The sequence below is a fragment of the Dama dama genome, chromosome 1, assembly GCF_033118175.1.
Source record: "Dama dama isolate Ldn47 chromosome 1, ASM3311817v1, whole genome shotgun sequence".
Lineage (NCBI taxonomy): Eukaryota > Metazoa > Chordata > Mammalia > Artiodactyla > Cervidae > Dama > Dama dama.
Genome location: NC_083681.1, coordinates 27446225 through 27590403, shown reverse-complemented (window position 1 = coordinate 27590403; position 144179 = coordinate 27446225).

The window sequence follows — 144179 nt, the reverse complement described above, 5'->3', positions numbered from 1 at the left end:
AGCCACACTTAAGAGGTTGTAAGCTGGTGGAGGTCGAGAATGATGTAAAAAGTCGTTTGGTAGCATCTTGGTGCCCAGTTCAGTGCCAGATTTAGAGCAAGACCCCAGTGTTTGGTGACTCAGCAAACCCTCGTTGGAGGTGAGCGGTAGTGAACCATGGATGCTCCCCAGAAAGGGCAAGGTGCTAGAGAAGCAGTGAGGAGCTACGTGTCTCTTTTCTTTCAATAACATTATTCATGTGCCACGCTGAGCTAGCAACCCTGCCACTGAGAGTGGGAGGCCTAGAGGCCCGTTCCAGATGGGTCCAGCTATTCTTGGGGGCTTTCTGTGCCATAAAGAGAGTCCCCTGACTGGCCCGCCGACCTTTCCCCAGGCCTCCTGAAGGCTGAGTTATCGCCTCATGCTTAGCACAAGCTAAAGTAAAAAGCATGGTAATAGCTTCCACTTGATGGGCACTTCCATGAGCCAGACACTTAGCCCAGAACTCCATGTAGCTCTCCCGTCTACACCCACAGCACCATGGTGACTTAGGAAGGGTAAGAATGGGACCCTCAGAATGCTTAAGTAACTTGCCCGAGACCACACAGCTAGTAAGTCAGGGAGCTAGAGTTTGGACCCAGATCTCTGACCCCAGATCCCACGTTCTCATCAACTACATTTTACAGTCTCTGGTGGGACAGTGTCCTGTTAGCTCTGCCTGCCCCTCAGGAAAACTTTGTCACCTAGAGGTTGGTCCCAGGGCTGTGGATATGCAGTTGGTTTATGAAGGCTGCTCTCACTCTTTGGGTATCTGATGTGTGTGCATGGGAGTGTGTATGCATGGGAGTGTGTGTGCGTGTGCAAATGGGGGAGAGAGAGAGGAGAGAGAGGGAGGATTTATTCTACTGATTATGCCACACATTCTTTGGGGGGCAGTCTGTGTGACAGAAACATGGCATGCCAATAAAGAGTGTCTTAATGGCACCGCTGGCTATAGGGACCAGAGAGTCTCGAGCTGGAGATAAAGTCAGGAGAGAAGGATTAGATCCTGTCAGGATCTCGGACAGCAGAGAAGGGAGGTAGGCAGCCAGGCTCAGCTCAGCCCTCTGGTCCGTGGGAGGTGGATGGGCGGGGTGGGGGCTTGGCCTGTCTTGGGGGCAGTGTCTGTCCGCTCCGGAGGGGACTGCTCGTCGTGGGTGTGGATGCCTGAGCACGGACGTGAGCCTCTGTTTGCCTCTTTCTAAGAAAGCACTAATGCAATACAAAACACATTCTAATCACCGCATCTAATTAGGGAAAAAAAAAAGAGTAAATCACCAAACAAAATTAGTTTCAGAGTCTTAATTATCACCAGAAAGAGTAATTAATAAGCGAAACAGGAAATGACCCTGCTGAGTCCCTTAGTTCTCAAAGATCTGCTTTCCTTCTCAACACCACTTGGGTGGGGAGCATGGGGGACCCCGAAGGGGCCGTGCGGAGCTAAAGCTCTCAGAGCCCCAGTGGGCATTACAGCTTTACTAAGGCGCCACACATTCTCTGAAGGTTGCCTGCCTTTCAAACGTGGTTTGCTGAGTTTCTAGGTCATTCCTTCAAGGCTCCTTTCTTTCCCAGGCCTTGAGGCCAGGGTAAGGCAGCAGAATTAGAATAAATAGACAGACCAGCCTTCCCTTTTTTTCCTCCCCCAGTGTAACAGGCTCTGGGCCAGAAACTCTCAAACCAATTGATGATGACATGCTCAAGTTCAATGCCACTGGCCGTCTGGTGAGACCTTCCTGGCTATACCTGTCTCTACTCCTTGGCTTGTATTTCTTTATTTATTTATTCGTTTTAATAGTAGCATCATATAAATAAAACACCATTACAAAAATGTCGCAGAAAGTTCAAAACTATTCATTATCCATTTCATACAGATTAAAATTGCCATCAAGGCTGTTTGGATTTGACTTGCGTTCCTTTCCTTCTAACGAGCCACATAGAGAAGGCAAAGGATGCTAATTCATCCTTACATCTCTATCATATCTCGACTTTTACTATATAAAGCATCAAGGTCGCATTCTGGGGAAATGTCTTTTTACCAAAGGTGCTATAATAATAATGAAGAAGCAATTTGTTTCAGCAAACTGCCTGCAGTAATGAGGCTTAATTATAACCATGTTATTAATACCGCTGCTTAAGGTAATTCACTTCTGAGCGGGGTGCAGAACAGTAAACTATAATTTAAACAAGAATCGAGACCTAATTTAAATCATCGGATCTACTGCGGAAAAAGGCAAACAGAACGACTATAATCCGCACGTGATTTAGAGCTTCCCCTTGGTGCCATTTCCGGGAGACCTAGGTGACTGTCAGAGGGTCGGGCCGCCTGAGATCTGGCTTTTGGTCCTCCTGCTTTCTTCCCGGAGGCTGTGTGAGTGATGCGGCTGAGCAGACCTGCATCCAGGCACCTGCTACCTCTTGACCCCCTTCCTCATGTAGGCAGGGAGGCTGAGAGGCTGGGAGAATTTCTTCACCGCCTCAAGGTCACCTCCATGTGCCCTTGAACTTATCTTAGTTTTTCCCACTAATTTGCTATGAAAATATGGAGTTTTGTGCTGGAAGGAGCCTTGTTGTCCTGTTATCAACCTCTGTAGAGAGGATACTCGCATGCAGGAAGAACAATTGTCTGTGTGTCCTCACCCGTGCACACACAGTTGACCGCCACCTATGAACCAAGATTACCTGCCTCTGGGTCCAGTGCTTTGGCTGCAATGTCAGGGCCATCCGATGGTCTCAGCGTGCCTATGCTGGTCTCACATGGTACCTAAGACATCCAAGCCAGTGAGTCCCAAACGTGGTGGCTCATCAGGCTCTTCTGTGATGCTAGTTAGAAAATACGTTTATGAGTCCTGCCCCATCACCTAGATTCAGTTTTTGTTAGTCTGGCTTTGAGGCAGGGAATCCATCATGTGTTTATCAAGAGGTCTTTTTGTTCTGATGTAGGTGGACTAAGGCAGCACCATGGCGTTTAAATGGGGTGTGTGTGTGTGTTTTCTTGATTACCTCTTCCAGGTTACATTTATTCATTCATCTATCCAGTATTTATAGGGCACCAATTATATGCAAGCCACAGTTTATGCACAACAGCTCTTCTTAGTCAACTCTGATTTAATCCCAGCTGCTTTATTTTCAATGAATTTTCCTCCTTCTAATGCAAGACTGTATTCCATGTTGTTTTCAATGAAAGCAAACAGGAAATTGAGAATGGACTTAAGTGAGCAGCAAATGTTATAAACGACCACAACTGACCCCATGTTTTATACCTGTGTTCTGTGGATGTTAGGTATTACTAAGGTAAAGAGCTGATCTTACTTAGAGTCTTTACTAATGCTAGCTAATTGAGTAAGACTTAAGAATTCCTAGCAGCCAAGGCTAAGTTAATGAGGCAGTTATGAAGGCTCCATTGCTGGGAATTTACAAAGACGGGAGAGATTTCTGGAGTCAGAGCAATGTAGACATGATTTCTAGCCCTGGATCCATCATAGAGCACGGGAGTCTCTGTATCTGGTGGGTGGGCTTTGACTGATACCAATCCCTGCCTGTCTGTCCTCCATCCAACCTCCGGATCCACCCATCTCTTCCTTGCTCTAACTGGATACCGGGGGTGGTAGGGCTGGGAGGGAATCCAGTGGCCTGAAACCCAGAACTCGCCAGGGGAGACTGCTACACCTTCTCAGTTTGAGGTCTACCTAGAGAGGGTAAGAGTGTTTGTCACTCAGTGGTGTTCGACTTTTCACAACCCCTGGACTGTAGCCCACCAGGCTCCTCTGTCTGCGGGATTCTCCAGGCAAGAATACTGGAGTGGGTAGCCATTCCCTTCTCCAGGGGAACTTCCTGACCTGGGTCTCCTACTTGATTCTTTACTGTCTGAGCCCCCAGGGAAGCCCATGCCGAGAGAGGGAGGAGTCCCTCATATTCCTCACCCTCAGCTCCTCCAAACCCCATGCACAGAGGCAGGTCTGAAACAAAGCTAAAAGTGGAATCAATGGGATTCAAATCCAGAACTCTCTTCTGAGAGAGTGCCCCCAGCAACCTTGGTCCTAAATTCTGGAGAACTTTTTCAAAAGGTTCATTGTTTTGTGAAATGTAAAATGAAAAGGTGAAAGGGATTTCAAATGGCTCAAAAGATGATACAAATCCTCTTTTATTGAGGGAAGATGAAGGCCTATCTTGTTATAAATTCATCCCACCCACTCAGGTCTCAGTTTACCTGCCTCAGTTTGCCTGCTTCCCATCACTCCCACACATTCCATTTCTGCCTCTTCTCAAGAAGCCTGCCGCCCCTTCCCTCTGCTCCCGGCACTTTCTGTTTTCTCTCTTACCTTTGTTCTTTTCCAAAAGAACTTCACCTCCTGGGTTTCGTCACTGGCACAGAAGCGCTACAAAGCCAAATGACACCAAATGATGTCTCCAACTGATGGTAATAATTGGACTCTGGCTGAACTGCAACAGCGGGGCTCAGAGCTGTGGACAGAACCCAGACTGTACCAGGAGAGATGCTCCGTCTCCTCTCTGTCTCTCTGTCTTTCTCTGTCTCACACACACACACACATCGCATCCCACAGTTTGTATCCATACACATCTGCGTGCATGTGTAATGCACATATGCAAGCTCACATATATAGCATTAATGCACACACATGAACACTGGTTTGGATGAGCAGAGACATACACCCAGGTAGATACAGCTGCAGACATAGTTTCAGGCAGCAACAACCTTTCCTTTCTCTGTAATTAACCCCTCCTTTCTTCCCCCAATGCTGGTTTCACCCCACCAGTTAGGCGGGCAGGTGTCTGGGGAAGTAGTCCATTTCAATCCTAGAGACACTGTGAACCCGTCCAGATAAAAATGTCTGGAGCCGAGCTGACAGCAGCGGAGGTGGGTGAAGCAAAGGCGAAGGAAGTTGTGATGTCTGCAGCATTTCCCTTAGGGGGGAAATAACCCCCCCATCCCACCGCTGTTCCATTTCTTGGCAGCCTCCCGCAGGCTGTTTCATCTCATATTGTGTGAGCTCCGAGGGGGGGTCCAATTTGAGGAACAATGACTGTAAAGTCATTTGCGATGCCCTGCTGAGATTCAGTGTCTGCCCGACCTTGCTGTGTACCACACCAGCTCTGAGGAGCTGACCCTCACTGTGGGCCTTGCCTGCAGCCTCCCAACCCTCTCCTGCTGGTGCCCCCAGACCCCAGCCCTGTATCCCTGGAGTCGGGACTCAAGTCTCTCAGAGAAGACCCTCCCCAGCTGTGGCTTTGGGGTTTCGGTGGGAGACCAGGGTGGGCTTGTCTCGCACAGGGAACTGAGAGGTCTAGGTGATGGGCAGTGACCCCGAAGAATGTTTGGGAGTGGCAGGACCCCCTGAAGCGGATGCTGGAAGTACCTAGAAAAATCCATCTCCTTTCTTAGTATGGCACGAAGAAGCTTGGGTCTGGAGACTGAATGCCCTACAAAAACTGGTGGCATATCACTAGGAGACTCAGGGCTAGTTTTTAAAAACTTGGATATTGGAACCCCCTTTTTAAAGTAAAGCTGAATGGGTGTCACCTTCACAGATCAGTTGGCCCATCATCTGGTCTTAAGAGGGAATTTGCCCCTCAGGAAAGAGTTCCTAGGGGGGCTTATGCTTCTGGAAAGTCTCACTTAACCTTCCTCCATCACTGTTCTGATGACAAAAGCCTTTTTAAAAAAATATTTTTCACAGCACGTTCACATGCATTAGCCCATTAATTGATGCATTCATTGTACACATTTACTGAAACATGAGGCACTCCAAACCATTTTAGAACGATCTAGATAAATACATGCTTACATGCTGACTGTCCACAGGGTGCAAGTTGCTTTGGTGGGCACTGTGGGGAGTGAGGGGGGCTTTGCAAAGACAGCAGAAGGCGGTCTTCAAAGTACATCCCCTGTCCCAGCCCCCGTGGATCAGATGGCAAATGATTATGTCCATTTTTCAGATGTTTAAACTGAGGGCCAGTGAGGTTCACTGACTTGCTTCCGGCCAGGAAATCAGGTAGAGGCAGATCTAGAGGGTACATCCTGATTCCAATCGCATGTGCCCTCCTATTCCATCTTCTTAAATGTTGCTTTCCAGAGAGCTCTTCCTGTGTCACATCTCCCCTTCCTTTCTTCTTTTCTTGGCCTCTCTGGAATAAGTGGTCTCAACGGAGAAACAGTCACTTTCCACGTCTTTCTGAGCTCACATATATATTGCTTCAGGGACAAGAAGGAAAAAGATGGCTTCCCTGTTTCCACAGGTCAGCAAGACGGAGTGGTCGTATGCATTCACGGACAGCCTCTCCAAGGCCTTTCCTTTTCTCCAGCAGAGCCCTGGGGTGGGTGAGGCAGTGGTCGAGTATGGTATCTGCCTTACATAGCACTCAAGAACGTCTTCCTCCAGCCCAGCCTTTCTTTGTAGACTGAGAAGATGGAGGAAGACCCCTCCTCCGTCTTCTAGCTGGGAAGCCTGAAGCTAAGAGAGGTTAAAGGGCCTGCCAGAAGCCAGATGAGGTGGTAGTGGAAGGTTGGTGTTACTTGAGCTTGGGCTCTTGCCTGTCTCTGCTCTGAGGAGAGACGTGTGTGTGTGTGTGTGTGTGTGTGTGTGTGCGCGTGTGTGTGTGTTTGAGGACATGCGAAGCAGGTTCAAGGTTGGAGGGGGAGCCATGTAGCTGATTTCTCGTTGTACGTGTCATCTTGTCAAAAATGCGGAGGCTCTTTAGGCCCCAGGCCCCTCTCCGATGAGGTCACAGTGTCAACCCACAAGCAGCTGGAGCAGCCACAGGAAAGCTAACGGTGCTTCCCAGGCTGCTGAGAGGGGCGCTGGCCTCTGGTGCCCAGGCCCGCCTACCTGTGCCCGGGGACAGCCCAGCTCTCAGGAGAGCTGCTCCGGGCCAGGCCCAGAAGCTCCGGAGCCACCCTGTCACCTGCTTGCTCAGGCCCTAGTGACAGAACGGCCCCGTCTCCTGTCCTTGTGGAGCAAGGGGCAAGTTCTTGGTAGCAAGCAGGCAGAACTGGCTCTGGGTGGAGTAAGCAAGAAAGGAATTTTTTTTTTTTTTGGAAGTAGGTCAGGGGCTCACCAAGCCTTTGGAAGGCTGCCTGACTTAGGCTGAGGAATGGCCGGCTACTGGAGTGGTCCTAGAGAGCAAAACAAGGGGGAGAATGCTTGGTTTTTAAGCAGGAGATGTTAAAAACAGTGGCCGGCATGTCATAAACAGTGGCCGGCATGTTGTCCCACTGTTGCGCGAAGCTGTCATGGCCTCAGCCACACTGTGTGGTCACTGCCGCCAGATGGCCCTTCTTTCCTGTGTCCCCATCTCTAGGGCCCAGGGCCCTGGGGTGTCACTGTCTTTCCTTACTCACCGAGAACCAAGGCCCAGATGGGAGCAGGTGACTGGTTGGGCCCAGACCACATCCCAAAGGTGGGCTTTTCTTAATGGGAGATGGACAGGGAGCAGGAAGACATGTCCACGTGAGAGATGCGGGGATCTGGAGGTTCTTTGCTGGGAGAATGAAGGGGAGTAACAAAACTCAAAGAGGCTTAACAATGCCTTTTAAATAACTAAAAGGTGATTTTTTTTTCTTCCTTTCTTCCTTTCAGAGGATGATAGACAAATGGCAAATGGAGACTGAAATGGGCTTACATCCCAGCAGGAGAATATGGATGAGATGTGTGAAGGGCTTTCCTGGTAGTAAGAGGGCTTCCAGGCCTGGGGTAGCAGATAGTAGGATGGTGGGTGAGGCATAAGGGAGGACCCTCAAGCTGCTCGAAACGTCCTGCCCCATCCGGACCCCTTGGAGGTGTGTTTGCTCCCTGGAAAGGCCCAGGGCAGCATTCTTTCACAGAGATACGGGCAGGGGCATAGTGATGGAGGGCAGGCGGCTAGTGGCTGAAGGAGTGAGTTCTTTGCATGCATGCGTGCTAAGTCGCTTAGGTCGCATCCCACTCTGTGTGACCCCACGGACTGTAGCCCGCCAGGCTCCTCTGTCCGTGGGATTTTCCAGGCAAGAATACTGGAGTGGGTTGCCTTGCCCTCCTCCAAGTGAGTTTTTTTATTACTGGGATGATGTGAGAAGACTCTCTCGGGACCTCCACCTTTAGCTCCAAGAAAATGAAACTAGGAGGAAGCTCCCAGCCTAGAAATGCGGCATTCTCTAAGTCAGAAAATGGAAGCGCATCCCTAGGGTATCCACCCCAGAGTGCCTCAAGCCACCTAGGAAAGGGACAAATCCTAGAGTCTGAGGTTTCCCCAACAAAGGATACTTGAGGTCTCCTGTCCCTTTAAAGCACTCCCCATCTGATGCCACAGCTGGCTTGAAAATGGGGCCAGCCCAGCAGCTCTCAAAGGAGCCAGCGCAGTAAATGATGAGCAGCTCCCTTGAACTCATCTCCCCGAGCCTGGTGTTTAAAGTGAATTGAAACGAATATCTGATAAATGAATAAACCTGTAAATGGAATCAAAAACCTTATGAACCTGAAGGAGAAATAGGAGTCCCAGGTCTGTTAAGTCTAAATTGAATAAATCTGATCAACTCCCTGACAATTTCTGCCAAAGCTCTTGAAGAAGAAGGAGAAGAGGGGTGAGTGGAGATCAGCAGAAGAGGGGGAAAGAGTGAGTGGGGGAGGGCAAGACAGGAATTGGTTCAGTAATTAAGCTATCACCGTGAGCCAACAGAGGAGGCCCCCGTGGCCCCCAGTTTCACTCAGTTGGACTGGATAGATAGATGACATTAGGAGGCTGTCGCATGACTGGCTGCTCCTGTGTCTGCCCCCAAGGACACCTCTGGAGAACCATTAGGCATTTGTACAAAAGGGGGCAAAGTGAGCTCAGCTGTGTGCAGTGGGAGTCCTTGGTGATGAGAGTCGGTGGGGAAGCAGGTATGGAAGGTCAGGAAGTCACATTCAGAATGGGCTCAGAACAGTGATGGAGCCAGGGAATTCCTCCTTTAGTCTCCATTGACCTCAATCACATTCTTATTATTGTGTTGGGCAAGTTACTTTCTGTAATGGTTTTAAAACACGGCCACAAAATTCTTTTAACACTCCTTCCAATGAAGGTGATGATGGTAGTCAGGGCATGGGGAAGCTTTATGTTGTCCCTTCTTGAATAGGTGGGTTTGCAACTGCTTAGACCAAGACAGAGGGGCTTCCCTGGTGGCACAGTGGTAAAGAATCCACCTACCAATGCAGGAGACGTGGTTCAATCCCTGGGTCGGAAAAATGCTCTGGAGAAAGAAATGGCAACCCACTCCAGTATTCTTACCTGGGAAATCCCATGGACAGAGGAACCTGCTGGGCTACAGTCCATGGGGTCGCAAAGAGTCTAACATGACTTAGCAACTAAACAACAGACCAATACAGAATGGTGGCCCTGATGCTATGTGAAGTTTAAGACTGGGTCAGAAAAGGTCACACAGCTTCTGCTTGATTTTCTGGGAATGTTCACTTTTGGGGAAGCTAACCACTATGTAGGAAACTCAATTACCCTGAGGCTGAGGCGCTGGAGGGGTGTTTCAGCCACTGTGCAGCTGAGTTCCTGACAGTTAGCCCTGAATGCTGGCCATGAGAATGAGTCCTCTCATCCATTCAGCCTAGTGGAATCTTCAGGTGCCTGCTAGCCCAGCCCACATCTGACTGCAAGGGCCAAGGAGAGTGGACTTGCCTCACCCCCAAGCCCTTTCCAGACTCCTAAACAGCGAAATTATAAGCAACAGAAAATAATTTTATAAGTTGCTAAATTCTAGAGTAATTTGCTAATAACAAAAACATTTCCTCTCTTGGATCTTGATTTTCTTCTTTGAAATGATAGGTTAGACCAGACAATTTTTAAATCTTTATTTTAGAAAATTATAAGTAGTGGGTGAACATGGTATTTTCAAAAAGAGTTCAAATAACACAAAGGGATAAAAACAGAAATGAAACAATTTCCTTTCCTACTTTTGAATATTTCTCACCCATTGAGAGATAGCTACCTGCAATGAATTAAAGATCCTTCCAGAAGTGTTTTATGTGATCACATTGTATATAATTATATCTTTTGAAACTTCCACATAGAATTATAATTTTCTTTGATCATGTACTAATACAGATTGAAGATATTTCCATATCAACACATATAAGCCTACCTCATTCTTTTTATGGCTGTGTAGTATTCCATGGCATGACGGTATCAAAATGTACTTCCTCTTCCCTACTGATGGATCTTGAAGTTGTTCTATGTAGGTTGGTTGGTGGTTGGTTGACTTTTGCTATTTTAATATTGCAGTGAATGTTGTTATAGACTTATTTGTGCTCTCTCATACAAGTGATTTGTAAGTTAAATTCTTAGAAGCAGAATTTTTGGATCCAAAGATATAAGCATTTAACATTTTGATAGTTATAGTCAGCTGACTTTCAAAGAGGTGCCAAATTTATACTCCTACCAGTGAGAGGGCTAGTTTCTTACTACCCTCATAATCTTCTAAGTTTTGTCAACATGCTAAAAAAAAAAAAAACAGTGTTTTATTTTTGTTTTCATACCTCAATTGTGAAGTTGAATTCTTTTCTATATGTATTGATGATTTTTAATTACTTTTTAAACTTTAAACAGCTTATTTATATGCTTTGCAAATTCTACAGGTTTATTCATCTTTTTTAAGAGCTTTCTTGCATGTACTTTTTGCTGTTATCAATTACAAATGTTTTCCTATTAAACTTGTCTTTTGTATACAGGCACAAAATGTAATTTTGTGTATAAGCAATTTTACTTTTTAAAGACATTAAATTTATCAATCTTTTAAAAAAATAGCTTCTGATTTTGTTGTGGTTTCAAAGATCTTCCCAACTCCAGGATCATAAAATAAAATAATAAAATTACACATATTTTCTTTCCATTTTGTTTTCATTAAATTTATTGATTTGGTTTTTATATTTGGTATTTTGGGGATGAGGATTCAGTCTTCGTTTTACAAATTGTCAGACTCTTGATGTCCAATAGAAGCATAATGTAAGCCACACATGTAATTTAAAACTTTCTGTTAGCCACATTAAAATACATAAAAAGAAGCAAGTGGAAGTAGTTATAATACCATATCTAAGATATAATTTCAAAATGTAACTGATATAAAAATTATAAATTAGGTGTTTTACATTTCTTTTTGCATACCAAGTCTTCAAAATCCTCTGTAGTTTGGACTCGCCCCATTTTCAGCACACACAGCAACATGTGGCTGGTGGCTTTTTGCAAACCAAGTCTTTCTTTTTGCATACCAAATCTTCAAAACCCACTGTATTTGGACTGGCCACATTTCCAGTGCACACAGCAACATGTGGCTAGCGGTTCCCATATTGGATGTGCTCAGTCACTAAGCTATGTCTGGCTCTTTGTGACCCCATGGACCATAACCCACTAGGCTCCTCTGTCCATAGAATCTTCCAGCTCAGAGCTCTGGTGTGGGTTGCCATTTCCTCTTCTAGCCCATATTGGACAGTACAGTGTTAAATGGTAACCCCAATAACTTCAAGTCCATCCCTCCCTGCATTGGTTTGAAATGCCACCTCTAACAGAGGCTAAGTGAATTTTTTGTTTTTAGGCCTATTTCGGGGCTCTATTCTTTCCCCCTGAACTGTCTCTCCCTTTGAACAAGAATAATGGCCTATTTTAATTATAATAGGATTAAAATATTTTCAGTACCTCCCAGAGCAGTTCTTCTCTCTCATTCTTTTTTGTTTAGTTTTTGTGGTTCTTTCAGTTTTGTTCTTTCTCTAGATAGACATTGAAAGTGTTAGTTGCTCAGTCATGTCCGACTCTTTGAGACCCCACGAACTGTAGCCACCAGGCTCCTCTGTCCATTGAATTCTCCAGACAAGACTGCTGGAGTGGGTAGCCATTCCCTTCTCCAGGGGTTCTTCCCAAACCACGAATCAAACCGGGTCTCCTGCATTGCGGGGCTCCTGCATTGCAGGCAAATTCTTTACTGTCTGAGCCACCAGAGAAGTCCCATGTAGACATTAACACCCAATATTCGATATTATCTAATACTGTAATATACATACCGTATTGTGGATACTGTCTCTACTATTTATACCAGGTACATGGTTCTATAATATAGACAATACATAACATTAAATATTGTTACTTGTTAGATATTAATGTACACCTAATGAAATCTATTAGGTGTACATTAGTATCTAACACCATATTATTTTGAATAATAAACAAGCTCTATTACTGGTATTGACTGGGATCACAATGGATTCCAGAGCCAGAAAATGGATTTCTAAGGGCCCTTCAAGGATGCCTAGGTGGCCCTGGTGATAAAGAACCCACCTGCCAATTCAGGAGAGGTAAAGAGACTCTGGTTCAGTCTTTGGTTCAGGAAGATCCCCTGGAGGAGGGCGTGACAACCCACTCCAGTATTCTTGCCTGGAGAATCCTATGGACAGAGGAGCCTGGCGCGCTATGCTCCCTAGGGCCACACAGTCGCATACACCTGAAGCGGCTGAGCACGCAGGCACAAGGGCCTTTCTACTCTAAATGTCAGTGGCCCCACTTTGCTATATCAAGGAAAGCAGGGGCTGGGGACGCGCCTCCTGTGTGACTGGTGTGGAGGCTCCTTTGTGCAGGGAGGGAGCTGTGTTCCCACCAGCTGTGTGACCTCCTGAGTGTGTGCTGTCAGACCCATGTGAAGGAAATACTCCATGACAACAGTTCAGAAAGACCGACATGCCGGAATTACTGGGGAAGCTGGCTGGCAGTAGGCAGTGTGCCTGCTCCTTGGGGAGAGCTGTCTTGGAAGATGAATAAGAGGAGAGTTGGGAGGAAGAAAGGAGAATGAGGGATAAGATGAGGGGAGGCATGGGCAGGGGAGAAAAAGCAGGGAGGAGAAAAGGAAGATAAGGGAGTGGGGTGGGGGAGGGAAGGAGGTGGAGGGGTACAGAAGGTACTCAATATAGGACAGAGGGGCCTGAAAGATATCAGGGAGGAGAGAGTGCTGCTGAGTGGGGAGGAGATTCAGGGGCCCAAGAGAACCTGATGGGGTGGCAGGCAAAGGCTGGGGGTGGAAGCACCTGGGCGTTCTCATCACCACCACTTCTTGCCAAGGCAGCCCCATGGCCACGGCAGGGAGGAGTCTCTAAAGTGTGGGAAGTAGGGCTCTCATGCACAGGAGTCGGAGTGTCCTTGGGGACAGGATTAGGGTGTCTGGGGCAGCTCTGGCACAGCCTTGTTTGCCAGAGTCCATTGTGCCTGGGGAATAGGACTAGGAGCCCAACGGATGAGAAGGCCCAACTTTCAGTGATCTTGCTTGGTGTGCAGAATCTTTGCCTTTGAGATTGGATGGTCCTGGGTGACAGAAACGAGGATGTGAAGAGATAGAGCTGCCCTCATACTGAGAAGGAAGAGAGAAAGGCTTGTCAAAGGCTCAGTCCCTTGATGGCGCACGATCTGACCGTCTTGCAGTTTACAGGCAATGGAATGCCCTCAGGCTCCCTTCGGGAGGAGAATGGCCACCGTCACATAACCCTCTAGACTCAAGGGTCACCTCTTCCACTGTGACCCTCACCCAAACCAGAAGTACGGAGGGACAGACGGGTCGCCTGCACGTTGCATGCAGGGCATCTGAGCACAGAGTTCTAATTCCACTGGATTACAGGGTCACTTAGCGAGCCAGCGACGGGGTTGAAATCATAAACCTGGCCATTCACATCTCAGCTGAACGCCCCTGCCAGGGACTTCCTTGTTCTTCCCCTGTCTTTAGAAGCAGAAAACGGAATGTCAGGCATTGACTCTGAGCCACTGGATTTTCAAGGAGTCACAGGGTCACACTGAGACGGAAACAAAGGGGAAAACAACCCATCTTCCCAGCTTCCAGGAGATGCGCGGCCTGTCTCCACAGACTGCTTGCTCCTCATCACAAGGGCGACAAAATACTATTTTCCTTTCAGCGGTGTGCACAGGTGCCAATCCAAATGAATATTATTCACACACTTCTGTCCAAACACTGTGAAGTCTTCAAAGGTTGATTAAACCTCTGACATTGTTGCTTTATTTCTTCTGCACTTCTTGCCAGGTGAAGACCTCCCTCCTATGACCTCACCCCTCCTATTCCTCTGTCCTTCTCCCTGCACCCCCTTCCCCCATGTGAATCCAGGTATCCCAGAGAGGATGCCATCTGGTTTCCCTGGGAGGGGGCATGGCAAGAACCATGGCTCGGCTTTGGTTTGCTGAGGACTCAGAGAGCAGCGAACAGCCAGGGCACCTTGTGTGATGGGGGCTGGTGGTCACACTTTGGGGTGGGGAAAGAGGGAGATTTGACTTTGATTACCCAGCAAAAATCCATTTCCTGCTTGTAATGACTGGCCAGTGCATATTGGAAATCACAGCCTCCCTGCTCAGCTCTCCCCGTGTCATTAGTTCCCAGTTCAGCGGTGTCTCGTTGGAAATCACACCTGGTGAAACGAAGCGTGATGTGCAGCTCTCAAGACCTGCCTTTGCTTTGCAGCCTCACAGTGCTCAGCCCTGCCCAAGGTTTCCCTGGATAACCCAAGAGACCCAGTAACACTGGATCCTTCTTTAAGCTCCCTTAGTCTTACCTATCATCAGAGGTGGGGTGTGGAGGAAATCTTCAAGCATCTCTGTACCTCTTGTAGAGCTTCACAGAGTGCCTGATACCCAGGAGAGCCCCATGAATAAGTCAGATCAAGACAATGACAACTTGAAAGATCAAACGGCCTTCCAAAGGCCACAGAGCCTTTCCAAGCTGTCCTTGTTTTGCTGACCTTAGCATCCATTCACTTTTTCTTTTTTTTCTTCCTAACAGAATCCCAAGTTTCCTTAGAGGAACCATGTTTCCTACCCCAGTTGAGAGCTTTGGACAGACACCTCTCCATACCCTCCATTCCACCTTCAGTGGTGGGCATATGACCAAATGCTGGTCAATCATCATTGACTGTACTGATCTGTCCAAGGATTAGTATGGAAACTCAAGTGCGACGCTGAGATTATTGATTGAGGAAGAGGCATTCTCTTTACCTGGTGCTGCTAAATTGATTAAGGTAAGACTAGGGCCTCACTTGACTATTTTGATACCACATGGAGTGACCACATTAGTGGCTAATGAAGCGTGAAGTATAGTGGAAACATATATACAATCACCCCGTTTACAACAAATGCTTTCCTACAATGCACTGAGGGGTAAAGGATGTACTTTTTAATAAATGGTGCTGGGGTAATTGGATATCATATGGAAAAAAATGAACCTTGATCTCCACCTTATGCCATTCACAATAAATTAATGCATGAAGGATCATAGGTCTAAATATGAAAGCTGAAACAATCAAGTTTCTATAGAAAAACAAAGGAGAATATATTCAAGGCTTTGAGAGAGGCAGAATATTCTTCAACAGGATATACACACACATCCCCAAATAAAATTAAACATCAAAATGAATGTTAAATAGGACCTTATTAAAATTAAGAACCTCTATTCATATAAAGACACTATTAAGAGAGGAAAAAAAGCAAGCCAAAGACTGGGACAAAATATTTGAAACTCATATATCAGAAAAAGAATTACAATATTCAGAATACATAAAGAGCTCCTACAAACAAGTAAGCAAAAGACACATAATCCAATTTAAAAATGCTCGTGGGGGTGTAAATTGAGATAACTGCTCTAGAAACCTATTCTGAAGGGTCTATTAAAACTAAACATACATATGCTCCATTTTCTGGAAACTCTCCTTCTGAGCATATACACCCAACAGAATTGAGTGTTTTTGTTTGCCAAAAGATGTATACAAAAGTGTTCATATCAGCTTTATTCATAGTGGCCCAAACTGGAAACAATCTATATGTTTGTCAACAATAATTTGTGATATATTCATATAGTAAAATACTGCAGAGTGATGGAAAAGAACAAGCTCTTATCACACACAAGAAGCACAAATTCAGCAATTATAATCCTGATGGGGTAAAGTAAGCCACTCAAGAATACCCACTGTACCATTTGATTTATACAAAAGCAAGATAGGAAAGACTAGACTGTGGTGATAGAAGTCTAGCACTGAAGCTACTCTTAAGGTGTTATTGATCACAGTGGTGCAAAAGAGAACCTCATAGGGGGCTGGAAATTCTACATCTTGATTTGGGTGGTAATTCTGTATGTAAAAATTTATTGATGTGTACACTTGAGGTCTGTACACTTTACTGTGTGTAAGCTATACCTCAATTTAAAAAAAAAAAAAAAAGGAATAGTGAAGAGAAGGGAATGAATGAATCTTGTGATATCATCTGAGCATCTGGATCCAGCCATGCCTGAAGATAAACACTCCTGGACCTCCTAGGAGCCAATTAATTCCCTTTTTTTTTGAGCTTAAATGAGTTTATGCTAGGTTTTTTCTCTCTTGCTACTACAACTGTCTTTATAGCTACCACCCCCTTGTGTTCAGGCCAGAATATTCCTCCTTCAGCCTGAGTAGATGGGGGAAGACCTACACCTTATGGGTTCCCAGGCGAGCAAGTTCCTCCATCTGCTTCTTGCTCTACTTGAGCATGACTTTGAGCAGGACTTCAGCATCTTTGTGCCTCAGTTGCCTCATTTGTAAAATGAATCTGGTAGTAATACCTACCTCATACAACAAACCATGTCCCTATATGAGTCTCGTGCATGCATGCTAAATCGCTCAGTCATGTCAGACTCTTTGGAACCCTACAAACTATAGCCTGCCAGGCTCCTCTGTACATGGTATTCTCCAGGCAAGAATACTTGCCCTGCTCCAAGAGATTCCCCTGACCTAGGGATCAAACCCACACTTCTTATGTCTCCTGCAATGGCAGGCAGGTTCTTTACCACTAGCACCACCTGGGCTCACAAATATTTTATTCTTTCTGGTCCTCATTTGATAAGTGTTTATGATTATGACTGCCATGGGAGTGAGGACTGTGTCTGATTTTCTCCCTACCATCTCTCTAGTGTCAGGGCCATCCCTTAGGTGTGTAAACTCCAGGGGAAGAAATTGGGGGTGGGACCTTTGTGTATAATGATCAATATAAGTCACGTGTGGTCCTTGGATCAAGCAGAATCCTACTTGATCCAATGACCAACACTGCTGCGGTGACAGATGCAGCATTGAAAGATGAACCCCCCCGGGTGGGTAAGTGTCTAATATGTTACAGGAGAAGAGCAGAGAAACAGCTCCAGGAGGAATCAAGAGGTTGAGCCAAAGCGGAAACAACACCAAGTTGTGGATGTGTCTGGTAGTGAAAGTGAAGTCTGGTGCTGTAAAGAACAATATTGCATAGGAACCTGGAATGTTAGGTCTGTGAATCAAGGCAAACTGGGGGTGGTCAAACAGGAGATGGCAAGAGTGAACATCAACATTCTAGGAATCAGTGAACTAAAATGGACAAGAATGGGTGAATTTAATTCAGATGACCATTGTATCTAGTACTGTGGGCAAGAATCCTTTACAAGGAGTGAAATAGCCCTCATAGTCAACAAAAGAGTCTGAAATGCAGTACTTGGGTACAGTCTCAAAAATGACAGAATGACCTTGGTTCGTTTCCAAGGCAAACCATTCAATATCAGAGTAATCCAAGTCTATGTCCCAACCACTAATGCCAAGAAGCTGAAGTTGAAGAGTTCTATGAAGACCTACAAGACCTTCTAGAACTAACACCAAAAAAGATGTCCTTTTCATCATATGGGACTGGAATGCAAAAGTAGGAAGTCAAGAGACACCTGGAATAACAGACAAATTTGGCTTGGAGTACAAAATGAAGCAGGACAAAGGCTAACAGAGTATTGCCAAGAAAACACACTGGTCATAGCAAACGCCCTCTTCCAACAACACAAGAGCCAACTCTACACATGGACATCACCAGATGGTCAATACTGAAATCAGATTGATTGTATTGTTTGTAGCCAAAGATGGAGAAGCTCTTTACAGTCAGCAAGAGCAAAACTCAAAGCTAATTGTAGCTCAGATCATGAACTCCTTATTGCAAAATTCAGACTCAAATTGAAGAAAGTAGGGAAAACCACTAGGCCATTCAGGTATGACCTAAATAAAATCCCTTAGGATTATACAGTGGAAGTGACAAATAGATTCAAGGGATTAGATCTGATTGGCAAAGTCCCTGAAGAACTATGGATGGAGGTTCATAGCATTGTATAGGGAGTGGTGATCAAAATCATCCACCCAAAAAAGAAATGCTAAACAGTAAAATGGTTGTCTGTGGAGGCCTTACAAATAGCTAAGAAAAGAAGAGATGATAAAGACAAAGGAGAAAAGGAAAGATATACCCATTTGGATGCAGAGTTCCAAAGAATAGCAAGGAGAGATAAGAAAGCCTTCCTCAGTGAGCAATGCAAAGAAATAGAGGAAAACAATAGAATGGGAAAGACTAGAGATCTCTTCAACAAAATTAGAGAAATCAAGGGAACATTTCATGAAAGATAGGCACTATTGGGCAGAAAGGATATGGATCTAACAGAAGCAGAAGACACTAAGAAGAGGTGGCAAGAATACACAAAAGACTAAACAAAAAAAAGATCTTAATGACCCAGATAACCACAATGGTGTGACCACTCACCTAGAACCAGACATCGGGAAGTGTGAACTCAAGTGAGCCTTAATTAGGTAGCACCGCGACGAACAAAGCTAGCAGAGGTGATGGGGTTCCAGCTGAGCTATTTCAAATCCTAAACAATGATGCTTGGACAGGGAGGCCTGGTGTGCTGTAGCCCATGGGGTCACAAAGAGTCATTGGACTTGACTGAGTGACTGAAATCAACTGAACTGAACTGAAACAATGATGCTGTTAAAGTGCTGCATGCAACATGCCAGCAAATTTGGAAAACTCAGCAGTGGTCATAGGATTGGAAAAGGTCAGTTTTCATTCCAACCCCAAAAAGGGCAATGTCAAAGAATGTTCAAACAACTGCACAATTGCAATCATCTCACAAGCTAGAAAAGTAATGCTCAAAATCCTTCAATCTAGACTTCAGCAGTATATGAACTGACAACTTCCAGATGTACAAGCAGGATTTAGAAAAAGCAGAGGAACCAGAAATCAAATTGCTAACATCTGTTGGATCATAGAAAAAGCTAGAAAATTTCAGAAAAACATCTGCTTCTGCTTCATTGATGATACTAAAGCCTTTGTGTAGATCACAACAAGCTGTGGAAAATTCTTAAAGAGATGGGAATACCAGACCACCTTACCTGCCTCCTGCAAAATCTGTACGCAGGTCAAGAAGTAACAGTTAGAACTGGACATGGAACAATGGACTGGTTCCAAATTGGGAAAGGACTACCTCAAGGCTGTATTGTCACCCTGCTTATTTAACTTATCTGCAGAGTACATCATGAGAAATGTGGGGCTGGATGAAGCACAAGCTGGAATCAAGATTGCAGGGAGAAATATCAATAACGTCAGATATGCAGGTGACTTCACCCTATGGTAGAAAGCAAAGAGGAATTAAAGAGCCTCTTGATGAAAGTGAAAAAGGAGAGTGAAAAAGCTGGCTTAAAACTCAACATTCAAAAAACTAAGATCATGGCATCTGGTCCCATCACTTCATGACAAATAGATGGGGAAACAGTGGAAGCAGTGACAGACTTTTTTTCTTGGGCTCCATAATCACTGTGGATGGTGACTGCAGCCATGAAATTTAAAGAGGCTTGCTCCTTGAAAGAAAAGCTATGACCAACCTAGACAGCATAGTAAAAAGCAGAGACATTACTTTGCTGACAAAGGTCCATCTAGTCAAAGCTATGGTTTTGCTAGTAGTCATGTATGGATGTGAGAGCTGGACAGTTAAAAAGGCTGAGAGTCAAGGAATTGATGTTTTTGAACTGTGGTTCTGGAGAAGACCCTTGAGAGTCCCTCAGACAGTAAGGAGATCAAACCACTCAATCCTAAAGGAAATCAACCCTTAATAGTCACTGGAAGGGCTGATGCTGAAGCTCCAATTCTTTGGCCAACTGATGCAATGAGCTGACTCATTAGAAAAGACCCCGATGCCAGGAAAGATTGAAGGCAGGAGGAGAAGGGGACGACAGAGGATGAGATGGTTGGATGGCATCACCAACTCGATGGACATGAGTTTGAGCAAGCTCCAGGAGATGACGAATGACAGGGAAGCCTGGTGTTCATGGGTTCACAAAGAGTCAGACATGGCTGAGGGACTGAACAACGACAACAAGTGGCCTGCTTGCCAATCCACACTCCTGGAGGAGATTCCATAGAGGACTCATCTCAGAGCATCTGGTCAACCCCGTGTGTGTGTGTGTGTGTGTGTGTGTGTGTGTGTGTGTGTGTGTGTGTGTGTGTTGAGGGAGAGGAGGTGGGTAAAGAGTCTGGGGACTTCCTGAAGGGAGAAACAGGGATGGAGCTCTTGAAGGGCTCATGGTTCCCCACCTGTCAGCACTGGCAGCTCAGCAGGTACCAGGCACCAGAGAGAGACTTAGAAAATTCACAGGAATATGCTCCAGAGCATGGAGTCAGGAGGTACCAACCTTTTTTGCCCAAGTCTCAGGTCAGAACTTCCCAGTACAGCATCTGGCACATGAGAGGTTCTCAATTCATGTTTGTTTGAATAAATGAGTGACTGAAAGGCTTCATGAGGGCTATATAACACAGTAAGTGGTCAGTGGTGTGGGGTGGTTTCATTCTGATTCCTGAGAGGCAGAAACCATGCCTTCCCCCTTTGCTCTCATGCCCCCAGAAGCAAAGGAGTCAAGTGATGGGGTCTTGTGACCGTGGATCAAGTGGGTCAGCTTCTCCCAGGGTCAGGCTTGGGAAAAGTCCCATTGTGGTCCTGTCATGGAGGATGGATTCCCAAGGAGAAACAAAAGGGCCTGGAAATCAGGCCAGGAAAAAAAAAACTGAAAAAACCTCTTTTAGGGTTATTTAGCGTTTGTTAATTGGTCACCTCGTTAGCAGCCCATCTGCAGCCTGATTCTAGGAAGTGGGGGGTGGGGGAAGGGAAGGGGTCACCCAAGCCAAGACTGGCCTCCCAGACTCAATAATAAGGACGGAGCAATTACCGGGACTTGCAGAGCCAATTCCAGTTAGGAGTGCACCAGGCCAGGCTTTGTCCTACGGATGAGGAAAAGGTCAGCGTGCTCCGTGGGAGGAGAAGAAAGACTCTTCACAACGAAAAAGCCTGCCCAAGGGAGGCTGACAGAGAAAAGGAGGGCTCTGCGGAGGTGAAAAACTAAAGAAAGAATGACATTTGGAAATTCCTTGGAATGAGGGGAGGAAGATAATGGAATAAAAATTACAAGGGAGAAGGAACCAGTGAACAAAACAGAAGAGACCGAGGGGGAGCTTTCTGGGGGCTCAGGGCTGGGCTGGGAAGATGCTGGCAGAACACCCTTGCTGGGGCCACCTGTGCACCCTCAGCTGGTCACCAGCCTGCTCTCGGCCTCTGTTGCCCCATCCATAAATGGAGGGGCTCTGCAGACCTGACACCCTCTCTCTGAGTCTGTGTTTGCATAGGTGTGGGAAGATATTGTTATGAGCATCCACTGAGGGCAATCAGGATCATGCCCCAAGGCCACACTATTATTCCTTGGCTGTTCCTTCTTTGTCTCTGCATCCCTTCCCTTCCCTGATTGCTGTTCAGGATTGCTGATTTCTGCCATCCCCTCTGAGACAATCTGGGGCATAAATAGAGCTGCTTCCCAAACATCCCTCCACATGTTCTTGCTCTGAGGTGGAGCTGATGTCGAAACCTTGGTCTCTGTGTGCTGGTACCAAATTCAATCTTGGAGACAGAGTTTTGGGTGAAGTAGAAGAGAATAGCTTTGTTGCTTAGACCGGCAAAGGAGGACAAAGGAGGACACAGCGGGCTTACACCTCAAAAACTGTGTGGCCCAACCCAGGAGGGTTTTGGGAGAAGTCTTATAGCAATGATTCAAGGGTGGAGTTGCTGATAAGGATCAGGGTGTGTAGGACCTGTAGGTGGTCTCCTGATGAGCTTCTCCTGGTTAGCAAACTGTGACCTCTGGAAAGACGAAGACTAACATCTTCCATTTGTTGGGGTTTTTCATTCTATAAAAGAGCTCAAAGCATTGCTATGAGCATTCCTTGAGGGAACCCTGTCCCAAGGCCACACTACTTTTCCTTGGCTGCTCCTCCTTTGTCTCTGCATCCCCTCCCTTCCCTGATTAGCAAATATTTGAAAGACTTCTGTGCCCAGAAGCCCCACAGGGTCCTCTTCTGTTTCAGAGCTGCATGGCTAGATTTGGCCAATATGAGTTGTGAGCAGCTCATGGGTCATTTCAAAGCTGAAGTGTACAAGAGATGATGAATGGTTTTCCAGCTGTCTCCTCCCTGACACAAAAATTCCACAGCCTGGGTCCCTGAGTCACTAAGTAGAATAGAGGCCCCAGTTGACCCACGTGGGATGGATAAGAAATGTTTTATTGTTGGCAGTGTCAACTTAAAAAAAAACACATTCACAACCTGAAAGTTGAGAGTTATATTTTATTCAGTGGGAAGTTTTAGGACTTCAAGCCTGGGAGGCAGCAACTCAAGTAACCCTGAGAGAACTGCTCTGAGGAGGCAAGGGGGAGTTTTGCAACAAAGGGCAGGTAGTCAAAACATCAAAAGATTACTGTTAATTAAAGAAAACCAGATATCCCAAGTTAAGGAATTTAGCACTTTCCTATGTATGGGAAGATGTAAGAGTCTGGGCTCACTGAAATCATTCCTTTGACATGCACTGTAGTAATCTGGGACAAATCCTGTGTTTTTGTACCCTGAGTTTCCTCAGGGCTCACTGGCTCTTGTTGGAGGGCTTCAATCACAGATGACTGTGACATCTTCTGTTTACTGATAAAAATATTCCGTTTCTCTGTAGCTTTTTTTTTCAGTAGCTTGTTTTGGTTTGGAATTGTTTACCATGTAAACATAACCTAGTCTGTTCTGACTTGAGAACAGACTAAGTTTAGACCCCTGAAAGAAAGAAAGTGAAAGTGAAAGTCGCTCACTTTTGTCTGACTCTTTGCAACTCCTGGCAACTCCTGGCCAGAATACTGGAGTGGGTAGCCTTTCCCTTCTCCAGCAGATCTTCCCAACCCAGGGATTGAACCCAGGTCTCCTGCACTGCAGGCAAATTCTTTACCAGCTGAGCCACCAGGGAAGCCCATAGTCTATTCTGACTTGTGAACAAAGTTTAGACCCCTGTGAAAGTGAAAGTGTTAGTCACTTCAGTCATATCCGACTGTTTGCAGCCCCATGGACTGTGGTCCTCTGGGTTCCTCTGTCCATAGAATTTTCCAGGCAAGAATACTAGAGTGGGTTGCTATTCCCTTCTCCAGGGAATCTTCCCAACCCAGGAATTGAACCCGAGTCTCCTGCATTGCAGGCAGATTCTTGACCATTTGACCAGGGAAGCCCAATTGTAACAGCTTCCTTAAAGGGCACTTGCATCACCAGAGTCACCCTTTCTGACTCAGTTGCCTCATTACTACTGGTAGACTGATCCCATATGTCCATCCTGATTCACATATCCTTGGTGGTTCTCCAGTGCCTGCTGATGGGTGAAAAAAAAACTCCTTTCAGTACTGCTTAAAGAACTTTCAGGTTCATATTTAAGGCCTATACTGAGAGTCATTTCTTTGGGAGTGAAAGAGAAAGAGAAGCAGAGGGGAGGTTCGCAAGTCACCCTATCTGCACCCTCAACCCAGGGGCTGAGGTGTGGGTTTCCCAGGTGGCGCTAGTGGTAAAGAACCCACCTGCCAATGCAGGAGCCATAAGAGATGCAGGTTTGATTCCTGGGTCAAGAAGATACCTTGGAGGAGGGCATGGCAACCTGCTCCAGTATTCTTACCTGGAGAACCCCATGGACAGAGGAGCCAGGCGGTGGTTCGTAGGGTTGCAAAGAGGCAGACAAGACTGAAGCAACTTAGCACCCTTGCAGGGGCTGAGTTATAGACATGACAAGCAGGCTCTGTATCTTATATAGACATGGTCTCTATGGGACCTGACTGTCTATGCAGTTACTGAGATTCCCTCTCTGCTTTCTCTTAATTCATGCATATTTGTCCAAAAAATCCCCATCCACTGAGATGAGAGGATGTTTCTCTACTGGGTCAGTTGGAACCTGATGAGCTGAAAGAAATGAAGTTAGCAACCACGTGAGATCTGCTAGTGGATCAGCCCTCTGGACCTAAGCCCCTTGGGATTGTGGGGTGGGGGGCGGTCTTTTCTCATTGAGAAGTGAATATCTTTCTTTCACAGTATGTGGTCTGCTCTCCCAGGACTAAGCCTGCAGGAACTAAAGGGAACCCTTAATATCACCATGCTCCCTTCCAAAAGGCATCAGAATATCATGGGCCTGGGATTCCTGACTGGGTAGAGTTGAAACTACTTACTTCAACGCTTAAACCCACATGGCTAGGATTTAAACCCAGCCAAAACGCATGGTACCTGGTTTCAGGATCTAATGGAGCTCAGGTTCTTGATGTCTCATTGCAGAAAGAATTAAAGTGATAGGTAAGAAGAGGATCTATTCAGATTCAGAGAGAGGCACACTCCACAGACACAGTATGGGCCATCGCAGAGGGTGAGTGTGGCATGGTTAATTTTTATAGGCTGGGTAATTTCATATGTTAATGAGTGGGAGGGTTATTCCAACTATTTTTGGGAAAGGGTGGAGATTTCCAGGATTTGGGCCACCAACGAAATTGGTCTTTTGACAGTGCCTTGGAACTGTCATGGCATCTCTGGGTGTGTCATTTAGTTTGTTAATTAAGGATCAAGATCTAATCAAAATCGACTTGTCTGTCTTCTTCAGTTCAGTTCAGTTCAATCACTCAGTCATGTCTGACTCTTTAAAACCCCATGGACTGCAGCATGCCCAGCTTCCCTGTCTATCACCAACTCCTGGAGTTCACTCAAACTCATGTCCATTGAGTCAGTGATGCCATCTAACCATCTCATACTCTGTCATTCCCTTCTCCTCCTGCCTTCAGTCTTTCCCAGCATCAGGATCTTTTCCAATGAGTCAGTTCTCCGCATCAGGTGGCCCAAGTATTGGAGTTTCAGCTTCAACATCAGTCCTTCCAATGACTATTCAGGACTGATCTCCTTTAGGATAGCCTGGTTTGAACTCCTTGCAGTCCAAGGGACTCTCAAGAGTCTTCTCCAACACCACAGTTCAAAAGCATCAATTCTTCAGTGCTCAGCTTTCTTTATAGTCCAACTCTCACATCCATACATGACTACTGGATAAACCATAGCTTTGACTAGACGAACATTTGTTGGCAAAGTAATGTCTCTGCTTTTTAATATGCTGTCTAGGTTGGTCATAACTTTCCTTCCAAGGAGTAAGTGTCTTTTAATTTCATGGCTGCAGTCACCATCTGCAGTGATTATGGAGCCCCAAAACACAAAGTCTGTCACTGTTTCCACTGTTTCCCCATCTGTTTGCCGTGAAGTGATGGGACCCGATGTCATGATCTTAGTTTTCTGAATGTTGAGTTTTAAGCCAACTTTTCCACTCTCCTCTTTCACTTTCATCAAGAGGCTCTTTAGTTCTTCTTCGCTTTCTGCCATAAGGGTGGTGTCATCTGCATATCTGAGGTTATTGATATTTCTCCTGGCAATCTTGATTCCAGCTTGTACTTCTTCCAGCCCAGCATTTCTCATGATGTACTCTGCATATAAGTTAAGCAAGCAGGGTGACAATATACAGTCTTGATGTACTCCCTTCCCAATTTGGAACCAGTCCGTTGTTTCATGTCCGGTTCTAACTGTTGCTTCTTCGCCTGCATAAAGATTTCTTAGGAGGCAGGTAAGGTGGTTTGGTATTCCAACCTCTTGAAGAATTTTCCAGAGTTTGTTGTGATCCATACAGTCAAAAGCCTCCGGGTAGTCAATAAAGCAGAAGTAGACATTTTTCTGGAACTCTCTTCCTTTTTCTATGATCCAACAGATGTTGGCAATTTGATGTCTGGTTCCTCTGCCTTTTCTAAATCCAGATTGAACATCTGGAAGTTCTTGTTTCACATACTGTTGAAGCCTAGCTTGGAGAATTTTGTGAACATTACTTTCCTAGCATGTGAGATGAGTGCAATTGTATAGTTTGAACCTTCTTTGGCGTTGCATTTCTTTGGGATTAGAATGAAAACTGACCTTTTCCAGTCTTGTGGCCACTGCTGAGTTTTCCAAATTTGCTGACATACATATTGAGTATAGCACTTTCACAGCATCATCTTTTAGGATTTGAAATAGCTCAACTGGAATTTCATCACCTCCTCTAACTTTGTTTGTTATGATGCTACTTAAGGCCCACTTGACTTCACATTCCAGGTTGTCTGGCTCTAGGTGAGTGATCACACCATCATGGTTACCTAGGTCATTAAAAATCTTTTTTTTTTTTTGTATAGTTCTTCTGTGTATTTTTGCTATCTCTTCTTAATATCTTCTGCTTCTGTTAGATCCATAGTTTTTCTGTCCTTTATTCTTCCGATCTGTGCATGAAATATTCCCTTGATATCTCTAATTTTCTAGAAGAGATCTCCAGTCTTTCACATTCTATTGTTTTCCTCTATTTCTTTGCATTGACCGCTAAGGAAGGCTTTCTTATCTCTCCTTGCTACTCTTTGGAACTCTGCATTCAGATGGGTATATCTTTCCTTTTCTCCTTTGCCTTTCTCTTCTCTTCTTTTCTCAGCTATTTCTTTGGCCTCCTCAGGCAACTGTTTTGCATTTTAGCATGTCTTTTTTGGGTGGATGGTTTTGATCACCACTTCCTTTACAATGTCACGAACCTCCATCCACGGTTCTTCAGGCCCTCTATCAGATCTAATTCCTCAAATCTATTTGTCACTTCCACTGTATAATCATAAGGGATTTGGTTTAGGTCATACCTGAATGGCCTAGTAGTTTTCCCTACTTCAGTTTAAGTCTGAATTTTGCAATAAGGAATTTATGTTCTGAGCCATACTCAGCTCCCAGTCTTGTTTTTGCTGACTGTAGAGGGCTTCTCCATCTTCAGCTGCAGAGAATATAATCAATCTGATTTTGTTATTGACCATCTGGTGATGCCCATGTGTAGAGTTGACTCTTGTGTTGTTGGAAGAGGGTGTTTGCTATAACCAGTGTGTTCTCTTGACAAAACTCTGTTAGCCTTTGCCCTGCTTCATTTTGTACTCCAAGGCCAAACTTGACTGTTACTTCAAGTGTGTCTTGACCTCCTACTTTTGCATTCCAGTCCCCTATAATGAAAAGGACATCTTTTTTTTTTTTTAGGTGTTCGTTCTAGAAGGTCTTATAAGGCCTTTATAAAACCATACAACCTCAGCTTCTTCAGCATTAGTTGTTGGGGCATAGACTTGGATTACTGTGATATTGAATGGTTTGTCTTGGGAAACAAACAGAGATCATTCTTTTTGAGATTGCACCCCAGTACTGCATTTCATACTCTTTTGTTGACTATGAGGGTTATTCCATTTCCGCTAATGGATTTTTGCCCAGTAGTAGATACAATAGTAATCTGAATTGAATTCGCCCATTGCAGTCCATTTTAATTCACTGATCCCTAAAATGTCGATGTTCACTCTGCCATCTCCTGTTTGACCACTTCCACTTTACCTTAATTCATGGATCTAACATTCCAGGTTCCTATGCAATATTGTTCTTTACAACATCGAGCTTTACTTCCATCACCAGTCACATCCACAGCTGGGTGTTGTTTTCACTTTGGCTCTGTCTCTTCCTTCTTTCTGAAGTTATTTTTCCACTCTTCTCCAACAGCATATTGTCACCTACCGACCTGAGGATTTCATCTTTCAGTGTCATATCTTTTTGCCTTTTCATACTGTTCATGGAGTTCTCAAGGCAAGAATACTGAAGTAGTTTACCATTCCCTTCTCCAGGGGACCACATTTTGTCCATACTCTCCACTATGACCTGTCTGTCTTGGGTGGCCCTACATGGCATGGCTTATATTTCACTGAGTTAGACAAGGCTGTGGTCCATGTGATCAGTTTGATTAGTTTTCTGTGATTGTGGTTTTCATTCTGTTTACCCTCTGATGGGTAAGGATGAGGCTTATGGAAGCTTCCTGATGGGAAAGACTGACTCTGGGGGAGACTGGGTCTTGTTCTGGTGGGTGGGGCCATGCTCAGTTAATCTTTAATCCATTTTTCTGTTGATCTACTCCCTCCCTGTTGTGTGACCTGAAACAAAACTATGGTAAGGGTAATGAAGACAATGTCAATTTCCTTCAAAAGGACTTGTGCATGCACTCTTGTATTCAGTGCCTCTGACCCTGCAGCAGGCCACTGTCAACTCACACCTCCACTGGAGACTCCTGGACACTCACAGGCAAGTCTGGTCATTCTCTTGTGGGGTCACTGCTCTTTTCTCCTGGGTCCTGGTGCACACAGGTTTTGTTTGTGCCTTCCAAGAGTCTGTTTCCACAGTCATGTATAAGCTCTGTAATCAAATCCCACTGGCCCCCAAAGTCAAATTCCCTGGGTGTTCTCAGTCCCTTTGCCAGATCTGCAGGTTGAGAAGTCTTTTGTGGGTCCTAGAACTTTCTTAACAGTATGAGAATTTATTTGGTATAATTGTTCTGCAGTTTGTGGGTCGTCTGTTTGGTGACTCTATGGTGGGGTTAATGGTGACCTCCTCCAAGAGGGCTTATGCCACAGGCTGTGTGTCCCAAGTCTGCTGTAGCCAGAGTCCCTGCCCCTGCAGCAGGCTACTGCTGACCCATGCCTCTGCAGGAGACACTCAAACACTCAGAGCCAGGTCTGGCTCAGTCTCTGTGGGGTCTCTGGGTCCTGGTGCACACAAGGTTTTTTTTGAGCCCTCTGAGCAAGGGCTCAGGCAAAAGATGTCTGCTATCTTGGACACATTTGATTCTAATCAATTTATGTTGTATCCTTGGACTATGTTATTCTTTCAAAAGTTGTGCCCTGGCCCTTTCTCTTCTGTTACAGAATGATTCCCTCTGATATTTCTGCCCAGGCCAGGAAGCCCAGGAAAAGGATTGGGCTCCCATAGTCTCACCCTCCCATTTGCTGGAAAGAAGGAAGACATCAACAATAGATAAGGATCTTCCCACATAGAGTCCATGGGGGGAGGGGGACACTTTTCTCCTGACCCTTTCACTGTCTTTGTCTTATGAACATGTGTCCTTGTCTCCCAAGAACCTTTCCAAGGGTCTATGAGTAGGTGAGTGGGGATGGGCACTGAGGGAGTTTCTCGCATGAAAGCAGGAGCATAGAGGCTCCAGTTGGTGAAGGGAGGATGTCAGCCTACCTTCTCTCCCCTCCCTTAGCCCTTCTGCTCTCATTTCCAGAATTCCTCCCTCTACTCTTCTGACCGGCGCAGTCTGTTCCTAGACTCTGAGCACTGCTCCAGGATTTTTTCCTTTTTTTTTTTTTTTTTGCCTTGCTCTCTGCCGCCCTTGTCACCCACAGCAATGAGTATTCATTATTTAAACAACCCATGCCTCTGAAGTCTTATTTATCCAACATCTTTCCACAGCATATGTCAAAATTTACAGTAAGTGCATTCATCCCATAATAAACATTTGGCTTTGCTGGTCTACCGGCGGCAGGGCTAATTAGGGAGAGCGATTCCCTTGTTATCTGAAGGGAGGTCAGATATAGCAATTAGCATCCTTGCAGAGCTTTCATAATTGTTACTTTGAGGCTAGGCCCTTTGGTGCCAGGTGGGGAAGAGAAGTTGGCAGAGAGGAAAGGGGAGGCTTCCCTAGCAAGTTCTGGAAAGCAAAAGCTGAGCTTTGAAAAGAAGCCTGATTATTTGGTTTCCTGGACTCCTATGTTTTTGCCTGAAGTCTGAGCTCTATGCTTGCCTCTCCCCTTCCAAGCAGTGCCCAGACCTGAGATTATTCCCCTTCTCACCCACATCCGTCTAACCAATTCTGTCTGTGGACATTCAAGAGGACATTTCCACTTGAGAATCTTGTTATTGCTTCAAGTTGAAAGCTTATGAACCAAATGGGCATAACTAGCAATCAGCAAGTTAAGGTTTGAGAGGAGCTTAAAGGTCATCTGGTCCATCTCTTGACCCTTCCTCTCCTTTGTCTTCAGGGAGTCTCCAAGCAGCTCTTCAGCTTTGGTGAGGTATTGCTGACCTCCTTTCCTTGGGGAGAGAAGAGTTGAGTGAGTGCTCCAGCCTGGGCTAGCATTCTCTAGAAGCAAGACTGAGCCATAGGCATGGTCAGGATGCTGCATATGCAGTCCTTGGACAATGCCAACTTGGAGACAAGGATGTCCAAAGGGGTAGGTCACACTGATGCTGAGTAGCCCAAGGCCTCCCGGTAAAGAAGGACACTCCTATCAGGCATATATTCCAAGGGCTTAGAGGTTACCTTCCAGGAGCTGGGTAAGAGCTAAACATTTCTTAGGGCAAAGCTAGTCTTTGCTGAGGATGTACTATGAGAGCAGGTGACTCCAGACAGCCCGGAGGTCTAGGCCTGCCTGGGAGGAAACCAACCCCCTCTCCCCCCCTCATTTCCTCATAGAAAACACCAGTATCTGTGCCTAGAAACAGCTTGGAGTGACCTCTCTTCCTGGGGATGGGCTAAACTCCAAAGAGGAAGTCTGAGGGAGGAAGCTGATTATGGTTTGAGAGTGTACACACATCCAGGTGAGGAGTGATGGGATAAAGAGCTTGGAGCTGGTCAAATATGTGTCCCCAGGGAATGGGGTTTTGCTGTTTTGACAGACAGTAAATGCATCAAGATTCCAGAAATCATGAGAATCTGGGTATTAAAGTCTGTCTCTACCCCTCCTAGCTTTGTTGTTTGGGTGAATTACATGAACTCTTTGAGACTTGGCTCTCTCACCTGTCAAATGAGGATGACTCCCACATCACCTGGCTGCAATGAGGCTTGCATGAGATGAGCATGATATCAATGATAACTATCTGTATCCTCACCATCATCCCCTCGATGAAGCAGAGCTCATCTTTAGAAGCTCTTGGTCTCTATAATAAAGTTCTTCTTTATATTGAGATGAAAACTGTTTTTGTTTTAAAACAACTTCTTTGTTACGCTGGCCCCATTATCTTCTATTTCTCTCAGTGGCATCACTACTTTTTTTCAAGACTATCAACTATTAATTCGTTTATTCCTTCACTCATTCATTCAATACATGCTTATTGATATTTGTTTGTTGATACTGATGTTGAATGAAATACCATGGAGAGAAGGAAAAATAAGACACTCCTCACCCTCACCCACTCCAGTGTTCTTTCCTGGAGAATTCCACAGACAGAGGAGCCTGGCAGGCTATAGTCCATGGGGTCACAAAGAGTCAGACATGACTGAGTGACTAATACTTTCACCCTCTAAGGACTTATGTTTAAGTGAGACAGCAAGCCACTACCTAGAGCAAACAGTTAAAATGTTTTGCTTGGCAAATGTACTGAATACTTGGGGTATAAAAGAAGCAGTGATCTGTTTTATGTACTCTGTTACCTCCCAAATGCACTTTCTCACTCACCTTTATTCCCCTCTTGGGATAACTCAAAAACACTCTCTCTTTTCCCCCCTATTCTTGTTGCTATGGGTTCAAGGATTGTAAATAAATTTAATCTCAGGCTGGAATTCACAGTGCCTGCTAGTGACATCCTCAAGGGCTGTGTTGAGAGGGATTCCAAGGCTGTATCTCGGCCAGTGAGACTGGATAAGACCATCTATCTAAAGAGAATTTGACAGCTGTGATTATTGTGTACGCTGACCTTCTATCATTGGCACATGCTCAAGGCCTAGACCAGACTGTTCCCCTCTCTACCTGCAAGTCCCTTCATGCCACTCCCTTTCTCTGATTCCCTATCGGGAACACCAAAGCTCACAATGGTCTCTCTCTTTCCAGAATCATGCCCATTGCATGACTCACTGTCTCATGTCTGGTAGGATGTGTTCACTTTGTGTAAAATAGTCCTTAAGCATGAATTTTGCATCTTTGTCCATCTCCACCCAGGCTAGTACCAGTCTTGGCTGGTGACTGTTGCTAGATTGATAGACAGGCATCCATTCCAGGGGATTTTGAAGGGCTCTAGCAAACCTTCTTGGTTGGAGATGCCCTAGCCACGCTGCCTCTAGATAAGGCACTTGTGCAAAACTCCGCAAAGAAACACATGTGATGTTAAGTGATTTGCCCGCTCCCTGCTTCTCTGCTACTTTGGCTTGGTCTTTCCTTTCAGTAACACCTCTCTGCTTCTTCCTTGCATACAACCTAAGACAAAATTTCTAAGTGGACCTGGGAGCAATCCCAGCCCAGCTAGAACCAGGGGGATTGGAGTAGAGTTAAGCTGGGGATGTGAACTGTGTTAAAACTGCCTTCGGAATGATGGTAGCTCAGAAAGAAGTGTCTTTGAAGAGAGGGAAGCTTGGGAATCTCTGGCAGGGAGCTCTATGGAAAGGCCAATGGCAGAGAATTTGAAAGCTATAATCATTCTACAGATCTGGCCTTCTACGGCCTGAGTATAAGAGGACTGAAAATTTTCATGGGACAGGGAAATTTGAAGCCCAGGGAAGAGCCCATGAAAAGCTGATCTTGATGAGAGAGAGGGTGGTAACCCATTTCTTAGGAAAGCTGGAAGGAATAAAAATGTCTAGGGGGTCCTAGCTATTAACATCTGGAAATAGGGGGCTCAGATAAAGTGAACCCAACATTTTTGAAGGTTGGCATTCAGGAAATGTTCAATGAGCAGGGTTCAAGGATGCATAAGGGAAGAGTTATTGAAGGGGCACCTATACATCATTCATTTCTTCAAAAACATGCTCTTTACAGCAACTGTGTGCCAAAAACAGTGTCAGGCACCAGAGACACACAGAGAAAAAATACCATAGTCCTTGTTGTGGAGGCTGTGGGATCCATCCTGGCCTCTGAAGCATAGGGAACAAGGCCGGGAGAAAAAGCAACGAGCTTGGAGGTGGCAACTGGAGGCAAATGGCAAAGTGCCTTGAACATTCTGGAGAATTTAGTCTTTATCCAGTGGGAAATGGGGCAGCCCTGAGGGCATTTGAGCTAAGGAAGGACGTGTGTTCAGAAAGGCTGTGAGGGCAGCGGCATGGAGCGAGCCTTGCAAGAGAAGGAGGTGAAGTCTGGAGAGCCAATGAGCAGAGAAGAGGAATTCCAAAGACTCTGGAGTCAGACTGGATTTGAGGAATACATAAAAAGCTATCTTTCACGAGGAACCAGGGGCACTGACCAAAACCTTTCAGTTTGGGGATGGTATTGGAAGCAAGGTAAACTAGCCAAGAAGATTGGGATCCAAAATACCACCATAAAGGAGAAGCAAATTCACTCAGCTACTGGAAAATTCACTTTTAAGTGGTGCCAGTACAGCCTCTGGGGACAGATAAACACATGACTTGACGTTTGTTCAGTCGCTCAGTTGTGTCTGACTGTTTGCCACCCCATGGGCTGCAGCATGCCAGGCTTCCCTGTCATTCATTATCTCCCAGAGTTTGCTCAGACTCATGTCCATCGAGTCATCTCAGATGATAGATGATGCCATCCAACCTTCTTGTCCACTGTCATCCTCTTCTCCTACCTTCAGTCTTTCCCATCATCATGGTCTTTTCTAACGAGTCAGCTCTTTGCATCAGGTGGCCAAAGTATTGAAGCTTCTGCTTCAACATCAGTCCTTCCAATGAATATTCAGAGTTGATTTCCTTTAGGATTGACCGGTTTGATCTCCTTGCTGTCTGAGGGACTCTTAAGAGCCTTCTCCAGTACCACAGTTCAAAGCATCAATTCTTTGGAGCTCAGCCTTCTTTTTGGTCCAACTCTCACATCCATACATGACTACTGGAAAAACCAAAGCTTTGACTAGACAGACTTTTGATGGCAAAGTGATGTATCAGTTGTGCAAATTTGATGTGTAACTCAATTCCTTTATCTTTAAGATGAGCTCAAATTGTACCCACTTCATGGTGGTTTGGGGAGGGGGTGGTGAAATGAAATAATACATTGGGTTGACCAAAAAATTTTTTGAGATTTTCCTTAAGATGTTACAGAAAAACCTGAATGAACTTTTTGGTCAACTAATAAATTCAGCACTAAGCATAATGCCAAGAATGGAGCAAGTTCTCGATAGATGTTATCTATCGGATGTGTTATTAGGGATTAGGCATGTGTGTTCAGTGGTGTTCAACTCTTTGCAACCGCATGGACTGTAGCCAGCCAGGCTCCTCTGTCCATGGGATTGTCCAGGCAAGAATACTGGAGTGGGCTACCATTTCCTTCTTCAGGGAATCTTCCTGACCCAGGGATTGAACCCATGTCTCTTGTGTCTCCTCCATTGGCAGGCAGATTATTTACCAGCTCAATAACCAGGAATGACAACAATAACACTCACTGTTATGGAGTATCCTTTTTCTCAGAAGACTAAAGAAGAAAAGGAAGAATTTAGGGAATGTATGCTGTAGTCATACATTCTCCAATGAGGTCTGAATCGCAGGGGCTCTTGCATTGTGAACTTCCAAATGTTTTAAAATTTTTCTGATGAGATTAACAATGGTATTAATGAATGGTGGTGGTGGTGGTTTAGTCGCTAAGTTGGGTCCAACTCTTGTAACCCATGGACTATAGCCCACCAGGCTCTGTCCATAGGATTTCCCAGGCAAGAATACTGGAGTAGGTTGCCATTTCAGTCTTCAGGGAATCTTTCTGACCCAGGGATTGAACTGTTGCATTGCAGTCCAATTTACTGACTGAGCCACCAGGGAAGTACTATATTAATGAATAAGACTTTCCAAAATTGCGTAATGATATATATGGACATTTACAAGATCTGAATAACTCAGTGAACCAATATTTCCAAATGATCAATGCATGATGTAGAAGTTCCATTCAAAGTGTAGGATAGACCAATGGATTTTAATATAACAGAGGGTGGAAAGTTTTCTATTTCAAACTGCAACTAATTTTTAAGAAAATACTGTTTGTTGAGTTTTGATATAATTCCAAGGATATCCACAATCATCAGAAAGGCTAACAAAATATTCCTCCCTTTTCCAATTACATATTTGTATGAAGCCATAGTTTCTTCATATACTTTAACAAAACAATGTGTCATACCGGGATATATTCAGAAGCAGACAAGAGAATCCAGCTGATTTTGAATTTGCCAGACATTAAAGAGACTTATGAAAATGTAAAACAATGCCACTGGTCTCATTAATTTTGTTTTGGAAAAATTTTTTAATAAAATACATTATTTATGTTCACATGTATTGGGTTTATTATTGTATATTTAAATGTATTAGTAAACATTTAAGATTTTTCTAGCATATAAATAATTTCTAGTATAGTAAATATCAATAGATATAACCTGCATAAACACCTTCATAATTTTTTCAAGATTATAAAGCAGATTAAAAATCTGCTGCTCTAGATTAGAGTAACTTTCCTTCCAGATGTGAGGTCCATGGTCTTGAAAGTGAAGAACAGGTTAGGTCTTATGTCATATTAGCCACAAGTTTAAAACGTCATAAATATTTGCATCCAGATCCCTAAACAGGCTTCAGAAAGAAGCAGAGAAATGTCTTCTGTTTCATTTCTTAAAGAACAGTCCAGCCGAGCAAAATTCTCTGGAATCTTGCCTCTGTTAATGTTTTCATGTGCTTGTGCCTTTGCACTTACAGTGGAGAAGTTCATGTTGTTTTGAAGAAGTCTGACCTAAGAGGAAGTTTCAGATACAAAACCCCTTGTATGAAAGGGTTTTGGTAGAACTGAAGGAGCCATTCTAATGAAACCCTGTGTGTGCATCAGGGCAAACTCCTGCTTGGTATATTTCTACCTTCATCACTCTGGGCTTTCTACCTACTGAGCAGAGTCTGACGACGACGATCAGTAATGTCTTTTGTTTTAAAAGGTTTTGACTTCACCTTCCACTAACTGAATGTAGTATCTATGTATCTTGTCTGATTTCTTCTCACTAGACTTTGGGGAGGATGCAAGAGATACCCTTGGAGCCAGAGTAATGAATGGAGACCTGGTTACTCAGTACATTCAGACAGGGGCTCGCCACTTGAGCTGCCAGAAGCTTTCAGAAAGAATGGAGCAATCCAAAAGCAAACTCGTTGAATGGGATCTAAAGTATAGAAGCAGGCTGTCTCATCTTTCCTGATCATATCAAGGGGAAGGCATTGACCTTGGGAGGGGTTCTTGTGATACACGTAAAACTTGTTTGATGCATACATGTTGAGCCCTGTTGTAGCTAATCGAAGTCCTGCTCCCATGTTGGTGCAGGCATCATGACATCATCAAAACCTCCTAAGATTTCTGTAGACTAGATGGGTTGAGGTCTTTCCTGCCTCAGCACTAGAGCTATGAAGAAAGAGAGGTATAGAGAAGGATACCCAAGAATCTGCAAGAAGGGGTCCCACTTACACTCTGAGGAGGGAATTTTCCTGCACTTGTACATCACCCAAACCACAGACACACTCCAGTGAGCCTTGGTGGGCAATTTCCCAGAAAGTGGTCCCACCCTCTTTCTATCCTAGGTCCCAAGTTTCTGGTGTGCTCTGCCAAAGGAGACTCTGGGTTGACCAGCTCAGCAGAGAGAAGGACAGAAGCAGATGCCTCTGCAGTCACCTCTAAGATAAAAAGAACAAAATAAGAGAGAGGGAAAAAGAGAGAGAGGAGAAAATCAAAGACTAATCCTAAAAATTCTCCTTTAATCTTAGAGCTTCCAGACCTAGTTTCCCTTTCATCTAGGACTTGGAAGTTATCTAGTTATTTTACGGGTAGTGAAACCACAAGGCGATAAGAGGGTGGGGGGGGTGCCGAGATTAAATTAATGAGCAGGTAAGCAGGTTATTATTTCGTCTGATCCTTCTTTCCTTCCTGCTAATTTCTCTGAGCCAATTTGGGAGGCAGAGCCTATCATGTTAACTCAGAGACAGACTATTGTATCCATGTTCTTTCTGAAGCCATTTATCTGAAGGATATTAAAGATCCAATTTACATAGACATTATGGCATTGTGAGGAGGATGTGTACACGTGCACACAGGAGAGAGAGAGGGAGGGAGGGAGAGAGAGAATGGAAAGGAGGTAGGGTATCCAAGACGCCTGTGTTTGCATCTTGCTCAACCTGCATTGAGTACCGTCTCCCATGAGATGCTCAAAGAAATTTGCAATCGCTCAACAAGTTAGTTCAAGAAGACATTGGGCCTCAACAGAAATCAGGCTCCACGCAATGGTGGAGATGTTTATTAAATTGTGACTCAACGTTCAGGATCCTGAATTTCCTCATCATCACTACAAAGTCACAGTGGCAGTAATGGGACCCTCTTGAGTTTGATTTCTGCCCAACTGGATGCCTGATTGTGCTGTCCCACCCTTTGTGTGTTGGGGAACAAGGTAGTATATACAGATGTTGGGAAGGAGAGGTCAGACTCCCAGTTTAACCCTCAGCTTCCAGGTGAACCCAGTCCAGAACACAGAGTCTTTGTTTCCACACCAGAGAAATGAGTGACCTGGGACAATATGTATCTTCTCTGGAGAGGGGGCACTTCATTTTATTCACTCATGAAATAGAGATTAAAAACTCTTTTCTATATTATAGATATATCTATATTCTATAATATATATAAAAACACTTTTCTGATGACCCTGGTTTGTTATGCAAATGAAATGGAGAGAGACACATAACAGTACCCTAAACAGAATTTGGCAGGGAAGAGGATAACACACCCGGCTACAGTGGTTTATTGGGAAGATCCTTTCAGCAACAGTCAGCTTCCCTTTGCTTTGATGCTGAGTTTACCCAAGAGCCTTGGGATGGATAACTTGGCCCCCTGAGCAGACCCATCCACTGTCCCTTGCCAATGCCAGCGGTCCTGCAGCGGATGCCGCCATTGTGAGTGAGGGCCGGCATTCACCTTCAATTCTTCCATTCCTTCACTGGCTCTTTCACTCATTCAGTTCATGTTCACAGATGAACTAGTGCAACGGTTCATGGCCTTGACTCCACTTCAGATCTTCTGGAGAGTTATAAAAAATTCCCAGATTCTTTCCCAGACCAATTAAATCAGAGATACTGGGAGTGACTCCCAGACATTGATATTTTTTATAAAGCAACTCGGGTTGCTCTAATGAGAGGATGAGGCTGAAATATTGACCTGGTGTATGTCGAGCATTGTGCTTGCTTCCAGAAAAGTTGACTAAGATGCCCTTAGCTTAATGTAAAACATCCCCCTTGCAACAGATTGCTCCTGGGAGAGAAGTAGGGGGATTATACCCCTGATTTTGCCAAGTTAAGTTGGATAAGACCTGAACTTCTTGATGAGACTGTGAAATGGTCTCCCCATTTACCCCTTGATGATGAACATGGGCTGTTGGCCTTACTCCTTCAGAATAATTGGTCCTTCCCAAATCTTGGGTACCACCAAGCTCACCCTGGCCTCCCGATGTGGCCCCTTCCCTGCCCAGGCATCTCCTACATCCCCCTGTCTGCAGCACAGATGAGGGAGTTGGTTTGCTGATGCTCAGCCTGTTCTTCACCCAGGCTCTGGGCCAGGTCTTTCCAGAATTCTCTAGGGGACCACCATCTCAGGAGTCATCTGCCTCATATCTCTATCTTGTAGGAGCTCTCAGAAGGCTGGCTCTGTTCTTCCCTCCTGAAGCCTGGGCTCCTTTTGCACCAGCAGTCAAGTTTATAGTTTGTTTCTGATATAAGGTAGTTCATTTGATGGGGGGTGGGGAGATGCCTTTGCTCTAATGGATGACTCTAGGTCAGGCAATGCACTTCCCCACTTTAGGTATTTTTGATTTGGCTAGGTGACACTTCCTTCAGGCAGGAATCTTTCAAGGGTCATGTCCCCACACGATGTCTTTGTCCTCCATATCTCAATTAGGTTCAACTCCCTGTCTCCCCTCCTCAGCAGCTGACAGCCTCAAGCTTAGTCCACGCCTGTCACAAGTCAAGGAGATGGTGCCAAGTTAGGGCAGGCACCTGGCTCATGGCTGGGAAAGAAGTCAGACTTCCCAATCAATTGTTTCTTCCTTTGGTCTCTCTTCAGAGCTGGCTGCTGCAATTGGATGGGGACTGTGATGTTTTATCATTTAAGTCTGTTAAGAATCTATTTCTTTCTGCATTCAAAACTTTATTCCCATCTTCTCAGGGACTTAAAATACTGTCCTTGAACTGAGACGGGACCCTGGCGCATTAAACACACTTGCAACTTCAAAGCTCTGTGTGTGTTGCTGCAGAGGGTCCCAGGGGAGCATCAATAAGAGACATGTGTTTGCTCTAGTACAAAGAGAAGCCTTGCTTCTTGATGGAGTTGATCTGAGGGGTGGGGGTGATGGAGGGGTTTGTTGTTTGTCTCCAAAGGAGAAGAGGATTAGGGGAGGAGAGGCTTAAGCTCCAGGAAGAGTTGCTGGCATGAGCAGCCTTCTTCCCAAGGAGGATCCTAGTTTCCTCCTATAGCAGAAGCAAGGGAGATGCCAAGACCTCTGAGACCACAATGCCAACTGTTTCGCCCTTGAATAATCATAAAGACTCCATCGTCTGTGTGGTCCTTTGCTGTGCACTATCTCATTTGCAGCTCACACTAGCCCTGAGGGTAGGTAATGCTATTATTACAATTGTCAGATGAAGAGACGAAGGCTCCCAGAGGACAAGTGGCATGCCCGGGAGTGCCCAGCTAATACTGGACCTCTGTCCTTTCTTTTGTTGAAGGTGGCAAGTAGATTTCAGTACCTGATTGATTGATGGATAGCTATTGCTTAGAAAGTAGGCAGAGTTGAGAAGGATTTTTCAGATTGCATCTGGGCTCAGTGGGAAAGAAGGCTGTAGTTAATGTGGAAGGTAAACTTAAATTTTAGCATCCAAACTGGGACACTTTTGAGAGTGAAAGGGATTATATTACTAACTATAACTGAACAACAAGTATAAATCGGACTGTTCCTCATGAACCTGGATATATGGTCATCTAAATTAAGTAATCAAGTGTGATCTGGGTATCTGGGTGGAGGTTGCCAGTCTGCAATGAATATGTCAGCTCTGACTTATTTTTAGGACTCCTATGAGGACTTTGCTTCTCATTCGCTTATTCATCATTTCACATCTTGCCAAAATTTGAGAGGGGTTTATCAGGAGTCATCTAATATGACTGCAATCCAGACCATAGCATGTCTTGCCATTTGTGCTCCCAAATCCTAAATCCCCTCACCTCCTGGAGGGAGAATAACCAAACAATGAATGCAAGGAAAGGGGACCCTCACAAGCTGAACATTTCTTTTTGACTGCAGCATTAATATTATGACCATCCTTACCCATCACCCAACTTGAGGACAGCCACAAAAATCTCTCCAATCCCACTCTGTGCTTATTTGACAACTATTTGTTCACTGTTGGAATTTGCTGCCAAACCCTCATCACCTCTTGCTTTGACTGTTTCAGCAGCCTCCTGCCTTGTCTCTTTGTCTTCACTCCTGCCCTTTCATTTCATGATTCCTTCTGCTAACAGATGGGTATTTCTAAAATTTTAAATCTAACTATACCACTTCCTAAAAATCTACCTAAAAATCTTCACTGGTTTTCCACATTTGTTATGGACTGAATGTGCACTTCCAAAATTCACCCACTGAAGCCCTAATCCCAGTGTGACAGGATTTGGAGGTGGGACCTTTAGGATGCAATTAGGTTGAGATGAGCTCATGAGGGTGGGGCCCCATGATGGGATTAGTGCCTTTATAAGAGAGTTTGTTCTCATTTTCCTCCTGCCCAAGCCAAGGAAAGACCATGTACAGACCCAGTTGATAGTGACAACCTGTCAGCTAGGAAGAGAGGTCTTGCAAGAACCTGGTCATTCTAGCACTTTGATTTCAGACTTGCGCTTCCAGAACTTGGGTAAATAAAATTCTGTTGTTTAAGCTCCCCAGGGTTTGGTATTTTGTTGTGGCATCCTGGCAGAGTCAGATAGCATCTAAAATGATTAAGTTCACGTTTAAAGCCTTCTCGTCTCCTTTTATGTCTGGTCAGTGCTCACTTGACCCTTAACACCCCAGTTCCCATCAAACCTTCCCCATACTTTAGTCCTAGGCAGAAGTTCTTTCTCCATTCATTTCACAGGATGGTTCTATAACAGCATGCATACTGGCTTATGACTTTCTCCTTTTCACTACACATGAGTTCAAAGGGGTAGGAATTGCATAGTGTTCATTTTGAGCACTATGATATCTGTCATGTGTGCAAGGGTGCTAAGTTCAGTCATGTCAAATTCTTTGTGACCCTACAGAGGGTGGCCTGTCAGACTCCTCTGTCCACGGGATTCTCCAGGCAAGAATACTGGAGTGGGTTGCCATACCCTCCCCCAGCAGATCTTCCTGACCCAAGAATTAAACCCGCATCTCTTATATCTCCTGAATTTTCAGCAGCATCTGAGAAGCCTGATATTTGGCATTCTATGTGCTTAAATAACCTTTAAGAAATTAATAAATACTCAGAAGAGGATGATTGAATACATAAATGAATGAATGACACCATGCCCCTGAACAGAGCTTCTTTCTACAAAAGTGTTCAAGCTATCAAGGAAATACACCCTGGATTCCAAAGAGTTCCCTCAAAAAAAAAAAAAAAAAAAAAAGGAACCAGGGAGGAGGAGAATGACAATAAAATTAACCAGGGAGGTTTGATAGATCTGCAGCTTTACCTTCCGCCCTCTGGGGACACACTCTGGTTAGAGGTCAGGGCAACAGTGGGGAGCAGTAGAACTGGGTAATCAGGATGGGAGTCAATTGCATGGCCCACCTAACTTGCTAAGAAAGCTCTGCTGAGAAGTGGGAAGTAGAGGAACAGAGAGTGGAGAAGGAGCTGGGCAAACAAGCTCCTATCTTTACCTTCACATACCCCCCAGGACTTTACAGGTGGTGCCAATACAGGAGACAAAAGAGACTCAGGTTCGACCCTTGGGCAGGGAAGATCCCCTGAAGAAGGACATGGCAATCCACTCCAGTATTCCTGCCTGGAGAATCCCAAGGACAGAGGAGCCTGGTGGGCTACAGTTCATAGGGTCACAAAGAGTCTGACATGACTGAAGTGATTTAGCACGCATGCATGAACATACCCCATTTCCTACACTAAGCTTTCTCTTCTGTCCCAAAGCTGTGAGTGAATTTCCTTGCTTGGCCCTAGCAGCATTCATCCTCATCCCTCTGCTTCTTCCATCACCCTGCCCTTGCCCTCTGGAGATCCTCCAGGAGCCTGCCCTCCCTGGTCTTCCTCCTCAGCCTCCTCCTTGGAAATGCTGTGCTCAGAAATTCTCCCCCTATTCCCCACCAGCAATCCCCCCAGAGAGGCTGCAGATGGGCAGAGTGCAGGCAGGACAGGGGTGGCGAGGGGGAGAAATGTGGTCTAGAGCCTAAAATCAGGAGTTCAATGGGCATCAGCCCCCATCAACTGCTCCAGCTTCAGTTGGAAACCCTGCTTGGTCCTCAGGCATTTGCTCTGTGGAGGGTCCTGGTTGTGCCTCTCTCTGGCTTCATCATTGACCCCTGACTGCAAAGCTGTTTCTCTGCATCTCTCCTCTTTGCCCCAGTGCATCTTGGCAGTCCAATTAGTGCCTGGTGGAGAGTTTCTTGAGTCTGAGCAATCCGCCCACCCAACCTTTCACCTCCCAATTTTGCTTTCCTGCCCTTTTAGGGAGAGGTTTGACAAGCTCTCTTCCATTTCATCTTCAAGCCACTGACATGTTCAGAAGCTCTGCTGCTGTCTTCCAAATGAAAAGCAGGTTAATTAAGGCATATTTTCCAGCTTGTTTTTAAAAGAGAAAACAAAAGAGAGAGAACAGGTATCCTACTTAATGGCTCCAAATTGTTTCTTTCCCCCAAAGTCTTCGGAGTGAAACGACCTAATTGAGGGCTTCCTCATCTGGCATTAAAGAGGGGAGCAAGGTGGTACCTGGCCCCCCATCTAACTCTCATTCTCTGTCAAGGTCCAGCTGATGCGCCATCTCATCACAGAGACCTCCCCTCTCCCCGGGACTAGGTTAGGTGATTATGCTGGATGCTGTGCGGTGCAACCCCAAACCTTCTGAAGGACTGAAGGAGGCATTCTGTTGGCTGTTTGGAGGGTTGTCAGCTGACAGCTCTTACCTGTTAACCCTCCTGAGGAATTGCTGTCATTGAAGACAGTCATCTCACCAACGTCATGGCCTTTTTGTGGGGTGGCCTGCATCTGATGATTGGCCCATGTAAAGATGTTAAGGCCTGGTCACTACTTCAGCTTGGTTCAGCTCTGAGATGCCATTCTAGTTTTAAGTCCCTGTGATGTCGCTGCAGCCTTTAAAGCGGCTGCCTTTCAGCCCAGCTCCTCCCTCTGCCCAGTCTTGCTTCTTTCCTTTCCCACAGGGGTTGATCCCATAAATGCTCCAAAATTATCTTCCTGCCCACTAATCTCCATCTCAGGGTCTGATTGCTGGGCAACTTGACCTGGAACAAGAGAACCTCATCTGTGTCATCATTAGCAGTGTGCACTGGTATTCTGGATTCCAAAGAGATATGTTAGGGAGGATAGAATGCAATGAGACCATTTGTGTTTTTTCATCTGGCAGACATATGTTGGTTTGAGTCTTTCCAGACTTCTCTTGCTCTATTAATTCCTACAAAACACTGTCTACCACCTACCAACACACCTGTCTACTTACCTACAATCTATCATCTATGTTTCTATTTTCCTTCCTTCCTTTATCTATCAATCTATCTATTCACTTCATCTCTCTATCTACCCATCCATTCCATCCACCTATTCATCCATCCCTATTTATCTCTATCTATCTATCATCTATCTATCCACCCCCATCCATCTATCTCTTTGTAGATGTTGATGATGTTGGTACCCATTCAGATAACTTTCACTGGCTGGTGCTCCCATCTCCCAGCTGCTGTAACGGTTGGCTTATAACATGTACCAACTTCTTTGCAGAGAATTTCTCTTGGTCTAACAGGAGCTGTTTCACCTTAGAGGCTCTGCACCCATCTTGTCTTCCCCAGTGACAGACATCAGAGAATGACTGGCACAGCATAAAAGGGCAGCCCTCTTGCTTCAGAGTGGGACAATTTCTATGTTAGAATTGACTGAAGACCTCCTAATGAGATCAGACTGAAGCTAGTTTTCAGACAAGGGCACATTCCTGCTTAGCTTTGTCCCCACATGCTGTTTTGTTTTCCTCCATTTCCCTCTCTTGAGCTTGTTGTTCTTTAGTTTTTAAGTCGTGTCTGACTCTTTCGCCACCCCATGGACTGTAGCCTTCCAGGCTCCTCTGTCCATGAGATTTCCCAGGCAAGAATATTGGAGTAGGTTGCATTTTCTACTCCAGGGGATCTTCCCGACCCAGGGATTGAACCTAGGTCTCCTGCATTAGCAAGTGAATTCAATAAATCAATGAAAATCCTCATCTAAGCCTCTGCTTTTTGGAGATCCCAACCTAAGCCATTTTGTATCAAGAGTAATCCTGAAAAAGCATGCAAGCAAACAAACAAAAAGCAGATGCTAAGCATGGGATTCTAGGATTGGATTGCGATGGAGCCCCCATTGCTGGTGGTGGATGGAGTTTTAATGATCTCTGGCAGGCTGCAGCACAGAGTGCTAAGATTTTTAACATGGTGAACTGGGAAATGGATGCACTATCTGGTTTAGTGTCTTGGGAATTTGAAAGGTTTCTTAGCATATTTGGGTTGCCGCAGACTGGGTGGCTTGTATAACAGAAATTCCTCTCTCATAATTTTGTGATCTGGAAGTCCAAGATCAAGGTGTTGGCAGATTTGATTTCACCTGAAGCTGTTCTCCTTGCCTTGTAGATGGCCACCTTGTGGTGTCTTCACATGACCTTTTCTCTGTACTTACATGTCTCTGGTGTCTTTCTCTTCTTATAAAAAGGCACAATCCTATTGGATTAGGGCCCCATCCTTATGACCACATTTAATCTCATTCATTTCTTTCAAAGGCCCTATCTCTAAATACAGTCACATCGGGGGTTAGAGTTTCAACGGACTTTTGAGGAGACACAATTCAATCCATAACAGAAGGGATGAGGGTAATAACAACAGAAAGACTACAGAATTGGGTGACTTTTGCTCCACTGATTTGCTGGAGAGAGGAAATGATAAGCTCAAATCTATAAACAATTTAAAGCCGAGTTGTGGCATCTAAAGAGAATTTTTACACCTGTGGCCAGAAGCAGACAGAGCTAAAAGCCAGGCAGGCATAGGACTTAATTGTAGGAGTGGCAAAACTTCAAAGGAGACTCAAGTATCAGCCAAGGTAAGTCATCTATGCTGAGACCAGAGCCCTAATAGGGAAGTTGTGGGACCTTGATTCTTGGAGTGGGAATATCTGTATCAACGTACTTAAGGCTGATTCCTCAGAGTTCCCTGAATCATTTGGGCCTGCACAAATGGCCTTCTCTTCCTTGTAAAAGACTTGCTTGAAGGTGATATAGAGGCTTCAAGTGAGGCATTAAGGAAGGACAATGCTTGCCTTCCTCAGATTTCCCCACCCCCTCTGCCCTCTGGTCATCAGAACCATAGATTGGGGCCAAATCTCAGCATAGCCAGATTAGGGAATTGCTTGGCCTGGCTAAGGGGTCAGAGGAATCCAGAGCTACAGGAGTACCTGGCTTTAATATAGTGGCAGGAAACAGGAGTGGACCCAGAAGGGCCTGCACTGGGGTGGGGGCCAGAATACAAAGCTGTTACAGAGGGTTTTCCAATACAGGGCACTCTCCCATGACACAGCACACAAACCTTGGCAAGGCCCCTGAGTTTCTATTTTAAATCACTGCTAAGATGGCTCTTGGAAGCTTGGCTAAAGTGATAGCCCACATTAAACAAAACAGAGTTGCCAGAATTGCCATGTTGAACTGGATAGGGAGGGATCAAAAGGCTCAGAGAAAGAGGCATCCTACAGTGGGTCTGTTATATAATCTGGAAAATCCACCAGCTAACTTTGTTTTTCAGGGGGCAGCAGAGGTGGCTGGATGTCACTCTGATTACCAAGGTGATAAGGGGCACTGACAACCCCAGAGGGCTCAGCATTAGGACTGATGGAGATCCTGTGACACTCCGGGCTCCCTATTAAAAGTTAGAATGTTCCAGAGCAGCAGAGACCTGATGATAGCACCCAGTTGTCAGAGGCAATGTGGACATGATTACTGAAACAGGTAACAAGGTTGAGGTGGCAATCAGAAGAGCCTGGCCTGCAGGGATTTTTTAAAATGGTACATGGATCATGGTGTTCCTAGAGGCAAAATAGATGGGCAGCCAGCAGGTATACTGCTTAATAGATAATAATAGAAAGAGATCAAGGATGGATGAACATAAGGCCAAGTTCAGCTTCTCTAATAGAAAAACATGATCCCTTGTCTAGCTTTCAGAAGTGAACCAGTTCTCAAACCCAAAACTCATTGACTAAAGGAGAGGCCAAGTTCTCATAAAAAGGGGCCTGCAACACTATGATAAGTGTATATAGCAGAAAACTGTATACACTTGTATACTTTGCAGGGTAACTGATTACCCAAGTTACCCCACAAAGCACCTATAGTCATTTACTTGCATAACCAGGCACTGGGAAAATTAACACTCACAGCCTTGTAAGGTTTGTTGAAGACAAGGTCCGAGTTGACTCCAACACCTGGGGACACAAAGCATGGTTATGACACTTCTGTGAGGTTAGAGGAGGCCAGATAATAAATGAAATTTTGGCTTCCAAGTGTCTCAAGATATCCACCAAGTGGTCATTTCTCTGGTTGCTGCGCTGTGCTTAGCTCATCAGTTATGTCTGACTCTTTGAGACCCCATGGACTGCAGCCTGCCAGAGTCCTCTGTCCATGGGATTCTCCAGGCAAGAGTACTGGAGTGGGTTACCATGACTGCCTTCAGGGGATCTTCCCGACCCAGCAACTGAACCGGGGTCTCCTGCATTGCAGGTGGATTTTTTACCAGCTGAGCTACCAGGGAAGCCCACTTTTCTGGTTACTGAAATAAAATTGGAATGGACATAGTTAGTAGAAGGTATAACCTTGGTTCCTTGACCTATAGTGTAAGAACTATTGAATGGGAAAGACAAGTAGGACCCCCCATGAATGTTCTCTCCCTCCACTAGAAGACCAACAATGATATCACATTCCAGGGAGGATGGCAAAGATTAGTGCCGCCCTAAGTAACTTACAGGATGCTGAGGTGGTGGTTCCTTGTCATGGTCCCATGTAATTTACCAGTCTGGCCCCTGCAAAACACAAGTGGATTGTGACAAATGACAGTGGACTACTGCAAGGTAGTCCCAATTGTAGCTGCTTTATCAGTCATCCTTATTTACTAGGGGAGATTAACATGGCCTTGGGTAAATGATATGTAGCTATTGATCTGATTAATACATTCTTTTTTTTTTTATATCCATAAGCAAGGATGATCAAAAGCAGTTGGCATTCATATGAAACAGACAACAGTATATATTCACCTTCTTGTCTCAGGAGGAATGTGAATTCTCTGCTTCTTATATGGTCCAAAATGTCCTACACCATCTGGATATTGGATAAAATGTCAGAATGTTCTATGGTATTAATGCCATCATGTTAGTTGAACTCAGTGAGAAGTAACAAATACCTTGGGTGTCTTGGTAAGATCTATGCATTCCAGAGGGTTGTTGAGAAACCCTGGAGATTTAGGTCCTAGAGAATTCCATGTCACTGATGCTTTTAGAGGATTAATAGCCTAGACATGGCCCCTCCTCAAGATGAGATATTGCTCCTTGTACCTCTTATTGTCAAGACAGATAACACTTAGTGGGCTTCTTAGGGTTTTGGAGGCAGCATATTCCACTCTGGGGAATTCTGCTATATCCCATTTATCAGGTGATGTTAGCAGATCCCTAGCTTGGACAGTGCCAGGTAGGTCAACCCCTAGATGAGTTACTTAGGCCAATGGAAGTGCTAAAATGTGAGATCTAAAACGGGTGGTGGAGGGGGAAGTACCGAGCAGTGACGTTGCCTCGGGAGCAAATATCAGGGCTGTGGTTCATTCTAGTCACCCTCCTTCACAGTGTTTTCCAGGAAACTGGGACCCTTCAGGATTTTGGAGACACTGTCTGGATGGAGTAAACAATGGGAGAAGTGAGGGGGTCAGAGCTGTGCAAAGGTGGACTACAGAAGATGTTCTTAGCGCCCTACCCAGGTACCCTTTATGCACTGTGAGTGCTGGGCAGCTGACTTGGGAGCCGACAATGCCCCTCCATCCTAAGAGCTGATCTCAGCCAGTGGCTGACTGGCGTGGGGAGACCAAGTGTCCTTTAGGTGGGACTGACTGGTGCGTTCAGTGCTCTAGAGCCGAGCCTTCCCGTGAGATCAGCCTGAAGCTACTTCCTGCATCCTACTCTGCTTCTCCAGCCCCCCACCCTCTTGGGCTTCCCTCACTCCTAAGAGTGCTCCCCCCAAAAAATCAGTTGAGCAAGAATTCCTACTCACATGTGCTTCTACTACACAACCAAAGTCAGTGTGTACATTAATTTTGTACACATTGCGTGCATTTATTATTACTTTTAAAGCAGACTCTTTTCCAATGCCGTCATTCAGGGTATACTGCACAAAGCCAGTTGTCATTTTGCACTTTCTGAATTATGTTTATTAACTATATGACCCACATATATCAAAGACCAATTTACTTTATGATTTCCCATGTCTCAGTTAAGTAATTCCAATCTGCATATTTTGAGGGATGGAGAATGTTGCACTCAGAGAAGTTTACTAGTTCAGACTAAGTTAGTAGGTGGAATCATATCACATAACTGAACTTGAACTTCCTGAATTCCATTATAGAAATTCAGAGAGAAAGCGAAGAAAGAGAGCTTTTATTTACCCATTGTCTTTTCTTCCATAGCTCAAATTCAAAGAGAAATAAAAGGAATTAATTTTTGGCTTTTGAGTTTCTGAGAGTCCGTGTTTTGGAGATTTTAAGGATTTACAAAGAAAATTTTGACAATACCTCCTTTTTACTTCGCATGCTTGATTTTGAAGCAGACTCTCCTGTGAGAAACTATTGAATTATTCTATAATTTAGACTCTTCATTTCAGACCAGGCTTCCCCACTTCTGTCTGAATTAGTGAAGTTTGACTAAATGTGGACAGGAAATGAATTGCAAATTATATGTAAATGTGTATAAATTAGCACCGTTATTAGAATAATTTGCATCAACAGCTCTATAATTAGGCAGCAACCTGGGAGAAAAGGGCAGTGGGCAAAGGATGGAGGAAGCTAGGAAGACAGCCCAGAAGTCCTGGGTCCCTACCTCTATGTTAATGAGACTCCAGTTTTCCTTCCCCAGTCTCCTTGGCCCAAGACCTTGGGGATCTAAGATCCATACCCTGCTTTTGTCTGATTCTTGCTAAGATGCCTTGTCGGTGTTGCTCAGGGGAACTTGGATCTGGGGTATAGAAGTCTCAGATCATGGCTTTCAGGGTGACTTTAGCTAAATCACACTCTGATCCTCAGTTTCCTCATCTAGAAAATGGGATTTGCAAAAAGTACTTCGTCCTACACTGTTTCCCAGTACTTGTCATTCGAATGAGATCATGCATTGACCGGTACAGCTGCCCATGTGCATTTGGTATTATTCTGATAGCCGAGATCATCTGGCCAGCAAGCAGCAGGTCTAGGATGAAACCCAGATTTGTCTGGCTCACAGCCCATGTCGCTGCCTCCCATTGCCCACGTGGGAAGCATCCACGAAGACCAGTTTGTTCCAACATCATCCATTCTCCTAACATCACTTAGTCTCTTCCCTCACGTGCATACAGTTCTCTTGGGGCCAGAAATGGTGTCTTCTATGCCTTTTGCTTCCTATCCTCAACACACTTTCTGGTGGGCCATGCCCAGGTCAGTACCAATCCTTGGGGCCTGTCTGTTACCGGCAGTGCTTCTCTTTCTTTCTCCCTTTGACCTGGGGCAACTAGGAAATGAAACGAAGCTCCCATCCCCTTGTCTACAGCTACCCTTGGACAACCAACCTTTGAGCAAAAAAAAAAAAAAAAAGGCTGTTAAAGAGATACAGGGAATTGCAAAGAGTGTCTGATGAAGCAAATGACCACCTACTTGCCTTTGGAATGGGTCATATGGATTTTCTTTTTAGCATATTTTTCATCTTTATTTGCCATGAAAACACATGTCCGTGCTCTGAACCCAGCCCAGAGGATAATCAGTGGCCAGAAGGAGATCACTAAGGTGTGTGAATCATCCCAGGCAGATCCCTGAGGGATGAGCCCCTGTCACAGAAAGATCACAGGGTTTGGGTTCAAAATTAGGTACTGGTTCCCGCTCTGTGATCTTGTAAGCCTTCTGAGCCTCCTTGTATCCTTCACAGAGTGACCATGAGGATGAAATGGGATTTTCTATGTAAAAGGAATTTGCTATTATTTCATGATGATCAAGGGCCCCCGGCACAGAACTTCAGTTCCTGGCTGCTTGTCCAACCTTGCGTCTACCTCTCCACCGCTCAACACAACGTCTGTTGCTCTGGACCTAGAGAATGACTGCTCATTACAGCTGTCTTCACTCCCACTGCCGCTCTTCTCTGGATGGCTTTTCCTGCCCCATTGTTTGGCCAATGCCTACGGATTGATCATCCATTCAACAGATGAATGTTTGTTGAGCATCCACTGTGTGCCAATCACTGTGACAGGCACTGGGGACACAATGGTGAACTAAACAAAGATGGTCCTTTTCCTTCCGGAGCTTATATTTTCTGAATGATGGAACACTCAGATTAAATATTACAGCCTACTGTGATATCCATTCTCCCTTAGTAGACTTCAGTACCTCCTCCTTTGTACCCCACCGACATTCTTCTAGCATAATGTCTTTGAAAGTGAAAGTCTCTTCTGTCCTGTCCGACTCTTTGTGACCTCAGGGACTGTAGCCCGCCACGCTCCTCTGCCCATGGGATTCTCTAGGCAAAAATACTGGAGTGGGTTGCCATTCCCTTCTGCAGGGAATCTTCCCGACCCAGGGATCAAAGCCGGGTCTCCTGAATTGCAGGCAGATTTCCATGCTCGGCCCCACCCTCCTCTTCGCCCTCTCCCTCTCTGCCTGTCTTTTCTCCTCCTGCTCTCTCTTCCCCCATCATACTGGCAGCCATCTTCTTTGTCCTTCCTTGGAATTTATGAGGCCAATTCTTGAAATGAGAAGGTGACTACTTTCAAATAGATAAAAGAAAGCCCTTCTTTTCCCAGCAGATAATTAATTTGTGTCACTTGCTAGTCATAGAACATAATTGAGGCCAAGGGCTTAAGAAGGCCCCGAGAAGGAATTAGACACGTACGATCACACCAGGGGGAATGTATCACTCACACTGCCTCTCCATCCCTGGAGGGCGAGGTGAGTGAACCCTGCCCTGAGTCGGGTAGCAAAGAGCTTCTCAGCCTATTAAGGGGCCCCGGCCAGGTCCTGTACTCACTTACCACATAGGGAGCTGAGAGTTAGCTTCCTGGCACCAGTGACAGACTTGTCATCAAAGGGTGGATGAAGAACAAGTCAGGAGCCCTGGATTCAAGTTGTATCCTTGCTCCAGCTGAACAATTCCGATGTATTCCTTAACCTCTCAGCCTGTGAGTTCCAGAAACCCGCGAGTCCAGTGTGTTTCTCCTCCCTGGGCTGTGGACAGGGGCTGCAGTGGAGCTGGTCAAGCTATAGGATGTGAAGGACTGAGTTCCCTGCCCACTCACCTTGTTGCTCACCTTTGGGTATAGTTAAAGGTTGGTTTTAGAGAGAGGCTGTTCACCAGGAGCTTACAGTCTAAAGTTGCTGACATTGACCTTGGATACAAGGCCCATCCTGCGGGCATGGGGTGATCTCAGGTGAGATCCCGGGAGCAGAAGCAACTCAGCATCCCTGAGACCAAGGCCTACATCCAGCATGACCAGCTGCAAGGTCTTGGCAACTCCCTTTTCATTCTTTACTCTGTTTCTTAATCTGCAAAATGGACATTGGGGGTTGGAGCAAAGATCATTATTCCAGATCATCATTTTTCAAAGTATCCTTCAGAATATGAAAAATTTCAAAAAACAGTTCCAGAAAGAAAAAATTCAAGAAAATGTTTGAGAAATACTGCCTAATATCTGTAAAGATAATCAGCAGGCAGATGAACATAAGTTTGTAATCAGGAGAACTGTTTCTATTCAACCTGTCTTGGCTCAAATTTTGCAGAACGCTTATAATGTCCTATCACATTGATTCTTGCGGGCACATGCTGCTGGAAGCATGTGACAAAGGAATCTCTTGGGTTTTTCCTCATCGGATTTTTCTGTCTCTATGACTCTCACAAGGCAATTTCACACGCAAGTGGGAGCAGTGGGGATTGGGGGGCATCCAGCTTCACACCAAGGATTGGCCAGTGGTCACACTGCGCTGTTTCAGAATGTCCTATAGAGTTTGTCTGCCATCTCCTTCTTCCCAATTATGCTTTTCTGATCAAGTGACTTTCAGCCAGCTTTCTCTGAGCAGAAACACCCAACAGAGGGAGAGGCAGGGGGACAGTATCCAGTAGATAGGAAGCCCCGAGAAGGTAACTGGGGGTGCCTGCTGGTGCTGGTAGGGCTTCCCAGGTGGCACTAGTGGTAAAGAATTTACCTGCCAAGGCAAGAGATGTAAGAGATGCAGGTTCGATCCCTGGGTCAGGAAGATCCCCTGGAGAAGGAAATGGCAACCCACTTCAGTATTCTTTCCTGGAGAATCCCATGGACAGAGGAGCCTGGCAGGCTACCGTTCATAGTGTTGTAAAGAGTCTGACTCAACTGAAGTGACTTAGCACGCATGCTCACAGGTGCTGGCAGGATGCACGTGCTGCAAAGTAGCCACGCACACACACCCTCGGGCACTCTGTGAGTTGGGTCTCTGGAACCAGCAGGGAGTGTGATAAGCCAGCCCCTACTTGTAGAAGAACCACCAAGACAACGGAGCCACGCAATGTGACTGAGCATGACCACACAAAATGCCCTGGGTGCTCCAACTGTGCCATGCATTGCCCTGAGGCTGGAGACCCAGGGGTGACTCAGACCCACTCCCTGACCTTGAGGTGCCCTTGGGCTAGGAGAGGGACAGGATGACAGACAGCATGTCACCAGATAACAGTACCTAGGTTCCTGCCTTGGTGTACAGTGTCACCCGTACACCACCTGTGCCCTTTTTAACTGGAAAGTCAGTTAAAAATTCAGATGCCTGCCTTCAGGCCTAGATTTTGAGAGTCAGAATTTAAGAGCTGATGCCCAGGCATCTCTGTACTATAGTGTGTGATGAAACTGAGAGATTACTGACTTACATGGATAGGGCTGGTGGGAAAAGCTTGCACTCTAGGGTCAGGATGCTGGCTGGCTGACACTGGACAAGCCATTCCTCACTCCGAGCCTTAGCTTCTTCTTGTTTCCCCTGGCTGTATTGAAGCACAATTGACAAAATTGTAAGATATTTAAAGGGTGCCACGTGATGATTTGATATATGTACACATCATGAAAGGATTTCCCCATTTAGTTAATTAACACATCCATCATCTCACCTATTTATCTCTTTCTTTTTGGTGAAAACGTTTAAGTTCTGCTCTCCTAGCAAATTTCAGTTATATGATCCATTGTTATCAATTGTAGTCACCATAATTTACATTCATCCTCAGACCGTATGCATCTTATAGTTGAGAGTTTGTCTACTGTTAGGAACCTCTTCCATTTTTCCCAACTCTTTAGCCCTGGGCAGTCATTCTACTCTATTTCTCGGAGCTTAAAATTTTCTTTTAGAGTCCACATGTAAGTGGGACCATGCAATGTTTGTTTCTCTCACTTAGCTTCTTTATTGAACATGTTCATGCATTTGCGGCAGGAGTGACATTGGAACAGAGCGGGTAAAGCAGCCGGCACAGAGTCTGGCCTGGCATAGGAGCTCGGGGGGTGGTGGCCATCCTCCATATGTTTATTGAAGTGCAGGAGAAACACAGAAGGCAGAAGAGTCACCCATCAAACCACTTCCTCCAGCCTCATCTCAGAGGGAGGGAGGAGCCAGGCTAGGCTCTGGATGTGCTGGAACTCCCTGGATCCAGGGGTGCTGCACGTCTGTATAGACACCATTTAACCACAAAGGTTGACATTGAACCAGATACTTCAATGCTTTTTATAAGCGAGGACCAGGGGTTTGTGAGGTTCTGCAGTTTCCCATGGCTCTTCAGCCAAGAGTCAAATTTCCTGTTACACCCGCTCCTTTGCTTTAATTCACACATTTAGGACCAAAGCACTCACTATTTTTATAGTATTTATGAATTTCCTGTGGGTGTGCCTTGTTGCCTTTGGAGATTCTAAAGGCCAGGAACTGGACATTTGACACCCCTTCTTCCTTTAGTGCCATGCAAACAATAAGCACTCAATAAAAACCTGTGGCTAACTGATAATTGATCTGTTGCAGCAGAGAGGAGAGATGCCAGCTGCGGCTGTTTTGTCCTCAATTTGGGTTCATTTCCACCTTTAAAGAGAGTGTGCATTATTATATTATCATATTATGCAAACCAAATATTCTAAAAAGACAGATAGTTAACAAACAGACTAGTAGATTAGGAATTGCCTGTGGGATTCGTCCTAATCAACCAGCCTACTTATCCGCCTGTGATCAGGGTCCTGAATCTTTATCATTCAGCAGAGTGAAGCAACATCCCAGGTTCCCAGAGGAGTAGAATGGGATTTCAATTACATATCCATTTTTTTTTATCACTTCACTGAAATAACATGGGCTCCCTGGCTCTAAATTGCTAAAAACCAGTTTAACTTAAGGAGACAAATAGACACTAATTACACAGAGCAAGTGGAGTCCAAAGCATCTAGGCACTTGGCTGAGAAATGCCTTCCGCCACTCACTCCAATGCAAAGCGGGAAAAAATGGAAGTTTCCCCTCCTGCTTCTCCACTCCTAGAACCTCTCCCACCAGGAAGGTAGGAGTGTGAGGGGAGGGGTAAGACTCAGCCATCTGGGGAGAGAAGTTGGGATGTTCCTCTTTTAGCCCTGGCAAACTATTAACTTGAAGACCATGGCATCTGTTTCTTTTGTATAATAATCTGTGCTGTTGTCTACATTCTTATTTAGAGGCACCTTCTAAATCCTAATCGGTTCTGCAGCTTCCAGCAGAAAGAGTGATGATACAGAGGCATGGTGGTGGCCTGATCGGTACCAGCTTCCCAACCACAACTGGTTATATGATCTTGGACAAGTTACCTTAGCTCTCCGCTTCCAGTTCCTCTTCTGTGCAGTGAGATCCAGGGGTGTGCCAGTAAATATGTAGCCAGCTCTTCAGGGAGGAAAAGACCTTATTTACAGCTTTTGCCAATTTCCATGGTGTAAATATGCCCACCATGACAGATTTCAAGCTGCCAAACCGACACTGAATAAGGAATTGGGAAGAAACGCCCATGACCCACTCTCCTGAACTGACGTGAGATGGTTCCAGCTCTGGTTGAGCTCTCTTCCGTCATCAAATCAAATAATAATGTGTTAGCCAGGCAGAATGCATTCAATCTCTCCCTGTCTGGGCAAACACATATCCTTAGTTCCTAAAGCTAAAACCAGATGGCAAGTAACAGGAAAAACATCTAGCTTCTGCCTGTCTCAGAGGTGGGGTAAGAATAAAGGGAACAGTATTTTAAACATAAGGTAAAAGTAAAATACAATTCTTTTCATTATTCATATCAGTGTTTAAGGAATATGGAATAACATTTATTAATAAAATGTAGTAAAATATTCAAACTCTCCTTGAACAGAAACACTCTTCCCTGCTTTGGTGCCTATGTGAAGGAGAAGGTGGACAATTTATTCCATGTCGAGCGAGTTTGACAAGGGACAGATGGACAAAGTGCCTTCTCTCCATCTGTCATGCCCAAGTTCAGGCTCAACAAATGCTTAGTGGCTGTGTATTGATGAGACCTCCTGGCCATGGGAAGTTTCCTCTTTCACAAATGGCAGAGATCTGATAATCAGGCACTGCGTACCAACGGGACCATTCAAGGGACTTCCTTGGGGGTCTAGTGGTTAAGACTCCAGGCTTCCACTGTAGGGGGCAGAGGTTCAATCCCTGGTCAGAGAACTAAGATCTTGTATGCTGCATGGTGTGGCCAAAACAAACGAATAAATGAACAAAAAATAAATTAAAAAAAAAAAATCCCCAATTGGACCATTCAGGTTTCCCCAAAGTGACTGTGTTGCCTTCACATCCATGCTTTTGCCTGTCTCAAATAGTCCTTCCTCCAGCTCTTCTGCAGACCCTTCCCTTCCTTAAGGCCACCTCTCCCTCTGAGAGTGCTTTCACCTCTCTTAAGGCACATATCTTATCCAGCCTTGACTTTAGTCATCCATGCTCTTGCCCTATCCCTCAACCAGACTGTGAGCATCTTGAAGGAAGAGATTAGGTCTTATTAATCAATTTTGTATTTCCCACAGTGTACTTAATAAATGGTTTTTGAATTTTAATTGGATTTGTAGGACTAGAAGGTGATACAGTCCTTAATCTAAAGAGTTCTTTTTAAAAAATTTGAGTCCTGAAGTTAGATTCTACTGAAGAGTATGCAGAATAGCATTAGCTAAAACTGTTGATGTGCAGAGGAGTAGTGGACAGCAGAACTCTTAGTACGCTCAGTAGGATGCCTAAAGGTGGAATTTTACTCCCTCTCACACACACACACAGTGATTTGCTTGGCATCCAACATTATTCACTTCTTCAAATAAAGTCTCTATTTATACCCACATTCATCAATTTTGTAATTGAAATTAATTGAATAAGAATGTTTCCAATATCTTCTAAGCACACGGAACACTGCTAGATACCATGGGAGATAGAAGCAGTAGAATACAAAGTCTGTAACTTCAAGAAACCTGGAAGGACAAGATGAATATATTTGAAATGTATGTAAGTGGCCTGGGTGTAGTTAGGGAATACTTGATCTTAGCCTTGAGAGATGAAAAGAAGAAAGAGGGAAATCGAGGAGCACAGGAGAATAGACAGGAAGAAACATAAAGAGGGGGGTAAAGGTAATTGTAGGACACAAAGGGAAGGATGTGGAACCGATAGGGAAGACCAGAGTGTGAGGAGGGAGCAGGGTGATGGGGAGGCATCTTCACTGGTGGGGGGAGGTTTTTGTGTTGAAAGTTAACAGTACAGACTCTCAGATAAGAGAATCGAGAGATATAGGACCTAGAATCTCTGTTGAGTTTAGACTTTATCCAACAAGCACTAAAGTTTTTAGGCTTTACCCAACACACTTTTGAGTGAGGATGTAATTTGATGCCAGATGTGCATGCGTGTGTTCTCATTTCCTCAGTCATATCCAACTCTTTGCGACCCCATGGACTGTAGCCTGCCAGGCTCCTCTCTCCATGGGATTCTCCAGACAAGAATACTGGAGTGGGTTGCCATTTCCTCCTCCAGGGGATCTTCCTGACCTAGGGATCAAACCCAAGTCTCCTGCATTGGCAGGCAGATTCTTTACCACTGAGCCATCTGGGAAGCCCCATGATACCAGATACTAGAGAGTATAAACCACAGAGTCTAAGGCATCTGGAATTAAGACCCCCAGTGGCATAGTGGAATTACAGCTGAACCCAGAAGTCACTGAGAAACCCAGGAAGACAGACAGAGCCAGCTCCTCTTTCCATCTTTGTCTCTTTCCCTCTTGGGCCTTCCTTTGGGGTTTTGGTTTGTCTCTCTCTGAATCTTAGAATCAATCCTTCTTCCTACATGACTTCTCCACTCTCATCTTTCTACCCACTGGCTTCCTCTGATCATTCACTTTTTCCTTTCCCTCAGCAACTTCAGCTTTTCTGAGGCATCATGACCCTCCAGTCCTCCCACTGCTAAGTGACTCAACTGCTTAATATCTATGCCTTCACACTTCCAAAGGTCTGATTGACTGAGCTTCGCATACCTGTTACATTATAATATTGTAGGTTGTCAGCCATCTCAGGTGATGCCCACTCCTGGTCCAATCAGCTAACAGTCTGATAAGCATGGTAGGTAGAGGTAGGGTGAGATCAGAATCTGGGTCACCTGTCTAAAAGAGCAGCCCAGGTACTGCAGGCAGAGCCTTAGAAAAAGTTATCGATGGGGAGGTATCATGACCATTATCTCTTTACACATTCTTTGGATTTAAAGGATAAAGATAATGATGGGGTCAAAAGTGATAAAAGTTTATGAGGCTGGCTAACTGGAAGAATCTGATTTTGGTGTGGACCATCTGGTGATGTCCATGTGTAGAGTCTTCTCTTATGTTGTTGGAAGAGGATGTTTGCTATGACCAGTGCGTTCTCTTGGCAAAACTCTATTAGCCTTTGCCCTGCTTCATTTTGTACTCCAAGGCCAAATTCGCCTGTTAATCCAGGTGTTTCTTGACTTCCTACTTTTGCATTCCGGTCCCCTATAATGAAAAGGACATCTTTTTTGGGTGTTAGTTCTAAAAGGTCTTATAGGTCTTCATAGAACTGTTTAACTTCAGCTTCTTCAGCATTACTGGTTGGGGCATAGGCTTGGATTACCATGATGTTGAATTGTTTGCCTTGGAAACTAACAGAAATCATTCTGTCATTTTTTAGATCGCATCCAAGTACTGCATTTCAGACCCTTTTGTTGACCATGATGGCTATTCCGTTTCTTCTAAGGGATTCCCGCCCACAGTGGTAGATATAATGATCATCTGATGCAAAGTACATCATGAGAAACGCTGGGCTAGAAGAAGCACAAGCTGGAATTAAGATTGCCGGGAGAAATATCAATAACCTCAGATATGCAGATGACACCACCCTTATGGCAGAAAGTGATGAGGAACTAAAAAGCCTCTTGATGAAAGTGAAAGAGGAGAGTGAAAAAGTTGGCTTAAAGCTCAACATTCAGAAAACTAAGATCATGGCATCTGATCCCATCACTTCATGGCAAATAGATGGGGAGACAGTGGAAACAGTGGCCGACTTTATTTTTTTTGGGTTCCAAAATCACTGCAGATGGTGATTGCAGCCATGAAATTAAAAGCTGCTTACTCCTTGAGGGAAAGTTATGACCAACCTAGACAGCATATTAAAAAGCAGAGACATTACTTTGCCGACAAAGGTCCGTCTAGTCAAGGCTATGGTTTTTCCAGTGGTCATGTATGGATGCGAGAGTTGAACTGTGAAGAAAGTTGAGCACCAAAGAATTGATGCTTTTGAACTGTGGTGTTGGAGAAGACTATTGAGAGTCCCTTGAACTGCAAGGAGATCCAGCCAGTCCATCCTAAAGGAGATCAGTCCTGGGTGTTCATTGGAAGGACTGATGCTGAAGCTGAAACTCCAATACTCTGGCCACCTCATGCAAAGAGTTGACTCTTTGGAAAAGACCCTGATGCTGGGAGGGATTGGGGGCAGGAGGAGAAGGGAACGACAGAGGATGAGATGGCTGGATGGCATCACCAACTAGATGGACATGAGTTTGGATAAACTCTGGGAGTTGGTGATGGACAGGGAGGCCTGGCGTGCCGCGATTCATGGGGTCTCAAAGAGTCGGACAAGACTGAGCGGCTGAACTGAACTGAACTGCAAGAATGGAAATAGTGACAGAAAAATCAGGAAATGTGACAGAGAAGCTGGGTAGGGTCAGGAAACTGCTCACTTAGGGGCAAGTTGAATTTCACTTATTCATTTAGCAAATATTTATTGACTGCCTACCATATGCCAAGAACAGTGCTAGATGGATACCAGGAAGAATTCAGGGTGTTAAAACAGTGAAGATGATAACAGAATACTCAATAAATTATAATGATACTTCCATCTGTTAAGCTCCTACTGTAGACAATCTGTATTTGTTACTCTATCTTGTTTAGATCTTGTTATTTAGTCGCTCAATCGTGTCTGACTATTTGCAACTCCATTGACTGCTGCTGCCAGGCTCCTCTGTCCACGGGATTTTCCAGGCAAGAATACTGGAGTGGGTTGCCATTTCCTTCTCCAGGGAATGTTCCCAACCTAAGGATTGAACCCATGGCTACTGCTGCATCTCCTGCATTGCAGGCAGATTCTGTACCTCTGAGCCACTGGGGAAGCCCACTTTTTTTACTTTTTAAAAATTGAGATATAATTGATGTGTAACTTACAGGTATGCAACATAGTAATTCACAATTTTTAAAGGTTATAGTCCATTTATAGTTATTATAAAATATTGACTACAATCCCTGTGTTGTACAATATATCCTTGTAGCTTATTTATTTTATACATAGTAGTTTGTTCCTCTTATTCCCCTACCCCTATCTTGTCCCTCCCCTCTTCTCTCTTACCACTGGTAACGACTAGTTTGTTCTCTGTATCAGTGAGTTAGTTCCTTTTTTGTTGCATTCACTAGTTTGTTGTATTTCTTAGATTTTACATGTAAGTAATATCACAGCATTTGTCTTTCTCTGTCTGACATTTCACTTACCATAATGTGCTCTAAGTTTATATATGTTGTTGCAAATTTTATTCTTCTTTATGGCTGAGTAGTTTTCCATACATATGTGTGTGTGTGTGTGTGTGTGTGTGTATAAAACATCTTTATCCAGTCATCTGTTGGTAGACACTTTGCTTCCATATCCTGGCAATTGTACATAATACTTTTATGAACACTGGGGTGCATGTACCTTTTGAATTAGTGTTTTGGCTTTTTTGGATATATACTCAGGTAGAATTGTTAGATGGTATGGTGGTTCTATTTTTAGTTTTTTGAGAAACCTCCGCACTGTTTTCCACAGTGGCTGTAACAATTTACATTGCCACCAACGGTGCATAAGTGTTCCCTTTTCTCCGCATCCTCACCAACATTTGTTACTTGTGGTCTCTTTGATGATAGCTATTCTGTCAGGTGTGAGATGATATCTCATTGTGGTTTTAATTTGCATTTCTCTGATGATTAAAGATGTTGAGGATCTTTTCATGTGCCTGTTGGCCATCTGTATGTCTTCTTTGGAAAAAATGTCTATTCAGGTCTTCTGGCAGTTTGTAAAATCAGATTCTTTGTTTTCTTACAACCATCTTAAAAAGAAGATACTATTCATTTTATTTTGCATTTGAGGAAATTAAGACTCAGAGGGGTCAGGTAGCCGTCCTAAGACCACACAGATCAACAGCTGCATGGATAAACACAATGTAGATATGCACAATGGAATATTATTTAACCTTAAAAAGGAATAAAATTTTGATACATGCTATAGTGAGGATAAGCTTTGAAAACCTGGTGTTAAGTGAGATAAGCCAGACACAAAAGAACAGTAGTAAAGAACAGACATTACATGCTTCACTTTTGTCGTACTGGAAGTAGGCAAATTCACAGACACAAAGTGGACCAGAGACTCCCAGGGGCTAGGGGAGAGGAATGGGGGGTCATTGTTTAATGGGGACAGAAATTTTGTTTGGGGTCATGAAAAAGTTCTGGAGATGGACAGTACTGATGATTGTGCAACATTGGAAATGTACTTAATGCCACTCAACTGCACATGTTAAAATGGCTAAAATGGCAAATCTTACGTTGTATAAATCTTACCACAGTTAAAAAATGGCCAATGAATTACTCTAGCTATTGTGTGGAGAATAGATTGTGGGGTTGCTTGCGGGGTGGAGAGAGTGGGAACAAGCAGAGGACCAGCAGGGTTGGGGGAGAGGGTCTTACATGGTCCTGCAGAGATGACGGTGCCTTGTTGGATCAGAGTGGCGCCAGCAGCAGTGGAGAGATATGGCCAAATTAAAGACATTTCTGGAGGCAGACAGCTGACATGGTGTGTCATGCTTGTAGGAGGTGATGAAAGGGGATTGTGTGTGACATGCAGGATCTTGTCTTGAGGTACAGGGTGCATTGCGGTATTGGGTTCTAATATTTTAGGGGAAAATAGCTGAAGTGTTTTAGGAGAAAGAAGTATTGTGCTAGCTCGGTGCCACCACAGGGGCAGACAAAATTGTAAGGAGACAGGTTTGAGCTCAATATTAAAAAAAAAAAATCAACAAAAATCTTTTTAATGATAAGAGTCATTCTGAGCATGGCAGGGGCTACTCAAGGGGTAATGATCTCTCATCCAGGGCATGTGGGAACTGGTGCCCCCTTGGTGAGGCTGTCAAAGGGAAGATACATGTTGGACTGGGTGATTTTTAAGATCCTCTTCAGTCCTCAGATTCCTTCATCCCAGGTTTTTGGAGGCTTTTGAAAAGGGAATTTCAATCTCAATCTGTCCCAGACTGAGACAGAAGTCAGATGACAGAAGTGGGAGGCTGGTCATTTCAGGTTAGAATTGGAACCCACGGAACAGTTGCTTCCCTCTAAACCAGGTTCCAGCCCCATGTTCTTGCAGCCACCACAGTGATTCCCTGACATGTCATCACAGACAACCTTCTTGGTTCAAATCATTTCCCGCTGTGCACCCATAACACTGGAATTGGAGGTAACTTTGCTCCAGAGAACCAATTAGCACAGACCCAGGCAGGGTAATTACAGTTTGATAAGATCCTGGCAGCCGATATCCAGGGAAGATAAAGCACTGCGAAGCCATTTCTTAGCAGGACTTGGGGGTGGGGGGAGCAGCACTACAACCTGCCTTTCCTCCTCCCCTTCCTGCCCTTGGACTCCCACCCCTGCCTTTCCCAAATTTAAACAGGCCCAGGAGAGGAAGGAGATGGGATGAGATGGAAAAGACCCTGGAGTGATCAGCTGCCTGTCTCCCAGGGCCAAGCCCACTGCCCCCACCAGTCTTTCCATCAGCCCTAAGAAGGTGGCTATTATCCAAGCTGGGGCGAGGGGACTGAGTGACTAGCAGAGCCACAGGTTTCTAACCCGAGTGACCAGACTAGAAAGGGAGCTATACACCCATCCTGATAGACTGGCCATGCCACGGGACTCTGCTAAGAGAGGCCCATGGTCCATGGTCACCTCCATGCCGTCCAGAGCACTAGCATCTCTGTTCTCCTTCCCTCCCCTTCCCTTTGGACCTGTGCAGAGGCTGTTGCTGTATATGAACCTGTCTGTCTTCATCTTCCTACTCCAAGCCACTTTCGCCCACTGGGACCTCCTGACCATCCCTCACTAGCCTCCCCACAGCCCCTTGGGGCTCCCTTTAATCCACTCTATGTACCGTAGTTGGAGGAACTGTGTTAATGAGCAAATCCAGTTGTGTCCGTCCCTGCTCAAAACTGCTCAATAGCTCCCCGCCGCCATCAGGATAATGTGCAAACATGGCCTTGGTGAAGCTGATTTGTGTTTTCCTTCATATCCTGTAAGAAACAAAACATTCCTGATACTGTCGAGATTCACTGTCTACCATCCAGTAGCCCCCTTTTTCCTTTTTGAGGTCTTTAGCTGTAAACTTTTCTTTTGTGACTTAAACTTTTACTGTTTAAATAAGCTAACAGGAACATTGACTTTTATTTTTGGTTTAGTTCAGTTCAGTTCAGCTGTTCAGTTGTGTCCGGCTCTTTGCAACCCCATGAACCACAGCACGCTAGGCCTCCCTGTCCATCACCAACTCCCAGAAGTTTACCCAAACTCATGTCCATTGAGTCGGTGATGCCATCTAACCATCTCATCCTCTGTCGTCCCCTTCTCCTCCTGCCTTCAATCTTTCCCAACACCAGGGTCTTTTCAAATGAGTCAACTCTCCACATCAGGTAGCCAAAATATTGGAGTTTTAACTTCAACATCAGTCCTTCCAATGAACACCCAGGACTGATCTCCTTTAGGATGGACTGGTTAGATCTTGAAGTCCAAGGGACTCTCAAGAGTCTTCTCCAACACCACAGTTCAAAAGCATCAATTCTTCTGCACTCAGCTTTCTTTATAGTCCAACTCTCACATCCATACATGACCACTGGAAAAACCATAGCCTTAACTAGACAGACGTTTGTTTACAAAGTAATGTCTCGGCTTTTTAATATGCTATCCAGGTTGGTCATAACTTTCCTTCCAAGGAGTAAGCGTCTTTTAATTTCATGGCTGTAATCACCATCTGCACTGATTTTGGAGCCCCCCAAAACAAAGTCAGCCACTGTTTCCACTGTTTCCTCATCTATTTGCCATGAAGTGATGGGACCAGATGCCATGATCTTCATTTTCTGAATGTTGAGCTTTAAGCCAACTTTTTCACTCTCCTCTTTCACTTTCATCAAGAGGCTCTTTAGTTCTTCTTCACTTTCTGCCATAAGGGTGATGTCATCTGCATATCTGAGGTTATTGATATTTCTCCTGGCAATCTTGATTCCAGCTTGTGCTTCTTCCAGCCCAGCGTTTCTCATGATGTACGCAGCATATACGTTAAATAAGCAGGTGACAATGTATAGCCTTGACATACTCCTTTTCCTATTTGGAACCAGTCTGTTGTTCCATGTCCAGTTTTAACTTTTGCTTCCTGACGTGAATACAGGTTTCTCAAGAGGCAGGTCAGGTGGTCTGGTATTCCCATCTCTTTCAGAATTTTCCACAGTTTATTTTGAACCACATAGTCAAAGGCTTTACAGCTCTATAAATTATAATACATGGGTAGTGGTCTATACCACCATCACAATCAGAATAAAAAGAATCCCATCACTCCTGTAAAATTTACCTTTTTACATTACATAAATCTACCTCTTCATATGTAGTGATCATACTCTTCCCTTTCTTTAAGTCCTAACATGCACTAATCTGTTCTCCATCACTATGGTTTTCTTCGGGATACCTATGGAATCATACATATAGTATATAACCTTCTGAGAACAACTTCTTTCACTCAGTATTATCTTTGTGATCTACCCAAGTTGTGTGTATCAGTAGGTTTTTCTTTTTAATGACTGAGTAGTATTCCATTTCACAGATGAAAATAGGTTTGCCTATCTACTCACCTGAGGACATGACTCCTTTTGTCTCCTGACATTTGTACATGTTGTTCATTCTTCTGGGGACATCCTTCCCTCCCTTCTTCCTCCTGTTTGCTTCTCTAATTCCTTATCCCTCTTCAGATAGGTTAAACATTCCTTCCCTAGGCAGACCCTTCAGAATCCAGATAGAATTAGATTCCCCACTTGGTACTTTCTCCAGTGAACACCATCCTCACACCTGAAGGTAGTTTTTGGTGAAATTACTTGCATTCTCTGCCATCTGTAAAGCTTCATGAAGGCAAAGGCTGAAGTCATGTTGTTTCCTATTATATGTCTATCACCTGGCAGATCCTAATAAATATTTGCTAAATTAATAAATATTATTTTCTTTTATAACCGTTGGACCTAATGTTATAGAAAGCATTCAGTAAATCACAAAGGATATAGAAAAGTTAATGAAAAAAAAATGCATGCTACTGTCCATCTCTCAATGGATGCTTATCTTTATTTTGCTTTTGTCTACACTAGTCTGATCCCTTTGCCAAATTTTCATAGTACTCTGAACCACCAGTCTGTTTTTTTAAGCATTACAAAAATCAATGATACACCACAATAAGAAAAAACATAGATAAATGGTTGGGGTAAAGTGAAGATGAGGAGAAAAAGAAATATGAGACTGAGGAAAAGCTAGAACACAGAAATTCATGCCCTAAGGACTGAGCTTCCTAACAACCAAAGACAAAAGGAAAGCCAAAAATTCATCGGTGATGAATTTTGCATTGTCCGTTAGTCAAAATTAGACCAGTTTCCCTGGAGAAGCTGAAACTGAGGATTTCCCATATGGGACTTCAAAAAGGAACAGAGAAATCACACAGGCAATTTGAAAAATACCCTTCTTCCATTAAATATAATAGCTAGACTCAGAGCTTTCCCTTCAAGCATTGCTTCGGTGCTAACTTCAAACCGTATGACTAAACACAAGTCAATAAATCTGCTTCCACAAGGAGCCAAAGCCATTTGGTCCAGAAATGCAGTTCTTGGATCGTCTGACTTGATCCAGGGATAAAAATCTAGAATATCTAGAGGAGTAGCTGGGCGGCATGTCCTTCAGATAATCTCACATGATGATTATTTCTTGCACTGGGCTCTTCATAACAGCCAGCAGCAGACGATTTGAGTTTGTTTTCCAGTGAAGGTGTAGAGTGTTGGCATTCTGTGATGTCAACACAAGGTAGCAAACCTCCTTCAGAAATCAACCAAGTAGGTGGCAGAAATGGCATTCTCTTAGGAAATCAAGCATCCTAACCAAGGTTTTTGGCTGGTCAGACTGCTGTCTCTCCCACCACGCTCAGATGGACCACAAATACAACAATGTCATGGAAGAGAAACTGTGATTGCCCCACCCCATCCCATGCCCCAGGTACAGACAATACCAGGAAGAGCCATGTGGAAAGTGTGGCTCAGTTTCAGGAGGGTTTGAAAAAGATAACATTAAGACAATCCCAGATTGTAGTTGTTCAGTCTCTAAGTCATGCCCAACTCTTTGCTACCCCATGGACTGTAGCCCTCCAGGCTGCTCTGTTCATGGAATTTTCCAGGCAAGAATACTGGAGTGGGTTGCCATTTCTTTCTCCGGGGATCAAACCCATGCCTTCTACACTGGCAGGCAGATTCTTTACCACTGAGCCACTATGGAAGCCCAATTGCAGATCCTGGGATTAAATATTCTGAAGAGGATGAGAGCATCAGTTAACATTTGAATATAGGATTCTTTGTTATTGACACAGTCTTTGCATCTGATGCTCATAAATGCAAGGCAGGAGTAGGCTGGGCCAGGCTCACCATTATTCCCAACTGATAGATGACAAAAAGATATTTGGGAGCTTAAATGAGTTGCCAGAAGTTGTTCAGCATAATGTGCCAGAACCAATACTTCAGCTTTTCTGGACTCAAATTTTGTGTTCTTTGCCTTTCTCATTTAGTATATTAACATACTAGAAGGATGCATGCAAATGTAGTGGAATGATTTCCTAGAATAATATCATAGAGATGCAACCTTTATCTTTAGATCAAGAAGAAGGCGTTTCCAACTATAATAAAAGGGATTTGGGTTAGACATGAGGAAGATATTTCTGCCAGGGAGAGTTATATGTCATAAGAACAGGCCACTGAGGGAGACTCTGGAATTTTCTTACTCATAACCTTTAAAAATGTGAATGGTGCTCTTGGTCTGGGAATGATTTGGAGGGTTATTCTATGCAGAAAGCCCATGTCTGCCTTGAACTTATCACCTACTATTCTGTCCTTCCATACCAGAGCCTGGGCTTCTGAGAGGCTCAGCCTGAGGCACCTGCCATTCATGGAATCAATCTTTCTGTTTGTTTGTTTAGTCACTAAGTCATGTCCCACTCTTTGTGACCCCATGGACTGTAGCCAGCCAGGTTCCTCTGTCCATGGGATTTCCCAGGCAAGAATACTGGAGTGTGTTGCCATTTCTCTCTCCAGGGGATCTTCCTGACCCAGGGATCGAACCCACGTCTCCTGCATTGGCAGGTGGATTCTTTACCAATGAGCCAGCAGGGAAGCCCTGAAATCATCCATTCAACAATATTTGTTCCACTGGACCAGAGTTGGGTCTGAGTCCCAGCAGATGGTTTCAGTGCAGGTAGTTCAAATGAAGAAGCTGCAGTGGAAGGACTGCTTACAGAGGTGTGAGTGGGTCAAGGGGGCCCCTGAAGCTTGATGAGGGCTCTGAAACCAAACAACAGGCCAGCCAGAAGTGGTAGAGTTACTGAGTGTAGCTTGGGAGCCTGGAATCACAGGGGAGAGGCTGTCTGGTGAGAGCCACAGTGTGGAGGGACGAACCTGCCAGATCCCTGTTGTCAAAGGGAAGGAATCCCCTGCCTTCTGATCTCTCTCTGGTGCCCACATTGGCCACAACCCACCCAGGAGCTGGTCATCAAGAGAATCTGGGAGGTACAATGCCCAGAGATCAGTCTCCTGAGGCCAGAGCCAGGCAGAGAAGGGACCAGAGGAGGGGCAGGAGTTCCTGGAGACCAACCAGCATAGTGGGAGCAAGGTCAACAAAATCTCTACCTTCCTCTAGCTTTCATTCTGCAGGAAGACAGATACTGGATACACCTAAAACCCCCCCACAAAACCAAAAAAGGGTTATGACCCAGTCACACTGAGTGGTATGAGAAAAACAGCAGGTGGAGATTTAGAAGTGGAAGGGGGCCTGTTTTAAACAGAATGATGGGGGGTGGGTACAGGAGAGGGGTTGCTCTGAGGAGGTGACATCTGCAGAGGCCTAAATGAGGTGATAAACTGGTCCTGGTCCTGTGGAAGGGCCTGGCAACCCTGTTCCGGGGGACAGAGTACCTCACTTGGGAAAGCGAGGTGGACCCAGGGGAAGGCAAGTTCTCAGTGTGTCCTGCGTGTCTGAAGGCAGAGCTGGACGCAGGCGCGTCCCCCCACCCCTATGAGTCACCCAGAGCGCTGCTCAGAAAGGCAGAGGTGCCCCTGCCAGGGCGCCTGGGGTCCCCAAAGCCCAGGGCCTCCCCCTCAGGGGGCCCGGAAGGCTGAATCACCACCATGGCAACCGTTCCTTGTGAATAGGCGAAGGCGGGTTTCGGGGCTCACTCAGGGAGAGACCAGGTGCTAGGCGGTGACCCAGAAAACATTTCAGACTCCTGTGGCTTCTCCCCAAGAGCATGGAGAGAGAGGCAGCTGGTAGCCAGGTGGCCGGGCACCCACGCGCGGCTGTGGCCATCCTCCACGCTGGTCCCAGGGCCTGGAGTCGGCTATAATTAGGACTGAGAGACTCAGCCACCTCCCCCTCATGCAGACACTGTCTCTCTCTCACACACTCCTAGAAACACAGGGTTCCATGAATGCAGCAGCCACACTGAACTCATGAGCACTGGCGAGTTTGGGAAGGCTTCTTGGAAGAAGCCACAGGTCAGCAGAGACCAGAAGGCAGTCATTGTTTCAGCTGAGCAAAGAGAAGGCAAGAAAACATTCCAGACAGAGGGAGCAATGTGCCAAGGCCCAGGGGTGAGAGAGAGAGAGATGAGGGGGGGGGAGTGGGGGGGGGTGGAATGGAGAGAAATTCGGATTGACTGGAGCAAAAATGGGGGGAGATCCACCCACACAAAGTTAGCAGGCAGCCTGGGGTGTCCGAGATCTCCCTCTGCCCTGTCCTGTGATCGCCTGGCCGGAAAGAGGAAAATCACCTTCCTGTTTTCTGGAGTGCTTTGCCATTTGGGAAACGTTTCTATACCCGTTTTTCACCAGTTATGACAAGCCGCAGAGCTGGGGCTGTGAACCCGGCTGAGGGCAGAGGCTCAGTGACACCCAGTGACTAGTTCCAGGGCCAGGGCTAGGGGTGGGATTCGAACACGTAGCTTCTGACACCTGGTGTGATACTCAGCTTCCTGTGAGGTGGGTGTGCCTATGCCCCGGCCCGGCGCCCAAGGTATTAGCACCATCTATGTTTCCTCAGTTGCCCGCCTGAAACCTGGACCCTGGTAGTGTTGGGATCTAACCCCCAGCTAGCCGTGGGCTCATGGGCACACGCATATGCGTGTGCAGCACACTCAGCCTTCAGGGAGCGCCCAGAGCTGGGTTCTGTGGCTGAAGCCCAGGTGGAAGGCTCACCCTGCTCACCCACGTAGCAGGGGCTTTCTGTGCTCATTCCAAGGTGCTTCTACGCCTCTGCAAACGACAGGAGGTTGCACGTCCTCAAGTGTGAACATTTGTTTTGTTGCAGTTCTGCTGTCTCAGGCTCCCAGCCTCACCGAACTGCCTCCTTCTCTGCTATCAGTGCCCTTTGCTTACACTGTTGTCTCATCTCCCATCTTCCAACCTTTCTTGCTCAGGGGCTCTATTATCTGTCGTGGGCTTTCATCCTTCTCAGGCTCTACCTCCCTTTCCAGAAGCTTCCCCTGGTTGCTTGGCAGCCCCAGCCTCTCTATCCCCCCTACTCCTTCCCTTGGCCTCCATCCCCCTCCCAGCCATGCTCTCCTTTCTCAGCAGCCCCTCTCTGGAGAGAGGAACCCCAGGCCCCAAAGGAGCTGCCTGGAGGGCATGGCCTGGCTTTGCAGATCCTTGCTTTGGGGAGCCATGGGGGTCTGAACAGGTAGGGAGGAGTAGGGAGAGGAGATTCTGAGACTCCAAAGGGAGGAAAGAGCAGCTATTAATCACCAGGGGGAGAAAAAGAAAAGGAATTGGTCAGACAGCAGGTGATCCAGGAAAGCTCACACAGCCCAAATCAGCCTTGAATTTAATAAGGGACAGGAATTAGAGTCGGCAGGGAAACTGTGCTGCTGGCCCAGCTTCTTCACTCCCTGCTCCAGCCCCAGGGTGGAGAGAAAGGTGAGCAGACAGGAACCTGGGGTGGGTGCCTAATCGCGTCTTTAGGAGCTAAGGGGAAGGTAACAGGAGGCAGAGAGAAGAAGATGTAGCCAAGAGAAAAAGGGACAAATAGCATCCTCAGGGGCTCCGAGTATCTCTTATGCATCCCAATGAAATGACATAGCGCAGGGGCCTTTGTAGCTGAGAGTGCTTGTGCCTCCTCCCCTTTTCCTCTTTCTCATAGTCAGCTTGTCACATGACCTAATATCAGTTAAGAATTCAATTGGAACCTGCAGGTACCAGACTCTGGGCGGGCACTGGAATCGGAAATGAGTAATGCTTGGTCCATGCCTTCAGGATGTTCACAAGCTTCTGGGAGATCAAGACGCCCACCCAAGGATGCCCTAGTTGACAAGTGCAGTGAAAGCTATAAGTGCAGGGTCCAGGGCTGGCTGGGCTCTTAGAGGGCTCAGAGGGCTTCATGGAGCCTGGCTTCAGATCCAGAAGATCAAGGCAGAGTTAGCCAGACAGATAGAGAGAAGGGTAATCCTAGCAGAAGGAAGAGCATTGTTCAGGGCCCCGGAGTCACTAATAGGCATTGTGCATTTAGGGGACAATGAGGGCTATGAGAGCAGAAGGGATCACTAGGAAAGGCCAGTGGCTGATGCTCTCTCCAGGGCCTGAGTCAACAAGTGGCAGCAAGTTCAAGTAGCTTCCAGGCTTCTGAGATAAACGAGTTGCATCCATCACCCCACATTGGTCAATGTGACTAAGCCACCCACGGTAAGGTTCTAGAGCAGCGTAAGGGGACCAGGAGGCTTCTGCTTAAGAGGCTTTAGAGTGAGCCTGAATTTTTGGTTAGCTTCATTTTGCGGGAGGTGACAGAAGTAGTACATCTCATTCTAACCCCCTATTTGCTTCTTTTTCTAGTCCTGGAAGACCTTCAGCAATTCCATCTCTTCCTCCTGGGGTAAAGCTCATCTCCATTCAACTGTAACAGCCATTCAGCTACAGCCTCAGGCCAGAGGCCACGGTTCCCTCCCTCCCTGCCCCATCCTCTTCCTACGGCAGAAATAGAGACCCGAGGAATCCCCTGAAGAATCAGGACAGGACAACTTTAGAAAAGCTTTTCTTGATGTCACTGCGTACAAACAGTTTAGAGAACAATTTGTAAAGATGTATCAAGAGTCTGCTTAAAATCCATTACTGACTTCTCCCTACCTTGAGGGTAAAATACAAACTCCTTGGCAGGGTACAGGCTGCCTGCCTACCTGTTGGGTCTCCTGTCCCCTCATCAGCCCCTGGGAACCCTCTCCATGACAGCACCTAGACCCCAGCATTATCAAGCCACCAGTAAGTCCTAGAATACATTTTCTCATGTCGTTCTCATTTGGATCTTGCTGTTCTTATTCAGAATTTCCACCCCCAGCCTGTCCACCAGGTTGACATTTCCTAAGAGTTCCAGGTAATTTGCAAGTAAATTCCACCCTGATCAGGCCCTTCTTTCTCAGCACTTATGTCATTCCCCAGGGTCAGTAGGTCTGTTTCTATCACAAAGGCAGCAGGTATCCAACTGTATCACTTCAGTGATTGTGTTCCCACTTGCCTGTGACCCCCAGAATGGCAGACACTGGCTCCTTCTTTCACCTTTGGATCCTCGGTGCCTGGCACAGTCTCTGGCCCATAGTCCCTGTTGAATAAATATTTCGTGAAAGACAGGATAAGCCTTAAAATTATTCTATCCCTTGACTTAGTAATCTCACTTGTAGGAATTTAACCTCAGGAAATATTACAAAAGAAGGAACAAGAAATGTGCACATAGATATTCACTGCAGGATTGTCTTTATTAGTAGAAAGCTGGAAGCAATCTAAATGTCAACCATGGGGATTTGTTAACACATTATTGACAGAGGGATTTTCACAGAAACTAACTCCTGTGACCCTAATACGTCGTCTCTGGTCAATAATGTGTTAAGTGAGTTATAGACTATTCTACTGCCATTAAAAAACTAACCATGGAGACAATGTAACAACATAGAAAATGTTTGCTGCATAATCTATAGTTTTTTAAAAAATGGTATACAAATTTGTATGTTCACTCTGATTATAATTATGTAGAATTGTAAGCAAGGACTAAAAGAGAATATATAAAAAGAAAATTAGTTGTTGGACTGGCTTTAGTCAACAGGAGCAATTTATTTTCCTTCCTTAAAATTCCTTTTTAATGCTGTTATGATAATATTTATGTGCTGAATGGAAACAGCAATTCAACTCATGAGCCAGGCAATCCAAGAGTCTGTCTCTATGAGGGGTTTTGGGGAATATATAGTCATTTTATACATCAGTCTTAAAAAAGTTATAGATAGACCCAAACACTTTGGCTTGTCCCTGTGAACCATAATGTATTCAAATGTTCTTAAAGCTTCTTGTGTTTCCAGCTGATGATCTTAAAGATTTGGATTAAATCTACTTTTAGCATCTTTCTTCCCAGGCCAATAAAGCCTTATCTCTGGGGAGTCTTTTTGGGTGTTTCCCATTACCACCCTCATCCCTTTCATCATTTTATAACTATTTCCTGGATTGTTTCCTTCTTTACTATAGTATTTGCATATTAGCTATTTGCCAAATGCTTACCATGTGCCAGGTAGGGTGACTGATCATTCCCATTTGCCTGGTACTCTCTTGACTTCCCTGGTGGCTCAGACGGTAAAGCGTCTGCCTACAATGCTGGAGACCCAGGTTTGGTCCCTGGGTCGGGAAGATCCTCTGGAGAAGGAAGTGGCAACCTACTCTAGTACTCTTGCCTGGAGAATCCTGTGGATGGAGGAGCATGGTAGGCTATAGTCCACGGGGTCGCAAAGAGTCAGACATGACTGAGTGACTTCACTCACTCACTCACTCTTGGCTTTAACTGAAAGTCCATTGTCCTAGGAAACCATTCAGTTCCTGGCAAATCAGGATGGTTGGTCACCTTATTACTAGGCTCCACTTATTATATACTGCAGTGAAATTTGTGAATCAGATGGACAAGCTCTTTCCCTCAAGGAGCTTACACCCTATAAAGTGAGAATGACCAAAAAAGCAACTTGAGCATGCTGTTAAAAGATTGACACCAACCACCATGAATGCACAGAATACAAAACAATGATTGGTGTGTATGTGTGTGTGTGTGTTTGGGGCAGAGGATGGCCTGTAGAAAATGAAACTGTTAGTCACTCAGTCATGTCTGACTCTTTGCTACCCCATGGACTATAGCCCGCCAGGCTCTTCTGTTCATGTCGTCACTCACCTAGAGCCAGACATCCTGGATTGTGAAGTCAAGTGGGCCTTGGAAGTGTTACTATGAATAAAATTACTGGGAGTGATAAAAGTCCAGCTGAGCTATTTCAAATCCTAAAAGACGATGCTGTTAAAGTGCTGCACTCAGTATGCCAGCAAGTTTGGAAAACTCAGCAGTGGCCACAGGACTGGAAAAAATCAGTTTTCATTCCAGTCCCAAGAAAGGTGATGCCAATAAATGTTCAAATTACCATACAGTTGCCCTCATTTCACATGCCAAGGTAATGCTCAAAATCTTTCAAGCTAGACTTCAGCACTACATGAACTAAGAACTTCTACATGTACAAGCTGGGTTTAGAAAAGGCAGAGGAATCAGAGATCAAATTGCCAACATCTGTTGGATCATAGAAGAAGCAAGGGAATTCCAGAAAAGCATTTACTTCTGCTTCATTGACTATACTAAAGTCTTTGTGTGGATCACAACAAACTGTGGAAAGTTTTTAAAGAGATGGGAATACCAGACCACTTTACCTGTCTTCTGAGAAATCTGTATGCAGACCAAGAAGCAATAGTTAGAACTGGACAGGGAATAACGGACCAGTTCAACATTGGGAAAGGAATACGTCAAGGCTGTATATTGTCACCCTACTTATTTAACTTATATGCAGAGTACATCATGCGAAATGCTGGGTTGGATGAATCACAAGCTGGAGTCAAGATTGCTGGGAGAAATATCAACAACCTCAGATATGCAGATGATACCACTCTAATGGCAGAATGTGAACAGGAACTAAAGCGCCTCTTGATGAGGGTGAAAGAGGAGAGGAAAAAAACTGTCTTAAAATGCAGCATTCAAATAACTGGAATCATGGCATCCAGTCCCATTACATCAGGGCAAATAGATGGGGAAAAAGTGAAAACAGTGACAGACTATTTTCTTGTGCTCCAAAATCACTATGGATGATGATCGCAGTGAGGAAATTAGGATGCTTACTCCTTGGAAGAAAAGCTACAACAAACCTAGACAGTGTATTAAAAAGCAGAGACATCATTTGCTGACAAAGGTCCATATAGCTAAAGCTGTGGTTTTTCCAGTAGTCTTGTATGGATGTGAGAGTTGAACTATAAAGAAGGCTGAGCACCAGAGAATTGATGCTTTCAAACTGTGGTGCTGGAGTAGACTCTTGAGAATTCCTGGGACAGCAAGAGGATCAAACCAGTCAATCCTAAAGGAAATCAATCCTGAATACTCATTGGAAGGACTGATGCTGAAGCTGAAGTTCCAAAACTTTGGCCTCCTGATGGGAAGAGCCAACTCATTGGAAAAGACCCTGATACTGGGAAAGATTGAAGGCAGGAGGAGAAGTGGGTGACAGAGGACGAGATGGTTGAATGGCATCACCGACTCAATGGATATGAGTTTGACCAAATTCAAAGATAGCAAAGGACAGGGAAACCTGGCATGCTTCAGTCCATGGGGTCACAAAGAGTGAGACACAGCTGAGTGACAGAACAACGACAACAATGGTCTGTAGATGAATTGCATTTGAGCTAGGCAGTGGAAGAACTGTAGGAGCTCTCCTAATAGATAAGGGGGCTTGCTCATAGCCACCTTTTGGTGTTTATCTATGTTTGGTGTCAATCTATGTGTGGTTGCACATTCAGTTCTTCAAGGGAAAGTTCATGTTCCTGCTCGGTTTCCGGCACCCTTCTTTGTATAAGCCAGTGGTTGGCCTTTTCTGTCATCTGCTCACTGAGGTCTAGTCTTCTTGGAAGGGGAAGGAGTCCGGGTATTAACCCCTGTCTCTGGTCACATTTGCTAGCCAGGCATACATTACCTGAGAATTAAATCTGAGTGCTTTCTCCTTACCAGGCTCTACACTTTTTCACATCAAAGCACATGCCACGGGGTACCCTCTCATGGACTGGCCAGTTTTCTGATATCTACCTTCAAGGACATATGGAATCAGGGACAGGGCATGTTATGGACTGAACTGTGTCCATATATGTCCAAACACATGTTTGGAGAGAGGGCTTAGTTAGTTAGTGTTAGTCGTTCAGTCATGTCTGACTCTTTGCGACTCCATGGACTGTAGCCCACCAGGTTCCTCTGTTCATGGAATTCTCCAGGCAAGAATACTGGAGTGGGTAGCCATTCTTTTCTCCAGGGGATCCTCCAGATGCAGGGGTTGAACCCGGGTCTCCTGCATTGCAGGCATATTCTTTACTGTCTGAGCCACCAGGGAGGGCTTATGAAAAGGTAAATGGAGGTTAAGTGAGGTCACAGATATGAGGCCCCAATCCCATAAGACTAGCATCCTTAAGAAGAGGATGAGATATCAGAAATGCCTTTCTTTCTTCCTGTGAGCTTACAGAGAAGCAGCCCCACGAGGACACAGGGAGAAGGTGGCTGTCTGCCAGCCAGGAGGAGCCCTGACCAGGACTTGAACTTGCCAGCAGCTTGATATTGGACTCTCGTCTCCAGAACTGTAGGAAGATAAACTTCTGTTGTTTAGGCACCCAGCCAGTGGGAGTTTATTCCAGCAGCCCAAGATGACTGATACAAGGATGCTTTAATATTTCTCAGACGAGCGTCTGCTCTCCCCAGTTAAACTGCAGCACCAAGGAGCAGAGATTCTGTCTTAGACCTATGGGTCTCATGGGACTTACATATGGGGCCAGGAGAGCTCAGTTAGTGAAGAATCCTCCTGTCGTGCAGGAGACTCTGGTGCGATTCCTAGGTCAGGAATATCTGCTGGAGAAAGGATAGGCTACCCACTCCAGCATCCTGGGGCTTCCCTCGTGGCTCAGCTGGTAAAGAATCCACCTGCAATGAGGGAGACCTAGGTTCAATCCCTGGGTTGGGAAGATCCCCTGGAGAAGGGAAAGGCTACCCACTCTAGTATTCTGGCCTGGAGAATTCCATGGACTGTATAGTCCATGGGGTTGCAAAGAGTTGGACAAGACCGAGTGACTTTCACTTCCTAAGCATGGAGGAGGTGAACAAGAGAGATCTATTCACTTCTTGGCAAGAGAAATTAGGTGAGGAGACCCCCACTAGCAGGAGGAGGAGCGGAGGGTCTTCAGATAAGACCACCAATAGTGTGGAGGAGGGAGCCCCTTACGGTCACTCTCCCCTCCCCTTAGACATTTTTCTCCCCCAGGAGTGAAGGCAAACTTTGTACTTTAAAGGCGTCTAGGGCTTCCCAGGTGGTGCTAGCGGTAAAGAATTCAGTTGCCAATGCAGAAGACATAGAGATGCGGGTTTGATTCCTGGGTTGGGAAGATCCCCTGGAGGAGGGCCTGGCTACCCACGCCAGTATTCTTGCCTGGAGAATCCCATGGACAGAGGAGCCTGGTGGGCTGCAGTCCACGGGGTAGCAGAGTAGGACACGACTGAAGTGACTGAGCACGCACACAAGCAAGCATTTGTGATTGGAGGCAGGAGTCTGGAGACCTCCCCTGTTCTAGAATCCTGAGGGCATTTGACCCTTGCAGCCAAGCTTGGGCATAAGGACCCTGCATTATCCCTGTTCTACAGGTGAGAAAACTGAGGCTCCAAGACCAAGTGCCCTGTCCGAGTTCACATACCATCAAACAACAGACCATGACCACATCTACAAGTCTGTTTCCCTCTGAAGCCTGTGACCTTTCCACCTGGTTCCCCAGGAATCATGACCCCCACCACCTGGATCAGCCTAACCCAGGCAGCCCCTCCGACCAGCTCCCACCCGAGTGCTTCTCATTCCTGCCCTGCTGGTAGGGGAGCGAGTTTCCCAGGGCAAGAAGCAAGCCCGGAGCTATTCATCCGACAATTGCTCCTTTCAGTCCAGATTTGTTTTTTGATTTGTTTTCTGTTTGTCTTTTCTTCTGGGGAGGGAGGGAGGCATGGGGGAGCTTCAGCCTTTTCTGAGAGCTCTGTGTTTATTTCTCCTTCTGTTGTGTGGGGATTTTAAATGACGAGGCTTTGATTTTTTCTGCCTCCTTGGGAGATGTGCGCGATTTTTTAAAAACACACTGGCTCTAGTACAACATTGCTGCCCGCTTTTGCCTGCTGTGGAGCCCACAGGTCTCAAAGCCCCATCTCTGACTGTTTGCGTTCCCTCTCCCCCCTTGCATGGGGCATGTGAAACTGTACTCTGTGTTTTGCTGATGGAGAGAGAGAGAGAGAGAGAGAGAGAGAGAGAGGCCAGGTAAGGAGGGCAACACTGGAGTGTGTCTTGGTTAGTTTTTGTTGGAGCAACTCTGCTTGATCATCCCAGCCTGCCCTCATAGCACCCAGAGACCCTTTGTTATTGTTGTTTAGTTGCTAAGTTGTGTCCAACTTTTTGCAACCCCGTGGACCACAGCATGCCAGACTTCCCTATCCTTCACTGTCTCCCGGAGTTTGTTTAAATTCACGTCCACGGAGTCAGTGATGCTATCTAACCATTTCATCCTTTTGGGGACACAAGAAAGTGAAAGGAAGTGAAAGCTGCTCAGTCATGTCCGACTCTTTGTGACGCTATGGACTGTAGCCTGCCAGCCTTCTCTGTCCATGGGATTCTCCAGGCCACAATACTGGAGTGGGTGGTTGTTCCCTTCTCCAGGGGATCTTCCCAACCCAGGGATCAAACCTAGGTCTCCCGCACTGCAAGCAGTTCTTTACCCTCTGAGCCACCAGGGAAACGTTAGACAGGGTGGGCAAACAGGCATTCGTTTGTGGTCAAGAGCATACATTTACGGAAGCAGATGATGCACACAGTTATGTGAGTGCTCTATCATGTCAAGTAAGGAGACATATGTCAGTTGTATGTACTTGGCATCCAGGAGTGTGGCACACCTGGGTGAGATGTTGGGTATGAGGACCTCCATGGACCATATTCTTGCCAGTGAGCAAGGAAACACACGTGCAGATGTAAAGATAAAACTGTAAGGGTGTTAACATGATTATGCAGCACAAATAAAACAGCAGGAGACCCAGGTACAAGTCCCCAGCTGACCTCTGACTATAGTAGTCCCATATTTTTAAGCAGATGTAGGAGTGTGCAAAGGACGCTTGTGTCTCTGCGTGAGCACCCCAGGGTGTGTCTTTGTGTCTGGCACACGTTTGTACGTTCCTGAGTGCACCTGAGGCTCCAGGAGAACATATGTATCGAGAACCCAGGAAAAGAAGGATCTGTGTGTGCATGTGAGAATTTCAGGGTGCATGTGTGTGGTGCCATTGTGCATTGGGGCTTGCTGTGTTCACAACCCCAAGAATTTAAAACAGCAACAAGAATGACAAAGAGGAATGGAAAACAGCAAACACCGCATCCACTCTGGAGCCTTGGGAGCAGGCCCCATGCCGGCTACGATTCCGGCGGTGTCCGTTACCATGACTATCACTAGAACGACGCTGCTGGTGCCTCTGTTTGTTTTTAAGTCTCCATCTCTGCGACATCCCCTTCTGAAACTCAAACCCCGTTCCCTTGGCACTTTCTTCCCTGTAGATCAGGGGATGAGAGTCCATTTCCCTCCCAGTCTCCAGTCAGAATGTAGGAGGAAATCAGCCTCCCTCAATTCCAGGTACGTTTGAGAGTGGCCCAGGACCCTACCGGGAAACCAGAGCACCCTGGGAAGATGCACGGCCTCCTGCTTGTCTCCATGTCTGATCTTCTGTCTCAGCCTCTGATTAACTGGCTGCCAGGGTCTGGGAGGGGAAGGCTAAGGATGAGGCCAGGAGTGGAAACTGCAGATTCCCAAGAACTGCCCTGCCAGCCCAGGCTGGAAAGCTCTGGAGACAACAGACCATGGTCCCAGGCTGTATCGGGCAGAGGCCTTCATGCTACCTCAAACAGCACTCTCGGCCCCTTGCCCAGTTTGTAAGTGAGTGAGGGGCAGGCTGGAGGACCTGGGAACTGCCAAGAGAGAGCAGAAAGACGGGCCAGGCTGTGGGTGCTGGCTTCTGCTCACAGGTGTTCTGTTGTGATAGTTCTTTTCTTTAAAGGCAGGGTCAGTGAGGTACAAGCCATGGGTCCCTTTGTCCCTCAGCTAGTCAACTTCAGATATCCCAAGTCTCTCGCTGAACCTGCAGCTGCAGCCTTTAGGTGGGAGGGGCATAGGTAATGCCAACAAGCGAAGGGCGTATGCTGGGCACCTCCACCAGAGGGGAAGAGCATGCCCCTGGCTTCCGCATCAGACCGGGCCCGGGGGACAGCTGCTGTGTACTTTCGGTCTATGCCCATCCCTGTGTCCCCCAGGACAGAGCCCTGCACTGGACTCTGGTTACGGCAGGCGCTCAGGAAACGCACAGTGAATTCAGAACCTTGGGCCGGGAGCCCTCAAAACTGAGTGTTCCCACACAGGGCCCTAATGACACGTGCGGGCAACGCTTTGTGTTTCCTCAGCGTTGCTTTCTTCAACTAAAAAATGAGGAGCTTAGATTGAATTATCTCTACACTTCCAGCACTGACATTTCATGATTCTATTAACTAATTGAATTGGATGGACATTATAGAGAATGTTGAACAACAGGTCATTTTTCTTTGAACATTAACCGGATCCCTGGGCGGTGTCATCGTCAGGTCAGCATAAAGCCAGATGTGAAAAAATGTTACCTTCTCCCCTTTCCGAAGTGAGCAGATTCATCGGATCTGTTCTGAAGCCTGTGGGAAGGCAATTGGGAGCTGAGCTGCCTGTGCTGTCAGGAGTTTCTTGGGCTTAGGATACTTTGGACACCAACCGGCCCTTTAAGCTAAGGCGCCCACGAGCTGTAACGTCAGGACCGTCTGCTGCTTTGGGGAGTAAAAGTCAAGGAAAAGAAAAGATCTGAGTTTGAGAAGCAGATCCAGGCTACTCCAACAGAAATAACATGGAGGAACTTTTGTGGAGCCAAAGGGCATAGAGGCTGGAAATCTTTCTCCAACTTGTGACTTCTTGGGTCACCCACCCACTTTTTTATTTTAATTTTTAAAAATTTATTGTCTTTGTTGCTTTGCATGGGCTTTCTCTCACTGCAGCATGAAGGTGCTGGCTTCTCATTGCAGTGGCTTCTCTTATTGTGGAGAATGGGCTGTACAGCTCTCAGTAGTTGTGGCACACGGGCTTCATTGCTCTGCAGCGTGTGGGATCTCTCTGGACCAGGGATAGAACCCATGTCTCCTGCATTGACAGGTGATTCTTATCCAGTCCACCACTAGGGAAGCCCACTGACCCTCTTGATAATCTTTTATTTCTAACTGATAAGAGTTACAGGTTAAATGTGTCACCTTAAAATGCATATGCTGAGGTCTTCACCCCAGGACCTTGGAATACGACCTTTTTGGAAATAGGGTTATTGCTGATATAATTAGTTAGGGTGAGGCTATTCTGAAGTTGGATAGACCACTGATCCCACATGGCTAGTACCTTTATAAAAGAGAGAAACTTAAACACGGACACTCTCAGAAGGGGAACATCATAATAAGGTGAAGACAGACTTGGAATAATGCTTCTGCAAGCCAAGGACCCCCAGAGATGGCCAGCAACTATCAGAAGCTAGGGCAGAGACATGGAACAGATTCTCAACACCAATCCTGCTTGATCTTGGACATTCAGCCTTCAAAACTGGGAGACAATCCATTCCTGTTGTTAGGCCACCCAGCCTGTGGCGCTTGGTTACAGCAGCCCTTGCAAACTTACACAGCAGGAGATACAGCTGCCGGAGAAAGCCTTGTATCTCCCATTCCCTCCTCTACACCCCCCAGCCCTACCCCAGGCCTCCAGCCAAGTATGGGTGGGTGGCCTGGAAGCACAGGGGAATATGGTCAGGGAAAGTGATTTGTCAGGCCCGTTTGTCTTTATAACTGATGCTACGGGTCAGGAGGTCCTTCCTTCTATCCCATCTAACTCCCACCTGCTGCAACCCCTTTGTCTTATCTCCCCCTCAGAAGGGACACTGAGTAACCAGAGCCCCCACCTCCCGAAAACAGTCCTTTGTTGCCTAAAAGTTACACGTGGAATCTCCTTTCCAGCTGTAACAGCTGAGGGCTCTCACCCTCTGAAACAAGGTAAACCTTCTGTGCTCAGCGCCCGCCCCCTGTCCAGACTCAATCCTCCAAATGTCCGCGTGTGATGACCTTTTCTCCCACCTCCCAGAGCGGGCTAGACAGGATCCGGTCTCCTCCTCCATCTCCAGCCCTCTCCTGCCTCCCCGGCCCCCTCCTCCCCAGCTGTCCTTCCAAAAGACAGTGCTTGTTTATGTGCTCACACTTGCCTTGTCTCCAAACGCAGCGTGGAAATAAGTCGTAAGGACTGAGATGCAGCGGCTGCGAAATCGCAGTGACCGATGAGAGGGCCTGATTGCTTGTGCATAGCTGCTGAAAGGGGTCTTGACATTTTAAGTGCTCGTCAGAGTGAGGGATGACAGCGGCAGACAATGAGACACTTCCTCTTTGCCTTTCGCTGGCTATTAATAAGTGTTTCTGATTCTGCAGATGTGGGAGAGATTCAGAGCCATTGGGTTGGGTGTGCTCCGTTTTTTTTCTGTTTTTTTTTTTCTTCTCACTTTGTCTTTCTCCCAGTCCCCATTTCCTCCTCTCTCCCCTGCCTCCCCCTCCACTAGCCGCCAGCCTCCTTCTCTCCTAGGTGCTCCCGGCTGTTTGTCTTAGAGTTGGATTTGTTAGCGCTCAGAAAATATCATTAGGCAGCTGGACTCCGACCTACTCTTGGCTCTTTGCTGGAATTCAGTCTCTTAGTCTCCCTGGCTTGGCCCAACTGCCAAATCCCAATCACTTCTCCCAGGGATGGAGAGGAAAGGAAGGGCTAGAGCAGGCTGGCAGAGGAGATAGAGAGGGTGAGAGGCTGGAATGGGGAAGGGGGTACTGGGGTGCTGGCTGCTGCAGGCACATTGGGAGTGATCAGAGCCAGCTGGGACAAAGGACCAGGCCTGGGATGGACAAGTGCCCGGGATGTCCAGAGAACAAGGACAGAGCTTCCTCCCTCTGTGCTTCCCCTCTTCTGTCCTTCTGGCAGCACCGACTTCAGAAAATTCTCAGCCTCCTCTTCCATAGCCTGCACAGGGTCCGGTGCTGTTCCCAGGCCTCAGGGAGGAGGCTGGACCACTGCATCCAAGAGGAGGCTGTTTGATTCCCTACCTGGTTCTCTGACTCTCACGGCTCATTGCTCTGAAATCCATCTTCACCCCAGATTAGGAGTACTGAATACCCAGTATGCCTAGGATTGAGGCTAACATGGGACAGTCCTGGGCAAACTGGGACCCTGAGTCATCCCACCCAAATCACCCCATGACTCCTGACCTGACTTCCAATGTCCCTTTCTTAATAGGTACCTTCCTGGCTTTAGATGCACCCTGTTGAAATAGGCAGTAGGCAGTGAGGAGGATGCGAGAAGGTAGGTTGAGGTGAGAAACAAGGGCCTTCAGGGCCTTGAAAGGGCCTTGAAACAACATGGCCTTCTAATCTGGCAAACAAGAAAAGAGCTGTCCAGCCAAGGGGGAGTTGCACCTAGAGATGCCTTCCCCGCCAAAGGGTCTCTGTGTCCGTGGGGGAAAAGGAGGCTGAGGGGAACCAAACAAAAGAAGGGGCAGTGCCCCTGCTCCCAGGCCTGCTGGGCCCCCTGTCAGCTATGTCCCCCGAGGTCCCCCCACCCACCCCACAGCTGAGCCCCCTCCAGCCTGGCTTCACTGGAGTCCAGCTTGAAAGCCTTATCCAAGCCCGCAGCCTTTGGATCTCTTTATTCTGATTCAATTACATACACAATATGAGCTTTGCAAACAGAAAATTACACGCTGCAATAATTGAATTCTTTCCTGGACTGGAAGCTTGCCGGGCTGTGGTGTGGAGCAGTTTCCAGACACTCAACCTTGCCCCCAGGCCCCACCTTCACTTAGCAAGATGAGAGCTAATATTTAAACCCCACTTTCCAGCTAATGGTGCCTCTACCACCCCCATCTCCTTTGAATTTTACAACTAGGTGGAGTAAGCGATTGTATACTACTAGTATTTATCATTAAGCTGCTATATATCATTATTTATCATTCCCTTTTTACAAATGAGGAGACTGAGGTACGTGACGATTATAAGATATACTCGGGGCAATGGAACAGATAATCGTGGCAGGACCAAGATCCAGGTTTTCTGAGACACATTACATGTTTTCTTTGCAACCTGACCTGACTCCCATTTCCTGCCCACCCTAACTACCACATGGGCTTGGATCTTCAGGTTTCCTATGGCTCATGGAAAAGAGGATGATTCCTTTTTCTCCCTCCCACAAGTTTAGGCATAAGTGTGATCTCCAGAACCATGGACAGAAGCCATCCTGTCTTGTTTGTTGTTTAGTCACTAAGTCATGTCTGATTCTGTGACCCCATGAACTGTAGCCCGCCAGTCCATAGGATTCTCCAGGCAAGAAGACTGGAGTGGGTTGCCATTTCCTTCTCCAGGGGGTCTTCCCAACCCAGGGATCGAACCCACTTCACCTGCATTAACAGGCAGATTCTTTACCATCTGAGCCACCAGGGAAGCCCATTCTGTCCTTTACCATAAACCAAAGCCACGGTTTCAGAACTGTTAACCACCAGCAAACCAAGATTATTTTGGATACTCTCAAGAGTTTATTTCTTTCATTGGTCTACCAAACTTTTTCCCTGTAGGACAAACAAAACAACTTTCATTTTCCTGGCCCTTACTTTAAAATAAAGCTGAAGAGATTCATTTCTTAGGCCTACTCAGGAAATATGGTAGTGTCTCCCTCATCAGCAGCCCCACAATGAATGTATATTAAGTGCCTGTTATGGGCCAGGAATTTGTATCTCATTTGGTCCTTACAATAAATGACTGAAATGGCTGTTAATATTTCTATTTTAGGGAATAGAAATTATTATTTTTTTTTTATTTTGGGGCTTAATGGAGCAAAACCCACCCCCCTCCAAGTGTCTACTTCCAGCAAGGACTAGAACTCAGGCTCCCCCAACTGTAGAGCCTGTGTTTTGAACCACTGTCCCCCAAGGTCAGCCAGGAATATGGTCCCTTCTTTTCTTCTGTCCTAGTTCAGATCAACCTCATCTTTGAAATGGACTGTTGAACTCTCTCCTTAATGGTCTCCTTGATTTGGGACTTATGTCCATTAAATCTGTCCTTTACACTCAGCCAGTGAGTGACTTAATAAACATCTCTGACAAAGCCATTCCCAGGCTCCAAAGAAAACTCAATAATTCCGAACTACCCACAAGAAAAAAAAAAAAACAAACACTCTCTATGGATCACTGGTCTTCTGTGACCCCTGCTTATCTCCTGAGCTCTAGATCCTACCCTTCCCCTTGCATTATATTGCATAGTTATGCTAAACTGCTTATAACTCCTTTAATGCAAATACGAGGAGATTTCCCATCTCAGTGCTTTCATGTAAGCTTCTCCTTCTCCCTGAAGTGCCCTCCCCACTTTTCTTTGTTAGACTTCAGCTTAATTTTTCGTTAAGACTCAGCCTAGGCATCAATGTCTCCGGAAAGCTTTTGCTGAATCTCAGGTAGGCTAAGTCTCCTGTCCTGAGATTCACAGCCCCCTGGGTACACTCCTGAGGACAATTCCTTGTTCACACATCTTAGGCTTCAAGCTCTGCCCTCCAGTCCTGGAATGGAAATATACTACATAGAAAATATATCATTTTCACCCTGCCTTAGCAGCTAACACGTTTCCTGGCTCATGGTTATCACTCATTAACTATCCATTAAAGGTCTTTAAATCACTGTGTTTAGCTGATGACACAAATATATGAGCATATCTTCCTGAATAACTAACTTCCAAGATTTTGTATGATTCCTAACACTGAATATATAAAGAAGCATTTGACCAACTGGCCTGGAGTTGTAAAATTACCTTTGGAACCTTTGTTTCTTCGAGATGCAGAATGATCCTAGAATAAGGAAATCTCTCCTGACACATCAGTAAACTTCACACTAACTTCCTAGAGGGTCCCAGAAAAAGGGAAGGGAAGTCTGAGATGGTGCAAAGCCCATCCGTCAGTCTGGGGTCACTCTGACACACAATGGGCAGACAAGATAGAGAATCCAGTCTTCCTCCTAAGAATATTTTAGGCATTAGTGCCTTAAAAGGAAACCTGGAAAATGGAGACATTTACCACATTCCTGATAAGATTCAACATTACAAAGATGTCAACTTTGCCCAAATGGTTCTATAAATATTTAATGCACTTCCAGTCAAGACCCCAACAAAATTTTTCATAGAAGTTGACAAGCTAATCATGGAACCCAGATTGAAATATTAATATCAAGAAAAACAAGATAATTAAAAGAAAGAAAAAGGGATTTGCTCTCTCAGACATCAAAACATATTATAAATGTATGGTATTTAAAACAGTAAAATTCTGTGCTATTGACTCATAAATAGAGAAAAAGGTTGACAGACTAGAATACCAAGTCCAGAAATAAATACACATATTTGTTGGCACATAGTAGACACTCAATAAATATTTGTTGAGTAAATAAACAAAGGTGGCATTTCACATCAATTGGACTGGGAAAATTGACTATTCATTGAGGAAAAAAAAATAGAACTAGATTCTACCAGTCACAAAAGTCAATTCAAAATAGCTTAAAAATCTTAACATAAAAATATCCTCAATATTTAGGAGAGACTATAGAATAATTTGTTTATGACCTTAGGGTAGGAAGAGTGTTCTTAAATAAATGAAAATATGCAAAAGATTAGAACAGGGGTTGGCTCACCACCTATTTTTATAAACAAGAATTTTATTGGGACACATTGTTTATGTATGTCTCTGGCTATGTTGGTGCTACAGTGATGGTGTTGAGTACAGAGATCACATAATTTGCAAAACTGAAAACATTTACTATCTGCCCATTTACAGAAATGGCTGACCATTGACAGAGAGGGAAAATATTGCTAAATATAACTATATCAAAGATGGAAACTTATTGGTTACAAAAATGCCAAGAACAAAGTTTGAAAGGCAAAATACAGACTTAAAAATGTTTTCAACCTGTGTTAACAGACAATAGATTACTAGTATTGAGGTAATATTAATATGAAGACTGTTTACACATCAAGAAATCACTCTAACAACAAAGACAGAGGGCAGAAAATATAAGCAGAAAATTCACAGAAGACACTGATTTGGCCAAAAGAGGCCTAGGGAGATGCTCAGTCTCACTGATTTTTATCACTCAAGGGCCCAGCATGAAACAGAGGATAAAGCTAGTCAATTTGAGGAAAGTTTAATGAAGGAACTATTCACAAAGTGTGACCTGCACTTCAATAAACAAACAAGGGGTAGTACTGGCTCAAGGGTTGGGCTAGTAATTTTACATTACATAGATGATGTGTTATATATGTACACAATAAATAATATGCACATCCTCCCCCTCCAAAAAGGCATTAAAAATCAACTATATGGTGTTTTAAAATATTCAATATAAAAGCATAGAAAGATTAAAAATAAAAGTTGTAAACTGCAAAGAATAAGCATAAAAAAGCTGGTGCAGCTACATTTTCTATCAGAAAAAAATAGATTCTAAAGCTAAAATATTACCAGAAACAAAAAAATTAAATAATGAGTCAATATACCACCAACAACAGAAAAAAACTGAATAAACTTAAATGTCTTTAAACTCTGTACCTAATAACAGAGCTTCAAATACAGAAAGTAAAAGTTGGCAAATCTAAAGGGAGAAATAGAAAAATCCACAAGAAGAGTCTTTAACAAGTTTTCCTTAGCAATTGTGATAGAACAAGTAGCAAAATAGTTGGGTAGTTGGATAAATAGGCAACTACGACACAGCTTGTATCTGCAGGTACAAGAGAAAGGATAGAAACCTGGGAGAATTGTATGGGGAGGGTTGGTGACAGGAACTGTGACTTTGGGTAGAGGCATGCACTGTCCCGTTGGGAACTGGCGGGGAGCGAGAGGGAGTAAATAAGCTCCCCAGCTTCATTCTCCTATATCCTCTGGATCTTCTATGGGCAAGGGGCTTGTTGATACAGTAAGAACTTCCTAGAGAAAGGGTGGAGAACTGTGGAGAGTGGACCTGGAAGGGCAAACTGAAGACATTCAGCAGACCAGAAATCAAGGAGTTGAATATCAAAACAACATTGTCACCCACAAGAGGGGTACATACTCATAAAGTGTGGTGTGGTAGAACATACTCCTATATACAGATGATGGAGGATAAATGAGGACAGAGACTTTGGAATCTAATTTTTCAATCACCATTCAATTTTCAGTGTGCATATATTATGTCCCAGCAATTTTACCTCTCTGTATCTATGGACACACTCGTGCTATTAGATAAAGAGGTATGTAGAAAGATGCCCATTACAGCATTTTTTAAGTGAGAAATGAAAAAAATCCCAGATTCCTATAGGTTGAGAAATACATAAACTGTATTATACTCTGTCTAACTTACTTAACTCAGTATGACAATCCCTAGGTCTATTCATGTTGTTGCAAATGGCATTATTTCATTTTTTTTTTTTTTTAATCAGTTCAGTTCAGTCGCTCAGTTGTGTCTGACTCTATGCGACCCCATGGACAGGCTTCTCTGGAATGGACATGCCAGAGCGTGGACAGCATGACAGGCTTCTTTGTCCATCACCTACTCCTGGAGCTTGCTCAAACTCATGTCCATTGAGTTGGTGATGCCACTCATTCATCTCGTCCTCTGTCGACCCTTTCTCCTGCCTTCAGTCTTTCCCAGCATCAGGGTCTTTTCTAATGAGTCAGTTCTTCTCATCAGGTAGCCAAAGTATTGGAGCTTCAACTTCAGCATCTGTCCTTCCAACGAGGATTCAGGACTGATTTCCTTTAGGATGAACTGCTTTAATCTCCTTGCAGTCCAAGGGACTCTCAAGAGTCTTCTCCAACACCACAGTTCAAAATCATCAATTCTTCAGTGCTCAGCTTTCTTTATGGTACAACTCTCACATCCATACATGACTACTGGAAAAACCATAGTTTTGACTAGACGGACCTTTGTTGGCAAAGTGATGTCTCTGCTTTTTAATATGCTGTCTAGGTTTGTCATAGCTTTTCTTCCAAGGAGCAAGCTTCTTTTAATTTCATGCCTGCAGTCACCATCTGCAGTGATTTTGGAGCCCAAGAAAATAAAGTCTGTCACTGTCTCCATTGTTTCTCCATCTATTTGCCATGAAGTGATAGGACTGGATGCCATGATCTTAGTTTTTTGAATGTTGAGTTTCAAGCCAGTTTTTTTCACTGGCTTTCATTCTCCTCTTTCACTTTCATCAAGAGGCTCTTCAGTTCCTCTTCATTTTCTGCCATAAGGGTGTTGTCATCTGCATATCTGAGGTTATTGATATTTCTCCTGGCAATCTTGACTCCAGCTTGTGCTTCATCCAGCCTGGCATTTAGCATGATGTACTCTGCATATAAGTTAAATAAGCAGGGTGACAATATACACCTTGACATACTCCTTTCCCAATTTGGAGCCAGTCTGGAACAGAATATGTCTGGTTCTGCTGCTGCTGCTAAGTCACTTTAGTTGCATCTGACTCTGTGAGACCCCATAGATGGCAGCCTACCAGGATCCCCCGTCCCTGGGATTCTCCAGGCAAGAACACTGGGGTGGGTTGCCATTTCCTTCTTCAATGCATGAAAGTGAAAAGTGAAAGTGAAGTTGCTCAGTCATGTCCAACTCTTAGTGACCCCATGGACCCTACCAGGACCCCATGAACCCTACCAGGCTCCTCCATCCTTGGGGATTTTCCAAGCAAGAGTACCGGAGTGGGTTGCCATTGCCTTCTCCATGTCTGGTTCTAACTGTTCTTATTGACCTGCATACAGATTTCTCAGGAGGCAGGTCAGGTGGTCTGGTATCCCATCTCTTTAAGAATTTTCCACAGTTTGTGGTGATCCACACAGTCAAAGGCTTTGGGTAGTCAATAAAGCAGAAGTAGACATTTTTCTAGAACTCTCTTGCTTTTTCTATGATCAAATGGATGTTAGCAATTTGATCTCTGGTTCCTCTGCCTTTTCTAAATCCAGCTTAAACATCTGGATGTTTTTGGTTCATGTACTGTTGAAGCCTTGCTTGGAGAATTTTGAGCATTCCTTTGCTAGTGTGTGAGATGAGTGCAATTGCGTGGTAGTTTGAACATTCTTTGGGATTGCCCTTCTTTGGGATTGGAGTGAAAACTGACCTTTTCCAGTCCTGTGGCCACTGCTGGGCTTTCCAAATTTGCTGGCACATTGAGTGTAGCACTTTCTTTTTCTTTTTTTTTTTAAGTGTAGCACTTTCACGGCATCATCTTTAAGGACTTGAAATAGCTCAGCTGGAATTCCATCACCACCACTAGCTTTGTTTGTAGTGATGCTTCCTAAGGCCCACCTGACTTCACACTCCAGGGTGTCTGGCTCTAGGTGAGTGATCACACTATCATGGTTAACTGGGTCATGAAGATCTTTTTTGTATAGCTCTTCTGTGTGTTCTTGCCACCTCTTCTTAATATCTTCTGCTTCTGTTAGGTCCATACTAGTTTCTGTCCATTATTGTGCCCATCTTTGCATGAAATATTCCTTTGGTATCTCTAATTTTCTTAAAGAGATCTCTAATCTTTGTCATTCTGTTGTTTTCCTTGATTTCTTTGCATTGATCACTGAAGAAGGCTTTCTTATCTCTCCTTGCTATTCGTTGGAACTCTGCATTCAGATGGGTATAGCGTTCCTTTTTTCCTTTGCCTTTCACTTCTCTTCTTTTCTCAGTTATTTGTAATGCCTCCTCAGACAGCCATTTTGCCTTTGTTTTTCTTGGGGATGGTCTTGATCATTGCCTCCTCTACAATGTCATGAACCTCCGCCCATAGTTCTTCAGGCACTCTATCAGATCTAATCCCTTGAAACTATTTGTCACTTCCACTGTATAATTGTAAGTGATTTGATTTAGGTTTGATCTTTTTAAATGGTTGAGTAATATTCCATTGTATATATGTACCATATCTTCTTTATCCATTCCTCTGTCAATGGACATTTAGGTTGCTTCCATGTCTTGGCTGTTGTAAACAGTGCTGAACACTGGGGTGCATGTATCCTTTTGGACCATGTGTTTTTTTGGATAGATCATAGTCCCTTAAATGTGGAATCTAAAATGAAATGATACAAATGAACTTATTTACTAAATAGAAACAGACTCACGAACTTAGAGAATAAACTTGGGGTTGCCAAGCAGGGAAGGATGAGTGGAAGGGACAGTTAGGGATGAACATGTACACGCTGTTAAATTTAAAGTGGATAACCAACAAGGACTTACTATATAGCACAGGGAACTCTGCTCAATGTTATGTGGCAGCCTGGATGGGAGGGGAGTTTTGGGGAGAATGGATACATGTATATGAAGCCTGAATTTCTTTACTGTTCGCCTGAAATTATCACAACATTGCTTATCAGCTATATGCCAATTTAAAATCAAAAGTTTAAAAAATTTTTTTAAAGTAAAAAGAAAAAATCATGTTATAGTCAAATAAGTTATTGTAGTCATATGATAGAAGAATATGAATTATTTTAAAAGAATAGAATAGATTCTAGTAGGTATTATTATGGGTACTTCTTCAAGAAGCATTACTGAGTGAAAAATGGGAGTCATAACATAATACGCATGGTATTTTATTTACATATGTAAAACATATGTAAATCATATATTTTTATACACGATGTCTACATCAATGTAAATTTATGGATATAATTTAAAAGGATATATCTCATGATTAACCATGAGGAAATGGTAAAGTTTTTAAAATAAGAAGAATGTATTTATTTACTTACTACTCAAGAAAAAAATTCATTACCACCAACAGCAACACAAGAAGACCATTAGCCTTCCTGGAAAGCTCTCTCTGCCATGAAGCCTTCTGGCTCGTCTGTCAGATTCTCCCCTCCTGAGCACTATCTGGAACAGACATCTCTGTTCCAGCATGTGCCACAGTCGATATTAGACTAGAGTTCACGGTTGATGTGTCTGCTTTCCCTTCTGGACTGCAGTCTCCTTAAGCCCGAGAACTGCGCCATTATAGTGGACATTCCTTACTTTCTTTTCTAATCTTTACTCCTTTCTGGCAACTCTCCGACTTAAGTCCAACCCCTACGTGTCAGCAGTGCCCTCCAGGAACCACACTTGTCAACAGTGAGCGCCTGGGCAGCTGACCCGAGTTGGACCAATTAGTGTACTTTTGTCAAAAATGAGGACCTGGTAGAGACAGCAAGTTAGACCTGGGACCTGTCAACTGCCATATTTTTGATAAGAAGAACAGGCGAAGCAGACAAAGCTGGTTCCTCAGAGAAGGAGAGAGAAGAAGAGTGAAAAGACCTGCAGAAAGGAGGACAGACAGGAATCTCGCTGGTGTTTGAGGACCTGACTCTGGCTTTAGCAACACCTCTGTATCTTTGTATAAAGGTCAAGTCTGCATCTTTATAATAAATGCCCATTTTTAACTAAGATTCCCAGTTGATTTGTGCTGCTTATAGCCAGGAGAATTCTAATTAATAGTGAAGGGTTGTTCGCTTTTGTATCTCTCACTGTACCTACCTCATTTCAGAGCTTGCTTCTCAGTAAACACTCAGCAAGCATTTGCAAAATTGGACCAAATGAGGCATCCACTCCTCCCCGGGACCCTGATTCAGCCTCTGGTTGACACTTGCTGTGGTACAAGCTCACCAACCCCGAAGACTCCCCATTGCAACTAAGGGCAGCTCCATGGGCCCTTCTTCATCATGGCAACTCTGTAAACTTGGGAAGTCTTCTCTTTTCTGAGCTAAACATCTCTATTTTTTGTCTGTGCATGCTCAGTCGTTCAGTCATGTCCAACTCTTTGTGACCCCGTGGACTGTAGCCCATCAGGCTCCTCTGTCCATGGCACTTCCCAAGCAAGAATACTGGAGTGGGTTGCCATTTCCTTCTCCATGGCATCTTCCCAACACAGGGATTGAACTGGAATCTCCTACATTGGCAGGTGGATTCTTTACTGCTGTGCCACCTGGGAAACCCAGACACCCCTATTGGTATTTCCCTGATCATACTCCTCAGCACAAACTCCCATTTGTCAGGGTCTCTCTTAGAGTGACGTGCCCCAAATAGACTCTTCAGGCTTCAAACTCCTGTGAATTGTGAATGAGGCAGAGTTGCAGGATGTCATGAAGGGATGCCATAGAACTGAGAATTGGTCAGGGTCTGGATTACTTTGCTGAGTATTTGAAAATGAATTATCCTTTGTAGGAAACTGTTTGGAAATGGCTTCAGTATAGAAATGCTTTGCTATTAAAGGTGTGTGAGTATGAATTTTGTTAGTACCTAGAATTTAGTTTGCTGGTGTGAATGCGTTAATTTTAAAGCATTATCATAGCACGAAGCACATGTCTCTCCAATTGGACCCACAGCCCCTCTGTAACTATGAACCACTCACATTCGAGGGGCATCTGGCATCCCTCTGACTTGGAATTGAACTACGGAATCTGTAAAGTCAAGTGGCAAGCAAGACTGTCAGAGCCTCCTAAGAGCTGGGAGGTAACTTAGAAGGGATCATCTAGTCTAATCCCTTCATTTTACAGATAAGCCACCTTAAATCTGTTCTGGAACAAGTGGGCCACTAATAAATAAATAAAATAAAGTAAATTTTACCTATGAAAAAGCCGAGTCTCCAAGTGGGTAAGTGACCAACCTGGGAGCATGTGTTATGCTGGGGGCAGACCTGAGAACTGCCCTTCCCATCCCAGGTTCTTTTCCTGTACCTAGCCCTTCATGAGAGGAAGCCAGCAGCCTGTAGGGGCGGTCCTTGGGTATGAAGAAGCAGGCACAGGCTAAGGGCCATTTGTTAGCAGGTAGAAATCTTGAACTAATCAAAGCCTGCAATTAAGGAGCATCCATGAGCCAGACGCCCACCCAGAACTAGTTTTCCAGACTGCCCCCTTCCCATGGGTGCAAAGAAAGTCAAATCAATATTAATATTAGAGTTCAATTCTTCTCTCTTCTTAAAGGTTGGACCTGTGGAACTGTAAGGGACAGCAGTCGAGTAAAACACAGTACGGGCTTTATGTGCATGTACAAATAAATCTCTTACCTTCTCCCTAGACTCCTGAATCGTGCCTTCTCCTGTGGGAAGGAAACGGGAAAAGTTGTCCCTCAACTCAATGACCATGGCCCTCTCTGCTGACTTTTCCAAGTTCCAGTATCTCTAGTCTGTGGAAGAGAATTTGTCTATTTTACCCAGAGAACATCAGACCCTTTACCTATGGTCATTGTTGATTGCTCCAGGCAAACTGTGAAAGCTGCAGGCTATTTGCCATAAGGAGTTGAATCTGAGAAGAGCCCTGGTCAGCTCTCTCCAGGTTTCCCGGTGTGGTCTAAGAGTGGCTGGAGATAAGCATAGCCCCTGGAGATGAATTCAGATCCCTTTGGAATTCTAAGGATCTGAAATTTCATGTCCTCACTGAGAAAGGAAAGAGATGAGAAAGATACTGTAGGGGTCTTGGAAAACAACACCTGTAAATTACGTAACAGCTCACAATGAAAGTAACAGAGAGCAGAGATGCCAGCAAGAGGATTGGCCACTTCCAGAAGGATTGGACAGCAAGTCAAGCTTGAGGAATTCAATCTCTGAAAAAATCTTTGACTGTAGCCCCATACCAGCTTCCTTGTTGCCCTAAAGGCATCTTTTCCAAATAGAATACCTCTTTAGTTGATGGCTTTGCTTGGGTGCCCAGTTTCCGATGTCTTTCAGAAATAACGTTTATCTGGCTTTGAAGGTCTTATTCTAGGGACATTTCTTATTTTCCCTCTTTCTTCTTTCAAAAAGAAAGAAAGAAAGGAAAAACAGCAGCTTTGAGTAGTCTGAGGGTCACACGAATGCCTGATTTTTATGCAATGTTGCAAGTGCCTTTCAACAGCACAATGGCAGGTTCTTTGACAATGTCATGCGTCTATTCAAAACAACTGGCATGCCAGTCAGAGGCCTGGGCGTTTGCACAGTGCTTGTTCTCCGCAGTGATAAGGCATGTTAGATTTTCCCATTCTATTTGAGAAATAATTCTGGTCTTTTTTTAAGTCCCCTGCTTTTTTGATTATTTTTTTTTTCTTGCCTCTTTGCTGAACAATAGGACCTGTCCCTGTTTGATTCCTTTCGTGATGCTTGTGCGGTAACAACTCGAGAAAGAGAGAAAAGGAGAGTGGGGACATAGCTGGAGGTGGAGGGGGGAGAAGTGATGGCTTAACAGGCCTTGCCAGGTGCTGGCCAAGAGAGGGACAGCATTAAGGAGGGGCCGGGAGATTAGCACCGATAATTTTGTTGGGTCGATTTGTACAGCTCTTTTGTTGGAAGCCAGGATATGTAGGAGGATGGGTTAATTATCAGGCATCCTGCTCCCCTGTCTGGTCTACCACAGCTAATCCTCTCTCCCTTTAGCAGGTGTGCGGAGCCAAGAATGAGAACGCCTGCTTCCTGCCTCTGCTGGAAGCATGATGGATAAAGAGAGAAAAGCAGAGTGGTGACAGGGATATAAGGGTGGGGAGGGTGTGAAGTCTCCCAGCTTTGCAAATGTAGAGAAAAAGGCCCTGGCTCTCTGTCCTCAGCAGGTTCCCCAACTGGGAGTTACTGGTCCCAGTTCTAATGTCTTCGCATAGACCTGCCCTCTCATTTGGTGTTACTAGTTAACCTTTGCTGTGTAATAAAGAAACCACCACAAGAGTTAGCCACTTGAAGCAATCATCAGTTTTAAAGATCACGATTCTTCTGGATAATTATAATCTGGGGTGGTCTGGGCTGATCTCAGCTGGGTTCACTGACATGCAGACGGGTTGGTTGGGGAATGGCTTGGTAGCCCCATGCACACCTCTGATGACTGGTTATGAAGGTGAAGGCCAGGTGCTTCTATTAATCTAGCAGCTAGCTCAGAGGCCAGGTTCAAAGCCCCAAGAAGGCAACACCAAAAGCACAGATCTGGTCCTGTTTGAGTCATATTTGCTAATGTCCCATTGAATAAAGAAAATCATAGGGCTTGCTCAGGTCAAGGAGTAGAGAAATAGACTCCTGAGTTCCACTATTGCACATGAGGCCAGAGGAGAGGAATTTGTGGCCATTTTTCCTTTTATCAGAATAGCCTCTTGCCTCTGTCCCCTCAACCCCCAACCCCTGCAGAGACACACACATCCACGTTTGACTTCTGCACCTGGCTCGAAGCTTCAGCAGAGCTTCCTTCTGGAACACAGCACTCAACAACATGCATGCCATTTATTCTCTGCATTTTTACTAACTTGTGCCTGTTCTTTTGCAATTTCCTTTTATCTCTTGGCAGAATTTTGGAACCACTCTCACCTCCCCATTTTGTGAATGAGGAAATTGTGGCCCAGAGGGGTAAAATGATTTGTGCAACATCAGCCTTCCAACCACTGAAAGATCTGAGACCCCAAACTCTTAATTCCAGGTCTGGCATCTAGCCTCCACATCAGCCACCTTTCCCCCATCCCCTGAAATGAAGTGGAAAATTCCTCAAAGTTGTGTGTGAGTGTTTGTGCCCTATCTATTATCAGAAAATGTTTCAAAGTGATTTTCACATCAAATCACAAAACAAAAAGGAAGAGAGACTGTGGAAGGGATGCAGTAGTGGTAGGTGCTCACAGGCTTCTGAAATGAGTCGATTATATGACTTGGGTAGAATTACTCTGGGTTTTCTGGCAGCTGAGGCAAAAGAGGGATATTCATTGAGTTGACAGCATTTTTTGTTTTTTGTTTTTTTAATTTTCTAACAAAAGAAAGCATGCAAACTCAACTGTGGAGAGAATTTATTTTTGCTGGCATAAAACTCGAGTAAATGTTTACTGGACATCTCTCTCTCTACAGAACACTGAATAGCATTTGGACACCAGCCTCCTTCGAGGCTCCCAAAACACATTTCTTGGCTGTGCTCCTTGCCCCCTCCACCACGGCACCAGCAGGAGGTGCTGCCCACAGGGGGCGTTCAGTCAATGCTTCTGGCTGATTGGTGAGTGGCATGCCGTTTTGAGTCCACACCAGGAGTTGAGTCTCTAGTCCTGGGTGAGTGGACAGGGCTATTTGGAAGGCCATATTAATCAATTTAGTACTGATTGGGCTGCAAACCTCTGTCTGATATCTCTAGAATCCACAAATCCCTTGGTTGCAGAAACCCTTCAAATTCTATCCAGGCTTCATCTAAGGGACACAAATTTATAAATCACTATGCAGACCAGATCTCTAGCCCCTATCCTATCATTGACTCATGAGTGGGACTGAGCAGATTTTTTCCTGTCTCTGAAGATCTACCTGCCCCTTTCCCCATCCTGGTATTCAGAGGATCAAAGATGTCATATATGCAAACCATTAAGTGCAGTAGAGATGGAAGGAATTATAGCAGTAGTCTTAGACTTTCAGTTCAGAACTCAGCTGAAATTTCCCATCTTTAGTCTCAGGCCTTGAATATCTGATTCTACCCAAACCTTGTGCCTTGTGGTAGCAAGTGTTAGAGGGGGAAAAAAAGGAAAAGAGGCTGAGGAGTCTCCAATGACCAGACAACCACTATAGGAGCTGGTGTCTGTCTGACAACATTTATGGGTTAGGTGCTCCAGATCCCCAGCAGGGGAACACAAGGGATGGGAAGGTCCTTCCTTGGCTGAAGCTTGTGCCCCTGCAATAGTACTGTGATCCAGGGCCATGTTCCTCAAACTCTGAAGTGCATACAAATTCCCTGGGGTTTTGTTAATATGCAAATTATCATTCGGTAGGTCTGGGGTGGAGTCTGAGATCCTGCACCTCTAACAACCTCTCAGGTGATACCAGTGTGGCTGTTATGGTCTGAGCCCAACCAGCGATAAGGGGACCCATACCACACTGATGATTGGTTTCCTTTCATGGTACTGCTGTGCCCAAATCGAAAGTTATAGTATGAGCGAGGAATACAGTACTGTGGGTCATAGATGTGCCTGAACCTCAGAGCAGCTGGGTTCGGAGCAGGGTCAAGCATGAAGATGGGGGTCTTTATTATCGCTGCATATTTACTTTAACCCTGGAATGAGGGTATGATGAGGTAGGAATGAAGGGTTGAACTTTACATTCTGCCTCTGGCTGGACCACATAAGAATCTAAAGAAGATGGACTGTTAAGCACTCTGGTTTCCCTCCAATTTAAACCAACAAATAAAATCACACAGGGATGGCTTATTTACCAAGCACATGTATGACCCCACTTGGTACAACGTGTAGCGTAATGCTTTTGGCTAACTCCCTTTTATAGATGTAAAAAACAGAGGCACAGAGAGGTCCAGCAGGCATCCTAAGGTGGTTTAGTCAGTCATGGGTAAATCAAGTTCAGAGTCGGGTGCTGGACTCCCAAAGTCTACATGTTTCTAGGACACCTGGTGAGGTCTGGACACAGGCCCACCAAGGAGCCTCCTGCTTGGGAAGCAGCAGACACTAGCTGCCAGAGGAAAAATTTATCTCCCCACTGGGAAGAGAAAGGACCCCAAGTTGGCCTCTCTGCCTTTCCCACTTCAAGATGAGTACCTGGTAAGCACCAAGTGTGGCTTCATACCTGCATGTCACAGGAAAAAAATGGGGAGTGTGCAGAGATACTCATCAATTACATAGGAAATTGACAGTCTGGAAGTTTTTGCTTAAAACAAGTAAAAATATGTCACTTGCTTTTGATTATTTTTTTAAGAGTGCAGTTAGATATGGAAACTTTAGCTTGAATAACCTCAGATTTCTGTGCAGATCAGATGGATCCTGAAATTTCCTAAGTGCTTCAAGTGTACACATTTTCGCTTGAAAAATTACCAGGTTTGTCTAAAGAAAAAATTTCAAACATAAAACACAAAGCTCATTTGAAGAGAGAAATTCTCCAATGGAGTGAACCCAGGCTGTCATAAAAAAGTTAAACCAGGCATAAAGGAAAATGTCAGATGTGTGTGGGAGAACCAGCTGTCTCTCCTGTTTTTTTTTTTTTTTTTTTTTAATGTATAAACTAGATCAGATTATAGGCAAATATATGAATGTCTGAAGCTGGGCATCGAGAGGGGCATGGAAGGGTGAGCCTTGCTCCCCTGGGAGATGCTGAACTCTCTTCTGGAGAATACATTTTTTTTTAAACTTCTAAATAAAGCACTCTAGAGTGGCACATTTATAACCAACGAAGAATTACTCAAATAAGAGACACTGTCAGCTATTTATTTTAAAAGCTTTTTTCCTGAAAGAGAGGGGGTGGGAGAAATCTCTCCACTTTCCTCCATTTCCCTTCAAAAGGTTTGTTTGTGAGTGAATTCTTTCCTGGCTTTATTTTCCTCCTTAGGAGACAAGCCTGTCTCATGGCCCGAGAATTATTTCTGCTGCTTCTTCCCTCTCTTCTCTGCCCTCAGGTGAATCACCTGTCCACTTTGCAGGCAAAAGTGAAGCTGAGTCTCAGCCTTGTGATGTGGGTGGGGGACAGAGAGGCTGACGTGTGTATTTGTAGGAGACTGGAGGGGTTCTTAATGAAATTCCAAAAATAGCACTCAGTCAGCAAGAAGGAAGGGAAGAAGAGAGAGAGGGGTGGAGGGAGGGAAGGAAAGCAAAGGAAGGAAGAAGACAAGAAAACAAGAAGAAAAAGGAAAAAATGGTTGGAGGGGGAATGAAATAATGCCATTTGTAGCAACAGGGATGGACCCTGAGATGATCCTACTTAGTAAAGTAAATTAGACAGAGAAAGACAAATACCATACGATATCACTTCTACGTGGAATCTAAAAAGATGATACAAATGAACTTGTTTACAAAACAGAAATTGACTCACAGACATAGAAAACAAACTTACGCTTACCAAAGAGGCAAGATCAGGGAGGGATAAATTAGGGATCTGGGATCCCTATATATAAAATAGACAAACAGCAAGGACCTACTAAACAACACAGGAAACTATATTCAATATCTTGCAATAACCCATAATGAAAAGAACCTAAAAAATTTATATATATATATGTATGTATGTATATATAACTGAATCACTTTGCTATTCACCTGAGACTAACACAACATTGTAAATCAACTATACTTCAATAAAAAAAGAATGGTTGAGGGGGAAAGGGAAAGAGTGTCCTAGTCTAAGGAGCAATGTGGGAATAACGGCTGGGCCCCAGGTTTTCAACTCATGCTTTCTTTCCAGGAACCTTTCCCCTTCAGTCCCATCCTAACCATGCCTGAGCTGTAGACTCAACGCCAAGGGCGTGGGTACCATTCAGTGTTGGTTTAGCCCTTCCCTGTGCAGAAGGGCCTGGATGGAGGGAAGTAAGGCTGAGTCTGCAGTGACTCCAAAATGAAAAGTAAACAGAGATGGGCTTGTGTTCATGAACCCACTGGAGAGATCTTTACAGGGACTAGGATGGGGAGTGACGTCACATTCCAGGCAATGTTAGTTTGACTGACTTCTTTTTCTCCATAGCAGGTGTTACCTGGGTACATCAGACATCCCACCAGCTGATGCCTGACAAACGTGGTGAAAACAGTAACTTGCCTGCTGCCCTCCTGTCCCCGGGCCCCATCTATTAAAACCCTGCCCGTTCCTCAAGCTCCTGCTCACCATTTTTTCTCTTGCCCAGGGAGGACTGATCTCTTCCTAGAAATGCTTTACTCACACTTCAGAAATGGGGTCTGATCCCCTTCTGGGCTCAGTTAGTTATTTGAATACACACCCAAGGTGAAGGCTAGGTCTACTTCCTTCTTGTATTTCCCACAGGGTTTGGTGCAGGCTGGGTGTTCAACAGGAAGACTCGCGGAATTGCTAAGTGTCCCAACACATCCTGAGCCACGGGAAGACAGGCAGTGCTCCGTAGCCTTTGATGGTGTTACTGCTAATCCTCACAACAACCCCAGGAGGAGATGCTGCGTCATCTTCCTTTCAGGGATGAGCCTACTGGGCTACTGGGGTTGAACTTGGACTTGCCCAAGGTCATGCAGCTTTAAACCAGGATTTGAACTGGCATTGGGACTGAAACCTTCTTGTTTTGATCACTACACAAAGTCCTCAAAAGCCTCACCAGCTAATTAGGGTCATCAGCTAGAACAACTGAGTCAACATTTTATTATGTTCAATAGTCCAACTCTAAGACCATTCATTAGCCTTATGTATGTGTGTGTGCTTTGACCATGTTTATACTGGGGTTTCCTTATACCCACCTTCCCCCACACCGTCCCTAGAATTGCACAGCTGAGCATCCCGCAGGCTTAAGAGGTGGCTCTGCAAGACCCAAAATCCTTATTCTTTCCACCAGATCACAATGGACGGGGGTCAGAACATCAGAGGGATGATCAGAGTCTCAAGTCTTCACTCACCTACCTCACAGGGTCATTATGAACAAAATAAATGAATTGTGGGGGTAAAATGTACAGTGTGGAGAATATAGACCATAATTATGTAATATCTATGTATGGTGGCAGATGGTAACCAGATTATCATGGTGATCATTTTGAAATGTATAGAAATATTGAATCACTATGTTGCATACCAGGACCTAAATAGTGTTGTAGGTTAATTGTGCTTCAACAACAAACAAATAGATATACAAACAAACTAACAGAAAAAGAGATCAGATTTGTGGTCACCAGAGGTGGGGTTTGGGAGAGGGGGAATTGGATAAAGGCAGTCAAAAGGTCAAAACCTCTAGTTGTAAGATAAATAAGTACTAGAGATATAACGCACAACATGATAAATATAATTAAGAAATTGCTGTATGTTATACATGAAAGTTAAGAGAGTAACTAGGAGTGTTCTTCACAAGGAGAAAACAGATACACTTTTCTATTTCTTTAATGCTGATCTATATGAGATGGTGGAAGTTCACCAAACCTATTGTGGTAATCATTTCATGGTGGATGAAAGTCAAATCATTATGTTGTACACTTTAAACTTATACAGTGCTGTCTGTTAAAACATGAAATGTGATAAAAATGCAACATATCTACAATAGGGTGTGGCACAAAATTATCCATGGCAATGACTGGAATTACTTTTCAATTAGGCCACTGTGAAGTTCAGGGTGAGTCCTATCCATCTGAGATCTGGTATCTCAAACTCTGCTTTCTCCATGAAGCCCTCTGAGACAGCTCCAAGCCCAAAGAGTCCTCTGGTCTGAAGGTGTCACACGGCCCAGCCATAGAGAAAACGTGTCCCCTCATATTGTCCTCTGGTAGTTTTGTAAGGGATTCCTAAGTGGAGGGGCTTCCGGAAGGGGACAGACCCTTGTGATGGCTAAGCCCTCTGTCTCTGGTGTGGCCCAGGACCCCTCTGTGCAGCTGCCCGGCTTGGCCGCCGACACCTCCAGGGGGCGCCACTCTCACCAATACAACTGCACAGAGTCCTCTGGGGCCCTGACTCCGGGTGACCCTGAGTCAAACAACCCTGAGTTCACAGCCAGGCTGTTATCACCCTGTGATCTTAGACACCTCATTTACCTCTCTAATCCCAGTTTTCTCACCTGCAAGATGGGGATAGAGGGGACTCCACTCTCCTAGGGTTGCTGTGAGGGGAGGGTGGAGGGAGGTAGAATGTTTCAGTGACTAAGTGGAAAACCTGTGTGGGCAGGAGCTCAAATAACATCAGGCATTATTTTCAGAGTCTGAACAGAGGGGAGGGCACAGAGGTTGTGCTCAACAGATGTCCACTGATGGATGAATTTCTCCCCTAGAAAGCCTGGATGGGGCTCCTCCTCCAAGGCATTCTGCTTGAACAAGCCAGCGTGACTATAGCAGGGGCAGCTCTGAGCACAGGCTGAGGAGGCAGGAGAAGGGAAGGGAGAGGACAAAAAGACATGTGTCCAAGGCTCCTCTCGTTGCCCCTCAGGCTGTGGGCACAGGCTTCCAGAGGGCAAGGCTGCCCTCTGCGTGTGCCCTGCCAGCACGGTGCCTGACCCAGGAATCCCAGCTCTTGGTGACGCGGCTGCCCATGCACCTGTCACGTCTCCCCACGAGGAGGGGCTCTGAGCCGCTTTCCAGGCCTCGAGTGTGTATCCACTTCATTGACAGAGAGCAACGGGGAGTATTTGCAGTGATGGACATGCTCTGCTTGGGGATTCGGGTATCTTGGATCCTGACGTGAGTCCAGCGGGTCTCCTCGGATCCTCACTGCTTCTGCTGGCCTCGGGCCACTTGTCTCGACGCAAGAACAGCTAGCAAATCCTCTGCCTGCCTGAGGAGGTTACTGGAAACCCCAAATGGGATAACATATGAGGGAACTTTGGAAGGTATAAGGAGCCACTTGGAAACAAAAGGGAAGGATCATAAGCCTAATATATGTAATTTTTTGTTGTTCAGACGCCAAGTCATGTCCCACTCTACAACCCCACGGACTGCAGCATGCCAGGTTCCTCTGTCCTCCTGAGGAGTTTGCTCAAATTCATGTCCATTGAATTGGTGATGCTATCTAACCATCTCATCCTCTGGCGCCCCCTTCTTTTCTTTTGCTTTCAATCTTTCTCAGCATCAGAGCCTTTTTGCATTAGGTGGCCAAAGTATTAGAGCTAGAGCTTCAGCTCCATCATCAGACCTTCCAATGAATATTCCGGGCTGGTTTCCTTTAGGATTGACTGATTTGACCTCCTTGCAGTCCAAGGGACTCTTAATGAATATAATAACAATTATATTTAAATAAATAACAGTTACTGTTATGTACCAAGCAAGACCTGTGGACCTTATACTTCTGTAATGCTTGCCCATCTGCCCCTCTGCTAAGAGTATGTGTAAGCTGGTATCTGAAAGCTTAAAGTGGCTATCTTTAAAACAATCTCAGAAGAGAACTACAGGCAGAGGGGAAAGGATGTGCAAAGGCCCTGTGGTAGGGAGGAGCCTTTGAATGTTCTAGGAACTTGCAAACCACAGTATGTCTGCAGCACAGTGAATCACGGGCATTGGAGAGAGAAGTGATACACAATAGGAGCTCAAAAACACATAGTGAATGAATGAACGAGATGGTGAAGGAATGAGGCTTCCACTGGGGTCTTGGGATCCCATCCTTTTCTAGGGGTTCACATCTTTCCCGTGCTGCTGCAGTCTCGAGGGACCCCATTCTGGACTCTCTGTGGGGCTGCCCACTCTACTGGCAGAGACCCCCCTGTGAGCTCCACCAGCTCACCTGACGCTCAGATGCCAGCAGGAAGCTCTGGCCTTCACACTCGGCTGACCCTGTCCACCTTGCCCGCCCTAGGAGCCCCTCCTGTTCCGGCTCCCCCAGGGGACCACAGCCCATGTTTATGAAAAGCGAACATGTCATTCAAATCGGCACCTCTGGCTTTACGCCGCCGAGGACCAGGAGTCACTATTTTTAGCTCTCCTCGCTGTCACTGGACTTTACAAGCAAAGGCTGGTCTCCCCTTCGGCAGTTCCCGGAACCTCGCAGACAGTAATGAGTCTGGGGTTGGTGTTAAGCTCAGATGTCAAACAGAGTGGCCAGGGCCTCCCGAAACGCAGAGAGAGCCGCGAGCTTCTCCCTCTACAAGGTCAGCTTGTGTGTAACACTTCATTAAATTGCTCAAACACTGAGCCGTGTCTTTAACCAATACCTTTAATGTCATTTTCTGCAGACTTAATAGAAGAGCATTAGCATACCTGTCAAGTCTTCCCATTTAAACTTCGAAGCGAGTGAAGTTTAAAGTGCCTCCTTGAGCCCACAGTGGATTTAGCTTCAAACTTTGGTTTAAGAAAAAGAAAAAAAAAAAAAAAAAAGGAGAAGGAGAAGGAGGGGGAATCCTCTGAGGGTCTGTATGACGAAGTGGAGAATGTTCCTGAGTGCTGTCTTCTTCCAAGTCTGTCTTCTTGCCTCCAGGAAGTATGCCTAGGTTACAAACAGTGGGAGGCAAGCCTCAGAGTAGACTAAAGTGACCTTTCGTTGTCTCAGATTTACAGACTAGATGGAGCCCCAGGAGGTCAATTAGTCCAATCCCCTGTCCTCCACTCACATTGCTTAGAGCAGGGCACAGAACCATTCTAAGGTAGACATAAAAACCAAGGCAAAGAGCAGTATTAGGAGCATATATTCCTAGTCACACAGACAATTAAAATGATTTGGGGTTGGGGAGAGGGATAAATTAGGAGTTTGAGATTAACAGATACACATCACTATATATAAAATAGATAAACAACAAGGGCCTACTGTATAGCCCAGAGAACTATGTTCAATATCTTGTAATAACCTGTTGTGGAAAAGTATCTGAAAAGGGATACTTTGTGCTACACCTGGAACTAACACCTGAAACTAACTTTGCACTATACCTGACACATTGGAAATTGACTATCTGAGTGCTAAATCACTTCAGTCTTGTCTGAGCCTTTGTGACCCCGTGGACAGTAGCCTGACAGGCTCCTCTCTCCATAGGATTCTCCAGACAGGAATACTGGACTGGGTTGCCATTTCCAGGGATCGAAGCTGAGTCTCATGTTTCCTGCACTGGCAGGCGGGTTCTTTACCATCAGCGCCACCTGGGAAGCCCAAAACCATACTTCAACTTAAAAAAAAAAAAAGATGATTTGAGGCTTTTTGGATTGTATATGTAGGCAGTGCAGTGTGTGTGGATAACGGCACAGTTCTGCCCTTGCCCTGGTGGAGTGAGGAGAAGGAAGAACAGAAAAGGTGGCCACCAGGCAAGGACCGTTGAGGGGGCCAGTGAAGGCCTTCCAGCTTGGGAATGGAGAACAGAATTGCTGTTTTCTGGGTCAGCCTTGAGCTCCTGGAAGAAAGTTAAAGCAGCAGATTCATAGTAGTGCCTGCCCACAGCCCAGAGGCACCCACATAATGAAGGGCGTATGAGGAACATATTGACTAGAGGATTCCCTCTTCTGTAAAGAGTGGGAAGTGTCCATGTCACACACATCTGAGAGCTTGGGTAGACCTGTCATTTGGCCTCAGGAAATCCCATCTGTGAAATGGGCTCATCAGCAGGAGGTCAATTTGCAAGCAGGTGGAAAGGCGCATGGCTTGATTGCTCAGCACGAAAGTCCTGGCGGGAATCAGAAAACAGGATAATGAATGTGCCTCTGTCATTAAACCACTAATCGTTAATTACCCCCCAGACATCACATAATGTGCTACCCAGGCAAAAAGAAAATTACTTGAACTTTTCCACCAAGTTCTAGTTGTAAACAAATTACTTGCGTCAAAACTATTTACCAAAGTGAGTAATTTTAGACATTTGTCAGACTTCATAACACGCTTTAATTAGCGCCAGCTAATAAAGTCCTCTTGTAATTAAGCACACATCCATCCCTTGTTGTTTTTTATTTAAAATTTTTGCTTACGATAATTTTTTAAGTGATTTGATGACTGGCTTCCAGAATTCACATAAGTATACAAAGGTGCATGCATTTGTGTGTGTGCATTTCCAATGTCACTCTGGAACGCCCGAGATGCCCGCATCGTTAAAGCACCCACTTAATTATTAATGCTGCAATTAAGACGAGAAAAAGGAGTTTCTCCCCCAAAAGTGGAAAGTTGATCCCTGGCTCCCAGTGCATTGGAAATGGGTGGAGACTGGCATTCTCGTCCTCTGGGTCCCCAGGGGCAGATCAGACAGCGTGACTTGTGCCTGGATGCCCTTAGGGAGCAAGCGGGTCTGTAAGGAACCTGCTGGTTTCCCTGACATGCTCTTCCTGAGAACCTCCAGAGTGAGGATGGCAGCAGTGACAGTTCACTCCCAGCTCAGAAACCTGTCACTCGGAGATCAGCATTTTAACTACCCCCTACCCCTCCAGAAAAAAAAAAGAAGGACACCTTAATTTACCCTTCTGATTGGCTTGATAGCTGTCAGAATGACAACCTGTCTCTGGCTGAAAGGGACCTGGTGTTAGTTCTCAGGCTGGCTCCGTGTGCATTACTTGGCTGGCTTGCTCCCAGGAATGGTAACACAGAGGTGGCTGTGTGGTACCCTGACGGCCACTCTGCCCCAGCTCCTGCTTCCCCACCCTCTGGCTGTGGGCTGATCTCCAGGTAGGAACTGAGCACTATGACTTCTCCTTCCCCCACCCTAGGGGTACCCAGTGGATGTTCCAGGGCGTGGATGGACCTATCTGCAAATGGCATCCTTGCAAGGTTGCCATTCCACTGCATGTTTGAGAAAAGGGCATTGGTGACTCAGGCAAATCCTCAAAGGTTCCCTGGTCTCTGACATAAAGTCAAAGACTTAATGCAACCTCCACATGAGACTCTACAGTTCTCCCACTTGGTTCTTCTCTCGGAAAATGAGTTTAGTAACTTGGGATGACAACATCACCTGGGAAATTGCTCTGCCCCCAAGGTTAGTCAGTTTCTTAGTCTTTGTCAATTTGTATTCTTTTTTAGCATATATATAAACATTCCCCAGGTGCCTTACAATGCCCAGAAACTCTAATATAGTTTCCAACCCTCTTGAGAAGTCTCATATGTGACTGATGGTCTGTCTTTAATGTGCTTGATTTTGTCAAGGTTTACTGTCTGTGCTTACAAAAGAAATTTAACAAAATTCCAAATGTATTATAATAATAGTATTTATTTTCTTTTTCAAAGTACGTATGCCTTCCTCTAAGCCCTACATACCACCCTAGGGGATATGGGTACATTCCCCAGGGCTCCATGCATCTCAGTTTACAGCTGAGGCCACTAGCCCATACGGCTATGGAGCACTGGATGTGCTAGTCCAAAGGACATGTGTCAAAATGGTAAAATACATCCAGGTACTTAGTATGAAAAATGAGTGTAAAATATCTCAATATATTTTAAAAATTTTATTTATTTATATTTGGCTGCACTGGGTCTTTGCTGCTGTGTGCAGGCTTTCTCTAGCTGCAGCAAGTTGGGGCTATTCTTTGCAGGGCATGTGCCCTAGGGCATGGGCTCAGTAGTTGCCCCATTGCAAGTGGAGTCTTCCTGAACCAGGGATCAAACCCGTGTCCCCTGCGTTGGCAGGCGGATTCTTAGCCACCGGACCCCCAGAGACGTCCCCTCAATAATTTTTACATGGATTACATGTTGAAAGGATAATATTTTGACTCTGTTAGGTTAAATAAAATGCCTTAAGATTAAATCTCACCTATTTCTTATCCCTTTTTTTCATGTGGCTACTAGATTATTTTATGGCATGTATAGCATTTTCATCATATTTCCATTGGGTAGTGCTGATCTGGAGGGCACAAGGGCATCAGACACCTATGGCAGATGAGAACAGACACTGAGGAGATTTCCAGCCTGGACCTGGGTTTGGTCCAACTCTGTCACTTACTGCCTGCGTGACCTTGTGTGTGTGCTAAGTTGCTTCAGTCATGTCCGACTCTGTAATCCCATGGACTGTGGCCCATTAGGCTCCTCTGTCAGTGGGATTCTCCAGGCAAGAATACTGGAGTTGGTTGCAATTTCCTTCTCCAGGGGATCTTCCTGATCCAGGGATTGAACCCACATCTCTTAATGTCTCCTGCATTGGCAGGCAGGTTCTTTACTAGTGCCTCTTGGGAAGTCCTGTGTGACCTTGGGCATAGTTTTCTTTCTCTGGGCCTCAATTCCCTGGATTTTAATAGGGAAGATTGACTCTACAAAGTGACCTATGAGAGTTATTCCAGTTGTAACTTTCTGTGGTTGCACTGAATGGGATTGCCATCTCTCCAGAGACCTGAAAGAAGAGGACAAATTCTCCTGGCTGGCTTTAAAGACTTAGCCATCGTTGCAGGAGAAAATAAGAAGGGATGTAGTGACCTCCTGCATTTCTGACTGGTTTTTGGTTACCTTGTGCCTTCCCATCCCAGTCATTCTAGTAGTTGCACTCAAGCTCCTGAAGAAAGGGCCCGATGAACTCTGATCTCTCCACTTGGGCCCTCCCGTTCCACTGTGCCAGGCTCAACAGCACCCGGGGAGTGGCACACCTGTCTTGTCCTTTAACCTATGGTGATATGTTACTGATCAGCACAATTGGTTCTAATAGCTCCCCGGGTGGATTCCAGAGAGCAATGAGCCGAACATAAAAATCCCTTTATTATTGCCATTTCACTTTTATATACCCATCAAGCTTTCATATTTAATCTCCTACATCACAATAGCTGATCATTTTTAACATTTGACATTGATAGAGTGCCCACTGCTATTATTCTGACATACTATAAAACATTACACCCATTTGCAATAGAAAAGGCCAAGAATCAATACCCAGCCCCATTTTCCACTGTGGCCGTAAATCACGAAGCACCTAACAAATTGGTTTAAGTAGAAGAAACTTCAGAACCAATGAATGGCCTGACCAATCCCCACCCTCTGTCAGAGGACCTAGATTCCTGTGAGCTGGTTGGAGGTGGGGGCGGGGCATGGATGGGAGAGCTGGTGGGGAGCCAGGCTACTCCATATGGCAACCAGGATTCTCCAGAGGAATAACTACATCTTTCTGGGTCCCAGAGACATCTATGGAGGATAAAGAGCATCTTTATTCCAGTCATGCCTGCCTCAGCCCTTGCTTTATAGCAAGTGGCCTCATATTGAGAAGCTGGTGACTTCCTACTTCTTACAGGCGCCAAGATCCATTGTCAAGGTTATTGGTCTATTTTGTCAGTTAGCCCATTCATTGGAATAGCCAGATGTTAAACCGAATTGATTGACTATTTAATCAAATTGACTTTAGGATAAATTAATGGATCAGTTCTGCTCAAAATGGCCAAAGCCAGGAGTTAAAGAAAGTCATGGATTTAGTAGGCATTGCTTAAAGTGTTTAGGATAATGGGTCAGATTAAATATTCAGTCATTATCTTTGTATCTGAAACAAATGACATTTTCAAAATCCAGAATTCTAGAGTATTCAGACGGAGAAGGCGATGGCACCCCACTCCAGTACTCTTGCCTGGAAAATCCCATGGACAGAGGAAACTGGTAGGCTGCAGTCCATGGGGTCGCGAAGAGTTGGACATGACTGAGCGACTTCCCTTTCACTTTTCACTTTCATGCATTGGAGAAGGAAATGGCAACCCACTCCAGTGTTCTTGCCTGGAGAATCCCAGGGACGGGGGAGCCTGGTGGGCTGCCATCTACGGGGTTGCACAGAGTCAGACACGACTGAAGCAGCTTAGCAGCAGCAGCAGAGTATTCAGAAAATTACCATCATTTTCATTCTTTGGGCTACATCTGGATGCAGTCTAAGGCTCTGCTGATTTTGTTGGACTCCATCAAAAGCTTCTTTCAGCCCAAGCTGCCCAGAAGAAAATACATGAGCCTGTGGTCTGACTGATTGCAGTGGCTGGGGTACTAGAACATTCTGAGGCATGAGGACCTAGCTCTGGGAGAAAAAGGAAAAGCAGCTTATTTGTCAATTTATTTTCAGTTCAGGACTGGATTTCCTATGCAAGTCTCTTATATAAGTGTTTATATTCACCTGTCTTCCCTATGATAGGTATACTCCTAAAAGGTCACATATAAGCCAGATTTTTTTAAAAGAATGAGTTCCCCTTTCCTAATAACTTACATTATCATTTCAGAGATGATTTGCCTGCATTTCAATTAGCAGTGAGTGATTCTTTACATTATCTGTCTTAACCTCTTAATGATCCTACATAAAATGAAGAGTTTTGTTGAAAGGAATTCTTTGGTAAGGGAACATATCCTGGTGCTTTGTAGATGCTTACATTCATCCTGGTTTGCACATTTGGAGTCACATACTTGGGAGGTCACTGCATTCAGATCTTCAGTGTTTTGGGGGAAGCTTGTTAGAGCATGAAGAATATCAGATTTCGAGTCAAGAGTCTGATCCTGCTGTTTTCCAATTGGGTGAGTGCAGAGATGAGCTATATGGCCTCTTAATGCATTAGCTTTTTCACTCATTAAGTGGGGTAATATTTCCCTATCTCTTTCATAAGATCTCTTATGAGGAAATGAGATGATGCAAGTAAAGCATTTACTATAGTGTGTTGAAAAGCAGAGACAGCACTCTGCTGACAAAGGTCTGTATAGTCAAGGCTATGGTCTTCCCAGTGGTCATATACAATTGTGAGAGTTGGACCATAAAGAAGGCAGAGAACCAAGGAATCGATGCCTTCGAACTGTGGTGCTGGAGAAGACTCCTGAGAGTCCCTTGGACAGTGAGGAGATCAAACCAGTCAATCTTAAAGGAAATTAACTCTGAATACTCATTGGAAGGACTAATGATGAAGCTGAAATTCCAGTATTTTGGTCACCTGATGTGAACAGCCGGGTCATTGGAAAAGTCCCTGATGCTGGGAAAGATTGAGGGCAGAAGGAGAAGAGGGCATCAGTGTATGAGACGGCTGGATGGTATCACCAATGCAATGGACATGAACTTGGGCAAACTCCAGGAGATGGTGAGGGACAGGGAGGCCTTCCGTGCTATGGTCCATGGCGTTGCAAAGAGTCGGACACAACTGGGCGGCTGAACAGCGACATCATTATTATTATTACTGATAATAAAATAGTAAAATATGTTGGAAGAAGGAACAGGATAAACCATTCTTACATCAAGCTCTATCTTACACTAATGGGAGCAAAGTTCCATTTATTCAGAACAAACCTAATAGGAAGCACAAAGAAGTTAAATGAAGGTTTCTCAATTTTGTATCCCGAGAACTGAGAGTCAGACAGTTAGATACAGGTGGGTCCTAGAAGACTTCCAAAAGTTAAAGTTTGCTTTTTGCCATGCATTGCTTTTTACTTGAGTGTATTTGGATACATTTTAATGAATTTATTTACTTAGTAAACAAACACTTACTGAGGATCTATTCTGTGCTCTGTCCTGAGCATATAATAAAAATGAACAATATGTGGGTAGACTATCTATATATGAGGTTCTCAAGCTTTCTGGTGGATCAGAATCCTTTCTGAGGTCATACCGACAAAACTTTCAAAATCAGAATCTCTCATGGTAGAATTTGGATATCTGTATGTCGACTAATTTCCCAGGTAATTCCAACATTTGGGCCCACTGGCCTACATGAGAACACACTGCTAGCCCTCAAACATCATTATCAGGAATCCTCCTCCTCTGTCATTTTTAGGGGGGTGGAGAGTTCTGTCGAGACTCCAGGTTTCTGGTTTTCCTAAAACTGGGACACAAGTAGACACTGACATGCTCAGCTGGTGTGTGACCACTGCAGAGATGCGGAAATGGGCCAAGTCCTTTGTTCTTAGCCTATAGCTCAGCTGCCGCCTCGCTCCAAAGTCACCTGGTTTGTTTGGCATCCTGGACTGCAGGCCTCCTGTCTGTGGGCCCAGAGGACCACTTAGAAATCCCATTGTCCCTTTTATCATCAAACATGGGATGGTTCTCTTTGGACTAAGTCTCTGTTTAGAGTGGGGTGGGGGGTAGGCTGGGGAGAAAGGGAAGGAGGACTCAGCTCCCTGGCAACTCAGCTACATTGTTCTCTGAGCTGAAGCATGACTCCCAAACACTGCTCACTTTTATAGCACCTGCCAAAGAGATTTTCCAGAGCAGTTTTCCCTCGGTCATCTCCTGTGATCTTCTCAGCAACACTTCGAAGGACTTAGGGTAGATGTGATAACTTCCATTTGATGGATGATGCAGTTGAAGTTCAGAGCAATGCAGTGACTTTCCTAAGTCAAACAGGTGCATGATCCCTGGGGTTGAAGAGAATATTTATCTTAGTCACCTTTGCTCTTAGCATATTTCTAAGACTATAAAAGACTATCCTTAAAAAAAAAAAGACCAGTTAGAACTAGATCAGCATCAGACCTTCTTCTAAGTCTGGGGGCTGAATACCCAGAGCTCTCCCGCTGCCCCAGAGAAAACTGACTTGAGTCTTGACCCATCTGTGGAGGTCTTATCTTTCTCAACAATCACATTGTTTCAAAGGTCACTGGAGTCTTTTGCAGCCCTCTCGTCATCAGCCAAGAACTACTTTCGATGTCTGTTTCTAGCTTTTGCTGGAACCCCAGAACACAAGCCTTCTTTCTGCCTGTGGTCTCTCCATCCCTGGATGGAGAGCTATTCTTGGCTTGTACCTGACTCCTGCTGATTTTACAATATCATGATTTCAGCTCAATGAAAGTGCATCTTACTCATACAGAACTGCCCAGCACCCTTAGATGGGAGCTGATTTGGGTGACAACAGTCTGGAGGAGAGACAACAGCAGAGCCTCCCAAGTGGAAAGGTCTCAGAAGAAAAGAGTCTAGAGCCTGTCAAAAGTCACACTGCTCTTCCCTGGCTCCACGTTTTCTAAGTCTGGTCAACTGCACCGAGAGAGCCTCCAGTGGCCTGGAGCTTCGCTTGCTGCTCAAGTCCATTTCTTGAGCCCAAATGTAAGTCCCTCTTCTTCTCTCCTGGTCCTCAAGGGAATTTGGAGAACCTGCCCTTCACTGAAGCCCAGGATGCTAAAACGCATAACTTAGCAACCCTATAGAATCTCTCTTCCAAGAAGTCTGGAAGGAATGGTGAGAAATCTTGGCCTCTGAGGCAGTGAGGACCAAGTTGGGAACAGGGGCCGGGCAGGTGGACTTCCTCATGCTCTTGAGTGTATCAGCTTTTCTGAGGTAGAAGTCCATTTCTTGCAGTGAATTTCAGAGGGCAGGAGGAGAAGGTGCAGTGACTCAAATCTTGTCCTGGTGAATGAAGAGGACAAAACAGCAGCAGCCCCGGAGTAGTGCAGACCTGGCTACATAGATGCCGAGGGGCAGATGGTACTAAGTATTCTGTTTTTCAGACCCATTACAGCACACCAGTCTGCCCTCTGCTCCTCCTTCCACTCGGCTCAGGTGGCCAGGACCCAGGCTTCCTTGTGGGCCATCAGAAAGTGACCCTTTGATATCTGATCTCCCATCTGCTGGGCTAGGCATGTGGAAGAGACAGCTGGCACAGCCCTTCCCCGGGGACTGCAATTAGGGGATATTTAATCCTGTCACCTGGTTCATTTGCAGTGATGGATTTGGACTGGAGCACTGAGTGGCTCCAAGAGGATATTGGATTACCAGGGCCCATCCCCTTCACCCCTCAAACAGAGCTGGCCCTCCCCTACCCTGCACCTGTCTTCCCAGTACCCAAGGTGGGCCACTTGGCACCCATGAATTAAGAGCAAGCCCTTGCTGTCAACAACCCCTACCCCTACCACCACCAAGATCCTTTACCTAAAACCTCAACCTCCTGAAGATATGAAAACATTGATGAGATTTTCAGCCCCCAGGATCACTCTTCCTGCTTATTTTGGAGGTTCTGAGTTATAGAATCTGGAGCTTAAGGAGATAACTGGTGAATCACGGCTATTCTGTTTTCACTTCCCAGACCCTTTGTGCTGGCAAACTGAATTGGTTGTTGAATGGGGGAGCCCTTTTTCTGAATCAAGTTGTCTTCTTTCATGCTAGCCAAGTATACTGGAAGGGGAAAAGACTAAAACCTGAAGACATGGATTTTATGGTTTTTATCAAGTCACTCACTTACTCTGACTCTCCGCTTACTCATTTACAAACTAAGTGGATTGAATGAGACATTCTCTAAGATGCGTTCTTGATCCAACATTCTTGCTTATGAGGAAAGAGCTGGGCTAAGTCATCAGGGGAAGAGTATGGGATAATAGAAAGTTCCCAGAGAGGAAAATAATGGAATATGCTAACAAACAAGATGCTTCTCAGGAATATTTCAATGGAGAAGGGGCGCTGGTATGTCTGAAATGACCTTAATGATTTTTGGTGATCCTTAGCGAGACAAAGAGTTTTGATCCATCTTCCATCCACTCATTGGCCTTTTTTAAGGTACCCACAAAAGAGGAGAAGTTCCAAATTTCTGGGCTTTGCAGTTTGACATATCTTAAGGCAGCCTTTGACGATCATAGACCATCTCTCCACATGGCAATTTCCATGGTTTGGGAGAGATGAAAGGCTAGGGTCGTATGGGAAGTTGTGCCACAACTAAGGCTTTGCACAGCAGCTGCCATCTCTCATGACACAGGCTAGGTACGAAGCCTTTCTCATGGGGTCACATCACTTTCAGCTTCCATTGGGTCCATGGCTTCCTATTGCCCCTGGAATAAAATCCCAGCGCATCACTATGGGGCACTGAACCTTCATGATCTGGCCTTCACTGTCTTCTATCTTGATTCCTGAAAAGCTCTTCTTCCAGTGCATGTTTGAGTGTGTACATGGGCACACATGTGCGTGTGTGTGCTCAGGTGTGTGAGTGAGCACATGTACACAACTTGAAGCTCCACAGAAGCTTCTGCATCTACACTTTACACTTCTTTGTCTGGAGTGGCCTTGCCTTAGTTCTTTGTATTGCTGGTTCATCATTATTCTTTTTTAAAAAATTATTTACTGTTTTTGGCTGTGCTGGGTCTTCACTGCTGCTTGCAGGCTCTCCCTCTAGTTGCAGCAAGCAGGAGCTACTCTTCGTTGGAGTGCTCAGGCTTCTCATTGCAGTGATTTCTCTTATTGTGGAGCACAGGCTCTAGAGTTTGGGTTCAGTAGTTGCGGTACATGGGCTTAATTTTCCCAAGGCATGTGGGACCTTCCCAGACCAGGGACCAAAGCCATGTCCCCTGCATTGGCGGCTGGATTCTTATCCACTGTACCACCAGATAAGAAGTCCTGTTCCTCATTATTGTCAAGCTTGTGGCTCAAATATTGCAACTTCAGGGAGATTTTCTTGGAGACTTCTCTAGGATATGATTGCTTATTTTCTTAATTAATTATAATTAATTTCTTAATTAATTATATATATATATATATATATGTATATAGTCTGGTATAAAATCAACTTGCTGATTTTCCTTTTCTCTCACTTAAATATAGTCTCTATATGAAACTAGTAAACTTTTACCCCATGCTTGCAGCTCCATCCTCAGCACCTAGAATAATAGATAATGCATCATAGCAGTACAATAAGCATTTGTTGAGTCAATGAACATAGAACAGTTATTGTAGGGTGAGCTCTGAGGCCATATCTCTGGATGTTGTTTGAAGAGGGAAGACTGAACCAGACAATAAGTTACACCCTCAAAAAGCAGGGTGCCTTCCACCTCCTACCTTGAGAGAGAAACAATTGTCATCCTGGCTCTGCCCTTTGCTGACTTACTCAAATTACCTGTTCCTAAGATGATCAAAGGCACTGAAACAAAGAATCATCACCAATGAGTTCTGTGTTCCATCCTGGAAATGGGGGCACTTGCAGAGCAGGCCCTGTCCTGAGAGAGCTCTTGAGAACTGCAAAGCTGCTACCTTCAAAGGGTCTACGGCAAAGCAAAGAAAGAAGCACTTGAGGGCAGAGGATTTCCCTCCAGAGAAAGCAAGCACTCCAAGCCCATCACCGCACCACTGTAGCCACAGAGGTGCATGTGTGTGCATGCGTGTGTGTGTGTGTGTGCATCCATGTGTGTCCAACAGAGAGACAGAACATCTCCCACAAACACTATGACTCTAGAGTTCTTAAATACCCTTGCAAATCACCAGTGGTCCTCGTAATCTCTCCATCCAAGAAGTAGTAGACTGTAAATTTTGTTTATATTGTCAGTGCCTCTCTATATAATTCCCTGTTTCTCACAAAATCTCCTCCTGATTAACCCCTCTTGCCTTTTATTCTGAAATCCATCATCGTCTGTGTCCTAGTTGAAAAATACAACTACTTTTGGGTAATTTGATAAATCATCTAAGGCATTTTCAGATGCATGTTCTCTGCTTCTCTATTCCATTTATAAGCTCCTTCAGGGCAAAATCTATACTTTTTCTTTTCCTTTGTAACCCTCTCCACAAGATTCTTAGGACAGACTTCTTGTCAGTATGCTTACTGTCTGAATACATTTTTATAGGCTGAGCATGCTTGCAGGCTGATTTTCTTTCACTCATTAATTTATTTAAAATATTTATTGAGACCTATTATGTAGCAGGCAATGTGCTAAGTACTGGGGATTCGATGTTGAAACTCAGTCTGAGGCAGAGACAGAGATATACATAAATAACTATCACACAATGCAATAAGTACTGTAATACAGGTACTGTAGGCTCAGAGTGCTATAGAAACTCAGGAGGGAGCTTAGAAAATTATTTAGTTAATGTTCCAATGTCTAAATCTGAATGTTTAAATAATGCCTTTCCTTTGTAAGTGCTTCTTGCCTTTCACGGCATTTTTCATGTCCAATATCTTATCTGATGCTTCTAGCGGTCCTGTTAATAAGCTTTCACTCCACACATTCACCCTCATGCAGAGTAGGTGCTCAAGAAATACCAACTGAGAGACAAAAGAATGGAGAGAGGAGGTTATGATCTCTGCTTTATAATAAAGTAAACTGAACATCACAGAGTGATGTGCCATAGGTCATAAACAAGAACCCAGAGAGTTAGTATAAACACATCTTAAACATCTGCTCATCTACTTTGTTATGGTCACTACCTGCCATGCACAGCTGCTACAAAGAAGAGCAAGGAAAGCTCCTCACTCATGGCTCTGTGAGTCTCACTGGTAAATCCAAACACCAGAAACCATGGGTAGTTAAATGATAACATAGGAATAGGTGGCAGCTTGGGACAATAGCACAAGGTGGTCCCCAGGGAGTCAACACATGAAGGAACACAGGAGGTAGGAGAGGTGGCCATAGGTTAAAGAGCCCCCAGGAAGGTCTGCCAAGGGCAGTGGGAACCGGGCTGCGTCTTAAAGGATGAGCTTATGAAAGCTGAATGAACAGAACAGTTAAAAGGAGAGGGGAAGAACATACAAGATACATTCAAGGACAGTGAAATCCAGCGACCCCTGAGCCCCAGGTTCAATAGGTGGCAAACGCTCATCAGTTACACTCATGCTCATCCCTGCTTCCTTGCTTAGCGTCAGCTCACGTGCACCTGACAATTCTTCCTGTGCCTGTACTGCTCTGTACCTCCCGCCTCCACTTGCCAGATGATCTTTCACTATTTACTTCTCCCTTCATCTTTTCCTCTGTAACCCATTCAGTCCTATTGTATTGAAAAAAAAAAAAGAATCTTGTGTGCTCAAATTCATCACCAATGCTCTCTGTCTTCTGATAAAAACCCAGATACCCCAGAGGTCATGGCTTCCTCCGGAGTCCTTTAAATGGGAGACTTTTATCCTCCACTCACTCTATAGCATCTAGAAAATGTAGAGATTGAAAGAATCCGCTACTTCCCCATTTCTGTTGCTAGATCATTATTCTTCCTCTCATGTGGAAAAGCCCCATGACAACTTGAGGCTCATAGCATCTGCTAAGACCCCTTTCGACTTCTCTTCATTGTTATTATCTATGAGCCTCCAGGTCAGTTTGTGAGAAATGATGCAAAGGAGAACAGTTCTGTTTAGGGATGTAGTAAGCATCTTCTAGGGGGTGTCTTACCAATTCACAGTCTCCCAATTCTTTGGCTACTGCTTGACATAGGAGTGTGGTCCAGAAGCTATGTTTGTATTACATGGTGCTCATTCATTGTCCATACTTGAGAGGACCAACACAGACTCATGACCCAGCAGGGTTAATCTGATCTTCTCTCTCCAGGAGTTGAGAAAGAAGACCAAAAGACTAGTTTCAGCCCATGCTAGTCCTTTGAACAGAAAGTAGTAAACTGGTGAGCTGGGTTGTCAGGAAGCTGATAGCCACATTTGTCTACATACATGTGAGGCAGGAAAATCCAATCTGAAAGAAAGTAGAGAAGACTAAGGCAGATGCACAGAGAGAAGTGAGGCCAGACATCCAGAAAAACCCTGCTTAGGCACTTGACAACTTTCTAGTCCATCCTGAGGCTCAGCTCCTCCTTCTCCTCAGTGTTGAAGATGCCCCTGTGCCTTTGGAATAATCCCCACCCCCTGCCAAACTTCATAGCTTTTGTTTCCATATTTTGCTTGTTTTTAAAGTCCACAATCAAAACAACATTGCTAAAAGTAAAATCAGATGTCAATGGAAATGGCTGTCATCTTGTATTGAAGTTTGCAAAGATAGAAATGACCCAGTTAAGACAAAGTGGCACCCTTTATTTCATTTGATTACCATTATGATAGAAAGCATGGTCAATAAGAAAGAAGAGACAAGATTATGGTTTTGGCAAGATGGTAAATCATTACAACCTAAAAGTCTTATGCCACTAAAAGCAGCTATAAATGTTTGATATTTATATAAAAACAATCTTGTAAAGGCACAAATTAAAGTCTTAAGAAAAGAAAAGGAATAAATGAAAGAAGAAACCAAGACCTAGGGAAATCGGAGGAAGACACGTGGAAATGGTCTACCATGAGTGAGAATCTACAAACACCAAAAACAGGAATATTTGAGCATCAGAAAGTTGACAGGCTAGCAATCTGAAAGATAATACAAACCAAGTATGTTGCAGACTTTTAAAAAGTAATGTAGATTCTAGTATATGCATAAGTCACTATGAAGACAGAAAAAAGTATTAAAATGAACCAAATAAAAATTTTAAAAATACAGCCTTTGGAACTAAAGGTTCAATGGAAGTATTTTGAAAACAAGAGAAAAGATGAATTAGAAGTTGGATCAGGAGACTTTAACCAAAGTAGAATATGATGTGAGAAAATGATGGAAAATATGAAAAGTGTCAAAATAGAGAATGGAATTAGAGCCACCATAAATGCCTAATAGAATTTTTAGAAGAAAAAAACTGAGTATGCATAAAAGGAAAGCTGTCCAGAACTGGACAAACTTGATTAATTATGTTTTTAAAAAGGCATACTGTTCAGGTAGAATAAATTAAAAAATCTATAACTAAACATATTATAGTGAAACTGCTGAATATAAAAGTGAAAGAAAGTGAAGTCGCTCAGTCTTGTCCAACTCTTTGCGACCCCGTAGACTGTAGCCCACCAGGCTCCTCCGTCTATGGGATTCTCCAGGCAAGAATACTGGAGTGGGTTGCCATTTCCTTCTCTAGGGGATCTTCCCGACCCAGGGATTGAACCCAGGTCACCCACATTGTGGGCAGATGCTTTAACCTCTGAGCCACCAGGGAAGCCCCCTGGTGAATACAAAAGTCAAAGACAAAATAGAGAAGATGGTTTTCTGTAGACAAACAATAGTTACTTGGGCAGCAGACTTCTCAATGGCAATATTTAACCCAAAGGATAATGGAACAAGTCTTCAAAATGCTGAGGAAAAATAACTCCCAACCCCAGCTTCCATCCTGATCTAAACTATCATTCAAAAGTGAAGGAAAAATAAAGATAACTTTAAAAAACTCACAGATTAAGAGAGTTTATAACTCATGGAATCCCACTGAGAGAAAAATTGTAGAAAGGAATTGAGCCCATAAAGAAAGAATAAGACGGAAAATGTAATGGTGAACAAAGAAACTGGTGAACATATGGGTGACATAAAGCAAAACTTGACTGTATAAAATAAATATAATGAAAATATTTGACTTGGGATTTGAAAAACAAGGTGGAAAATAAAATAGTGGACAATAATGTCAAGTAAAATAGAGTATAATAATTGGAAGCTGAAATATTCAAACATTCTTGTTTTGTTCAGGAAGAGGGTAGAAATATTGATTAACTTTACATTTTCCAAGTCAGCAAGCATGTTACAAATTTAAAGCTAACCACACACACACACACACACACAGAGAAAAATAGTACATAAAAGAAGTAAAATTAAAAGAGATGTAATTAATCAAATAAAAGCAAGAGAAAGCAGGAAAATCTAGGATTTAAAACAATGAATCTAGAAATAGAACAATGAAAAGGACAATTCAACTCAAAAATCAGTAAGCACAATAAATATTCTACATTGAATGCTGTTTATGCATCTTACATATACACTAGGACTGTGTCAGATAAGCAAGAGTCCATGGTCACCATTGAGAAACCATATAAACAGCGAAAAATTATATTTAAAAAATCATATGAAGCCAAGGTGCTTATCCTCACTAGTAATCATGAAATACAAACTTTAAAAATCAGATATAACTTGAAATCTATTTGATTTACAAAGATAAATGTTAGTCGGGGGTAAAGAAACCCTGAAACATTCCTAAGGAGGGTACAGATTGAAAGTAAATGGGCAATTCACACTGTAAAGTAAAATGTGAACATATAATCAAGCAATAACCACTCTGGCTTTAAAGGAGTAAGAGAGTCCAGACTTGGCTTCCTAAGGTGAACAAATAGAAAACTGGACAGATAAGTGAACCAACATTTTTCTGATCTTGAACAAGAGGCATGCTGTACTGCAATCCCTGAAAGAAGGAAAACAAACAAGTGAACCCCACCATCCTTTCTGCCTTGATGCAGTTTCTAGATATTACAGGGGATGGGGACAAAAATGACCTGATGGTCCCAATAAGTTGAGAAGTTAGATGTCAGAGTCCCGCAAAACTGAAGTGGCAAGAATTCCTGAGACAGAGTATTGGAGAGGGGAAGATACACAGATAAAGAACCCCATGAATCAGCATAGGAATTCCCTTGAATCGTTGACTGAAAACCATTCCTCACATGTACAGGATGAAACTCCTGAAGACTGGACAAAGATCAGCTCCTGAGAGGTGGGGGGCAGGGGACAATTACAAGCCAAGAACAATTTACAGAGTTCACACAGTCCGGGAATCATCTGAGTTACCACTAGCCAGAATGGAGAGACTGTTGCTTACACAGAAAACTTAGTAAGGACACCAAAAGGGTCATGGTTCACTAGGGGAATAAATTAAATGTACAGGTATTTTCTCAGTCTAAAGTGTTTTCACATTTCACTTTACAATGTGTATTGCCCATTTACTTTACTTTCAATCTGTACCCTCCTAAGAATGTTTAGGAGTTTCTTTACCCCTCACTGACATTCCTCTGTCTTTAAAAAAAAATTCCAAAACAAGCTGTAAAGAAATCAAACTGATTCACAAGTAACTTCATTATCTGTCAAATAAAACGCAATAATTTTACAAGAATACAACAAAATCCAGAGCTGAACAATATAAGGTTCACCACTTCTAATATTGAATTAAAAACTAGTAGACATGTGAAAAATGAGTCAAGAGAAAAAGCTGAAAAGAAAAATGACAGTAAATGAAACAGATTTACATAAAGGAATGTAGAGTGCTGGACATAGCAATTATGGAGCTAAATATAATATTTTTATTCACTTAATCTGTTCTATCATTGATTGTATAAAGAAACATAATGCTTTATTTTGGGATTTGTAACATGTAAGATTAAACTCAGTTATCAGTTCAGTTGCTCCGTCATGTCTGACTCTTTGCGACCCCATGAACCTCAGCACGCCAGGCCTCCCTTTCCATCACCAACTCCTGGAGTTTACTCAAACTCATATCCACTGAGTTGGTGATGCCATCCAACCATCTCATCCACTGTCATCCCCTTCTCCTCCTGCCCTCAATCTTTCCCAGCATCAGGGTCTTTTCAAATGAGTCAGCTCTTCGCATCAGGTGGCCCAAGTATTGGAGTTTCAGCTTAAACATCAGTCCTTCCAATGAACACCCAGGACTGATCTCCTTTAGGATGGACTGGTTGGATCTCCTTGCAGTCCAAGGGACTCTCAAGAGTCTTCTCCAATACCACAGTTCAAAAGCATCAATTCTTCGGTGCTCAGCTTTCTTTATAGTCCAACTCTCACATCCATACATGACCACTGGAAAAACCATAGCCTTGACTAGATGGACCTTTGTTGACAAAGGATTGTCTCTGATTAAAATATGTAGCAACAAAAACATGAAGAATGGAGGAGAAAAATGGGATTTTTACTTATATGTTTTTAATGATTCAAGATTCTTACTTATATGTGACATAATGTGATATGACTGCAGATAGATTGTGATAAGCTATTAATAAAAATGTATGCTGCAAACCATGATGCAATCATTAAAAAACATAAAAATATAACCAATTCTCCACAACAGGAGATAAAATGAAAACATAAAGAGTACTCAATTAATAAAAAGTTAAAAATTTTGAAAGGTCCATATAATGGAAGAAATAACAAAGAATGGATAGAGCAAATAGATAACAAAGAGCAACATAGTAAGTGAAGTGAAGTCGCTCAGTCGTGTCTGACTCTGTGAGACCCCCAAGGACTGTAGCCCACCAGGATCCTCCGTCCATGGGATTCTCCAGGCAAGAGTACTGGAGTGGGGTGCCATTTTCTTCTCCAGAGGGTCTTCCCCACCCAGGAATCGAACCCAGGTCTCCTGCATTGCAGGCACACGCTTTGCCATCTGAGCCATCAGGTAAATCTAAACTCAACCTAATAAATACATTAGGAGTAAACTCTCCAACTGAAAGGCAGAGATTCTCAAACTGGATTAAAAAATAGCTGATTAAGATTTATAAGAAATCCAACTTAACTACAAAGATATAGAATAGTTAAAGTTTGGGTTTCCCAGGTGTCTCAGTGGTAAAAAAAATCTGCCTGCCAATGCAGGAGATGCTAGTTTGATTCCTGGGTCAGGAAAATTCCCTGGAGAAGGAAATGGCAATTCATTCCAGTATTCTTTTTTTGGGAAATCCCATGGACAGAGGTCTGATGGGCTATAGTACATGGAGTTGCAAAAGAATCAGACACAACTTAGCAACCAAAGCAACAACAACAAGTTGAAATTTAACAATGAAAATGTGGTATTATGAAAATAATTATATAAAAGCTGAAGTGGCTATACTGATACCAAAGAGGCTTCAGAACATAGAATATTACAGGGAATAGAGCCATTAAATAATGGTGAAGAGATCAATTTATCAAGAGGACATAATAGTTCTAAATGTTTACATGTCTAATAATATGTTTCAAAACACATAAAGCAAAACTGATAGAACTGAAAGGAGAAAGAAGTCAAAAATTATACTCAAAAACTTTAACTACTCTCTCATTATTAATAGAATGAATAATAAAAAAAATCAGCAAGAATAGATGCTCTGGACAGCATTATTAACTAGCACAATCTATTTTAATTATCTAATTATTAATTTGGTATTTATACCACATCCTTCCCAACAACAGAATACACGTGTTTTATAAGTGTACCTGGAATGTTCATTAAACTAGACCACAAAAGCGATAAAAGCAAATAATATAAAAGAATTAAAATCATTAGAAGTATGTTCTCTGTCCATAATGAAATTAAAATAGAATTCAATAATAGAATGATATCTGGAAAATCCCCACATAATAAACTTTTAAAGAATACACTTTCAAATATATTGGATATTTAGTTGCATCAAAAGAAAGCCATAAGGGAAATTAGTAAACATTTTTTATTTAATAAAAATTTAAATGTAACTTGCAGATAAAGCAAATGCTTAGAGGGAAATTTATAGCATTAAATGTTTATATTAAATAATAAAAATCTCAACTAAATTACCCTAGGGTTCACTTTAAGAAGCCAAATTAGAATGTAAAATTAAACAAAGCAAAAAGGAGAAAGAAAATAATAAAACCAGGAATAAATAAAATTTAAAACAGAAAGCAATAGAGGGGGAAAAAAAACAACAATGAAATCAAAAGATGCAAAAGATGGTTCTTTGTAAAAATCAATATGATTGATAAACTTCTAGCCAAACCTGACCGAGGAGTAAAGAAAGATACAAAAGAACAACATCGTAAATGAAAGAGGAAACATCATGCAGATCTTACAGAGCTTAAAATGATAATAAAGGAATCTTTGAACTGTTATGAAAATAAATTTGGAAACATAAAAGAAATTGACACACTCCATGAAAGACCCAAATTTAGCAAAGTTCACTCAAGAAAAAACAGACAACCTGAATAGCTCTATATTTATTAAAGAAGTAGAATTTGTTTATAAACTCCCCCCCCAAAAGAAAAGTCTAGACCCAGATGATTTTACTGATGAATTCATACTGAACTTTGAAGGGGAAAAAAGTACAAATTCTGCAAAAACTCCTCTAGAAGATGAAAGGAGAGAACACTTTACAAATAATTTTATGAGGTCAGCAGTTCCCTGATACTGAAACCAAAGAAAGAAAAAAGAAACGAAAGAAAGAAAAACCAAAAAAGAAAAAAATAACCTATAGATTAATACTCCTCATGAACATGGATATAAAGCCCCTTAATAAAATAGTAGCATTGATTCAGCAATAACATAAAAAATGTTAATTTGTTGTTGCCGTTCAGTCGCCAAGTCATGTCCAACTCTTTGCAACCCCATGGACTGCAACACGCCAGACCTCTCCGTCCCTCACCATCTCCTGGAGTTTGCCCAAGTTCATGTCCATTGAATGGGTGATGCCATCCAACCATCTCATCCACTGATGCCCTCTTCTTCCTTCAAGCTTTCCCAGCACCAGGGTCTTTTCCAAGGAGTCGGCTCTTCGCATCAGGTGGCCGAAGTACTGAAGCTTCAGCTTCAGCATCAGTCCTTCCAGTGACTATTCAGGGTTGATTTCCTTCAGGACTGACTGACATTTTTGAAATTCAACATCCAAAAGATGAAGATGATGGCATCCGGTCCCATCACTTCATGGCAAATAGATCGGGAAACAATGGAAACCGTGACAGACTATTTCCTTAGGTTCCAAAACCTCTGCAGATTGTGACTGCAACCATGAAATTAAAAGACTCTTGCTCCTTGGAAGAAAAGTTATGACAAACCTAGACAGCACATTAAAAAGCAGAGACATTACTTTGCCAACAAAGGTCCATCTAGTCAAAGCTATGGTTTTTCAAGTAGTCAACTATGGATGTGAGAGTTGGACCATTAAGAAGGTTGAGCACTGAAGAAATGATGCTTTTTTTTTTTTTCCCATTTATTTTCATTAGTTGGAGGCTAATTACATTACAATATTGTAGTGCTTTTTTGTCATACATTGACATGAATCAGCCTTGAAATGATGCTTTTGAACTGTGGTGTTGGAAAAGACTTTTGAGAATCCCTTGGACTGCAAGATCAAACCTGTCAATCCTAAAGGAAATCAACCCTGAATATTCATTGGAAGGACTGATGCTGAAGCTGAAATTCCAATACTTTTGCTACCTGATGTGAAGATTTGACTCATTAGAAGAGATCTTGATGCTGGGAAAGATTGAAGGCAGGAGGAGAAGGGGACGACAGAGGACGAGATGGTTGGATAGCATCCACACAGTCAAAGGCTATAGCATGATCAATGAAACAGAATTAGATGTTTTTCTGAAATTCCCTTGCTTTCTCTATGATCCAACAAATGTTGGCAGTTTGATCTCTGGTTTCTTTGCTTTTTCTAAACCTAGCTTGTACATCTGGAAGTTCTCGATTCAAGTACTTCTGAAGCCTGGCTTGAAGGATTTGAGCATAACCTTACTAGCATGAGAAGTGAGGGCAGTTGTCCAGTAGTTTGAACTGGACTAGTACTGCCTTTCTTGGGAATTGGGGTGAAGATTGACCTTTTCTGGTACTGTGGCCACTGCTATATTTTCCAAATCTGCTGGCATATTGAGTGCAGCACTCTCACGGCATCATCTTTTAGGATTTGAAATAGCTCTGCTGGAATTCCATCACCTCCACTAGCTTTATTGGCAGCAGTGCTTCCTAAGGCCCATTTGACTTCACATTAAAGGATGCCTGGCTCTAGGTGAGTGATCACAGCATCCTGTGGTCAAATGATAATATATTTGACAAAATAGAATATTACAGGATATTGCTCCTACTAAACATTGTACTGGAGGTCTTCATCAGTGCAATAAAGCAAGAAAAAGAAACAAAAGGTATTAGAAGGAAAGAAGTAAAAATCTTGTACTTTGCAGATAACATGATTATGCAGAAAATCCTAAAGAAATCTATAAAATCTACACTCTATTAGAATTAATAAGTAAATTCAATAGTTTGCAGCATAATTTAAAAAAATCAGTTGTATTCTATATCCTAGCAATGCACCAATGGAAGTTTAAACTTACAAAAGGAATATCATGCATATTAACAACACAAATCTAAAATCTTATTATATGTATGTAAGATTTCTATGCTGAAAACTGTAAAACAATGTTGTCATCATGACAATGATGAGAAGAATCAAGGGAGACATAAATAAATGGAGAGATATTATGTTCATACTTTGGAAGATTCAATATTGTTAACATTGGGAAGAAGTGAGTTCTCCCCAAATTAATCTATACAATGGAATTTCAATCAAAACTGCTAAGGGGTTTTGTTTTTGTTTGTTTGTTAATGGTATCACTGACTCAATGGACATGAATTTGAGCAAGCTCTGGGAGTTGGTGATGGACAGGGAAGCCTGGCAAGCTGCCGTCCATGGGGTTGCAGAGTTGGACACGACTGAGCGACTGAACTGGACTGAGAAATCAGCAAGTTTGTATATATAGGCAAGGGACCTGGTGTGGTAACTAGCCTCCAAAATGACCCCAATGATTCTGGTATTCAGAGTAGTCTGTATGACCAATAGAATGCGGCAGAAATAGTTGTATGTTACTTCTGAGAGTAGGTTACAAAAGGCATCATGTCACTTTCTTTCTTTTCTCCCTCACACATTCCCTTTCTCTCCATTGACCTTGGGGAAAATCAGCAGTCATGTGTGGGCAGACTTACGAAGAATCCCTTGTGGTGAGACCCTCACTGGAGTCTCTAGCCAACAGCCATGTAGCTGAACTTGAAAATGACCCTTCTAATTCAGCCAGGCCTTCAGATGATTGTAGCTCTGGGTAACATCTTGACTGCAACCTATGAGAGAACCTTATCTGGAAAAATCCAACTAAGCTTCTCTGAATTTCTGACTCAAAGAAATTGTGAGATAATAACTGTTTACTTTTTTTAACTTTTACATTTTGGATAAAGTGTTATGCAGTCATGAACAAATAATATCCTTAGAGTAATAAAAACAATTTTGAAAAAGAACAAAATTGCAGGACTTACAAAAGACTTTTATAAGGCTTACTATAAAGAGCTAAGTAATCAAGACCATGTGGCCTTGATCGATATAAGTAAAAAATATAGAAATACAGATCAATGAATCAGGTTGGGGAGTCCAGAAATAGACTCAAAATTTACGGCCAACAGATTTTGACAAAGTGCCAATGCCGTTTATAGAAACAAAGATAGTATTCTCAATAAATGTTACTGGAACAATTGAATATCCACATGAAGAACAAAACCAGAAACATTTCAACCTACACCTTGGTCCATGGGGTCACAAAAGAGTCTGACATGACTTAGCGACGTAACAAAAACACCAAAGATGAGATACAGATGGCAAGTGTTGCTGTTGTTTAGTCGCTCAGTTGTGTCTGACTCTTCTGCAACCCCATGGACTATAGCCTTCCAGGCTCCTCTGTCCCTGGGATTTACCAGGCAACAATACTGGAGTGGGTTGCCATTTCCTTCTCCAGGGGATCTTCCTGACTGGGGGATCAAATCTGCATCTCCTGCACTGGAAGGTGGGTTCTTTACCATTGAGCAACTGAGATACCAGCGAAGCCCACAGATGGCAAAAAAAAAAAAAAAAAAAAAAAACATGAATATGCTCAACATAACAGGAAGGCAATTTAAAACCACAGTGATACCACTACCTATTAGAATGGCCTTCATTAAGAAGGAATAAAATCTGACAATACCAAGTGCTATTGAGGAGGATATGGAGCAACTGGATCTCTCATACATTGGTTAGGAAGGCAAAATGGTATTGCAACTTTGGAAAATAGTTTCCATTTTGGTATTAAGTTAAACGTACACTTACCATTACTTCATGGCAAATAGAGGGGGGAAATGTGGAAGTAGTGATAGAGTTCCTCTTCTTGGGCTCTAAAATCACTGCAGATGATGACTGCAGCCATGACATCGAAAGACATTTACTTCTTGGCAGGAAAGCTATGACAAACCCAGACAGTGTGTTGAAAAGCAGAGCCATTACTCTGCCAACAAAGTCCATGTAGTCAAGGCTATGGTCTTCTCGGTGGTCACGTACAGTTGTGAGAGCTGGATCGTAAAGAAGGCAGAGCATCCAAAAATTGATGCTTTTGAACTATGGTGCTGGAGAAGACTCCTGAGAGTCCATTGGATAGCAAGGAGATCAAGTCAGTCCATCTTCAGGAAAATCAACCCTGAATACTCACTAGAAGGACTGATGCTTAAGCTGAAACTCCAGTATTTTGGTCATCTGATGCGAACAGCTGACTCTGGAAAGTCCCTGATGCTGGGAAAGATTGAGGGCCAAAGGAGAAGAGGGCGTCAGAGGATGAGACGGCTGGATGACGTCACTGACGCAATGGACACAAACTTGGGCAAACTTCAGGAGATGGTGAGGGACAGAGAGGCGTGGCGTGCTGCTGTCCATGGGGTTGCAAAGAGTCAGCCACGACTGGGTCACTGAAAAACAAGAACATACAAGCCAGTAATTTCACTGCTAAGTATTACCCAAATACATTAAAAATTATAGTTCATATAAAAACTTGTATCTAAATGTTTGCAGCAGCTTTATTAATAATTAACAAAACCCAGAAGCAACACAAGTGTCCAACTGGTCAACGCATAAATAAATTGTGGTATAGTCCTATAATGCAGCACTTCTTAAAGTAAAAATCAAGTACTGACACATGTGTTAATATGGGAGAATTTCTCAGGCATTATGCTAGGTGAAAGAGAATAACCTCAAAAAGATGCATGCTCTATAATTTTTTAAGATATTCTGGAAAAAAACAAAATTACAGAGACAGAAAACAGATCAGTGCTTGTCAGGGGCTGGGGGTAGAGGAGGAAGATTAATTATAAACAGGCACAAGGGAAATTTCTGAGGTGACTGAAACATTCTATATATTGATCAGATGATGTTACATGACCATATAAATTTTTTAAATTCATAGAACTGTATACCAATAAAGTATTGATTTTGTTGTGTATAAATGAGACCTCAATAAAATAACATTTACAAATGTGGAATACTGCTTAAGTGTCCTTTGTGGGAAATATATATCTTTAAATACTTACATTAGTGTAAAGAAGGAAAGTCTGAAATAAATTATTTCAGCTTCTAGCTGAAAGAATCAAGGGAGAAAGTGACCAAATTAGCCCTACAGTGGGGAGAAGAAATATTAAAAATAAGAGTAGAAATCAATGAAATAGGAAATGGATAAACAAAAGATAAAAATCAAAGAAACAGAACATTGGTTCTTTTAAGACACCAATACAACAGACAAACCTTTAGCTAGACAAATTGAGAAAATAAGAAAAGACACAAATTAACAATATTAGGCATGAAAGAAAGGACAACAATACAGGTCTTACAGATGCTGAAAGGAAAATTATTAATTAACTGAATACTTAGATGAATGAAAAAATATTTAAAAGATAAAAATTACCAGATTGACCCAATATGGAATAGAAAATCTGTTATTTTTAAATAAATTAATTATATTTAATAAATAGTCATTTACTAAAGAAATTAAACTTATAATTAAAAGTTTTCCCACAAATAATACTCCCAAGCCCAGATATTTCACAGGTGAATTTAAACAAATATTTAAGGAAAGTAATGCCAATACTCCAAGACTCAGAAAATATAAGAGAGAAAACTTCCCAATTCATTTTACAAGGCAGAATAATCCTGATATAGAAAACCAGTCAAGACTTCAAGAGAAAAAAACCCTACAGACCAATAGGGGTCATTAATAAAATATTAGCAAATTGAACCTAGCAATAGATAACAAGAATAATAAATCATGAATACAGAATTGGTTTATCATTTGATAATTAATGAACATAATTCACTAAAATAACAGACTGAGAAAAAATCACCTCAATACATGCAGGAAAATGCATCTGATAAAATTCAGCAGCCATTTATGAAAAATTAATAACTCTCTGCATACTAAAAATAGAAGAACTCCTCCTCAACCTCCAAAAGTCATCTGTGAAAATTTTATAGCTAACATGTTTCTTAATGGTGAAATACTGAATCCTTCTCCCTTTCAGTTGGGGATGAAATAAACATAACCACAATTGCCACCTCTATTTTACGTTATACTGAATGTCTCAGCCACTGCAATAAGGCAAGCAGAAACAAAGGAATGGCATAGCATATAGGTCGTCTGCATTTTGTCAAAGCGGGAATACTAGAAACTGCATTCACTCTCCCACCTGAAACAATCAAAAAACTGACAAAATATATGAAACATCCATTTTCAAAACACTGAACATCAGGCAACAAATAACAGCGATCTCAAAGAAATAGGAAAGAAACAACCTGAGCCCTGTGGTCGCATGTTGCACCAGCTTACTGCTTTCAGAGTATCCAGGAGGAGAGGTTATTCCCTGAGAAGATGGAGCTGAGAATTTGAGACCAGAGAGACGAGGGTTGGCAAGAAAGAGCATTAAAGAGGAGAGATGTACACAGAGAGCACTCGAAAGTTTCTATACCACTCTCTCAATAATTAATAGATCAAATAGACAGAAACTCAGTAAAAATATGAAAGACTTGAATAACTACATCAATCAAATTGACCTTATTGACAATTATAGAACACATTGCCCTCAAACAAAAAAACATAGATTCTTTCGAAATGTCCAAGGGGTAATTCACAAGATAGACCATATTCTAGGCCATAAAAGCACAGAAATGTAAAAGAGTTCACCATATACAAAATATAGTCTCTGTTCAAAGTAACATTACAGTAAAATCAACAGAAATGTATCTGGAAAAAGCACCAGATATTTGGTTAACTTCTAAATAACCCATGGGTCAAAGAGGAAATTAAAAAAAGAATTAGAAAATATCTTGAATAAAAATGAAAACATGAGAGCTGACATTTGTAGGATGCTGCTAAAGCAGTGCCCATAGGGAAATTTGTAGCACTAAATGCCTATGTTAGAAAAGGAGAAGGTATCAAGTCAATGATCTCATCTTTCACCTTAAGAAACTAGAAACAATAATAGCAAATTAAACTCATACAAAAGAAAGAAAAGCAAATAATAAAGATCAGAGAAGAAATCAATGAAGCAGACTGAACAGACAAAAATGGGAGTAGACTCAAATTTAGCAATATTAGGAATAAGATATATTGCAGATGTTAAAAAGATAATAAGGAGATATTATTAATAACTTTATGCTAATACATTATATGACTTAGATGAAATGAAAAAAATAATTAAAGATGAGAACTATCAATGCTCACTCATGATGAAATAGAAAATGTGACTAGCTCTGTACTTATTAAAGTTAGTCAATTAAAAACCTGCCCACAAAGAAAACTTCAATCCTAGGTGACTGCATTGGTTTCCTTCTATCAAACATTTAAGAATACCTGTTCTACATAAAATATTTTTAAAAGTGGAAGAGAAGGGAATATTTCTCAATTCATTCTGCAAGTTCAGCATTAACATGATACCAAAACTGCATAAAGATAATACAAAGAAAACTACATCTTGGTATCAGCTTTATGAACATGAAGTAAAAATTTCTTTAGCAAGTTAAGCCCAATAATTTATAAAAAGCAAAACATATTATAACCAATTAAGTTTTATCTCATGCATGCAAGGTGAAATTAAGATTTGACATCAATCAGTATACATTTATGTTAACAAACTAAAAAAAGCCATATGATCATCTCAAAAGATACACTAAAAGCATTTGACAAAGTCCAATATTGGGACAGGGAAGCCTGGTGTGCTGCAGTCCATCGGGTTGCAAAGAGCTGGACAAAACTGAGTGACTGAACAACAACAATATTTACTTCTGGCAAGAATGCATACAACATATGGAAACAGAAGGAAAATTAGTCAACCTGACATCAAACATCCATGAAAGACTCATAGCTAACATGGTACATGTGCTCAGTCATGTCATACTCTTTGTGAGCCTTTATGGACTATAGCCTGCTAGGCTACATGGGATTCTTCAAGCAAGAATACTTGAGTGGGTAGCCGTTCTCTTCTCCAGGGGATCTTACCAACCTAGGGATCAAACCTGGGTCTCCTACATTACAGGCAGATTCTTTACTATCTGAGCCTCCAGGGAAGCCCAACTAGCATGGTGTTTAATGGCAAAAGGCTGGACATTATTCTTCTAAAAATGGGAACAACACAAGGATGCTTACTCTCTTTACCTCTATTCAACTAGAAGTCCTAGCCAGGATAGTACAGCAAGAGAGAAAAAAAAAAAAAAAAAAAAAAGACATCCAAGTTGGAAAGAAGAAACAAGGCTGTCTATATTTATATACGATGTTATCACCTATGTAGAGACTCTGATGGCATCTACTAAAAAAGCTACTAGAACTCATTAGTGAGTTTGGAAATATTGAAGGATACAAAATATATACAGAAATCAATTATATTTCTTTGTGTTAGTAATGTATGGGCTTCCCAGGTGGCTCAGTGGTAAAGAATCTGCCTGCCAATACAGGAGCCTCAGGAGATGCAGATTTGATCCCTGGGTTAGGAAGATTCCCCTGGAGAAGGACATGGCAACCCACTCCAGTATTCTTGCCTGGGAAATCCCATGGACAGAGGAGACAGGCAAGCTACAGTCCACAGGATTGCAAAGAATCAGACACGATTGAGCGACTACACAACAACAAAAAACACAGGATGGATTCTGTCCATGGTTCTGGAGGTAACATTTGTACCTAAACTTGTGGGAAGGAAGAAAAGAAATCATCCTCTTTTCCATGAGCCAAGAGTCGGACTCAACTGAGCATGTGTGCATGTACCATACATAAGAAACAGAAATAGCCTTTCTTGCAAGTATCCTATAGACCTGCTAGACTGGCATGTCTGACAAATAAGCACAAAGCAATGTGCAAGGATTCTCACTGCAGCACTGCTTTGCAAAAGTGAATAAATAGAAACAAACCATCCCTCACCAGGGGACTAATAAACTGATTTATTCACACAGTGAAATGCTGTACAATAAAAAATTTCAGTGAATGCACCTGATTCATATATAACCAAATCCATAAGTCTCTAAAACATAAAAGTGATGAAAAAATGAGTTACCAAAAGATGTGTATTATTTACAGACAACTACATAGTAAAAACACAAAACATGAATGGAAATTACACCAACTTCAGATTAGTGGATAATCTGATATGGAGAGATGGGCAAGGATGCAGATGAAGCACGACCTGTATTCGTAGTGCTTTATTTCTTTAAAAAGTAAACATTGGAAGCAAATATGGCAATGTGTTAATTTATGTTTAATTTCAGTTGTGGGAACATTAGCGTTTATTATATTTTGAAATTTTCTAGTTTTTATCTTAAATAACATAAGCAGGAAGGGATTGGCCTGCCCTCATCAAAGGGATTTCGTTTGTTGAGCCCCACTCTTAGGAGTATAGGAAAAGCAAGTTTCTTGAGGCTTCCATTGTGTCTCCTAAAGAGGAGGGAGAAAACACACCCCAGAGACCATGCCTGAGAGAATGGTGTGAGATTCTGGAAGCTGTTCAGTTCCTATATTTGGTATCTGTCACTTCTACTTCAGTTCCTGACAGCAATTTGCAGTCTTGAACAGGAGCTGAATTTCTCAAAACCAAAAGGACCTATAAGCTTGTCTTTAGGAGAAGCAGGGGGTGAGAAATGGGAAGAAATGGGTTAATCTTGTACCCAGATTTGGGGAGAAGTCTTAAGTAATAGAATGGGTGTTGTTGAAGTTGTTTTTCAGTCTCTAAGTCATGTCTGATTCTTTGAGATCCCATGGACTATAGCACACCAGGCTTCCCTTGCCTTCACTGTCTCCTGGAGTGTGCTCAAATTCCTGTCCATTGAGTCCAACCAAGTCCAACCGTCTTGTCCTCTGTCATTTCCTTCTCCTCCTGTCTTCAATCTTTCTCAGCATCAGGGTCTTTTCCAGTGAATCAGTTCTATGCATCAGGTGGCCAAAGGATTGGAGCTTCAGCTTCAACATCAGTTCTTCCAGTGAATATCCAGGATTTAATTCCTTTGTGATTGACTGGTTTGATCACCTTGTAGTCTAAGGGACTCTCAAGAGTCTTCTCCAGCACCATAATTTGAAAGCATAAATTCTTCAGTGCTCAGCCTTCTTTATGGTCCAACTCCCACATCTGTACATGACTGCTGGTAAAACCATAGCTTTATATGGAACTTTGTTGGCAAAGTGATGTCTCTGCCTTTTAATATGGTGTCTAGGTTTGTCGTAGCTTTTTCTTTCAAGGATCAAGTGTCTTAATTTCATGGTTGCAGTCACTGTCCGCACTGATTTTGGAGCCCAAGAAAAGAAAATCTGTCACTGTTTCCACTTTTTCTCCATCTGTTTGCCATGAAGTGATGGGACTGGATGCCATGATCTTAGTTTTTTGAATGTTGAGTTTCAAGCCAGTTTTTTCACTCTGCTCTTTCACCCTCATCAAAAGTCTTTTTAGTTTTCTTTGCTTTCTGCCATTAGGGTGGTATCATCTGCATATCTGAGGTGGTTGTTATTTCTCCCATCAACCTTGATACCAGCTTGTGAGTCAACCAGCCCGGCATTTTGCATGATGTACTCTGTATATAAATTAAGTAATAAGAGTGACAATATACAGGTTTCTCAGGAAACAGGTAAGGTGGTCTGGTATTCCCATCTCTTTAAGAATTTTCCATAGTTTGTTGTGACCCACACAAGGGCTTTCATGTAGTCAATGAAGCAGATATTTCTTTGAAATTCCCTTGCTTTTTCTGATCCAATGGATGTTGGCAATTTGATCTCTGGTTCCTCTGCCTTTTCTAAATCCAGCTTGTACATCTGGAAGTTCTCAGTTCACATACTGTTCAAGCCTAGCTTGAAGGATTTAGAGAATTACCTTGCTAGCATGTGAAATGAGTGCAGTTGTATGGTAGCTTGCACAAAAATGGGTGTGGCCTGAGATAAAGAAGCAAGGGAGGCAGAGTGTACCTTGGTGTGGGAAAGAAGAGGTGTGCTGGATGAAGCCCAAAAGAGGCTATAATTCTACACAGACTCCTGAGATGCCCTAACATACCCACTTTCCATCAGCACTTGGTGTTTCCTCGCATCCTACCCTTTGGGATATTTCAGCATTCTTGAAGAGATGACTCAGCACAATAGTTTATAAGTTCTTTGACCTTCTCAATCCCAGCTAACATTGCTTCCAATCCTATGTAGTTGCAGTCTGCCTACATTCTATCACCGAGTTCTTCCCTTAGTGTGAACACCTCAAATGTGGTGTCCCCTGTTCTGCCAAAGCCTTAATTCCAGTTCTTTTACTTTCTAATTCCCATTGCACTTGTCCTTCGATCCTGCTGCTGTCTCTAAGACCCTTGAATCCTCCATTTTCCTATCATCTATTAACTATTTTTTAATTTCATTCTTGTTATCCATAAAAACCACAGTTGATTCTTTGAGTTATTCACTTGTAAACTTTTGTTCCCATTTTCTTACATAGTACCCTTTCTAAAGGGGCTTCCCAGGTGGCTCAATGGTAAAGAATATTTCTCCTAATGCAGGAAACATGGGTTCGATCACTGGGCCAAGAAGATCCCCTGGAGAAGGAAAAGACAACCCACTCCAGTATTCTTGCCTGGGAGGGCAGAGGAGCCTGGTGGGTTATAGTCCGTAGGATCACAAAAGAGTCAGACGTGACTTAGTGACTGAACAACATCAGCCCTTTCTAAAACCATTCTACAATCTGTATTCTCTGCCCCTAGACTGTAGGGCCAAGGAGAGCTGAAGAAAATCATATAGCCACGCAGGCTGATATCATTAGAAATTTGGGGTTTCCAAAAGGAATCAAAGCTTCAATTCTGTTTAGCACTTTCCTTTTGGGTCTTAGCCAACTCATGCCCAATATTCCCTTAGAAGGCATTCCCAACTGATCTGCACTCAAGCTCACTGTGCTATGCAATTGCTTTCTACTTCATGAAAAATATGAAGGCCATTGGGTGTGAGTGAACTCTGCCTATGTCTAAACCCACAAGAGGAATACTTGGTAATCTGTATAATCATATCACTTTTCTGTTTAAGGCTTATCATTATTATTGCTCTCCCCTTTTAGGATCTCTTAAATTTCTAAGACCATAAAAAGAAATGTCTAAGCTAAAGAGAGAAAACAAAAAACATAATATATATACACATATAAATATTTCCAGAACTCAATGCTTTCACTACGTCACTAAAACTACTCTAGCAAGGGCACCCATGACCTTCTATGTTTAAGTCCAGTGACTGCTTTCTGCCCTTTACCTGTGTTCCTGCAGACTTGGATTCTGCTTCTGAATCCCTTCCTTCAGGGAGGAATCCACTGCCCTGGCTTCCTCTGTGTTAAGCTCCCTGATGCTTCTGCTCTCCTCTCTCTTTGCATTCCGTGTACTCACCAAGTCTCATTAACTACCCGTCTCCTTACTGCTTGACTTTGACCCTCTTCCCTTCTCGGCCAGCAAACTCTTCCTGGGTGACTTCAGTGATGTCCCCCTTCCCATGGCTTTAACTACCACCTTAGTCCTGACAACTACCAAAATCTATATTTCCAACTCAAACTTCCTTTCCTGAGTGCCACATCCTCATACACAACAATTTGCAGGTGATCTCCCACAAGACTTCAAAAGCAACACGTTCAAACTCATATGTTGCAAAATGCCTCTTCCTTCTGTTGCTCTGTTTTGATTGGTGGAAGCCCTGTCTTCTCAAAAGCCTGTGCAGTCAACCTGGAATTTAACTCCTATGGCTCCCTCTGTAAATATCAGCCATAACTTCCATAGACATTAGCAACAACCTCCATAGACCTCAGCCATAATCTCCATAGACACCAGCGATAACCTCCATAGACACCAGCGATAACCTCCATAGACTCCAGCCATAACCTCCATAGACTCCAGCCATAACCTCCATAGACACCAGCCATAACCTCCATAGACCTCAGCCATAACCTCCATAGACCTCAGCCATAACCTCCATAGACATCAGCCATAACCTCCATAGACTCCAGCCATAACCTCCATAGACACCAGCAATAACCTCCACAGACACCAGCCATACCCTCCATAGACCTCAGCCATACCCTCCATAGACCTCAGCGATAACCTCCATAGACATCAGCCATAACCTCCATAGACTCCAGCCATAACCTCCATAGACACCAGCAATAACCTCCACAGACACCAGCCATACCCTCCATAGACCTCAGCCATAACTTCTATAGACATCAGCCATAACCTCCATAGACACCAGCCATAACCTCCATAGACACCAGCCATAACCTCCATAGACCTCAGCCATAACCTCCATAGACACCAGCCATAACCTCCATAGACCTCAGCCATAACCTCCATAGACACCAGCCATAACCTCCATAGACCTCAGCCATAACCTCCATAGACACCAGCCATAACCTCCATAGACACCAGCCGTAACCTCCATAGACACCAGCCGTAACCTCCATAGACACCAGCCGTAACCTCCATAGACATCAGCCATAACCTGAGGTCTACCTCTCTCAGGTAGACCCAAGCATTACTCAGAAGAGGTAGAGTCAGGTGATGATTAGAACATGAGTCTTTGAGCCAAACAACATGAGTCTGAAGGTTGGTTTTACCACTTACCAGCTGTTGACTTTGCTGAAGTTACTTATTTTGTGTCTTTTCAATTTCCTCATATCAAAGGAGGAAAGCTAATAATATTACCTACTTCATAGAACTGTTGGGACATTTAATATATGGAAAGCACCTAAAAAGTAGCCTGCAATAAGCATTCAGTAACTGTTCACCCACGGTCACTGTTACAACAGCATTCATTCCTCACCATCTCCACAGCCTTAGCACTGCTCAGCTGTCATCTTGTCCTACAAAGGCCTTTGTCTCTTCTCTCTCTCTTTTTTTTTCAATGATTAGGATCCTGTGTTGGGGTTTGCTCTGAGAGTAGTCAGGACTGGCTCATAGCAACCAGGCATGAAATGGGGGGTCACTGGTTATTCGATTTCTGAGTGAGGCCAGGTTGGGAGCAAAAAAAAAAGTCTAGAAAACCTCAAGAGAGAAAAACGGGAAGAACTGGGTTTGAAGGGAAGAACTGGCTACTGGGAACAGATGAGCCAGATGAAGAATGGAGGTGGCACTGGAACAGTCCAGGCATAACATGAGATTGGATAAAGAGAAAACAGATTTCAGAGCAATAGCTTCCTAACCCAGCATTTTGCAATCCATGATCTGTATTATTATCACCTGGGAAGCCCTTAAATCATACAGAAGCCGAGATACTGCTCCAGATAGATTTAATTAGAATTGTGGGATTAAAGTCACAATATTATTGTTATTATTTTTTATTTCCAAAGGCAATTCTAATGTGTAGCATACAGGTAGGGTTTAGAACCACTATCTTTTAACTAGTCCCCTAATTTGCATCATTTACTTCTCTCACACCATGCGTGCATGCGGGCTTAGTCGCTCAGTCATGTCTGACTGTTCGTGACTCTATGGACTGTAGCCCGCCAGGATCCTCTGTCCATGGGATTCTCCAGGAAAGAATTCTGGAGTGGGTTGCCATGCCCTCCTCCAGGCTTTCACACCATACCCACCCATAGTTACATTCATGTGTAGTTTTTACTTGTTTTCCTTTTCAAAAAATTTTAAATTATTTTTAATTTTTTAATTGAAGTATAATTTGTTGTACAATTTTATGCTACAGGTGTACAATATAGTAATTCACAATTTTAAAAGTCATAATTTTATTTATAACTATTATTAAATATTGGCTGTATTCCCCATGTTGTATCCTTGAACTGTATCTTATACCTAATAGCTTGTACCTCTTATTTCCCCACCCCTATATTGCCCCTCCCTGCTTCTCTCTTTTCACTGGTAACCACTGAATTGTTCTCTATATCTGTTCATCTGTTTCTTTATTCACTAGGTTGTTGTATTTTTCAGATTCCACATAATAATAATATCATACAGTATCTGTCTTTCTCTGTCTGACTTATTTCAGTTAGCTTAATGCCCCCCAAGCTATATCTATGTTGTTGCAAACTGCAAAATTTTATCCTTTTTTTTTTACAGCTGAGTCATATTTCACTGTATATATATTCACATCTTTGATTTTTAACCATTCATCTGTTGATGTACACTTGGTTGCTTCCATATCTTTGCAATTATAAACATTGCTAAGAACATTGGGGTACGTGTATCCTTTCAAATTCATGGGTTTCTTTATTAAGGCAAAGCTAGTCATGTCGTTATTTAGCTTTAGTCCTTCAGTGAGTCCTCAGAACCCCATAGGACAAAAATCCCAGTTCCTTAACCTATAAAATCCTTTTCTGGTTATATCTTTTTCTACTTCCTACTGGCTTGTGAGAACCATTTGAACACAATTTTTCCCAGCTCAGTGGTCAATGATGTCATAGCAGTCGTTTGCAATCAGCTATGACAGAAACATTTACATCATGAAAATAGGCAAATACTACAAAAATCCCCCAACTCCAAAGGGCTTATTGTTAAACATTTAGGAGCTCACTGCTGCTTTCTCCCACCTTTTCCACATACCCATACTCTACTGAATCGTCAGACAACTTGAAATTTCTAGAATATGGTCTTTCAGATGATGTTTCTTCTGCTTATAACATTTTTTGTCTTTCCTTACTAATTATTCACACTTCTACCTATTATTCCAGTCTCAACTTAAACAGTACCCTCTCCTTGAATCCTTTCTTACCCATTCTGAGCAGAGAAAATCACTTCCTTCCCTGTTAGCACTGCACTCTATTGTTATGATAGCTAAGGATTATTTGGTTTTTTAACCACATTTGATAACACAAGTTGTTTATGTACATGTGTAGTTTTCTTCCTCACCAGACTGTGAACTCCTTCACGTCAAGGATCATGTCTCTATCACATTTGTATTCCCATTACCTGTCAGAACGCCTGGCATACAGCTGACATTCAATAATTGTTTCTTTAATGAATAAATAGATGAAAAGTAGGAAGATAAATGAGCAACCCCTCGTTGGAGGGGAATATTCAGAACAGAGAAGAACATGAGAAATACTGAGGTGCTTGTTTGGGAGGGTATTTGATGCCAGATTTGAACTTCATCTCATAGTAAACAGAGAATGGCTGCAATTTCTCTGACAAGGGAAGTGACCTGTAAAAAAAAAACATGTTTTAGGATGGTTAGTCTGACAGCAGCGTGCAGAATGAACCTGCGAGAAGAGAAACTGTAGGCAGATAGTCTGTGGTCAGATCCAAGGAGCTCAGAGCCTCAGGCAAAAAGGTAAAGAGGCAGAATGTGGGCTCAGTTGAGGCACACCTACAGCCACTGGCATCCTGAAGTGCACCTAGAAAGTGAACATGATTGTCAGAATCCCAGGGAAAAAAAAAACGAAAAAAAACAGGAAGGATTTTATTTGCTTTTCTGAGGCATAGAAAACATAAGCAACATGATGGTTCTCTTCAAGTCCTTGACGACCATTCCCAGGGGAGCAGGAATTGGCCAATTTACTTCTGTGTTCTGTATTGCCTAGAAGTCAGATCTGAGACAAACATGAAGAGGAACAGGGCACCTAGAGAAGTGGTGAGTTCCTTATCACACGAAACGATGAAGGGGAACACTCGGTGCCGCTGCCATAAAGGGAACTCAAGGATTAGACCAGGCTACCTTTCCAGCGCTTGAAATTCTGTTACTTTAGGAAGGTTTTAGTCCTGGTGAGTGTGAGGAAACTGTGTGACCTGCAGGTATCTTGTCCAGCAGTTGGAGTTCCTGGACAAAAAGCCAGAGAAAACTTGAGGCCAGTGTTGGCTGTCCACACCCCCGGCTGTTTGTGTTATACCACAGTTTACCACGAAGAAGGACTCCTTGGGCCCCAAACTAGTGGCAACTCCAGGTTAAAAGAAATCTTGGATCCTCCCTAGCCCCAGGGAGACATGAAGAGACTATGAGAGGGTGTCAGGGTGTCGTCAAGAAAACACCCACAGCAGCTTTACTTCTCCCTGACCCCTCTTCTCATTCTCCCAACTACACAGGTGCCCCTTCTCAGCCTTAAAGATGATCTCATGAGGTCTTCATCCAATGAGATCCTCAGCTCAGAATTTCCTCTGCTTTTTCACTCTCCCAGAGATATGCCATGATTGCCCTCCACAAATGTTCTTGATCCCATTTCCCTTCTCCCATTATCTTGCGACTGTTCCATTTCTTTCGATACCAAATCCTTCCTTGTCTGGCCCAAAGCATTTAAGGTTGTTTTTTATGCTGGAACACATATTCCCTCTGATGATCACTCTGTTTCTCTTCACCACCCAGACTTTCAAAGACGGTGCTTTACTCTCGGCACCCTGAACGCTGACCCTCTCCTGGCAGCTCACTCCTTCCTTGCGGCCTAGCTCTGGCTCCAAGCTGCTCTCTTGAGGAATGCTGTCTGTGCAAAGTAACAGAATGAGGATGAGATCTGGAATCAGAAAATGTGGGTTCAGAGTCTGGATCAACTATTTTCTCTCTGAGCCTCACTTTCTTCATCGTAGTTTTATGAATATCAGATGAACTAATAGATAAGGAAGACCCCCGCCACACACACACTGAAGAGTATTATGCAAAATGCTAGTGTCCATGGAAACCACTGTCACAAAGATGGCTAATGACATCCCAATCACTTGTTTCAATGGCCTTTCCTCAGGTCTCAATCTCACAACTTCTTGGCTACATTTAAATCGGCTGACTGTGTCCTTCTTTGTGAAGCTCTTTATTCTCATGATTTTTTCTTCGTTTGTTTCTAGGAAATTGACATCTGTTACCCAGTTACCTTTCTGAATCCTCTTCCTGCCCCTCACAGCGTCATTCCTATTAAGGCTTTTCCATTTTCTACTGTTACGCCTTCAATTAGAATTAAAGGAGCAATTTCTTTCCTAAGTGTCTGACTATCTCCTCCAGGTCTGTAACCAGTTCCAGGCCTTGGCCCCAGCTTTGCAGTTCTGCTGGGTTTCTCCATCTGGTTTTCCTGCCAGACTCTCCAGCTCTTCATTGTTGACACAGGGTAAATCAATACATCTTTGTAGATTCTCCTGACAAAGCAGTTTGAAAAGGCCAGACACTGAATGATTATTCGTCAGCCCTGCAAAAGACTGTACTTACCATCAGGGACTACCCCCAAAATGCCAATCAGAGAAAACAATATCTTTTACATAAACTTCATGCCATAAATTATAGCATCTGCATTGAAGCATTAGGTGGTGATATCTGCTCCCAAAGAAGTTTTGAATTGTCAAGGCATCTTATGGGTTGACAATTCCTTGATGTATTGTAACCCATCTCTCTGGGTCCTAGGTTCTAGATTCTTGAGGGTGACTGGGACCAAATTCTATAAACTGAACTCCTGGGTCCTTCTCAAAGTTTCCTTGATGGATAAACAATGTGTTTACTAGAAGAATAATTAGCACAGTTATCATCAGATGACATTTTCCTGGCCTGAACCAAAGAAAACCACTTAACTCCTCCATCTGGCTTAGATATTCTGTCCTTCTGGAAAATTCTGAATCACTTCAAAGTGCAAAAATCTATTCTTTATATTACAGAAAAATGTGTGATCTTCCCATATTTCCCTCCTCCTAGCCTGGCTAATTTTTATTAATGGTAAGTGTTTAATAAATGTTAGTTTTCTGTCCCTGTTTCCCTTTCTGCTCTCAATCTAGAAGTGCCATGAGAGCAGGGACTCTGCGTTTCTCATTTTCTGTACCCACAACACCAAGCCTGTCCACCTATCCATCCACATACAAGCACATATTAAATGGAACATTATATTTTTCAAGATTTTAAAAAAAGTTTACTTGGAGGATAATTGCTTTACAATGTTGTGCTGGTTTCTGCCACACCACAACTGTGAATCAACTCGTATACATATATCCCCTTCTTTTGAGCCTCCCTCCCACCCCATCCTCAACCCAACTCCTCCAGTTGTCACAGAGCGCCAGACTGAGCTCCCTATGTTACGCAGCGAGTTCCCACTCCTATCTGTTAGTATTTTACACGTGGCAATGTATGTGAGTAACAAGCAGCTCGTGCAGCTCAATATCAGAAAACAAACAACTCCGTCAAAAAAATGGGTAAATGCGTGGAAGACCTAAAGAGACATTTCTCTAAAGAAGATACACAGATGACCAACAAACACATGGAAAGGTGCTGAACATCCCCCATTAGTAGAGGAAGGCAAATCAAAACTACAATGAGGTGTCACCTCACATGGGTCAGAATGGCTATCAGCAAAACATCTACAGTTTTTAAGTAGAAAATATCTAGGTTAGTGATATGGGAACATCTGGATTTAAAATGGGATCATGAGGAATCAGGTACAGTGCCTCTTGCATTGAATTGTGGCGTGTGCTAATGTTTAGTAGTTGCATCTGAATGTAGCAACCAGAATCCTCAGCTTATTGCCCCATAAATTTTCTCTCTAGTCCCATCAGTCTTGCTATCCGATCCCTTAACATTGACCAGGACCCATTTCCTACTTGTGTGGCTGGGTAACCCTGAACCAGCCGTGTGTTGGAGGCCATTCATGCAGGATAGTGGGAATCCATTTTACACATCGTTCCCCAGTTCTGTGTTCAGCAATATCATGCTGGCAGCTTGAAATTGGCAGTGTAGAAGTATTTACACCATGGAAACTGGCAAACACTACAAATCAGGGCTTTTTTCTCCCCCAGAGAGCCTGCTGTAAAACACTCACCAGCACACCACTGATGCCAACCCAACCCTCTTCCTATCTATCTCTTGGAATAACTGGCTTCTTCTAATCCATACATTTCGGCTCAGATATCAACCTCTTCAAAGAGACCTTTCTATCTGATCTTATCCCCCACCCCAGCCACCTTCTATTGTATCATCAACTTTTTCTTCAGAGCACTTATATCAGTATATAACTACCTCGTGTGTGTATGTTATGGACTGGTCTGTAGCCCAGCTTAC